General features: G+C 37.6%; 1 protein-coding gene and 1 long non-coding RNA gene across 3 annotated transcripts; one reads left to right on the forward strand and one right to left on the reverse strand.

Annotated features, from left to right (window-relative positions):
* Positions 1-5,544: 5,544 nt before the first annotated feature.
* SPRED1 (sprouty related EVH1 domain containing 1) lies at positions 5,545-68,905 on the reverse strand. Its single transcript, XM_032691440.1, has 6 exons — positions 67,736-68,905; positions 34,862-35,036; positions 24,297-24,465; positions 23,017-23,066; positions 14,911-15,069; positions 5,545-10,192 (listed from the first exon to the last, which is right to left on the reverse strand). Exons 1-6 carry the CDS (start codon positions 67,765-67,767, stop codon positions 9,533-9,535), a joined length of 1,245 nt encoding a protein of 414 aa, XP_032547331.1. The 5' UTR covers positions 67,768-68,905; the 3' UTR covers positions 5,545-9,532.
* Positions 30,879-40,406, forward strand: LOC116788532. 2 transcript variants are annotated; one of them, XR_004357668.1, is made up of 3 exons: positions 30,879-30,972; positions 38,078-38,198; positions 38,475-40,406. It is a non-coding gene; the product is annotated as an uncharacterized LOC116788532 (long non-coding RNA). The 2 variants fall into 2 exon arrangements; XR_004357667.1 differs by having other exon boundaries at positions 30,885-31,122.
* Positions 68,906-144,179: the final 75,274 nt, after the last annotated feature.

Consider the following 144,179-nt stretch of genomic DNA (forward strand, 5'->3'; position numbering starts at 1 on the left):
CTGAAAGAAGAAGAGCTCTCTTCGTCATAAGAAGCATTTTTAACACTTAGCTGTAACATCATGGAAAACAAGAACAGTGGATCCTGTCCTGCTGGTGCCTCAACCATTCGTAGTACTGTTGAAGGCCAATAGTGACAACTGTCTGTAATGGGTTTGTTACTCTCCCTGAGAAGAAAACAGAAATAGGATAGGTCATTTGATGTGTATTTTACCAATAAGGGTATTCCATACCATGTTACGTCAGCTCAGATATAAAATAGACAGGAAGGAAGCAAGTGGCCCCTTCTCTTCCAGGTAGCTGAGTGGAGCAGTCGGGCAGTTCCTTCAGGGGAGAAGAGTGTCGGTTGCGGGGAAGTATCTTTATTTTTAGTTCTTCTCTGTGTGAATAGTGTTTATAACATCTTCCCTCTTTGTGTAAATATTAGCAGCTTTGATTCCATGGGGGTTTTTTTCCCTTCTTTTGCCCCTTCCCCCCTCCCCTCCCCTCCAGAGGGATTGGGTGCAGGCCCAGAGGATACCTGGTGTTCAGCCAAAGTAAACAATAACACCGTCCCAAACTAATTTGTTCCACCATGTTGGTTTCAACATAGTTTCAACTGTAAAAATTATTTAACTGTATTACTGATGTGATTGTTAGGGTATGAGAGCAAACCAAGAATTGTTTAGAGCTTCAGGGTTTGGTTTTGCACCTCTGCTTGGAAAGAGTCACCCAATAATGTTCTGCAGAGTTCAGCCCATTAGTCATCTTGTAGACAGTTAAATGCAAATAGGCAAAAGACAAATGTAAACTTAGGTAAAACCACATCAGACTTGGAAACCAATTCTTTGGATTGGTCAGTCTGTGGCTGCAAGCCCACATAACAGAGAAAAAGTCTCAGCATTACCATATTCAAGAGTGATGCAATATTTTAAACCTTTTGGACCTTACAATACAACTTTTAAATACTGTTTATAATGGACACTTGATAATCAGCAGCTATCATCATCAGATGCACACACAGCCTGTAAAACCCCTATATGCTGGCAGAGTAAGCTGAAGAAGACTTCAGACAAGACAGAAGGAAAAAGGGAACGAATTATGGGAAAACCATAGGAAAGATCAAGTCAATGTAACACTTCTCTCAAAGGCAATATAAAGCAACAACAGGCAACTAAGCACATTGGCAGGGACAAAGAGGCAGCCAGCTCCAGCAAAGGGACAGTGATAACTACTAACAGCAGTAATATGTTTTCACAACTCTTTTTTACTTCAGAAAAAACAGTCTCATATCCTCACTTTGAAAGAAATAGTTCACTACACCACTTGCTGTTTTTATGGGATACAAAATGGCAAGGTACCTACATGGATGGCTAGGAGATCTCAAAATAACTGTAAATGGATCTGTATCCTACAAAAATGTAGTATTGGAAGGAGAGTTCATACAGGAATGGTTTGGCAAGTTGCAATACTGGAGTAGGGGAGATAGCCCATAAACTCAAGGCCAGTTTTGCATGCAACAGGAAATTTAATCATCATAAAAGGCTTTCTTACAGTTAATTGTAGCACTGATAAGAGAAACAGATTTGATTTATGAATACTGGATCTATGTTTAGAAGTATCTCCTTCTCTTTCAAAGAGAAGAACGGGCTGGAGGGCTGGGCTCAGAGGGTGGTGGTGAACGCTGCTGCATCCAGTTGGCAGCCGGTCACCAGTGGTGTCCCCCAGGGATCAGTGTTGGGCCCAGATCTGTTTAATATCTTTACTGATGATCTGGATGAGGGGATTGAGTGTACCATTAGCAAATTTGCAAGATGACACCAAGTTGAGGGGGAGTGTTGATCTGCTGGAAGGCAGGAGGGCTCTTCAGAGGGACCTGGACAAGCTGGAGAGATGGTCTGATTCCAGCGAGATGAGGTTCAACAAGGTGAAGTGCCAGGTCTTCCACTTTGGCCACAACAACCCCCTGCAGCGCTACAGGCTGGGCACAGAGTGGCTGGAGAGCAGCCAGGCAGAAAGGGACCTGGGAGTTTAGATTGACAGGAAGCTGAACAGGAGCCAGCAGTGTGCCCAGGTGGCCAAGAAGGCCAATGGCATCCTGGCCTGGATCAGAAACAGTGTGGCCAACAGATCCAGGGAAGTGATTCAGCGCTGTACTCAGTGCTGGTGAGGCCACACCTGCAGTACTGTGTCCAGTTCTGGGCCCCTCAGTTCAGGAAGGATATTGAGGTGCTGGAGCAGGTGCAGAGAAGAGCAACCAGGCTGGTGAAGAGACGGGAGCACAAGTCCTATGAGGAGAGGCTGAGGGAGCTGGGGTTGTTCAGCCTGGAGAAGAGGAGGCCCAGGGGAGACCTCACCACTCTGTACAACTCCCTGCCAGGAGGTTGTAGCCAGGTGGGGGTTGGTCTCTTCTCCCAGACAACCAGCAGTAGGACAAGAGGGCATGGTCTTAAGCTGTGCCCCAGGGGAGGTTTAGGTTGGATATTAGGAAGAAATTTTTTACAGAAGGAGTAATCAGATACTGGAATGGGCTGCCCAGGGAGGTGGTGGATTCACTATCCCTGGAGATATTTAAGAAGAAACTGGATGTGGCACTTAGTGCCATGGTCTAGTAACCACGGCGGTGCTGGATCAAGGGTTGGACTTGATGATCTCAGAGGTCCTCTCCAACCCATTTGATTCTATGAAAGTTATTACTGATTCCACTGAATATGGTTCTACAATCACACCTCCCCCCCTCCCCCCAGTATTTTGCATTGTTTGCAAGCTTGTTAACATCTGCATATTGTCCGTCATGGTGAAATCAGAACTATCTCATAGTGAGGTTGCACATTATCATGGAAAGTAGCTAAATCTGTCTTTCTATAAAATCTCCATTTTTACACAGCAGATCATACTGCAACAGTTTTTCATTTAGGCGTTGCTTCATTATCTACCTCTCTCTCTCTCTCTATATATGTCTACCTACCATGTAGGCCTGGATAGGAACTAAAAAGAGCTTTCCTGGCCATGTTTTTTTTTTTTTTTTCCTCTCCATCTATCCTCCCATACTGAGTTTTTTAGTCAGCTTACTTATTACTCAAAAATATGATACATATTACTCAAAACCAGAATGCAGAAGAGGTTTTTGTTGGAGGTTTAAAAAAAAACCCCCGAACAGTAAATGCCAAACATGAAATAGTTGTTTCTGTGCATTACCTCCAACTGACATAAATAATCACATATTGCTAAAAACCCTTTGGATGTATTTTGTGGGTACTGAGATGTGCCTGGAGTCTGCCAAACCAGCACTTAACTGAAATCACAATTCATCTGAGAAGCTTATTCTGTCAAAGTCATTATTTTCTCAAATATTCTCAAACTTCTCAAGTCAGGGCATGGATAGCTGGAGATACAAGCTTCTTGAAGAACAGACTTATCTCTTTTTTTCTTTCCCTTCTAGGTAAAACCAAACATTGTTATTGTTTCACATTATGTATTACTCAAAGCATAATTTAGTCAAATCCCACTGTGTGTGCACACACATGCTGTCCAGCCTCAATTCTAAGATATAAAATGTGGTATTATTTTTTTTCTCATCCATTTACTTGTTATGTCTGTTTCCAATCTATTAAATTATAACTCAGTGTTCTCAAATGATGGAAGTGATGATATAATCCTACAGACTGAAGTCTTTCTGTTCTGGTACAGGAGCACATATCAATCCATGACAGTAAGCTAAAAGGTTCAAGAAACAGTGATGCAAAATACTGAGTATTAACTGCTTAATGACAAAGACTAACTGGTATACTTTTATGAATTCTTTTTAGAAACTGGCCACCAGGTCTGTGGTCTACAGACTGTAGTCTGTGGATTAACTTCAGTTTTTCCATTTATTTTATAAATTCCAGCAACTGAGTTTGATATAGCTGTAAAGAAAAAAGAACAAGGGAAAAAAAGAAAAACCAAAAAATAAATAAATGAGAAAAAAGAAAAGGACAAGAAAAAAGAACAAGAAAAAAGAACAAGAAAAAAGAACAAGAAAAAAGAACAAGAAAAAAGAACAAGAAAAAAGAACAAGAAAAAAGAACAAGAAAAAAGAACAAGAAAAAAGAACAAGAAAAAAGAACAAGAAAAAAGAACAAGAAAAAAGAACAAGAAAAAAGAACAAGAAAAAAGAACAAGAAAAAAGAACAAGAAAAAAGAACAAGAAAAAAGAACATAACGAGAAGAGCTCCTTACCTATCTGTTCTTCTTGTTCAAAACCAGAAGACTGTGCATTATCCATAACATTAAGGTGGATTTGGCTGAGATGTAACATTAGGTTTTTAATTTGTACGAAACCATGTTTAATGCTGAGCCACTTTCTCATATGTGGTTTTTGTGTAATTCTATAATTTTCTCTATTAACCCCTCACCTTATCAGTCACTCAATTCATTTGTCTGTTTTATTTCTCTGGTAGAGCCGCATTTTCAAATCATCAATTAAAAGCTCAAGTATCAATAGTTAATAGTCCATGTAATGATTACACCTGGCAGTAATAAAATTCTTCAAGTTAGCAACTTATCAAATGAACAGTGAGAATTACTCTATTGGCTGTAACCAATAATAAAACATCTGCAAAACCCAGAGGCAAATACATTTCAATTTAGAATAATCCATCCTAAACCCTGACCACTGAGCTTTCAAATTATAGCCTCACAGATTTCTACTTGTTCATTTTTCTTCATGGAATAATTAGTTTTGCTCTGTTTTCTGATGTATATCTAATTCTTTAACTTACACAAAGCTTAGTATTATATTAAGATACACATTTTTGTGGTGGGGTCGAGTGGGACCTTATATATATATACGGTTTATAAAAGAAATCTTGACCTCCATAGCATGATGTCGAGGACAAGTACTGCTGTAGATAAAAAGCAAGCTGGTATAAGCACATTTTTCTTTAAAACATTATAGCAACTATTAAGAGTGGTTCTTACGATGGAAGATGCTGGAGCTTGAAAGTAATACTTCTATGTACTTCTTTTTGTTCTGTTCTTGAGCTGCAATGTTTTATTTCATATGCACTGTTCAGAGTAATCCCAGCACAGAATGGAAAAAACATGTTAGCTGCTTCATTTTTAAGATAGTTTTAATCAGGTAATTACAAGAAAAAACATTAAAACAGTTTTTATGGTGTTATCTGCTATGTCAACTTACAAGGATATGATGTAACAAACCAGTTACAAACTTAAAAGACATATTTACATTATATACTCAAAGTAACAAGCTATATTCATAAAGGAAACACCTATGGGATGAGTTACCTAAATTATACATAATTTACTAGAAACAAATAGCAGTTGAGGTTTAATGGAAACAATATACACATGAGGCACTTTGAGGTCATTAGGGTGGAAAGCAAATGGCACCAAGCAAAAGAAGGAAAACCACGTACAGCTTATACTGCAGCTCTGAACATGAAGGCTGCTTCTTCACCAAATGTTTGATTTCTTTAACGAACCCCAACTTTTGCAGTTAAGAGAGAGAAACCTTCAGAAAACCCCCAAAACCCAAACAAGCCCCCCAGTCCCTCTTTTTTTTCCATCAGTGCACCCAAGGAAACAGAAGTTTTATCCACTGCTGGACTAACAGTACCATAAGGCATCTTTTTAAAGTTCTTGTTTTCATTGCCAGCCCTGAGCCTGATCCTCATTTTACTAATAAGAATGTATAGCTGTACTGGCTGCACACTGTGCCATAAGCTCAGAGAAGATTTAAAGTCTCATTTAAACCTGGGCATTATTTACACAGGAGTTCAACATTATCCTCCAGGTACACATGGACAGATCATTCTGAAGAGAACTCATCCAAAATGGGAATGTTATATTCCAACAACCACAATTAAGGCATTCTTCAAAATACCTTTCCTTCTCTAGAGGAAACTGCATTGGTTAAGACTGTTTGGAACATCCCTTCCTTAAGCTCTGGAAGAGTTTTATGCCAGCATTTGCTGCTGTTTACTAAATAGTTACCATAATAATTGTAGAATATTATCAAATATTGCCTTAACTGTGCACACAACTGTAGATATACTTTTCGCAGCTACTGAATTGCACGTGAGTGCATGCACCCACCTATGCATACTCAAAACTTGATTTATATCACAAACCAAAAGGCCAGATTCCCTCCGTGTGAACATCAAAGCTCCATCACTTTGCTGTGGGAAGAACTTCAAGAGGGGAAATAGTTAAAATAAGAATAAAAAAAATATTTCTTATAAACTCAGTGACAGAATAAAAATAATTTTAATTTCATTTCTGATTTTTATGCTCCTGTGTAACAGGCCATTGTAACTACATTAAACCTAACAAAATATATGGTTAAAGGATTTTCACTTCAGTGTTAATAATGGCACTTAAGAAGCATGATGAGATAAGAAATCACAGTAAGACTCCAAATTACAATCCTGTAAATTCATAACTAAAGCGTAACATATTTGTGTAACTTAATCGTGCACCAATGGCCAGTTAAATGACGATTTAATCCAATACCGCGCCTGAACGTCACTTTTCCCCCAGTAGATGGTGCACGAGTGCTGCTGTCATTTAACTTCTTTCCGCACTTTCAAAGGGAAATACTTAATTTTCACGGTAACCGAGGCTTTCAACAAGCGAGGGACTTAATATTCAGTGACGGTTTCCAAAGGCTCGGGTCCCCTCCAAACAGCACAAAGCTCTGCTACTACATGGCTGACAAACTACAGCTCTGACATTAAAAGCAAGGGGAAGAGTATGGATTGGGGAAGAAATTCCTCTCTTTCCAAATGCTTAAGAAAGTATTTCAGAAGAGACAGGATAAATGTAACATGTCACCAAAACCAAAAGATAATACGCAGATGTAGCAGCCTGTTCTGGAATGGTTTTGCCATATGTCCACCTTCCACTACTTCTCTCCCAAATACAACAGTGGGTAAGATTCCTAACATCAGAAGAAAAAGTACACATGCAGGCTACTAAAACCAACCCTTTTGTAATCTTGTAGCTTTGCATTCAGTTAGTTGCTCTCAAACCAGGCATGCAGGCTGACACTTCCAGCACAAGAACAAGTGAGCATACGTCCATTCAGTAACTCTTTTTTAGATGAAGCAATTCTTCAAAGAGAAAAGCAAAAGGTGAAAACATTTTAGCAGCAAAGTGGTTAAATGTAAGGTAAAAATATTAATGCACACATTCAATAAAAATATTAAAGCATATATGTTTCATATAAAATACAGTACAGGACCAGGAGTTTCACTGTGTTGTATAGTGCTCAGAGGAAACTGTTAAACTAATTTCTTTCTGAAGTATATACATAATATGATTATATAGTATTTTTCTATACAGCCAGCAAGTTCTTTTCTTAGGTTGTTCATACCTCTCCACCTTGAATGAGGAACCCAGCATTCAGAAATTATAAATTCCTCTCATTCACTAGGAAAACATCACCTTTTTTTTAATGAAAGTTGTTTTTAAAGTTAACAGTCTATTCTAGGCAACCAAGTTTAGCTGAAAATGTGTGAAGCATGAAAACCAACCAGAGTAGCAGCTTTCAAATATATAAACAGTAAAAACCAAGACTGCTGCTACCGTATCATATTCTTGGACTTGAGTCATCCAATCAACTCTTAATACAAAACTAGAAGCTCTTCTGTAACTTCTATAGTTATCAAGATATTTGTCTTCTTTTTCAATGTGAAATAATACTTTCAGATGATCTATATATACAAGGTGGCCAATTCAAGCTGTAATATAAATATAAATGTTTTCTTTCAAAAAGTATTTTACAGACAGATAAAGTTATTTACATTCGCTCATTTTACTTCTGGGCTACAAAGGAAAATTAGGGGGACTGGTACAGACAGAAAAAAATTACACAAAATATACTGAAAAAAATGCATAGAAGTGAGAAAAGTAAGTCATGTGCACCTTTTAAAATGACTCAATTAGGTCGTTTGTTTAATAACAAGGGTATACCGAGGAGAGTCTGTCCCACTCCAGCCAAGATGTCAAATAGGCACCTTCACTGATAAATTATGACTGTTTTTAGTGTTGTACGTCTTTAACAAGAAGTAACATGTTTGTTACTTCATAACAGAGGAAAACACATAATGTTTTTAAAAAATTCTCTATGGGTTAATTAGTTAATTCTTACCTGAAAGTTAAAGACTTAGTAAGTACAAAACCATAAGAAATATCACACACAATATATCACCGTGCATACACACACATACACATGCTCTCTCACTCTCCACCGCCACTCCCCCACTGCCGCCTTGAAAGTTCCCAATTAAGAAGTTCACTCAGTTTTGCCTAGGCTGTAATTTATTTCTCAAGCTAAGTCTTTTGTTGTTGTTTTTGAACAAAACACACAGTACTTTTGTTCTTGCCCATTCAAATTAGAAAAAGTTGTGGTTCAAAATAATGAGAACAATTTCACTTTTGTTATTAATCTTTTGTTTTAATCATAGTACTTGATAAACAGCTGAACAGGATCCTAGTTTAACAGAAGGATAAACAAGAACACTGATGACAATTTGTTACAACTGCCTTAATGTACCTTTTGCTTAATGAACATCTGAATATGCAAGAAAATATTTTTGGAGGACACCCCAAAAGAAAACAACTTGCTGGTTGAACAACAGAAACAATATCCTTTTTGCTATTATGTTGAAATCAAAGTCATTTATATATAAAAATAAATGTTATGTTCTAACAAGAACATTTTAGACAATTACATCTGTGCTTAACAAAAAATATTGGTCACTTGAGACTAGAATAATTAATATTTTAAAGGTTTTTAGATTATCAGAATGTATGGATACAATTCAACACAAACTGTAGCTGAAGGGAACCAGGACTGAAAATATCAATTCGTCCATCTGGAATAAAAATGCAACTAAATTAACTAATTAAATATTTAAAATACTACCATGGAATGTGACAGTAGATATGGTCCATACCTACTATATCAGAGGGAAGGAAAGTTTAACATGTAATAATTCGTACCTTACACATTTAGTTAAATATAAACATTTGTTATTTATACATAAAGTCGCTTCCAAAAAACTATTAATAAGTGATTTAGTTGCACTTAAAATCAGTTTTATTTCTCATTTGCCAAGTATTAACTTTTCTTAATCTTAAATCAACTGTCACTAGTGCACTTTTAGTTAAAATTTCCCATCAGGTAAGTTTAATCCTTTTAAAAGAGCCCCCTCACCTAAACCATGAATGTACAAAGTGGCAAAAGTTAATCTCTTTTAGTATAATCATAGTTTATATACTCATTTTATAGCCAATAATAAGAACAGGCTTTCCTTTGCAAGATCTCCTTCACAACTCGCAACAAATGCCACGCACTCAAAGGAAATAGTTAGGCGTGGCTACCACTTGTAAAATGCCAAGGTCTGACAAGTCTTGTTGCTTCCTCCACATCAAGCATCTCTTATGTGAAAGAAGATTCCCTTCAGCTTGCCAAAAAGCTTCCACAAATCCAAGTTAGATGCTTCCTGGAAACAAAGATTTTTCAGCTCTGTTTGGCACCAGACTGATTCATCCCGCAGCTTTATGCTTTCCTCCACAGCACCCACACACCTCACCACAGTGATGGCATGCTCTCAAGGGGAGGTAGCAGCACATACATGGAGCAATGAAAGAGAGTGCCACCAGTGCTAACCAGCGTAAGCAGAACTTGTCATCACTAGTGTCACACGAGCAAGGATCAGAGAAATCTCCTTCAGAGTCTGACATGCAGTGATACAGCATGCTCTCTGCGCAAAGCATGCAACTAACTTGGTAGATACATCTTTTAATAGGATCTGGCGCATCTTGACATTTTCCTCTGCCATTATCTTCATGATTAAACCTTTCCTGGCAGTATATACAGCGGGAACGCTCACCATCCTCTTTTCTTCTTTTTGAGTTTTTAAATTTTGATGAGGAAGGCTGAGTTTTAAATACCACAGAACTCTTCGAGTCTTTCAGGGAATTCAACTTAGTTCCATCCCCACATGGGTATAAATAGTCAGATTTTTTACTGTCTGATTTAGAAAATGGTATATTTGAGTCTGCATCATCCCTCTCCAGGTCGTTCTTCCACATGTCAGGATGCCTGTAGTCTGCATAACGACGTATCAAAATGTCACGAGGGTTTATCCTAACAATTTCATCTTCGTCCTGAAAACTAACGTGTCTCATGGACTTCAGTGGGACCTGAAACGGCAAAGTAGGAGAAGTTTACTACAGTGAAGTCTCAAATTTACATCCACCTACAATGTAAAACTCAAATTAGAAAATTAAAAACCGACACTTTTTTTCCTTGCTGCCTGACAATAAAAAAATCCAGCTTATTTTCTCACTATTACAATTTACAAACTTCCCCACAGTAATGAGTCTTTTGCATGGTATTAGGTCTATGAGCTTTAGTATTCTTTCCTGACTTTTCAATACCTTGTAAGAGCTTTGAACGTTTTGGTATCCACACAAAACTTGACGTTCCTCTTTGAATTATGCTCAAAATTAGGGCATTAACATCTTTCAGTGGAAACTAACTCCACAGATTAATTATGCCTTACGTGAACGTGCTGATTTCACATCAGCAATGATCTGCTGCTTTAGGACAGCCTGATACATTCACTTTTGTATTATCTAGGAGAAGCTTTCCTTTATTCCTGTCAAATTTTTGAACTCTCTCCATTTTATAACAAGAGTACTCAATATTTGTTACTTATTCTCAAAGCTGCATTCTAGATGAGGATTTTATCATGTGAAGAATAATATTCAGTATGATGATCCATCAGCTTCTTTCCATTTCCCCTTAGCCAATATACAGTACTTAAATTCATTAGTTTAGGACACTAGCAAACACCTAAGTACTTCCTAAATTCTCAGCTTGTAATGAACTGACTATAATTCAAGACTTTAAAAGGCAGGTAAGAAGGAACATGCTAAACGTGCACAAAACAAACAGTAGAGAAATAAGAGAGAATTCTTGTTCTGCCTTACAATGAGAGGGGCATGGGGGCATAGGAAAGTTGTCAAAGGTGGCAAAATTCATAGAACCATCTGAACTGAAATACTGAAGACCTTAGATAAAAGTGTAAGATAGTGGACTGCCACTAAGTGTTACTGAAATCACATTACAAGTGACTTGCAAGAAAAGGTGCAAATAATGACAAGATAAAAATTTAGCATGTGTATGAAAGTAGCTCCTGAAAATAGCAGACAGTGCAAAGGTCTCAGTACGTCCCAGTATTCCTACCTTACAGACAGGCAGCTATTTTCCTACACTGTAGGGCTATTATAATCAGAGACAGATTAAAAGTGGGCTTCAAGTCAAAGTCCACCTTCTCCTCCTGTCAAGTGCACAGCCTGTAAACCACCTCACAGAAAGGACCAAAAAAATCTCCACTCCCTAACCTATTAGCCTTACAAAGTCTCCAGAATCATTAATTATTTGGGAATGCATCTTTTGCTTTGGGAGCGTTTACCTTATTAATACTCAAATTAATGAGAATTAATGTGTCACCATTCCAAAGTTGAGGACAACAGTTGAACTGCACGTTCCTAATCTGTTGCAGTGTGTGACAGAAAACTACTGAAAATGATGTTAAGTTAAAACACTTCTATTTTACTTCTCACGTGCCTATGCTCCTACTACGCTGAAGTCTGCATGTCCTGGTTTTGGGGTAGGAGACAGAGGAGGGAGAAGGGAAGGCAGCTGGGAAAGAGGAAGAAAGAACTTATTAAAATATGCCATCTTCTGATTATATAAGAATATCTGTAGCCTGCTCTAACCATCACTTCCCTGCTCAACAATCCTTGTATGATAAGTACAGAACTGTAATTAGAGCTGCTTTGCCCTGAGACTCTCAACTGGAATATGCTAACAATAATAATGTTTTTTTTCCCGTGGCTCTAAGCCACATAGTTGGACTTCCACAAGGTCTCAAGGATATAAGAAGAAGAAAGGTTATCTAACATTATATATATATCTATTTAGCTAACATTGCTCCTCTTCCATACTTCCCCTGGCTCCTATACAAGCAGTCAGGCTTCCCCTTTGCTTATAAAAGCAGAATGCTTTTCAACTCTACTCTGTTTTCAAACAAGAGGAAGAGTATTGTTTAGCACCAATAAAGAGCTATGGCAAACTGGCTTTCTTGAGCACTTCACAGCATAAATTTATTTAAGGGGAAAAGCGGCAAAAATGTCATTAGAATCCCGTATGTTACAGGCATAAAGGATCCTTACCCCACTGTCCACATAGAATATTACGCACACATTTAAGACATTAAATAAAACCCATTGTTTAAAGGAAAAAACCCTAAAACCTCAAACAAAAAAACCCACCCTCAACCTCCCATTCTCCAAACAGCTAATAGCCATTAGAGATCACTACAAATGCTAACAACTGTAAAATCTGACCTCTCCTCAGCCTTTGAAGGCTTTTTATTTGCTTGAGCAGAACTCATCATATACACAGAACTCATTTAATTTTTTCGAGTCCCCAGCCCAACACCTAAAAATACTTAAGAACTGACGTGTTACAAACAGCACACCACTACACATTCTTTATACAACTAATGTTGAGAAGTATTTTTTTAAGAAACAAAGTGGGAAATGCTGAAAAACAAGCAAACTGGAGAAATGTTGGAAAAGCTTTATTTAAATGAAGTGCTTACTCGTTGGGTGTTTAATGGGACCTACATGAACACATGAAAACTTAAGAACAATACACAATTCAAATTCAGTTAAGTACAAATACCAGCAAAATTCAATGAGAATAACAGACACAGTCCTCTAAACATTCAAAATTAAAACTCAGTATGCCATCTCTGTATGCCAGCTGAAGCAGGAAGGGAGTAGGAATATTACAGCAAACCAAAATTCTACAAAAAATCTGATTATGAACATGATTAGCCAGATGGAAATTAGAGAGAAAATTTTTGTTGACATGCCTGAACCCACAAGTATTGCACCTTACTTGAAGGGATGCACCTCTAAACAAGGCACGGTCACTTGCTTGGTACTGTAGCCTTTGCTGTCTCTGCCCAAACAGATACACCTGTCTTTGCTGAGCTTGCAGCTTCACAATATGAGGACACCAGCAGCTGAATCCATCATCGCAAAACACTAAATTTAAGTTAAACATGCATCCACGTGTCAGAAGCTGAAAAGTTGAGGGACTTAAGTATTTTCTACTAATAGCCAAAGTACTACAGGTAAAGATCTGAATTGTCATTAATCACTTTAGTTTGAGCGCACACTTCTCAAGCTGTTCAACTTACAAGCACAGTAAGTGTTCAAACTTATTTATGTAAAATTGAAACAAAACAGGTAATTAGCTCAAGATTTGCTGTGCCACCTGGTCACATGCTGGAGTTTAGCTGAGACAGTGCAGCATGTGCATATACAGAATGTGAGGTTTTGTTGACTTGCCTATATTCTAAATATGTGTACCACAAGACCATGCAAAAAGCATGGAATATCAGTTGCAGATGGTGACAAAATATGCTAAGAATATTTTAAAGAATATCTACTTAAATTTTCATGGAATCTCTCATAACTGCAGTTTTCAATTGAAGCATTGTAATTTCAAAAAAATTACTATTTAATTTCTATTAGACAGACACAAACTACCCAGTATACCATAGCTTAAATTATCATTTATTCAGTAGCCAATTTTATACACGCTCTTAAAACAGGTATTTTAAGCTACTGCACTTTTCTTTACAACTCAATGAAGACTAACAGCACATACATCATTGGTTACTGTAGCTATTACATGTTAGCTGCAATAACCTAATCACCTATCCATTCTATTCTAAAAAATATTTACAATTCTATTTGCAAGTAAATGGGAAGAGGGAAAAATATGTACCTCTTGATGAACAGAACAAACAAAAATATGAGGTGACTTATACAAAGAGATAACCGGAGTAGATCAATGATTAAAAATCAGAAGTTCACAATTTTGAGCTCTTTACTAAGTTCTCCAGATGATACTGCTCACTTCTTTTGCCCAATAAAGCAGCTTAAGAGCACCTGATACAAGACTTTAATACAATCCTATCTTTCTCTGCAAAAATGACTGAGAGTACTGAAAAGCTCTATTTCAAGGAACAGAAATATTTCTGACAAGTCTTCAAAACTACTTGAACTTGCATTCTACTTTGACTGCTGTTATTTACATATTCTAAGAGCTTCCCATGTGTTTGCTTCTTGACATAAAAGCTTCCCAGGCTTCTAGACACAAGACCCTCAAATTAATTATTATCCAACTTACTGTTAAGTCTACTTCTACTGTCAAATTCTCTGAGCTTTAGAAAAAAGCAAAATGTACAGTGTTAGAGGAAAAGCTGTACCAGTGGCTGAATACTTTTTATACATAACTGATACATTATTTTCCTTTGTGAACCAAAATAGAGTATTTTAGTTTTAATAGGCAGTTAGAGAGGATAAGCAATGTTTCACTAAAAATATTTAGCAGAAGTGCACTACTTTGCAATGCATCCAAGAAATCAGTTTTAAAGACACTTTTCAGTATTTCTAATCAAAACATTATTAGTATACGTATAAGCAAGATTGAGCTCATGGCCAAATAACATTTTCTGAAAAATTTTTAACAGCTTTTCAAGGCTGCAGATACTGAAGTCTGTAATACAAAAACTGAATTCAAAGAAAATAAAGATTTATTAATGTAGTCTGGTGCAATACAAACACAGGTAAATACCTTCACAAAGCTTTATCTCTTCCATAATAATGCTATAATATTTCAGCTGCAAAGCCTATATTCGTAATTTCAAGAAGTTGAGAGTATAATACTACACACAGGGACTTAGATCAAAGTGATTTCTTGTCAGAAACTACATACTGTGCCATTAATACAGCAAGCAAATAAGAACAGCTTCTTTTATTGGTATTCTTACCTGGTTAGGTTGGTTAGGAAAACAGGCTCTCCTGGTGTTGAAATCCTCAAATGCTGAAGGCCTTAAATTTGCACTGTTGTAGGTTTCACTGGTTACTACAGTTTCATGTTGAAAAAGGTGATCTTTCATTAATGAACCTGATGTATTTTCTTGAGCAGTCTAGAACACATAAGAACTCCCTTGAAATGATTTTGTATTTATACAAAAACCACACCAAACCCACCAAGTTCACACATAAATGTATTAATATTCTGTATAATGTGTTAGAGGCATCTAAAATTAGAAGTATTTTTAAAGCACTTAGAAGTAGGCAAGTATTTTCTTTAGTATGAGTCAGCCTTGGTAAATACAAAGTTTCATCTCTGCAGAGGGTACAACTTGGGCACTTCAGATACACACCTTCCGAACTCAGTTGCCAAATCAGACTTCTTTAAGGAAGCAGAGATTAGCCCAGTCTCTGAGATTATGCTTTCTCTAACCACCCACGAGGCTGCCAGTATTTACAAAAATACAACTGGAGAAAAAAAAACTTCTGAGACTAGTAAGACAAAAGCTAGTCAGACCTTTTAATAAATTAAAAGCAAGATCGGCTGGAAAGGATCAGAAACTCAGTTTTAACATACACTAATTAACAATATCTAATTACAGCAAGTGTGTATTAAACAACTAATGACTGACTTCTAAAGAAATTAAGGTTATAACAGGCAATTTGATACAAAATTGAGACCGTGTGGCAACATATAATGAGATATCTGCAGGACCTGTGCCATTCAGAATAAAGAAGAGGAAGTATGTTTGGGTGGAATACTGGCTTGTGAGGTGATCCAGTTTCTGAAATGAATAGAAAAACAAACAGTCCTCATTCTTTAAGCTTAACTGACTGGGGTATACTTCGGATACAGCAGAGCATTTTGATACTAATCCCATTGGGCTGCCAAAAATGTACTGTAGGATGTTTTGTTTGTATTGAGAGATGCTGTAAAGTTAACTGGCTGTCATCATCTGATAGCACTGAGAAAATTCTGGCATCATCCAACTTCCAGCAATGAGAATGTTTTAGCTTTATTACAAGGACTTGTATATATCAAGAAAACATTAAGAGGAGAAGAATAAAAACACTGCAGAAAACTACTGAGGCAGAGGCAAACCGAAAGTTTTGTCAGGTTCATTTATCAAAATACTTAAGGAACTTATTCTGAGATTACATTAGCACCTCACGTATGTAAAAGCCTAATGTATCAAGTTCTAAGACTATCTAGAGAAACTGGAAGTAGCGGGTCTGTAGCTGATTTTTAGGAGAAAGGAAATCATCACATTACTAAAAAATTTATGTATTGCTCAAAAGCACTGAGTGGAAAAACATTAAATTTAGTAATTAATTAACGATCAGCTTAATGAATACTAGAAAGCATACACCCCAAGAAAGATAATAGCTCACTCAATCAGGTTAAAGTTCCCATGAAAAATTTTGAAGACAGGCAAAACTTCAGAAAGAAGTACTTTTTGCAGATCCTTGAGCGTGACAACAACACTAAAGCAACGGACCCTGTTATTGTCAAAATCTAATATTCTGGTCAAACACTCTTGAGAAAGGAGTATTAAAGAAATGTTGAAATGACTGGCAGTTAGACTTCATAGATGTACATTTATTTTAGGAGCAAAAAGCATCAAATATTAGTGCAATATCAAACATCTTCCTAGCAGGAGGCATTCCTGCAGGTATGTTGCCCAATGACAAAAAGCTTCCAAAACAGTGGTTCAAACCACAGAAGAGCTGCATTTAAAACAAGGAAGAAATGCCTACAACTATTTTTGGTTTGAGCAACGTTAAAAATTATTACAAACATTTAAGCCAACAGCTAGAAGCCATTTTATAGAAACCACAGTGATAAGCACCCTGTTTCCCCCTTGCTCCCCTCCCCCTGCTATTATAAATTTGAATGGTCTAGGGAGAATGGAGCAAGCTGCAAAAACTACTACTTCTTTCTTCCCAGGGAAAAAAGACAAACTACCCACAAGCCAGTCTTTATCCCTGGGTGAGATTTGCAACAGCCTGCATTATTTCCTGTCCCTGCAGGTGACTGACACCTTTTTTCTTCAGCAGTAAACTACCTACACTACAGAGCAAAAAGGACACGTATGCGCTCCCCCTGGCAGTCAAGAAAGGCTTCATCTAATGAAGGACACAGGCAACAATCATCTATTACAGTGCTAACTAGCAGTGCCAGACGATGTATGAAAAACAAACCGTACTCTTAAAGCAAACCTTTGTGCCCTACACACAGCAATTATCAAAGAATGCTTTTAGAAAATTCCAAAATGAACATCACAATTCAAGCTAATTGACTTCAAGGACAAATATTGGGGTGGCAGGAGACAGAGAAAGGCACCTGATCTTTTGCAAGGCAAGAACTCATAAGACAGCCTTTCCAAAAGCACAATGCTCACCTTACCAACCTAGATACTACAGGTAAGCGGACACAGCTGAACTTCTGATATTTATGAAAACCAAAAAGCAATCAGGTCAATTATGATCTTCTTTAGCCACTAAGCAGAACAACAGAAATGCCAGATGAACATCATGAATTCTGTGTTTTTAATTAAACTGTAGTTTAGATACAGTCAAACCACGTTTATTTGTATCCAGAAAGCTTTTCATTGAACAACACTTCCTACTCCAATCTGATGTTTTATGATAAGGTCATAAACACCTGAAAACCCACATTTATAATGGAAACACTGACAATCTGAAGTAGGAGGCCCTAGAAAACAAAAAGGCTTTTGTGTTGAAAATCCATTTAAGTAAAAGCAAACATATAAAGTTTTCCACAAGAACTAAGCTTGTTATATTAAATATACAGAATATCACACACAAACACAGATGCACATATTCCCCTTTTCTACTGTCCAAAGCAATTACACCGCCCACATTTGATATCCTTTAACCACAGCCTGCAAAGTACAGTACTGGCATAGGTTATTCAGTATCATCTGTAAAGTAACCTACGCCAGTTTTTAATGCACAACGGAAATCTGGTTTGCTCCCAGCTGCTGGTATAATAATTACTGTCCTATGGTTGCTAAGAGATACTCTGAATTTTTTTCCAAGACTACTAAAACATTTCTGTGCGCACAGGCAAAAGGATGCTGGGTAAAGCAATAAAATGACTCCAGCTGTAGCTCTCCAGCAGAATTCAAAGCCAGATGACAGCTGTAGAGAAAATGAAAACCAGACTTCTTCAAATTTTCTCTCCTTACTTCTCCCAGTTTGCCAGAGTTAAGTCCGGGAGAGAATTCAACATTGTTCTGCAAACATTGTTAAAAATGTTCTGCTTTAAGTAAGTTTAATGATTACACAGAAGGATGGATGAGAGACCACATTTCCGTTGCATCCCAGTTCTTGCATTTACTTCCCATGAGGCCTGAAAATCTGCTGTTTGATGCTAACCAACACAAGAATGTTTAAATGTTTTTTCCTTAATTTTTCAATTGTGAATAGATGATACAGGTTTCAAAAACATCTGTATAACTTCCTTCTGCTTTAGCTATTTCTAAGACTGATGGAGCAATATATTTGGCAAAGAAACTATTATTTTCAGGTACGTGTTTCTGACATGGGGTGAAATATGAACTAGATTACTCTGAATATTTTGTACAGTTTGAAGTAAAAAATAAGACATTTGACATGCTTCTTTCTTCAAAGGCTGTTCTACCTGAATATATAAAGCACACTAGTTGCAAAGAGGCTGTTACGGTGAGGAAGAAAAAATATAATTCCTCCTGTTTCTAGAATACAATTCCAACAAAAAAAGCTTAATAAACCCAAATATTTTAGCACAGTATATGATTAGATTTATTTTAAATTAATAATGTGAATTAGTATTACTTTTAGTTCTAGGAACTGGACCTAGTCAATTTATTAACTGCACTAAATATTGCTAATCTTTACTGGTTTACCATGTAGTACTGTCTTCTCCATAAAAACAATGGTAAATTATTTCACATTTCCTCACAGGTCATAATTTACTTTAGAAAAATAATACATAATACAAAAATAACAACTTCAAACCTTTTGTTACAGACAAAATAAATTGAGTGGTCACTAAATAATGCAGTTATGAAAAGGTCTCTAAATAGTGTATTTACAAAGAGGCATACGAACTGTTAGTGTCCTTCCTGACTGCACCAAAACCACTTATGATGTAAGTTGCAGGCCTTTTCCAGCTTTGTATTAGCAAAAATCCCAACTTACTTACTTCTGAAAGAACAAGCCAAACTTTTTCTTCTGCTTATAATTTATCAGTCTACAGTTTTCTTCTGCCAGTACTAAGAAACTGAAAAGCATAAGTGATCCATTTCTTACTACTTCAAAACTGTTAAAATGTGCTGGTAGCCTATAAATAACACCGGTATGGCTGAATCAACAAAACATGAAAGAAATTAAGACTCAACTGCTCTATTTTTCAGTTCTCAAAAGCAAGACTTACGCACTTCAGGATCCAAAACCCACATAAAAATAATTTTAAATCCATGAGTTCTAGATTTCATTGATTAGATTTCCTTCTAAGAAAAAAAATTCTGATTTTTATGGTTTTTTTTTTCAGTTAAGCTAGATGAGTTTTAGAGCAAGAAGTTTGTATTTGGTAGAGGAAAAGAATACAAGCCAATCTTTTAACAAACAAGCAAACTGACTTAAACAAGCTGCTCATCTACTACATTCAAAATGCATCATTTTATACCAAAACCATCCAAACTTGCTACCCAAACAAATTCCCATCATATATTTCCATGTAAGTATATATACATTTGCAGGCTCAATTTACCAACATTTCACAAAGTCAGATAGCTCTTCATTATCTCATTTGTATATTTCTATTTGAGACTAATCTGGTAAGACTAAGGCTTATTTGATGATATAAGCAATTTACATCTAATAGGTTAACTAAACAACTAATAATAATTGTAATAATTTAAGCAACCATTAGAAGCAAGTATGAAAACCTTTGATTGTATTCCTTTAATACTGAGACTAACATTATTTGTCAACTCAGAACAGCTAAAGAAACTATAATGAAGCTATGTCTTCTTAAAATGATAAATTTGATCTGCAGTAAAAAGAATGCTTTCTCTGTTTGATTTTATTTACAAAATGTAAATAAAACCCCAAAAAATCTAGTAACCCAAGATACAACATAGTAAGCCAAATGCTACCCTAGAAAGCACAAGAGTTCGGTTTTTGGATCTGCATTTAAGAGATGCACATACAACCTTTGGACAATCACTGTTTCTGCTTGCTACTTCTATAAAATGTAATAATAATTATTACAAGGAGGCATTGAGGTTTCACAACACCATCACTGAGAAGATCAATTTTGATCTTACTTGGATCATTTTATTTGCTCTCTGTAGCACCAAATATAACCAGCCAGTAAAATAACTTAAGAAGCATGTTTAGCTTTCTTCATCACTGGTCATCTTCATGACAAAAAAATCAAAAACAATGGTAATGAAATTTATGTACAAACTACATACTATATTCATACTTCAAATATACACTAAATACAGGATTCCTGCTGACTAGAACAGCACAGGCAAAACTGCCCTTATATTCTACCCGCACTCTAAAATGCCCTTGCATAGATATACTCCAAAATTTACTCAAAAATACTCTCAGAGACTTGGGAAAAGAGCTTATAAAACAGCAAAACAAAAAATCATTAGGCCTTTTAAACTACACAGAGGCAAGAAGTGGGGGAGGAGAAGTCAACATGACTCTTCAAATACGCAGTGCATTATCTTTAAAGAAAAATGGTCTTATCCACCAGTTAAAAAACCCCAGGGTATCAAGTTTCATTTACAAAAGTATCAATCATGGAAGGGGAAGGAGTTAATAATATGAAGGAGAATGTACACTATTTGGTATTTCAAAGGTATTCTTGGTGACTAGACCTGGTGCCTGTAACTAAAACGCAGCTTTTCTACACTGACATTCATAACCCTGCAGTTACAGCTTCTCTACTGATACACAAACCTGCTAAAGCAGCGTGCATTCAGTCTTCCTTGCACTTTTTCCCCCCCCTCTTTTCTGGTATTGTTATTGACAGGCAATGCTAGTATCACTTATTTTACTTTGGTATGTAGAGATATGGTAAGAGATACTGGCTAGCTTTTTTGCCTTTTGAAAGTAAGCAATTCTTGCCAGCTATCCATGGCACAAATCCCCAAATGTAATGTGTGAAATTACATTTTATATCTAGAATGTAAAAGATGGTTCTACCATGTAAAAGATAGTTTGTACCACATAAGATTGTTTGTACCTGTAATATATAAATATTGTGTATATATATACATACACATCTGTTTTATAAAGAATATTTTTAAAATATATGTGTTTATTTTTAAAAATATATATAAAGTAAAACTTATATTTAGATATGTAAATAGGTGATGCATTTATATTCACATGTATATTGAATAGTTGTTGTAAATACACTTTTCTCCACTTTTCCAACAACAAATTTTGTAACTCTAAGGAACCACAGATATTTGCTTCAATTTTGGCATCCTTATATAGAAATATAATAACTAGGCAGCAAAATCAAGAGGTAATTCATTTGTTCTAATCTCATTAGGCCTGAAGAAATTGTTCAATAATTAATCCTTGCAACAAAGCATGTTTAAGCAAGTCTTTTAAGAGCTGATTAAGGACTGAATTAACTTTGGCACACATTTCCTCCATCCTGTAAAAATCTCATTCCTTTTTTAAATCTGAACTATCTAATATTTATAGCAATTTTACTTTCAAGTGCCTTAAAATAAAGCACTGCAAGTAAAGAACAACAGGTGGTTGCACAGCCAACACTCACACAAAGAAATAAATTTCTTCTATCATAAAACAGAAAGAAATCAGGAGATTTCTGCATTGCCACTGCATTGCAGTATCCTTTCTAAATACTTGACTCTCAGTCTCCTATTGTAATTTCATTCTTACCCATATCTTCTAAGTCTGCTGCTAATTTTTTTGATTTTGTGTTGCAGAGATTCTACACTCGATCTATCTTACACTGATAAAGAATTTATGCTGGCATATATGACAAAACTACTTCCCTCAAGAAACTTAGGAATACTATCAATTTTCTGAATAGCCACTAAGACCCCTGAGTCAACTTATTTCTTTATCAGCTTCATATTAATTTAAATATCTGCACTCTGAAAACTGAGTATGTGTGTGAATAAAGGCAAGGCTTTCCCTAAAAATGTAAATAAGAAGGAAGAGATAACAAGCATACATAGACAGGAGGAGGATTTACTCACTTATATTACAGCTTTTTACTCTGTATGTGTGTATACATATATCTACCTCTATACCTATATATAGATATTCGTAATATTTGTTTATACTGGCTTTTTAATTAGGTGGATTCTTGGATATTACCAGGCAGTGCTACCCAGCAATGTCACAGTACTTATGGTATATGATATGGTATTTGTGTCAAGCACTATAACTCTGAAGCATGGTTGGACATACATTTTTACATCTTAAAAGCCATTATGACCTATAGAAATTAGTCAATTGAATTAGTCAAACTGAACAGTACAAATAAGGATCCATAAAAACTTGAATCTCAACAAATGATTGTCTTCAGTGTGTTTTTAAAAATGGTCTGAACTTCAGCCCTTGTCTGGACTAGATTCTTTTATCTCAACATCTTTTTAACTCTAACCATACAATGAAGTGTCTTATCACTGCAGAGTGAAATCTAAGAAAACAAACAGAATATGCAAGTAAAAAGATTCTTGATTCCTCTCTTTTTTCCATAAGAATATTTCAAGTTCCAATAAATTTAAAGAGGACACATAACCTGAACAGACATTTTGAACTTAAAAATTAAACTCAAGATGACTAATCATTTTATTGATTAAATAATGCCTACTTTGTGTAGGACAGACAATACTGTAAATCTTCTAGATAACTGTTCAGGAATTTATTTAATTAAACTGAATTTTGCTATTGCTCTTATTTTACTTATTCTCACTAATGAGAACAAAATTTGTTCAGCATATTTCTAAAAAAAAAATGCACAGTTCATTTAAAAATTTACTCACTTGAAAGCAGTCTTCTGCCACTTCAACATCATTTTGGGAGGGTGGATAACCTACACATAAAGGAGAAAAAAACCAAAGTAGACAAGGTTATTTTCTTTTTATTTACAGCTTACTGCTTCCAGTAGTCCACACATCTTTCAATATCCAGCTATGATGATATAAACATTCTTGTTTACCTTTTAAAACCTATTAACCAGTGTATTTCAAGTTGATTTAAGTAAGCATCATTCATTTCTACATTCTGTACTTTATACACTGAGTATTCCTACCCACACTGCTCTCTCCTGTTCACACCTTTCCTGTGAAAGCATTTTCAAAGTGTCATCAGCAGTCAGAAGCAAGGGAGTACGTTCCTTTTAATGTAGCATTTTGAAAATTAAAGGCAGATACATTTGGTTGGCATGAATGCACACTGTGCTGTATTTTGCTATAAATCAGCAGAAATTGGAACTATAACACCCTAAGAGAGAAAATTACTCTTGTGTTCTCTAATTATCTTGAAGGGATATGCATGATATCAACACAATTCAAAAGAAGTCATTCTACTATGTCAAAAAGTATTTCCCTTCAGAAGTATGTTTCTCCCTTTGTTAACAAGACATCAAGTTAAATCCCTAACATTACTTTTTACAAGCCTGAAAGAGATGTGCTTTCAATTCAAGACACCTGTTCTCTTCCCTCCCTCTCACAATGCAGCAATACATTTATCGTATTTTCAGCTCAGAATCTAGGCTTGATGATGACATTAGTGAAGCTCTGGAAGCAGTTAGCCATATTACTATTTGAGCAAATTCTTCTACTGTTCCACAAATACCTGTCCTCAGAACTACACTGTCAGCTGCTAGTAAACAAACAACACTATTAACTGAAAGTATGTGCAGATAAAGAGAGAACTCAACAGGTTGCAAATCATTCAACTTCATAGCTTATCCTCTAAGAACAAAACAGCTGTAAAAAGCTTCTGAGAATAAGATCCAAGGGAGACAATATAACAGTGTAGCTTCCTTCACTTCTTCATGTCTAAAAGAATGAGGCAATGCTATATTATGTAAGGATATTTCAGGAAATTACCTTATTAGTGTCTGTAAAACAATTTAAGACACTTGGATGAATGGCACTTTAGAAATACCAGAAGTGCTATTAAAAACTGTTAATACTACAGATCAATCCATGTTCTTAAATACTGTCAGCACTGATGTTACATAAAGTGCTTTGACATCTCAATTAGTAAACACTCAGTATCTCTCTGCCCCACCAAGACCTTCACCTGAAATATGTACCTTGAGAAATATCCTCTACTGCTCTCCGAATACCTCTATCAAATGCTCTTGCATCAGCAGGACTCTGAAATGTGAGGCCAAACTTTTTGTCATCAATCTTCCAGTGGTAAAAAGTAGGAGTAACTTTGTTGTAAACGAGGTCTTTCTTTAGTGTGCATTCCAAGACCACCTTCCAAAAAGAAAACAGAAGGAAAAGATATCAGTAACCAATATATCTGAGAAGAAAAGGTAGTCATACATCATAAGAGCAGATAGAAATCTCTCTTTAAATTTCTTCCTGCTAGAAGGATGTAATTTAAACTTAATTTCCTTCATGGCCAAATTATTCACTATCAGTTGCTGATAAGGTGGTAGGGATTAAAAACACTATTCACATACTAAGTCAATCTTTCCATTTGAAAATCTCACCAATAAAAGTATATCAAACCTGCAACAAGCACTTCTGTCGGTACAAACTTGGTAGATATTCAGCAAATTAAATAGGCCACATCTCCTAAAAACCATTACTGTGCTGATACCAAATTTTACTGTATCACTGGGAATTTTATTTATATACTTATTCTATAAAATTTTTGAGCACTAGACTAACTTCATGCTGCTTTCAGGCCACATCAGATTTCTCCTACTAGAAAGGCTCCTAGACAAGTGAAAATAAAACAAGACAATTGTTTTAAAAACTGTAACTAATAAAATCTAAAATCTTCATGAATGTATTACTACCTGCACCTAGACAGTAATACATTTATGGCTCATGTTCAACTATAACAAAAATAGTAACCATGAATAATGAACAGATTTATTTGGCTACAAAATCTTTAAAGGTATACATGCACATTCAGTTATGAAGCAAAGTCAGTCTTCACACAGAATCATAGAATGGTTTGGGTTGGAAGGTACCTCAAATATCACTTAGTTCCAACTTCTCTGGACAACCTGTTCCAGTGCCTCACCACCGTCACAGTAAAGAATTTTTTCCTAATATCTAATCTAAATCTACCCTCTTTCAATTAGAAGCCATTCCCCCTTGACGATGCTCTTGCAAATAGTCTCTCTCCATCTTCCTTGTAGTCTCCCTTTGTGTATCAGAAGGCCTCATCATTTCCCCACTTTAAATAGTCTGGTTTTAAAAATATATTTGCATATTTACTTTACTGGAAAAAATTATTTTAAGCAACATTGTTACGCTCTGAGTGTTTCTTGATTTTAAAAAATCAAATGTGAACAATAAAGTATGGAGGGAAACACGCTGATCTGCTCTTGTAGCACTAGGTATAATAAAGCTTGCAAAAAGACAACCTATCTCTGTATTACTACTTGATGCTGAGAACCTACACTGACAGACGAATGAGAAATTTTAGTATTCTATCATTTCAACATTAATGTACTTTCAGAACTTTAATGTTTAGTTTTGTTACATATGCAGCTTTTTGAGAAAAAAACCAAAATTCCTCACAGGACGTGGTAAAATTAATTTAATTATAAATATAACTGAGAAAAAACCCCTCACATTTTAAAAAAATATGTCTGTACTTAGGTTATTCTTACATATTCCTTATGTTCCTCCTCTCCTTTCATATCTAATTATTACATAGACAAATAGGGTTTTTCTTTTGCTCTTTATTATTTATTCTCCCTAGACCACACCAGTAATCATTGACTGCTACTGACTTTTACCTGTCTCTAGAAGGATGACGGTCTTTCTGAACATATAAACTCTTTCAGCATTAAAATAATTTTTGTTACTCCACTTGGAATTCCCTAAATGGTCAACAATATGTAGGTAAAACTGCCTATAAGAAAACATAAAAAGGAATCTAACTATTTGCTGTAGGTGTGTAGGAAAAGGTGCTGCAGAAAGAAAAACGTCATGCTGCAGTTCTAAGGTGTGTTAAATGATCGTTCTTTGTTCCTTTGGATGATCTTAAACTTGCTTCTTCCTTAAAGGAGGAGTTAAAAATGAAGATTGCTCATATCAGTGCCTTTTCTAGGTCTGTGAGCTCTTTTGTGGGATGCCTAATACATTAACACCAACTGCTTTCATGCTAAATTTTGTGCGCATTTTCATCCAAAACATCAACAAAAAGTACTGCAAGCCTGATTTTACAACACCTCAATGAACATCTGGTCCCAAAGGAATTAATCTAGATTTTATCCTGAAAATTCATACCTGGTGACAATTTTACCACTAGAGATAAATAACTGGATTAAAATTTTACTGAGTAGAAGTTCTGATTTCCAAAGATACCCAAACCAAACCAGAAAACCCCCAAACTGACTCCCTCCAACCCAAAAAGCAACACTGGTACCACACACCCCCCATCTCCAGCCCCCACAACATTTTATATGACAAGATATCATTAACGAAACAAGCAAACATCCTATCCAACACTAATTGTTTTCAACTTAAGGAAATAACAAATTTGATGGGATGACATGGGGAATAGGGCCTGGAAAAAAACAGACCTTTGCAGAGAACAGAGCAACTCATTACAGGAGTGAGCTGTAACTCCAAAAACTGCCGTTTCAACTGCTGTGACAGCTAGCAGCTAATCAGATGCTGCGATCACAGTTTTTACCTTATAATGTATGTTTGTGTGTTGTTCTGTTGGTGTTGGGTTATAAAAGGGGCTACGACCCTAATAAACTTGTCTCAGCTTCACCCCCGAGTCCATGCCTCAATACACCACAAAATGGCACCCAACATGAGGCATGAAAGAAACTAGCTGTTTCTCTGGTGGTGTAGCTCAGCTGAACACAAGAAAAAAGCGCTGAAAGGAAGCAATGAAAAAGAGCTCTTAATTATCTTACGCTGGACGATAAGGTAAGCAGCTGAGAACGAAATGGGAACCCCTTTAATTAAACAGCAAGAAGTTGTATTGCAAGCCTTTGCTGAAATCCTTAAAAAATATGGGAAAACAGTAAAGGAAGAAAGTTTAGAACATCTCGTTGTGGACATCGAAAGCCGATCCCATGTTAACTAACAAACTTTGGGCAATCTCTTTATTAACAACATGGAGAGTAGTTTTTAAGACTCTGCAAGCTCATGCCAGCTCCGGAGAGGAGCTGTGGAAGCAGAAGGAGCAGTGGAAGCCTGGAAAGGAGTATTAGGCAAGCATGGCATTGGAAACTGCAACGATAATGGTCGCCTTCTGCTAGAATTCTGTGCAGAGCAGCAGCTCACCATCACCAACACGATCTTTCAGCAGAAAAATAGTCTGAAGACAACCTGGATGCATCCTAGATCCAAGCATTAGCACCTTATCGATTATGTCCTGGTGTGACAGAGATGTTTGCGATGTCCATCACACCTGTGTGATGCCTAGTGCAGAATGCCAAACAGACCATCGACTTGTGCGCTGTAAACTTAACTTCAACCTTGAGTTCAAACCTAAAAGGAGGTATTCCAAGGAGGAGACTCCAAGTTAACGGTCTTCAATCAGCTACAGGGAGATACAGCTTTCAGGCAAACCTTCAAACTAGGCTCAAAGATCCATAGATTCCTCTCCAGCAATGCTTTGGCAATATATTCAAATAGCATCCTGCAGTCCTCTGAAGAATCTTTAGGGTTCTCCTTCAAGAAGAACAAGGACTGGTTTGATGAAAACAATCAAGAGATCCAAGAACAGTTGAGGAACAAGAGAACTGCTCACCAAGCACACCTTGCACTGCCATCCTGCCATGTAAGAAAAGCAGCCTTTTGTCTTGCATGCAGCAAGCTCCAACAGAAACTTTGTGACATCCAGAACAAGTGGTAGATCAATCTAGCTGAAAAAACTCAATTATGTGCAGATACAGGCGATCACAGAGGATTCTATGTGGCCTTGAAAACAGCATACGGGCCTACATACCAGGTCCAAAGCCCCCTACTGACCCCCACCTGACCCCCTATGGTCAGGTGCTTTGCACACATAAAATCTCCATTCTGAATCATTGATCTGAACACTTTCAGACTCTTTTCAGTACTAGCCATGTAATGCAAGACTCAGCAATTCAGTGCATTACACAGCAACTGGTGAAGAATGAACTGGACATTGTCCCTACTATGGGAGAAACTCTGAAGGCCATACAGCAGGTGAAAACTGGCAAGGCAGCTGGAGTTGATCGAATTCCACTCTAAGTCTGGACACATGGGGGCCATGCACTCCATGCTAAATTTCATGAGTTTGTGGTGCGCTGCTGGGAACTAGGCGAACTACCATCAGACCTACGTGATGCAGTCATCATCACTTTGCATAAGAAGAAAGGAATTAAATCAGACTGTTCAAATTACCGTGGTATTACTCTGCTCTCCATTGCTGGCAAAATCCTGGCAAGAATACTTTTGAACAGACTAATACCTGCTATAGCAGAAGAACTTCTACCTGAAAGCCAATGTGGTTTCAGAGCCAACAGGAGTACCACAGACATGATATTTGTTCTCAGACAACTGCAAGAGAAATGTAGGGAACAGAACAAAGGTCTCTATGCAACCTTTGTTGATCTCACCAAGGCTTTCAAAACTGTGAGCAGAAAAGGTCTATGGCACATTTTGGAATGTTTAGGATGTCCCCCCAAGTTCCTTAAAATGATCATCTTACTTCGTGAGGATCAGTGTAGCCAAGTCAGTTATGGCAATGTACTTTCTGAGTCCTTTCTAATAACCAATGGTGTGAAACAAGGTTGTGTTCTTGCACCAACCCTATTCACAATCTTTTTCAGCATGATGCTCCAAAGGGCCACGGCAGACCTTGATGAAGAAGATGGTATTTACATTCGATATCGTACCAATGGAAACCTATTCAACCCAAGGCGACTGAAGGCCCACACTAAGAGCTTAAATCATCTTGTCCGGGAGCTGCTCTATGCTGATGACGCCGCCCTCGTCACCCACACAGAAGTAGCTCTGCAGCGTTTAACATCCTGCTTTGCTGAGGCTGCTGAGCTTTTTGGGCTGGAAGTCAGCTTCGAGAAGACAGAAGTTTTCTATCAACTGGCACCTCAGGAAGTCTTCCATCATCCCCATATCACCACTGGCCAATCAGAGCTCAAATCAGTCCAGCAGTTTAATTACCTGGGTAGCCTCATCTCCTCGGACGGTAAGATTGATGGAGAGATAGACAACGGGTTAGCAAAGGCACATAGACCTTTCGGAAAACTCCATAAAAGAGTATGGTGAAATAAACACCTGAAGAAAAGTACAAAGATCAGTGTTTACAGAGCCATAGTGCTGTCCACTCTTTTATATGGATCCGAATCATGGGTCATCTACCCCCACCACCTGCGTCTCCTAGAACGCTTCCATCAACGCTGCCTCCATACAAGCAGCAGTCACAAGTATTGAGGCCATGTTGCTGAGAACACAGCTGTGTTGGGCAGGGCACGTCTCAAGGATGAAGGACCACCGCCTCCCTAAGATCTTGCTTTATGGTGAACTTGCCACTGGCTGCCGCAAAAGAGGAGCCCCGAAGAGGAGATACAAGGACTCCCTGAAACAACATGTCAGCCTTGGTCATACTGATCTTCATAACTGGTCTACTCTGGCCTCCAATTGGGAGGCCTGGAGACACACTGTCTTTAATGCTGCTGCTTCTTTTGAGAAAGCACACAGGATCACTCTCGAGGAGAAAAGACAACACAGAAAGAATCGTGTCTTGCTGATACCACCTAAGGAGTCTTTCTGCTGTGCCTTTTGCAACTGGACATGTCTATCTCATATTGGCCTTTTTAGCCACCAACGCACTTGTAACAAACGTGGGTAGAGTCCTTCCCAAATCTTCGTTCACGAAGCCCAGCCATGATGATGACTACATGTATTGAAATGTTTACAATGTTTACAATTAAACAGTTTTTCTTAAAAAATAATAAAAAAGGGGGATTTGTGGGGAACAGGGAAAAAACCTGGAAAAACCCCCGATCATGGCAGAGAACGGAGTAACTCATTACAGGAGTGAGCTGTAACTCCAAAAACTGCCGTTTCAACTGCGGTGACAGCTAGCAGCCAATCAGATGCTGCAGTCACAGTTTTTACCTTATAATGTATGTTTGTCTGTTGGTGTTGGGTTATAAAAGGGACTATGACCCCAATAAACTTGTCTCAGCTTCACCCCCCTGAGTCTGTGCCTCAATACACCACAGGATGACAGTGATTTTTCACATCTAAAGCTGCATGAAGTTAACACAGTAGATATAAGTGAAAGGGCATGGAAAAGGGAAAAATTTGTTGCACCAAAATTGTAATTGACATAAAAATTGACATGTTATCAGATAGAAGAATCTATATAAGCAAGACTTCATACCTGCCTCAGCTGAGAGAAAACTCAAAAACTGTAGGTCAAACATCAAGATGATCTAAGGTTTGTACTACAGTCCATCAAAATCAATCTTTTCTCAAACTTTAAAATCAATTTAAAAAGTAATTTAAAAAGTAAACAATTAAGCTTTTAAACAGCAGATTTTTAGACAAGAATGGTATTTATATTTAGTTTTAGCTTTGTATCTCTCCCTTTATACAACTACCTGTTCTTCAAAGGAAAGATTTTAAACTTTGTCATTCCTGACTCATGATCCAAAAGATACTAGTACTTTTTTTTTCCCTCTCCTTTGGTAAAAACTTGCATGGCAAAGGACTGGAGTAGAAAATAGAAGTCTACTAGACTTTTCATTCAAGAATGTAAAATTCACCAAAGCCTAAAAACCTGTAAGTTTGAGCCCAACGTATGTTTAACACTAGTGCTATTAAGATAGAAGAGAGTCACTGTAAACACAGTAAGTGAGAGCAGGAGACCTGACAAGGTTGGGATGGAGTGCAATTGTTCCAAGCAGACTGGCTGGAACCAGATCTAGGAAGGTGAGTACAATAAAGTAGGAAATGTGTAATTATGTAAATAAAGTCTTCACGAAATACCCTTACATTCCAACACGGATCTAAACAACCTGATCAAATTAGCAGGGAACATTCTTTCTCATTAATTAATGCAATGGCGCCACCACTTTGATTTTCTTCCCAGATAACTAAGATGGTTTTTTTTAATGCCACGAGATGTTTTAAATAGCTCTGTACTGCACAAAAATTTTGGACGTTCTACATGTAGTCTGAAGCTTGTTCACAAAAGGGCTCATAGCAACCTAACTCTCAGGTATATAAAGAAATGATGAGAACCCTCTCCAAGAAGGAACTTCAATATTTTGAAGTTCAGTCCAAAAGTATTTCATTTATACAGCTGACTTACAGACAGAGATCTACACTCCTAATTAAATGCCTGCATAGCCTATAAAATATATGGAAATATCTGGCACATTGGAATGGAACTGCAGTTTAGTGTCAGAAGCAGCACCTGGAGAAGCAGGAACTAAAGCTAGTTCATTCCTTTTCAGCACAAGCATTCAAAAGGTATCTGGAAAATACGTCCATCAAATACCTCACCTGTGGATTTCAAGTTGCTTTGGAATGAATTCCACCTTTCTATTGACACATAGGTTAAACAGTTACACTGGCATTATGATTCCCATGTATCTTAGGTAAAAGCCTGAATTCCATTTGCTCTGTAACCTCAGGTATTTCAAAACCTATGCTTCCCTGTGTCCCAAAAAAGTGCTCCAAGTTCCACACTCTAGGTTTTCCAGTTCCCAAAAGAAAAGACTTACTGGTTAGAGGAAATCAAAATATAACCTAGCTTGGAAGATATTTTAACAACGTACAATGTGACTTGGGGGGAACTTCATTTGTAAAGATGACTTTCTTTTATAATCCACATAAGTATTTTCAGAAACAGCTGTATGTACCTTGCAAAGAAGTGAGTGAACTGAAAACCATGGCCCAGGTGACTAAGCTGTAATGACTTCTAGTTATTACAATAGATTAAACATTTCTGAATGTTTAAGTGTTCTAAGTCTGAATAACTGATGTGTTCAAAATGGTTTAAGAAGTTGTTTAAAAAAAAAAATATTGTTACTTTCTCTTCACAAATACAATGGCAGAGCAACCAACTAAACAGTGTATGAATAACTTCAAAGATTATTCAGGCATACAGGTTTACCAAGGGCATTCTAAAATGAGATTAGAGTGATAATGGAGCACAGAAACAGCAGATTCAGTATAACAGTTCCTCAAAATCTCAAGGTGATCACAGTATTTGGTCTCTAATCCATAGCAAATACAATAACAACTTCCATTTTTATTTTATTTTTAAATAAAAAATAAAATTTATCATTATTATGAAATAGCCAACTGTCAATTCTATTTGGACTAAAACCTCAATTGTTTGGCTTTATTAAGGAAAAGGTTAAAAAATGTGCTTTTACAGTGACTCCACAGGAAAACCCTAAGAACAAATGTAAAACCATTAACTATACTGAAAGCATAAGGATCAGAACAATTCTAGAATCAGTGACCGGATCCCTGTCCAACAGAATTTGTCTTTCAGTCCCTGCTACCTACCGCCCTTCTGAATAAGCCTCACGACCTAAAGATGACCTTGCATATCTTGGTGTAGGATCTTGTTTCTTTTATGTTGAGAGAGGTCTTGTTGCATAACATACAACTTTGTTGTTAATTCATTACACATTAGCTGTTGCTTATAAGCACATTATCTGATGTCTGTGGAAATACGTGTACACATAGTGCCCTTTTACTCAGTTATCAAAGAATCTCTTGCTCTCCAGTATTCTTCCCCACACACTAAATCTGTATTTGTTAGTTCTCTGAGCTTTTTATTCACTATACACTGGAGAGATGTTCTTCCTAGCTTCATTTCTTCTATCTTCTATCCTGTGTTTTTGAGGGGCTGATTTCCAACAGCAACTTCCTGAAACTGCAGCAAGATCACAATGTGCCCTGACAGACTAGCAAAGGTCACATTTGGGGGCAAGCAGGGGGAGGACAGATGGACACAGGATGGAACACACAAAAAAACCCCAAACCAAAACAAACTGTTCAAGACAATAAAGTTTTGGAAAATGTATTCACGCTAACATGAACTTGATTTTGGACAGGAAGAGGAGCAGAAACATTTAAAACCTTCTACCAGAAGTGGAAACAAAACAAGGCTTGCTCAGGGGAAACAGCAGAGTGCAAACAGATCAGGACACTGATGGCTTGACATTTTCATATGCATGCAGGCGAAACACTAAACCAGCCTTCAGTTCCGAGCATTTTATTACCCTCAAATTCTTAAGGCAAGCTGTGAATGTTCCAAGTATTAAGAATTAAAAGAAAATTATCAAGTATCTCTAAATGCAATTAAGCTTCTCAAAAAACAGCCTCAATAAGGCTAAAAAAAAGTTCTAAGGGGAACTACTGCAAAGTGAGGAAGGAACTGCAGGTGCACATAGCTGTGCGGGAACACAGGGTACTCTGCTAATAGCACTACGCCTCGCTGAAACAACTGAGTCAGCAGAATTTCTATTTATATGCTCTCTTCCTACAATAGTCACAGTCAAGGCAGGAAACTCAGCAGTCCTGCTTCAAGGGAGAAACTGGTGTGCTTGAGAAAGGATCAGCAGTATGGTGTAAGGAAATTCTACCTTTTAAGCTAATACAGGAGTCAAAATCCATTGGCAGAAAACAATTGGTTCTTGATAAAAGTCATTAAGATGGAGCTTTTGTGCCTTCTCTATGTCTCTTTGTTTCCACAATAAGACACAGCCTTATTGTGTACCTTATTTGGTACACAAGTATTGAAGCAATTCTTAGTAAGCCCATTTTGTCTTCCATAGGTCTGCATGTGGAAATGGCTCAGATCCTACACCAGTTTTCCTTTTGTGAGGCTGATATTCATGATGCCACTTAAGACACATTTATTAGTGGGATTTGATTTTAGGCAGCTGAGGAATGAATACTGTCTGTGTGTTCATCAAACCAGAGCAATTCTTGGACCTGTTTGCTTAAGCTCTCTTACAATACAAAGTTGTTCTCGTGTCAAATGGCTACTTTCTGTCATAGTCAAATTCCACAACTAGCCATTACTGAGGAATTCCTTCTGATTTCATGTTCTTAAGAAATTATCTCATTTCCAACACTCATATTAAATGTAGTATCACTGGTATATAAACAAGATAACAAGACTTAACACTCCACTGGGAAAAAAAAATACCAAAATGTTTCCCCAAATAAGTGGAAATCTGCAATGAAAAAAATACGTAAAGTTTCTAAAAGATCAATGTGTTTAATTCTAAAAAAGCATGGCGTTACACCTAAAACAAACAATTGGCTCTTTAGGTATATAATCACTGACACAAAAAAGCTCAGCAACAGCATTAGTCTGAGACTATAAATTTACTTTCTAGTCTACAGGTAACAATAAGCAAGCATCTATACTTATGTCCCATGTAGTTTTAATATCACAGAATATGCTGAGTTGTAAGGGACCATGTCCAGCCCTGCACAGGACCATCCCCAGGAGTCACACCATGTGCCTGAGAGTATCATCCAAAAGCTTTTTGAACTCTGTCAGGCTTGGTGCTGTGACCACTTCCCTGGGGAGCCTGTTCCAGTGCCCAACCACCCTCTTGGGTGAAGAACCTTTTTCTAATATCCACTCTAAACCTCCCCTGACAACTATGATCATTAAATGGATGCAAATTGTTACCGTTTTATCCCTGAGTCGTTCTCCATGGATAAGAAAATCAGCACAGCTATTCTCTTCCTGGGGAATGACTTTGAAGACTGTGACACAGCTTAGTCCACCCCCTCCAAGTGGTAACCATCCACCACTTGAGTCATCCCGGGTCATCACCACAGCTCGCACTCGTGCATAACTATTACTGAAAGAGATGCAAAAGAAGAAATTAGTTTTTCAAAAACAGAAACCAGTGAAGTCTAGTTAAAACCAAAACAAAACAACAAACCCATAACCAAGGTCACAATAATTAACACTGTCTTTCCACAACTGTCATCCTAGATGAAACCCATAGACCACACTCTAAAAAATGTTCCTCTGTACTTTTATGACTTCATTAAGACTTTTTGGAGCTTACATATAATTTCTTGTAAAGAAACTTAACCAGAGAATATAGTTCCCAAGTCAAAACTGATATTCTTCTAAAAACTTCACGGTCAGTAATCTAGCTAGAGGGTTGGGAAGAGAGTAAGAATCAACTCCCGATTTATTTTAGACTAATCATGAAGCCAGTCAGTCACCATGAAATTGCATAGAAAAGAGAAGAAGAAAGCAGAAAGAAGTCAGGCCTTCTGTCACTGAAATCTAAACACGAACAGGCTTCTAGCCAGAAAACCCTGCTTGCCTTCATCCATCCCTCCTCCCCACACACATAACCTGTCCTTTGCAAGGGTAGGTTGGGACACACACATTGTGGGGTTCAACAACAGAACCAGTTAGAGATACTGCAAATAGTGATTTTAAGTATCTACTAGCTGGTTCTCTCCTGTAGTGAAAGCATTTCACAACTGAATGGCTTTTTCCCATCATTTAACATTTTTATAAAATATACAAATGATTATCATGTCATTACTTAGGAGCCAAATCGCTTTTTCGGAAAGGAAAAAGAGGTTTTGGTGATCTCTCTCTCCTTTTATTTCTTCCTTTTAAATTAAATGACAAGTTTTAATTTTGATTATGAATTTACCAGTATATCAGTTGGAAAACCCCATGGTTAACCAAGGATGTTATAAGATCCTATATTCAAAGTATGGTTTACTGCATGAATGTAACAGTTGATGAATGAATATTCAAACACCTTAAATATCATTCATGTTATCTTTTGCAACATATTCTGGATTGAGGGTTTAAGTACTTATGCCAGCTGGCATTAGTGATGTCAAATTTAAGGGCTGAAAAGGAAATATTAGAAGAGGACAAAGTTATTCGTTCTGTACAAAATTACTTGTGATAAAACCATTCATCAAGCTACTGTACTTTTAAAAGATCACTGCTTTATTTTTTCCCCCAACTATACTAAAATAACCAAGGTAGGCTTTTTGTGTAATTAATATATTACATTCTGACACACACATATGATTCACACATATGATTCATTTGTGTGTGTGTGTATATATATATATGTATATAAAAAGGAATTCTGCTGCAAGCATCTAAGCTTAAATACATAATGGTTTGCAAAATGGAAAATAAAACAAGACTATGAACCTTTAGCTTACAGGCAGTTGAATTTGTTAATAGATTTTGTTTGCCCCCTCCAAGCAAATCCCAGCCCCCTCCTCTCTCTAAAAATCACAGTTAAAATGACAGTTCAGTCAATGTTTCTCACCATTTCTGTACCAACTTACTTCAGTAACTACTCAAACACAGCAGACAAATATCGTGAAGAAAAATCCAATCCTTCTTTGTATGCATCTATCGCAATTCTAATATCTGCAAACAAAAATGGCTACATCTTGATGCTTAATACTGTTACTGAAAGTTGAATCATTCATTCACTGATCTCTATCACCCTATTCACTGCAATACAGGTTCAAATTGTAGTTGTACATTTCAGACACAGGTAGTCTTTTGTCTCATTTCTCTCAGAAGAGTCTCTTCTGACAGAAACTGAGGACACCGGGACTTTTCTCTGAAAAAGTAAGAAACAGGATGCACCAGCTGGTTAAGCCTACACACTGTTTTTGCTATTGTCCATTTAAGTGAAACACAAATTTAGCTCTGAAGTTATTAATTCTATAAATTTGGTTGTAAATCTGAATATTAGAGCTTTCTTTTGTATATCAACAGACTGCAGCAAGAGTTCAGTTAAACATTATTTAGGGATATCACAGAACTTCCCTTAGGCTACATAAGAAAACTTAAACTATAACATATTAATTTTTCCTAAAATGAAAATTTACACTCCACATTAATTTTCTTTCCAAGAATTGCTAAGAAGATGTAAAGATGGAGGTTTCTTTATCATACCCTGTCAGTGTTGGGGTATTCCCCTCCTCCCTATACTGAGATGTCTAGTCTAATTAACAATCTTGTGTTTTGCTTCCCATATATTCCAAGTGGTTTTAAACATTTATGCTTTCAAATATTTTGGAAATGGCTACCAAATCCACTGCATTAGTGCAAGAGCCAAAATAAAATTCCCCAACAGGTAATATTTAATTAATAACCTCTTAAATTGAAATAGTTTTTCCATACAACCTCCCTGTAAATTAAATAGATAAATTAATTACTTTACTTGCAACAATGCCAAAGACTACAAAGAGATTTTTTAGTTTTTTTGTTTCTGTTGGTGGCTGTTTTTTAACATTATTTTTTATATTTGAATGGAACTCACAATTGGTAACAAATGCTATTTTTAGTGACAATACAACTGGTTTGCAATTAGCCAAAATGCAGTGGCAGGACTTACAAATGATTTCCATCTCCAAAATCCTCTGTGAATGAAACAGCATCTGCCCGTCTCACTACTGGTATCACCAAAAGCACTCAGATGCCTTTTATCTGTAAGTACTATAACCTCACCTACTCCTGGGAACTTCAGAACAAATTGCTAAACTGCTGGTCTAGCTTAGCTGTGGGAAAAAGGGCAGACAAGGCTCCAGTGTTTTGCTAACACAGTCTAACGTTTTTACTTCCTCCTGCATGTTTAGTAGCTCTATCAGGAATACCTGAACAAAAGAAAAACCAAAAAAACAGGGCAATCAGTTGAGCATTGCTCTTATGAAGCCTTTTACCAGAGCTACCACAAACATGGGAAATGGAGTATGAAGAGCAGCACTGCAACTGCAGGCCCAAACCTAGTGTACTGCAGTCAGCTTTTCCTGAGACTCCCTGATTTTGCTTGTGGCCACTTGCTCTTGAGGTAGAGCAAGGTTTACAGGAAATGGTATTCTGGCCATAGAGGAGCATGCTGCTTCCCAAAAGTCAGTGCTGAGCACCAGTGAAAAGTAGGGACAAGAACATCGTTCAAGATCAATTCCTAACAACAAAGGAAACAGATCTCTCTCATGTCCGAATGCCTCAGGTAAGGACATAAGAGTACAGTATTCTTCTGTGGTTACAGGAAGTTATAAATCGAGATGAAGGAGAAAAAGAAAAAAAAAGGTTATCTACAGTGTTTTTCCCCCTTGTAGTTAAGACTTACTGAACAGTACAGCATATGTTTGAGTGCTAAACCTATTAAAACTTAAATAAGGCAATTCGAAGATAGCATACACATAGATAATATGTATATATATTGTATATATCTTATAAATGAAAATCTGGTCCTTGCCTGCAAGTTGCAAATTTTTTTTTTTAGTACTATAAAGCTCCTACCATTACCATCAAGAAACCTGGATGTACAAGTGGAATTCTAAACTGAACCATAGGAGAAAATGACCCTCTTAGATTTGGTAAAAATATGGTTTCTTTCAAAGCTGGAAAGCAGATTTGCAGAAAAGGACCTCAAGTTTCATATGGATACCAAGCTGAACATAAGCCAAAAACATGCCCTGGGGACAAAGGAGGCCAACAATATCCCAGCTTGCATTAGAAGTGTTGCCAGCAGGTCTTAGGAGGTGATCCCGCCCCTCTTCTCAGCACTAGTGAGGCCAGATCTGGAGAGCTGTGTCCAGTATTGGGCTCCCAAATAATGAAAAACATGGAGCTCCTGCAGTGGGTCCAGTAGAGTGCAACAAAAATGATTAAGGGACTGAAGCATCTGTCATATGGGGCTGCTCAGCCTCAAGAAGAAAAGACTCGTGGGTATCTTATCAGGTTATACAAATACCTGAAGGGAGAGTGCAAAGAGGATGGAGACAGGCTCAGAGGTGCCCAGTCAGAGGACCAGAGGCAACGGGCACACACTGAAACACAGGAGGTTCCATTTGAACATTAGCAACCACTTTTTCACTGTGAGGATGCCTGAGCACTGGCACAGGTTGTCCAGAGAAGTTGTGGTGTCTCCATACTTGGAGAGTTTCAAAAGATATCTGGACACAGTCCTGGGTAATCTGCTTTAGGAGGCCCTTCCTTGAGCAGCAGGTGTGGACAAGATGAACTCCAGAGGTGCCTTCCAAGCTCAATTTTTCTTTTTTTTTTTAAATTTAATATCATATTTCAAAGTACAGCAATTTCAATAAAATACAATTTCATAAATATAACCAATATGGGTTAATTTATGAGAATTCATGATACTTTGAAGCAAGAGTTGTCACTGTGCACAACTGCTATTTAAACACTTCTGACAAGGGGAAAAAAAAAAGGTGTTCTGAAAAATCGTGACACACTCTGCTATGAGATTACACTATCTTTGCTGGCATGCAAGTAACAGCTCCAGGCTGATCTGCAAATGTGAAACGGTCATGGATCAAGGTTCTTTACCTTTGACTGGCACTTTACACACGTACTTTAACCCTTCCAACTTCTGGTGCAATATCCTTCTGTGTTTGTAGCCTTACCCAAAGAGCATACATGAATCACACTTGACTTTTTATGGTTCTTATTATCCAAAAAGCTTAGCAGAAGATTTTATGATTCTCAGCTAGAGAAGTGCTCAGGAGTACATAATACCAGGCCATTTAGCTAAAGTCTGTTTTACTTGCAGATAGTCTTTTTTGAGTATTGACTCAATTTAGAAAAACAAAATAATGTCACCAGTATCACATGAGTGTATCGGTGCACCGCTGATGTCATAAACCGCTTGTTACTAAAGGTTTAGAGAATGAGTACCACCAGCACAAAACATTAATGACTTGGCTAAAGCAAAAGAGATGTAAATATAACACAAGTACTAAAGAAGACATATTTTACATCAAGAAAACATATGACAGCACATATTTTTTAACAAAGAGGAAATTGCTGTAATAGCAGCTACATGAGGCTCTGCCTAACATGACTATTACCTTTCTCCTCTCAAAATTATACCAGCAAATCAGAGTATACACCAAACTCTTACACTGGTAGAACTCGAAACTTGGCAGATTTTCTCCTTTAAAAAAACCCAAAAGGTACTCTTCAGAGTAAACAGCAACCATACATGGCTACTATGCCTAGGAAGTTTATTTCTGTGAGGAATTTAGCAAGCAAAGACATGTATTTCCAGGGAGAATTACATACAAGTGCTGTTACATTTAGGATATTGGTACATACACTGATTTACTGAAGAGCTTTGGATTTTGCCAAAAAACCTGAAGGACTACTGCTCAAACAAAAAAAAAAAACCCCAAAAACGAAAATAACAACAACAAAAGAATCTTACAGAAACCTGAACTACCAAGCAAAATGGCTTGAAACCAAAATCATAAAAGGGAAAAGCTACATGGGAAACTGTATTACATAAGCAGGGGATAACTGGTATCCTGAAAGAGCCCAAAATATATGATTACAATTATTATTTAGCAGAAGAGGCTTATAAAATAAGGGATTTGACAGTGCACCTACAATTCAAAAGGGAAAATGAGATACAAATGAACAAGTGTCCAGAACAGGAAACTGTCAAAACAGTATATTGTTCTCATGAAGTATTCTCTTGGACATAACATCAGAATAAAAAAAAAATATTAAAAAATAGGAATGGAGTTCTAATGCTCCTATTTTAATACAGACAATTTAAGATTTGTGACCATGTAAAGTAATCAATGCTGCAAGGAAGAATGGCTACTGCTGTAAGCACTTTTGCAAAGCACAAGAACACATGAAGAATGGAGAAGCTGTTAAGAAGATCTGAAAACCATCAAAATTACATACAAAGTAGGTATTTGACATTTCTGTGAACAACATTTTAGCTCTGCTCCCCAGCATCTTTTCTTGCTTAATAATTGTAGCTAGTTTCTATTAGTTCTGTATGTTATTGATGAGCACGTGTTAAATGAAGTAATATTTTAGCAGATTAAAGATGACAACGCATATTTGGATTCCATCTCTTCTAAAGAAACTCCAGTTTTCCTAATAGAATGGATTCTGTAACACCATCTGGTGTTACAGAAAATGGCATCTGATATAAAATACAAAATCAAATAAAAAACCCAAACAAACTTATTTTTCTTTCTACCCTTCCCCACAGAAGTTAAAAAGAATCAAAGTAACATTTAAAGATTAGTCTACAAGTTTTGGACATGTATAGCAGAAATACATAAATAGCATACTTCCCACAGCTGCTTGCTTTACAACAGAGGACTGCTGATATGAAGGACTCCTGGATTAAATTCCATCCAATTTTAGACAGATAACTTATACATAATTTGAGTGGTCAGACCCTGGTACTCCTGTGCCACCCCAGTTTAATGGGCTTCCTCCAGAAAACCCTGATTTTGTCTCATTTTTAAAAGCTGACAGCCATAACTTTCTTACCAAGTTCTTGGGTACTGATGCTCTGTATTAATTTTGATTTGCTTACCATGGAAACACATAGATAAAGATGAAAGAGCCCACAAATAGAACAAGAGAAAGAGGTTAAAAGGCTTAGGATTTTTTTTTTTAGATAAGTTAACATTTCTTTCCAACCTTGCAAAAACAAAGCAATGTCTAAAGAATCCAATGAAGACGAGCTTTTCATTTTCTCCAGTTCTTCAGCAAACTTAAGACAAGCACAAGTCTGCAGCCTAAGGCAGATTCCACTGCAACTAAGACAACTTGACACTTCCAGTAAATGTCGTCAGACAACATCCATCCAGCTTAGAAAGAATTTTTTTTTAAATGAAGCTTACAGATTCAGTTGTGCTTTTTATTTTCCTGGGAACAGCAGTGATTACTACAGTTTAGAATAACATAAATCATGGAAAGTTTTTCAGGTAACAGTTGTATCTGAACAGGTCAGAATTCTCTCTTCTCTCAGAGACATTTTCCTCCAGCCTTACATGCTCACAAAGTCCAAGTATCAAGTATGCAAGTACAATTAGATTCCCCTCATAGTCAAAGCCATTGGTCATCTAGTCATTGAGATTACAGATGGCAGCACTGGAGACCCCATTAACAGGAGATGTGAACACATTAATCAACAAGTCATTTTGTAATAAAGTTCTTGACCACTAAGACAAGATGAAGGTAACTAACACATTCCTTAGCTACCCTAAAGTATGACAGGCTGTACTGAATATTTTATTTTCAAACAAGCATCTGTGTACATTCTATTTCACTGCTTGTTGTATTTAGGAATAGTACCTCACAAATTTCCAGAAAGCTATTATTTTCCTCCTAACACACCTAAGAATTTATTTAGCAAAAATAAAGGACAAACCTGTTACACTTTATCTAACACACCAGAAAACATTGTCACGGATTTTTCTATTTACTATGTCTGAATTTGTCAGCTTATCCTGGATGATACACTCTTTGGGACAGGGACCATTGTAATGAGCGTAATTCAATAAAGACCTGAGTGCATGTTGGTATACAGAGCTTAGATGGCAGCTGCTACATACTCTTGATATTTTGGCAATACATTATGGAAGAAAAAAATCACCAGGCCCATTGAACTTACTCACCTAAAACAACACTTGATATCAGGCAGGAAAGCACAAAATTTAAATTTATTCTTAGCACATTAAAAGAAATTTATGAAAGGTCCAGATCATTCCTGGCAGGCATTTCTCACTCAGCCTGCAAGAACAGGAACAGAATCTGGAACCAAATAAAGCATATCCACACTTATAAAAATAATCTTCCTTTAACAGCCTTGCTGAGCTGTGAGATTGCTAATGAATGTTGTATACAAACAACATTCATGTATTTTAAAACTATGTGAATTGAAATTGTACTATCATTCATTGATATTGTTAAATCTAAAGCTTGTCTCAACAGTTACACTGACCTGGTTTTTTAAGGACTTTAACCAGCCAATATGAAAGCATTTTAAAGTAAATTATATTCTAAGAAAATCCTAGTGCCAAATTCCCCCTTTTAATACAGTAAGAAAACAGTCAACATCCAAAAAGATGTTTTGAATGCACAAATCATGTGTCTGCACTAACAAAACAAAAAGACTACAAACGAAACTGCAAAATGCTTAACAAATAACACCAAAATCAGAGTAACAAAGGAAGTCTGAACGAGCCTTAAGAAAAATAAGCTTGTAAACCTACAAATGTATTCTAAAGGTGTATCCTCACTGACCAAAAGGAAGCTACTATTCCCTAGCTATGCAGTGCCACACTTTGTGGTTTGAGTCAGTCTTTTCTGTAGTTTTAACAAACTACAGAATATTTGGGAGAGAGGAAATAAACTGAAACAAACAAGTGAAAAACAAATGCAAAGATTTCTATTACAATAATCCATCAAACGAGAAGAAACAAAAGATTAATAAGATTATACAAAATGTTTTGATGGTAGGGTTTTAATATTTGCCATATGGCAGCATGAATAATGTGACTTATATAGCCAATATATAATTGTATGATCTATGTTTGATAATCTCAGTAATAATTAGCAGCCTAACAAGCAGTCTTAAGCATAGAAACAGGTGATTCACAAGGCCTAGAGTCAGAACATATGGATACTAATCGTGTATTAAAAAACGGTAGAGCTAAGCCTTTGTTTACTACATTCCCCACAGCAACCACTACTATAGTAATACTTTTCACAAGTTTCTGCAAAAAACTGCATGTAATTAATACATGGGTCATGCATGAACATAACACAGAGCGAAGTAGCACACTAAAAGGCCTCTCAGTTCAAAATGAGGATTATTTAAGTTCCATTATTTGCTGCTATTCCAGAAGAGAAGTTTAGAAAATTGTAACCAGCTGCAAAGAAAAAGAATAAAAAGTACACATGCATTCCCCCTCCCCACCAAATATGTAATAGACCAAAATAAGAACACATTTACACTTTATAAATGATAATTAGTCATGAGAACACATACAATAATCACTGAACCTCTCACTCTACTCAGCAACTGAAAAGGGATCCACCAGATACAGCTTCCTTGTTTTCGCAACAACACAATCTTAAACAAAGGGTTACAGCAGGGAGATAATGAGATAATTTAGTGTTATAATTATGTCTCATTGCTTCCTGTTTGGACTTTTAAAACCATTAATACCATCAGAAGAGTAACAGCCTTAAACTGATGGAGGGCAGGTTTAGGTTAGACATTAGGGAGGAGTTCTTTACTAGGAGGGTGGTGAGGCACTGGAACAGGTTGCCCAGAAAAGTGGTGAATGGTCCATCCCTGGAAGTGTTCAAGGCCAGCTTGGATGGGGCTTTGAGCCCTGGTCTAGTGGAAGATGTCCCTGCCCCTGGCAGGGGGCTGGAACTAGATGATCTCTGAGGTCCCTTCTAATGCAAATAATTCCATGATTCTGTGATAAATTATGGATTTAGGGTGGAACTTCACCATAAGGAAGTTCTGAAAAGGGTGATTGGAGACAGCTAAGTCGAACTGCTCAAAATATATTAAAGTACCAAGAATCCAAGTCAAACACGATGCAAGCTAAAAATGCTTTTTAGACAGTAGAATCCAAGTCAGAGTGAAAGAAAGGTCTTTTAGCTTCAGTCAACCTATAAGACAAAAATGTCATGAAGGAACAACTCTACAGGTTTTCTTTTTTTGGTGCAGCTCTGACATCTATGTTGCACAGCTTTACTGAACAAAAATTAATGCTATTAATTAGCATAAAAATGTTTTAAATGGCTATTTGCCATTTCTATTACACAAAATAGTACATAATAAAATACCTAAAGTACGAAATTGAGAAATCTTACTAAGTTGATGTGATATACATTAAGCCATTCCAGAAATGTTTGTGTTCTTGTATTTAACAGCACTGGAAATGAATCCTGACTACATAACTGCAGAAACAGAACCAGAAAAATAAATCTCTGCTTACAGAGACAGAGGAGGCCATTACATATTCAATAAATATAAGGAGAAATTAAACTGGTAGAATGAACAAATGGGTGTAGATGGAGAAGGTAAAACTTAAGAAACTTAATTAGGCTGTTTCATTTGTACTTTGTGTTTTATTATACACTTTTGCTCTTATTCCAGCAACAGAAGGATCTTCTCTACTCATATTCCAAGCACAGGGTCTACTATTAAAAGAGTGAGAACTACAAATAATTTTCCCTTTTTATAAATAGCAATGAATTTTGAGTACTCTTATCTGCAAGGATACTGTTCAAGTAATCCAAATAAGCGAGGAGAAGTCGTTAACTGTTTTATTAGCTGAAGAAAAGCAATCAGCATTTTATTATACATCCTGAAAAGCAAGGTCAAAAGACCAAGAGCATATTACAAGTAACTGTTTTAGTGGTGCTAACAGACAATCTCTAATTTTTCAGCCAAATTTTTTGACTATTTAAGAATTTAAGCCTCAAGTACCAGCTGTATCATAGAAGTCCATCTGACAGAATTCTGTAGACTTTGTTCAAAAGCCAACATTGGGAATGCATTCATCACATATGAGGTTTACATACAGGAGGTACAGTAGTGTTTTTCAGTGCTCTACTTCTTTAATTTGGTCATTCAAATATCAAAAAGTTGTGTTGGGAGAGAAGAAAAATCATTCTCTAATCATGCAGTAATTCCGAGACAGAATTCATTTGCCTGTGATTTTAATAATACTGTGAGGAATGGATAGAAGACTTTTTTAGTTCTTAATAATCGTAATAATAGAAGTGACTATTTGAGTTAAAGAATTCTAGCACTGTCACTCTGCAATTTTAGCTCACCCTTGTTTTCTTAAGCCTTGTGTTGACTGGGAAGCGTTGTGTGACCAGTACTCAACATTAGCTGACCATTTAGCTGAGGCAGTTTCATAAAAGACTAAGTTAAAAAGTGATATTGACTATTCCACATAAAAAGCTGATTAAAAGAACCAAACCAAAACCAACAACAAAAAAAACCCCACAAACCCAAGCCAAAAAGCAGCTGACAGTTGTGTCTTTAGGAAGCACAAAAAAGAAGAGATTGCCTAAGAATTATGTAAGGGGAAGAAGAGGGAGCTAAAAATGCCAGAACTCAAGTAACAAAAGTGAAGTAATAATTGTTTCAAAAGTCAGTGACATGAAAAGACTGGGGGGTAAATATGGCTTGCATAAATTCTTCCCTACCAAGTAAATAACATCATGGGGAAAAAAAAAAGAAAAAGGAACAAAAAGATAAGGAAAAAACCCCAATAAAATAAAACAAGGGATGCAGAAGGAATAGGAAGGCGAGAAGAAGCAGCATCTCCTTTTCCCAAACAAGCAGCAGACACATGAGAAAAAACTGGGTGCCCTTCATCAATGAGATTCATAATCACAATGCATAACACTGTTTAACATGCAATTCTTATGCTATGGTTTTCTATAATACACTGATTTTTTTCTCAGAATTAAAAGGGCAGCATAAAATCCTATAGTTAAATTTAAACTAGAAAAAAATGTTACCCTGGTTCTAAATAAAAATAAATAAAATAAAAAATAGAAATTTCTCATTTTTAACTGATTAAGTAATTTCCAGCAAATGCAAGTTATTGTATTACAATCAATATCATATTAACAGTTTTAAATAACACAGGTGGAAAACTGCTAAGCATCAAGGAGTGGAAAGAAAGGTTCTAAGAAGCATTTCCACAGTGAGTACGCAGAGACAGCTGAAAACACACAGCAATCAGATTTCTTTTAATCTTTCCTATAACTACTCTCTGCAGTCTGATCTCAGGAGGTCCTTTAACACAAACTGGAGAGAGAATACAAAACTACTGACAGCTCTACACTATCTTCTACTAACAAATCCAAGGCAACTTGCATACCTGCACTACAATTACTGTTATAAGCACTTCAGTTGCCAGAATCACCCTCCATCCTTTTCTTGCCCTGATAATTTATTCCTACCGTGCACTTTCTCCACTGCTTCTGCAGCTTTGCAGCGATCAACACTGGGAAAGCTCATGTGAATCCAGAAGAAAGGGTAACTTCGATCCAGAACAATTATACAACCCTAATCAGTAAATTACTGATTTTGTCACAAGGCCATCCTGTAACTGCTCAAAGTGGTTCTGCAGATATGATACTTCAACACAAGTTGCAGAGCAGTGACTGAACACGTGTATGAGTGTTTGCTTCACTATCAGCAGCTGCTGCAGCCAAACTCATTCACGTAAGTCTGTACGGATTAGAAAAAGAAGGGGTCAGTCACGTTACAGGCCCGTTAGAGCCTGCCTGCTTATCTACATTATATATGTATTTTGAGATTAAGACACAACTAACAATACAAACCCTCAGAATTTAAGTCACAAAGTTTGGCACAACTGACCTTTTTCTGCAGTATTGACACAACTTAGGTCTTAAATTTTCCTCTTTTTTTGGCTTCATGGAATTACGAAGACAAACCATGTGAAAAGGTTACGAAAGAGTTTTCCTCCTAAGAAATGTACATTTTCTTTCTCAGAATTCTTACTGTGAGAGGTTTTGGAGCTCTTTGTATTTAGTAAAGCCCAATTTATAGGCTAACAAAACAAACTGAATTTCCTTATGTAATTACTGAATACACAAAGGAAAAGCACTCTTGATTCCAGAAGATGCAAGGGGGTTAACTCTGGTAGCACAAAAAAATAGGTATCTTGAACACTGCAAAAAGTTTATCTCACAATGTGGTGAGAGAAACTACAATTTTCAAGAAATACAACCAAAAACACACCACAAGATGCGAATCAATTATAAGCACATATAACACACATGTAGCTTTCAATTTTCCTATCATTAATCCATGTAAAAGCTAGTATTTTCAGTACAGAGACAAAAGAAACGTGCACTATCTTGCTGCTTAAAACATTGATACAGTATATCTGGCCAAACTTTCATACACATAAACCGATAATTTTACAAAAAATTAACACTAAAGATTGTAGTCCCACTATATGAATTTAGAAGCCTGAATACAAACTGCAGTAAGACTCAGGAAGGGTTAAGCATACTCAGTCTAGATCTCTTCACTGAAAAAGAATTATAGCAGCTCCTTTTTGGAAGTTTAATATATACCAAACAAATGTGATTTGCCTGAAGTGATTCATCACTTCATCTTCATTGATGCACAGTCACCAATATTCAAGGAAATATCACCTAGAAAAAAGCTTTAAAATAAAAAAGTAGCCTTTAAAAACAACCTAGAAAAATTCACTTGGCAACTGAACCTTTTCTGCCACAAACCATTTATTCATATTAAAGAATAACAAAAACTGCAGAAGTGACTGTACTGTTAATTGACTATTTGTAAGGGAAACTCTTTAAATTTAAATTGAGACTCGTCAATTTACTGGCACAACACATTTTCCAAATTGCAGTACTACTGGCATCATGAACCACTGTTGCTTGTTACCACTTTTTTTCCCCAGTTTGTGTGCTTTCATTATTATGCCAAGCACATAAGGGAGAGGAAATACAAATCTCCCCTCTACAAAAGAGGAAGAAGAAAAAACCCACAAAATGTGAAAACTCTACAAGTTTTGCAGCTATTCATCTTTAATAAGGATCACTATTTACAGAAAGTTATTCAGTATTTGTTGAGAATGCAAGGAAATACAAAATCCATGAATTTCAAGCTTTAAACACTGGATTCCAGTATACTGGCATTCAGAAGAAAACCAGCTTCCAGATTACACTCATGTAAGCATTTTGACACAGACAGACGATGCATCTCCAGGAGACAAATTAAAGGGCAATGCTCCATTGAACAGTTATAAGATAGGAGTATAATATACTATACATAGCACATAAATGGTACATAGATCTCTCATTTTGTGAGTACCTTATTAATTGCAAGGTATTATTCACAGGAGATGTCTAAACAGCCACACATGTAGAGTTCTATCAGTAATTCAGCATCTGTAGGTCTGCGGTAAAAATTACTCACTTTTGTGTGAAAATGGGAAGGCAACTAAACCTATGCACCTAAATCCAGCCTGAATTCTCACCCCTTTCTTCTCCAGTCTTGAGGCACAGCTCTCCTACTTCCTTTGTTCAGTATGCAACTGTGAAGTGAACTGGTTGTGCAACCAAAACAGAAAATCCATCATCCCAAAAAGATTGTTCTGACAGATCAGTGCCCCAAATCACCCACAGTCATGTGCCCCTTATATCTAAGGCTAGGGCTGTGTAGGTGAATGCAAACTACTGCTTTCAGTGGCAGCCAGTAACTGTGCTCCATCATTAGAAATGCAGGTTTACGCAGTTTTTTTAAAAGACTCATCTAAACTATTCATTTTGAGGGAGGCATTTATGTATAAAATCATCTTTAATCCACATGAAAGCCACAGAAGTTGCTCTCAAGTCTATACAAATTTTTAAATTCTAAATAGGTTGCTCTTTTGTTTGTCTTATTTACTGTTTTTACTCAGTAAAGCAGTAAAGGTTTAAATCAGGCTGAAACTGATGACCAATATCATAGCCATTTATGTAACATAAAAATCCATTCGTTTCTCCTGTACACTCTGGGAACAAACAGACAACACTACCCCTTTGCTTTAAGAGACCCAGAAACCAGGAAAAAATTTCTGTTGCATTTGGCATATTTTTCAATCACTGTAGAACTATTTATACACCGGGTGTAAACCTTAGGAAAGTCTCAATCAGTCAGGATACTGCTACAGTAGTGTTTTCCAGATACAGCCTGTAGTGCACACATTCAATTGCACATAAATTTTGAAAAAAATAGAAGTTAAAAATAAAAAAAACAAAACAAGCCATAATTAACTTTACACAACTAGAGGCTGAGAGCACCACGACCTTGTTTCAGATATGAAATAAATACTTTTATAATTTTAAATTGAAAATAGCCCTCTAAGTCTATTTATGCATTTACTCTTCATACTCATGTTCCAGCTTCCTCAGCAGTATATACATGGTTAAAACCCATTGCCTATTAGAATAAACTTCTGGTGGGAAGTGCTAAGAATTCACCCCACTGCCTACAAATCTATCCAGAAATCTGTTCTCACTCCTACTTCCTCCTGTCTGTTCCTTTCTGAAACAGCAGTAGGGGGGTTGGGAGTTTGCCTTTCCTCTACTGGATCACGGTTGTGTACATGAACTATACCAGACCATATGGCAATCTCTCTCAATTCCTAAGAGGCAAAACAAGCTCCCTACCAAGCCAACCCGAAGAGAAGCAGGTAAGGGCTAAAGCCCAACAGATACCAGCATCCACGTGCCTATGTTCATAGAGACCAGTTACTACATCTTGCCTATATATTAATGTAACGAGTAGGAAATATAGATAATGTTGCTTCAAGGATAAGAGCAGCCCTGTCCATACTCCCACAAGCATTTACAGCATGCTCCAGCTTCTCTCACAAAACTACCCAGTTGTCTACACACAACTTCAAGTAGTCCAGAGAAAAATCAAGGACTCGAATGCATTGTTCAGCACACAACATGGGTTTGACATAAAGCAAATTACTGTACTGCAGAAAAAACAGTGCCTGTTTGATGAGCAATGCATGCAGAGGATAAGCCCACCAGTGGGAGAGTGAGACTAAAGAGAAAGGTTGAAAGCTGAAAAGAAACCTCCATAGCTGCCTGGAAGCTGCCAGGCAAAGCCAGGCCAAGAAGAAATATAGTGGAGATGGATTTTCCTTTCTTGCAGGGAAAGCATTAAAGTTTTACTGAAAACCAAACTGCAAAAATCCAATAGGAAAACCACCCCAAGACACAGCACCTCAGAAGATAGTATACTACTCACTCTCAGTGAAGAGCAGATAAGTTTCTCAAAAAGGCCCAACCTTTAGATGCACGATATTGTGTTTAACTCAGGTAAAACTAGGATTGTCTGATCAAATACAATGAAATAGGATCTTGCTTAACTTCCTTTGCTGGGAAGTTAAAACTGATTTTTACAGATACTTTATTTTCAATCTACCAAAATAATAATTGCCTTTTACAGCAGCTTTTAGCCCAGAAAAAAAGTTGTTATATAAAATAGTACAAAATTCTGTCAACATTTTTATACCAAGTTTTAGGGAACATGAAAAATAGCTCCCTCAGCTGGAGCTGCGTGATTTTTACTTTTAGTTTAATTCAACTAGTAATTATATTTGTATAACAGTAATCTAATTTTCTTATTTTACCTCTTCTACTCACTGCTATGTTAAGTTCTTTACTACCACATAGATAGCTTACTGAGAATAACAACAAGCAGCTCTACTAGAGGGAGTAGGGAGACAAACCAAAGCAGCAGAAGGCATTGTCTATTACCAGCCCTAAAGAAATAAAAAACCCAGAGACAAACAACTGTCAACTAGCTGGAGATGCATCTAGGCTCTGCCTATATTGAAACATAACTACAATAAAAAGCAAAACTAGACCACAGTTTGCAATTGCCTCATTTCTTCATCAATATCCTACACAATGTGGAGACAGACATGGGTTATACAAGATAACATAGCATAATATTCTGCCTTTAATTTATAGGTATTAATGCACCTGCAACCAAAGATCCATGACATTTGATACCATTCGATCCTATGTAAAGGTTAAATATTCATCCCTCTCAATTTAAGAAATTGAACGTTTCACTCTGTCCACACTACATAAAAAAAATACATAAACAATTAAAGAAACAATGAATGAGGTGGCCAAGGGTTTTTAACAAAATCTCTAAGCACTCAACTAAGGCATGACCACATCTGTATCTCCCTTAGAGAGCAAAAATCATCCTCTACTGAAACATGACTCTACACATGACAAAAGACTGCCACTTCCAGAATAGCAAAGAAAAACAATTTTCTTTTCATTGGTAAACAGCTATGAAAGATGGCATCTTTCTATTTTCTTGGTTCTGCTTTATGCCGTAATTATGATGATTAAGCATCTAAAAATTTAAGGGTTCAAATGTTGGAGTGAAAAACTTGAAGGATTATAACCCTCGCTCACTTAAACCTTACAATGAATACTGGTAAGAAGATGTCAAAGATGCCAGTATAGCCTATAACCAACCAACAAACAAAAAACCACCAACAAAACCCCAATAAACCCACCTTTGGCAGAAACTTCAAAATCTGTGTTTAACAGCAGTGAGTTAAAATACTACATAATCTAATAGTTAAAATATTAAATCATACAAGTTCTATAGGACAACAGATTTCAGAAAGCTCACGGAACATCTTTAGGAACAAGATTCTCCAATTCACACAACAATAATTTGAGGTTCAGTTAGTATCAAGAATCATTATTTCTTAAAGGGCTTTTCCCAGACAGATTATATGTCAAATAGATTTAACCCCAGAGATGTAACATGATCTTATAATAGTTATGAGTAAATTACAAGTTTTAAAGTAGACAGACATCAAAGTAAGGAGAACGAGCAATCATGGACTCAGGAAATGTACATTGCCCTATAGTCAGCTAATGGCAACTTTAATAGGATGTGATGGATTTTTCTCCACCAGGAGAAAATACTGCCTGCATTTCTGCTTCAACAACCCACGCCAGCTGACTAATGGAGTTATATTTTTGTCTCGTATGAGGATGGTTACTTGCCCATCCTCTAGCAGTTGCAGAATGAAACATTAACAGCAGCTGTGGGGTGAACAGAAAAGCTGCTCTATTTGGTAGCCAAGACCCAAAGTACAGGCCTTTCCTCTTGAACAGTGGAGCTCATTTTCTGTCCCAGTGACAAAAAGACACAGTACAAAACAAAGCCACTTTTAGGGCTTGAAAGAGCTAGCCGAAGATACTTTTAAGGAGTAATAAATCTTCATGGGGAATAAAAGTAAAGGATTCACAGAAATTAAAAATAGGGTTCTTGGACAGATAAGAGCCCTTGGGAACTGTTGCTGAAAAGGAATTCTGGTGGATCCAAACAGGTTTCTTAAAACAACTCTTATCAAGTACCATTAAATATAAAACTCTTTAGCTCGGCATAGTAACAATCCGAATCGTAACAGACCAATCCCAAAGAAGCACTTCTGCCACACTACTGAATAATCAGCATATGCCTGCAACTAGAAACATCTTTTTATGCAAGCACTTGGGCTTCAGTCCTGCAAAAATTTAAATATATCACTCTAAGTAGACCTACAGATCTCTGTGGAAGTCTGTAGAGTTTATCACACACATAAAAGCTAACATATATTTATAAGTCTTGCAGGATAATTGCTTTTGGCAGAATATAAATAACACTGCTCTAATGTGTTTCAGCATCATGGTCTCCTGCTTTAGGAGCCAGACATTCTGGTGAAGCCTGTCATTCTTCATATAAAGAATGGCAGCTGCATAGCCCAGAGAGACATTTAAACTTCTCTTTGCATTTTCTTTAAAGTTTCAGAGAATAGTGTTTGGGCATTCTTTAAAAGTAGCAAGAAAGCTAAAAAGTGAAGCTGATAAAAATTGCCTAAAAATGTTTTCTTACTACTGCCATGGATACCAGCGGTAGGACTAGAAGCAATTCTTAGACAAACTCTCTATAGCTTCCAACACTTCCAAACAGTACATCAATTAGGCTGTGGTATTACCAGGTATTTTTCCAGAACCCAATGCACTGGGTGACAGGGCAATAACTCAATAAGAGAAGCCGTCTTAGTAACGGACTCTAATGTTCAGTGTACTATATACTTCAGTGAAAAAACTTGAAAATCTGCTACAAGAAGATCTTTCAAACAGCAAGACAGGCATCTGAAATAATTTTAGAAACTTAATGCCAGCAGTTTGCCTAATTGATTTTTAAATGCATACCTAAAACTAGACATTAGATTTCTCTCCTTGTCAGTCTTCTTTATCTTTTCGGCATTGTCTTACTGTCTCTATTGCCTTTCATTTTAACTTGCAGCAAGGATAGACTTGAGCAAAGAAAAGAAACTTTGGTAACTGTCAATGCCATTGAGAATTAAAAGAATGGTATATATCACTTCCTGCAGTCACTACGGCTTCTGCAAGCCCCAGCTGGAACAGCAGAACTGTCTCGGCAGAAGGTCCAGCTCAAATAAGGGGAAAGGAATTAATATGGAATTAATATATTTTGTAGACATAGGTAGCTCTTACAGAAGCTTTACTTTTGCCCTTCCACATGCCTCCCCCATATTTTTATTTGATACCTTCATCCCTCTAACACCACCTTGAAAAACCAAGAGTTTCACTGAAGATACATCACCAAGATTTTACAGCTGAGAAAGTGTTTCATGCAACAAAACCAGCGCTGGTGTAATTTAATTTTAGTCCAACACCACTAACAGCAATGAGGGGAAAAAAACCTTATTTTAAAATACTCAGCAGCTCTCTCAAAGCCCTATGATTTCACATTTACAGTCTGTATTGCCTTGGCCCAAATAAATAGCTAGAATTTCCTTCAATTCAATTTATTTCCATTAAACACATTTTGTTTTTGTACAAAAGTGACAGACCTGCAGTTAAGTGGAACACACAGACAAATTTTGAAGTATTTACCTAACTTTTAATCAGTAAATCCTTTGTTTGAATCTCAATTGTATCTAGTGTAAAATAGCATCTTAAAAAAAACACACACAAAAAAACAAACAACGAAATAAACAACAAACACACCCACTTTCCAAGTGTTAATGAATGAGCCTTGACTGAATGAAGACTGAAGAAAGGTGACACAGGCAATCCCCTCCCTACTTCATGAGGTCCTTGCTCAAGGCCAAAGCCCAAGAGCACCAGCACCTTTCAATCCCTTTCACCATCTGCTAAAACACTACTTTGGCATCAGAAAGCATGCAGCTGACACTAACATGACCATAAATTCAATGCATTTCCTAAAAAAATTGAATTGGTAAGTTCTTCCCTAGAACATCATGCTTACCATTTTCCTTCATCCCCTTATTCATGCAGTTCTTGTGAGACAAGCCATTTAAAGAAATACCCATGCAGTACACAGATACTGAAGTACTTCATTTAGATACTAAGACTAATTTCAAGTTCTAACATAGAAACATGAGCAGCAAATTATACCAAAAAATTAAAACTGAATAAGTTGGAATAGCAAATTCAATTCACTTTAACTTCTGAATGCCTGAAAACACAACACTTGAATTAAGAACAGATAAATCATCCAAAACTAAATTATTGCTAAAGTCAAATGAGGCCCTACAAAACAACTACATGGCAAAGTTTCCTGTCAAAGAATCCAAAATCAAATAATGTATTTCAGCTCAAACCTTCTAATGAGGAAAACAGATGCACGTGGAATTTAACCAACTTCCACAGTAAGTAGAAAAGTCAGAGAAAGGATGACAACAAGAATTTTTGCCAGATCCTTTATGGCAACTCTTATGTTTTTCTGTAAAGCATTAATAATACCAAGGTAACAGCAGCATTAACATCTTAAGATAATACAGTACTAATATTATTCATTTGTGATGCTCTTGGAACACTCTGTGCAGATATTAATTGCATCTTTGAAGATCTTCAATACGTATTAAGTTTCTCAAACATTTTCAAAGGAAGATTTCCAGTCTCCCAGAAAGGAGAAACTGTAGCTGACCCCTCTGAACCATCACTTGCCTTGTCACAAAAACTTCCCCAAACCATTTCAAACCACAGATCTGCTTTACCATTAAAAAGCAAACAAGCAAGCCTTTAAGTTCAGTGGATTTTAAATAAATCTACTCCCACTCTCCCTCATTAACTGATTTCAACTGTAAATTTGCTTTAGTTGCTTTAAGAGGTAACTATTAACTACATAGAGACAAAGTTATTTTTTGTCAAAATGACAACACTAGTGCCATTATACTTAGTGAAACTGCTCATGTTCTTACACAGCTGTAGCTTATTTTGAAATACTTCACAGGTTAACAGAAATGGTCTGGAAAAAAAAACCAAACAACAAACCCAAACAAAACCCTCAAACCCATTCTGAAAAGAATTTCAGATTATGTAGTCTATCAAAACCCATTAAAACAAACCCACCCATAGCACACATTAGTTACATCATTACAAATCTTCATACTGCCTGGGGGAGGGGGCATTTAAAAAGAAATTCATATTTACCTCTTAAAAACACCCATAGAATTATGAAGATTTGCTTGTGAGTACCCTTTTCTGCATAGTTTTACAAAGCAGCAGCAACTTTCAGACCCTTCAGAGCCACAGATAAATAATTTTGCACAATCCTAAATGATATGATTAATACTGATTTCAACTGAACTCCTCTGGATCTTGGAACCTAACTGGTAGCAGCCTCAACCACGAGACTGGGCAACTACTGCTACAAGGCTAGTACTGAAATGAATAAAGCACACACTTCAGCATTTTCCTTTGTGCAGAAAATGGTATATAATGGAGCTTGAGAAACTGAAGATTAATGAAGAGAAGTTTTATCATTAGGAAAAAACAAACCTTACAAAATCATAGACGGAACTAATACATAATCCTTCTCGCCTCTGCTGTCAGATACTAGAGCAATTTCTGATCATGCTCTCATGGGAGTCAAAGGCATACAAACACTACCTGGTTATTTAAAGTGTGAGAAGTACTGATCCGGGCTTCTTGTGATCTACTGGAATATTGCGGGAAGAAAGGGTTAGACCAAAAGATTTTCCTACTTTTTGACCAGCACTGTTATTGACAAAGGACATATTCCAGAGACAAACAGAAGTAAATTCTGACAAAATTATTTGCAGAGCTATAGTAAGAATTCATTGCAGAGGAAAGCAAAAACAGTCCTTTGGAGAACACCATTTTCCAGTGTAAATAAAGATAACAGAAGTTATATCCTACTGTAAACACGATACAACCAAAATTTTTTTTTTTGTTAATGATAAAAGCTTGAACAGCATCTTTCAATTCAACTGTTAAGGCTGAATTTGTCAGGAATCAAATATACATTTTATTATGTAGACAAAATAAGGAGTAACAACATTGAAAAAAATCCCCTCTCACCAAATACACCTTAGATCACAGATATTAATGCTCTGGGAAAGGGAAGTTATGTTTTCTCCACTGTAAAATACATAGCTATAAGTTAGCAAAGAAACAAAAAATGCAGAAAGCAGATAATCTCTACCATAGGATATTACAATTTCTGCACTATTTGATTGTAATTGCCTTTAAAACTGTGAAGCAATCTCAGAAAACCTGACCAAAATCACTCTTGCCCTTGAGAAGTGACACTTGTTCCTTCCTCCTTGGCCATGTGAAATTTAATTAGGATATCTCTTGCAACTTCTCCACTGAAATGATCTTCTTCTAAAGCACAAGGCAAAAGTTTGGATCACTGTGCCCTATTTGGGATGATAAATCCATCAAAGCTCATTGTTTGCATGCTCTTGATGAAAGGAGTATGAGGATCTTCAAACTAACCTGAAGCTTTTACTTCATCCATTGAGCTTCAGTTGTGGGGATCAAGCTCAAACAGCACAGATTGGCCAAAACACAGAAAAGCCAATCCTGTATCTGCCAGTAGCTGCTCAGGCCTAAAAAGCAGCTGAAATAACAGACTCAGTAAATTTATTTCCAGCTATTCTTCAAGTTTAATCCGTACATTTTGATTTCGTTTGGAAAAGGAGATATACCTATAACTGCAGTTCCACTGCAGGAAGATTTATTTGCAAATATCAAAAAAGTTGAATTTTCTGTAGCAAAGAAGTGACTCAACATTGATTTTTGACATTTCTGTAATGTCTTCTTCTTTCACTGCTGAAAGGACGATGAACTTGTAGCCTGTGGGAAGCATTCTGTCTTTCTACAGCAAAGGAAACACATGTTTTTATTTGGGTTATGTTTTTATTGTTCCAGAGCAGTAAAAAACAGGCTTCTTGCTACCACTGCTCAAGGGTAAAACCCTGGTATTAAGACCTGTAAGGGTGCTCAGTGCACCAGTGAAAACATCTCAAAGAGACACTAACCAATGTATTATTTTCCAGAGAAGCTTTTCAGGATAAGCTGTACGAGAACACTAATACAGAGAAATACTCAGAAAAAAATGCTTCCTAAAAATGCTTAAACTAAACCAAAACCTACAGGAATGAGTCTCTAAAAGTCAACACACCTCAAAACATGGAAAAGATATGCCATTTCAGAAGTAACAATCAAACAAATGAAAAACAAAAAAAAAAACCAGAAAGAAACAAACCCAACAAATAACTAAGTAATCAATGCAAAACCCCTACAGTTTTAAAAAGGTACAGCAGAGAAGGAAAGAGAGGAGAGAATCTGAAAAAGCTCCTCTAATTAGCTAACTAAGCTTATCAGTTTTCCCCTAGTTAACCACAACTTACTCCAGGATAAGGAGAATAAAAGGTCCCCACAAGAATTACTCTATACGGAACTACAGCACTCTAAATTCATGTCTTGTTCTGGAATAGCTTCCTTGAATAGACTTGTTCTTCATACACAATTCAACTAATAGATGAAGAAGAGCTTATGTTTTCTACCTTGCTTCAGGGGAATGAATGTGGACATATTCTCCTTTTGCAGGATTTGCAGGTGGCCATAACTGAGAAATGAAAGCTAGTGAATTCATGCACCATCAGCCTAGAGAGTTCAAAGAAAAACAAAATCGGGTTTGTATCAGTGACAAACATAAAACTTGCTTGCCCAAGGATCTCCTTTACATTATGCAGAACACCCTAAGTATATGATGGAAGATACTTAAAAAGCATGTGATAAGGCAACGCTACTTCAACTTTTGAAACTATTACCAAAAAGTCGTCTTCACCCCTCAGACAACCTGAGGGGGAAGATGGAAGCATGTAATCCCATAACAAGATTCCCTCAGCTTGCCTGCAGCCAAGAGGCTGGGGTGGAGGTTTGGTCACCAACTCAGTTTTCAGTGCCCCAGGCAGATGCTTAACTGATTTCTGCAAATCCTCCATTACCTAATGCAGGGTTGTTAACATGCACGATTATTCTCCATCACCATAGTAACAGAGCACGTACATTTTAAGGTGCATATGGGGGCTCTTCTAGAGGATGTGTCAAGTTGAATACAGCTAGGACAATATAAGATATTTTAAGCGAGCCCCGTTCAGCACAAATACAGAAAGCATGAAAGCACTGTGCTAGAGATCATCACAAGACTGCTCAAGCAGTGGTTACACATCCATTAAAAAGTTTTCTGGAGGCTGAAAGAAGTAGGAGATGAAGCAAGATTCTGTCAACACTTATGGGCCTTAATGCATTAAAACAGCTGTGTAATAATGGCCTGATTTTACACACATTAACTTCTTTGGGAACCACAGAGCATAACATAGTAAAAAACTTTGTGAACACCACAGTTTACCTATAAGTTGCCCTGCCTGCCCTTCCCCCCATCAAAAAGAAAAAAAAGGTAGGAAAAAAGATCCAGAAAGAAAACATACTGACTGATTAAGAAATGATAAGCAACTGGCATTTTCATTTCAATGAGAGCTGCAAGTACTTTGCACTTACATGCTTGAAGTATGAATGACACTACTCCTAGAGGACATGAGTGACACCACAGAAACCCTTATGTTAGGTGCCTCCACAGCAAATAAGCCCATACATGTCAACAGCCAACCCCTAACAAACCTGTCAGAACACTGCTTTACCTTTCAGTATTAGTATTTACAGAATTTTAACGCTTATTAAGATGCAATCTTTAATTACACAGCATGACCAGAAGGTGCACAGGCACCACATCTGTGCATGATCGGAAGGTGCAGTCCTCCTCTCTCACACAGGAGGAGAAGCAAATGAGGCAAGCAAGGATCTGAAAGAAAGAAAATAGGTATTTCCTAGTATTGAAGGTTTGAGAGCAGAACCCAGGTTATCTGATTATATTCCTGGATCTGCCTTAGTATCAAAATCATCAAAATTCATACACCGTGGCCACACGGATTGTATCTGCACAAACAATCTTAGCTCTCAAGCCTGAAAATTCTCAAGCATTTAATTTTACAGCTTTGCATTCCCTTGGCATGCTCATTGTATACCATTGGTACCAGCAATCAATTTCTTCTCCATTTTTTTCTTTAAAATCTTGCAAAATTAGAAACAGCAACCCCAATTTTTTTTTGTATCCAGTAGCACAGACATCAGTAGCATCTGAACCACAAGTGGAACTTGTAACAAGATAGGTAATTGCCCTCAGAAGAGAACACGAACATACCTATCCTAAGTCTATCCTACTAGGAAACTTCCAAATTATTCTAAAGTGAGCAAAGACCCGTGATTATCAACAACTAGTGCTTAAAAACATACAACTTTGGTACCTCAGGTCAGCTACTTCTATAGATTAAAAACCCCCTCAAATTTCCCCATTTTAAATGTATGGGCCTCAACTCGAGCTTCTTTACACCTTTTAAAAATTGTGCTCCTGTTCAAGGTTCAACATACACTGGCCTCAGTCACAGGCTTCATATTAAGGTGTGCTGGACTGGGATCCAGAGTAGAGTAAGCACATCATACAGAGAAAGAAATACCCAGGGCTCAGAATACTTTATCCTATCTGAGAGGCTGAAAAGTTTCTAAATCAGAGCAGGTTCTGTACTCCCACCTTTCACTACCCTTACTTAATTCCTTCAAGAGGTTAAAGAGAGAGGAATAATTTCTGCCCTTGAGGTTTGTACCACTTCACCAAAACAGTTCTGCACAATTTCTGAAAGAAAAAGAAATGCCAGGCAGGAATCCTCACTGACAGCTGTATCTTACCAGTGTGGGGTTATGCAGTCTGACTCAGAAACAATTTTTAATAAACCTGATACTAGTATTCAGTAATGACTTGCTTCATTAATGAAATTCTTGATGCTACTTGTTGGTATGCTTGTTTGGCCACAGCATTTGACTTAAAACTAAAATAAATCAGTTTCGTTTTTGCTTTGACAAACTTCAGTTTAGTATCGCAACTAGTCAGCAGGACCCAGAGAAAAAAGGGTAGTTGTCAACAGTTGTCAGATCATCTTGGGGAAGACCTATTTATTTGGTACTGCTTTCCTGGAGTTTCTTTTAAAAAAAAGAAAAAAAAAAAAGACAACTCTTCCATAGACTTTAATGACACCTGCTCTCACAAACCATTCAAACCAACATCATCTCACAAAACCATTCAAGCCAAACACTGGGTCACAGAATTTCTTCTTCTATCTGAATAGAAGAGTGTTAAACTCACTGTAACAGAATTAGATTTCCTCACCTAATTAAAATATCACAAATAGCAGTAGTGAAGACACAACAATTAATACATCTGGAGGGGGCGGGGAGAAGAAGAAACAGACCCTTTACCATCTCATTTTTAAGATGGTTCAGATGTTTCAATTATACACGTTCGGGGAATTCTTGCATAGCGCACACATGAAAAATATTTTGTTCTAAATGGAAGCTTGGTATGAGGCAGCAATGCAGAATGGAACACAGTAACTGATGAAGCTTCTGTGGCCTATTTTCCCTACTTGAATTGAATTATTTACTGTCATATGACAGTGAGTTCTTAGAGAAAAAAAAATGCTTGTGAGTGATCTCCTTGTATAGATGCATTTATCGTCACTATATTGGGACATTATTATTATCACCATCTATTTTCCCCACCTTATTTGGGGCACTGGGAGTTAGTGCCTGCAATGGCATACAAGTCAGTTGTTATTTAATCAGAATCACATTTATAAACAAATCTTAATACTCAGAGCATTTAAATGCACATTTTTTTTTGTCCCTCAGCATACCTAAAGATTTGTAGGTCGCTTATTTTTTTAAATTCTTGTCATATGTAAGGGAAAATTAAAGTAAAGCAATGAATATAAATAAGTTAACATATATTTTTTAACAAACTGATATCACAGATATCAGTATGATATTACATAAAAGATAAGTCTGAAAAGATTTGAAAACACATGCACTTAAAATGTCTACTTATTTCGTACAAGTAAGTGTTGTTCAATGCCACCATAGTCTTATAGATTGATTCCTATTACAATTTTCAAGTAGGAGAAGTATCAGGCTTACCCTAGTAAAATATACCATAAAATATGTTACCATATACAACATATTATCACCTCATGAATGAGAAAAACCACAGGGAGTAGTGACAATCAACAGATTTTACTAGAGCATAGTCTAAGCATCAGCAAAAAAAAAAAAAATCTCTTACAGAATACAAAAAAATTAAGTGCAACAGAAGTATATATTGGTATTGTCTTAAGACTAGAAAAATATGTCAGTACAGAAGAGCATCCAGTCCTCTTCCTTCCCTCAAAAACCAACCATTGCTGAAGATTATATCTGCTGACTACCAAGACTGGTTAAGGGACACACCTAACAAAGTATTAGAAAGTATAAAAAATGTTGCAAATGTCTTTCCATCTTATTGAATTTTAATTTGGAATATTTGTACCACATTAATTGCCAGTAATTAAATAACTACTTAACAACAGAAAGTGCTTTCAGAAGGAGGCATGAATATTTTTCAAGGGAGAGAAGAAGGAACAAATTTTATATTTTTGGTGACCATTTAATTTTTGTTCACAATCAATTCCAGCCATTCAATAACTGTGCAAACTGTGTTAGCTAAAATTTACTTGCTTACATGTTGTTGCACACTAAAACAGAAAGGGAAAAGACAAAGATTTTTCCTTTCTAAGGCAGCCATAAAGCAACTGGGATCCCGAACAAAATGGCAACTTCCAGATATCTTTCAAATTCCTTTAAGGAAACTGCAAAATGTTCCAACTGAGAAAGAAGAGGAAGAAGGCAGACATTTAAACATTTGAACAACAGCATTTAAGACAACATACACAGTATGTCCTATCATAGTTACTTGTTTTGAATCAGGGGAATGAAAACCAGAAAAAGACAAAATTATTTCTTCTGCCTCCTTTTTAAGCTTGTATCAATATTCTGAAAAGTATTTTTTATTTCTGGTGTTTGTTGTAATCCCATCAAGTCATCACCAATACATACAATTTCTCCAGATATACACAAGAATGGGTAAATAACAAACAAAACTGCCAGTGTTTAGCCTAAAAACTACCATATTGCCCTCAGCTTTAATCCTGTGACTTCAATCTTGTCAGGATATATTCCTTTCAAGAAAGGTCTCTACTTTTAAAAGGCACACTGACATCCTCACTGTCACTTTAACACTTCAAGAGCATTGAATTTTAAATGAACAAACAAGGGAAACACTCATCATTCTTTAATTCAAATATTATTGCTGGCTCCAGTTACGCTGCAACATCCCAAAAGCATTTTTCTGCAGTATCACAGTAATCAAAGATTGTTGCTAGAGTGAACCTTTTAAAAAAAAAAAAAACAACAAAAACACACCAAACTGACTCTCAGATTATGTAACATGCAAATTCAGTTTCACCTTCAAAATGTGTCACGTAACATAAAGCCAAACAGACAGCAAGAAGCAATTCATAAGACTGGAAATGCTTCCCAAGGACTCTATAAGGAAACATTCTCTCAAAAGGAAATACATCAGAATTGCAATACATCAGATTTAATACAATCAATTGGGTTAAAAGATGCTTTCCTTAAAAAAAGCTACTTCTTTTTACAAATTCCTTTCATTAAGGGATGAAAAATTTATAAGTCTATATATGCCCCAAACAGCAGAAAGAATACTAGCCTGCTGAAAAGTGTTAAAATCCTCCCAGAACCAATAAACCTAAAGTAATTAGCATTACTTTATGCGATACAATTTCATGTTCTTCTTTCAGTATCTTAGCTTGTAATACAAATTCAACCCAATTCTGAATCACAAATGAAGTACAAACAGTATTTTCGTATATACTGAAGGAAAACATAAACAAGTACCTTATTTAAAAATATAGTTTAGCTTTACTTTTCAAATCAACACTTGAAGATGTTTATAGCTTCATAATCTAGAGGCTGTTAAGTACACAGCATTACTATATACTCTATCTAATTTATAATCTCTTTATTAAATTATCTAGGAAAATGAGTGTAAGATTACCCATATTTATGTGGTAAAACAATTAGCATATGACAGTCTGAATCTGTAAAAATACAGTATGTAAAAGCACCTCTGAATACAATTCAAGAGCACAAGAAAGTGGCCACCTGCAATACAAGGTAAACAAGCCAGTAAAGCAGTGTTCCCACTTTTCAATAGCAACAACTCAGACTCCATCTTAAGCCTGTCATCATTCATCCCTACTGAATGGGGACTACACAACATAATTATTCTGTTGTACCTAACACTGAATTCAGTAGCATTTCTATTCAGCAATAAAATCTGCCACCAAAACAGGAATTTGGTACAGTGCTCACTGACCTCCCTGCTTTGACATTATGTTAAGTTGCATGAATAGCAAATCAACCCATGAGTCCACAAACCTACAAATTCCTTAATTGAAAAACTGATAGCATTTGTGAACACACTGCGTTGATGCTGTCCACACTGACTGCAAAACACCACTGAGGGGGAAAAAGACTAAAATTATCTGGAAATATAGAAACACTTCCACGTAACTAATGTGTCACATAACACCATCTGAAAAATACAATAACATCATTGTAAGAACAATGTAAAAATCACCAATGAAGACTCATCTGTAGCAATGAGAATTTTATAAGGCTGCCTTCCATATGTTCATGATCGAGAAGAAACCTGTAGTCCTTAATGCAGCTTTTTAATTAATCTTTCCCACCACCATTGAGAATTTAACATCATTAACTGAGGTCAAACTCTAGACACCACAAATATTTATATCTTACTCCATAAAATGAAGTTTTATGAACAAATAACACTCAATTACCAGAATATTTGCTATAGCCACAATGACACAAAATGCATTGCAAAGTACCCGTATTCACTCTTATATGACAAAAGATCTGTTAATGAGCTCAAGGCCATTGATATCATCAACGATACTGATAAAAATTAAACACAGTGAATTTTGAATATATGATCAATTTCCATTTGTGGATCTGTCCTGTTTTCACAAATGGTTTATCTGGTGTTTCAGTCGAATTTCCAAACCATTTAAAGTGACATGCTTGTACTGTGTGCAAAAGGAACAAGAGAGAAATAACAACTCTGGCCTCACCAAAAATGCTGTCAAAAAAAGCAGAGCAACTGAGAAACACTTTTTATTTTTCTTCTGAAATTCTAATAACTGAAGTAAAAAAGAATAAAAATCTATTCTTTGAGAAAAATCACTGCTTACAGTGCTTTGTAAGACTATACACATTTAGTTGTATAACTGAATAAACTCAAACCAAATACTGTATGTGAGCTTTCCTTTCTCATATTAAGTAAAGGTTAGTAATATTTCAGGTAGTCTCTTAGGCTGCAGGCCTCCTCCACTCCATGAATGTATAATTAAGGATCACCTCAGTGTAATTTGTTAGGCTAATGAAATAGGTACTCGTGAGCAACGAACATCACCATTTTAATACTGGCAACCACAAAACAGTTACATCAAACAAATATATTGTCTGCTTTAGGGATTCTTCATCAGTAAATTTCATTCAGTTTTATTATCTTTTTAATTTCAATATATTTAAAATCAAAGTCAAGACACTGACCTCTAAACAATTTATGCCATAATAAAAACATTTCCTGTATTCTGATATTTCAGAGGTCTCTTTAACCATGGCATAGATTAAGGAGAAATAATGATTGCTAATCTGCTGTAAAATTCTCAAAGTAGACAAAAATGAACCGCAGTGCTGATTTCTATCAATTTAGTTGTCTTCACTGTCACTTGTATTTTACGATGGGCAACATTTTCAGATGCCTCACTAGGTATGACCGACTCCCTTCTGCACCAGGTTGATATTTTGCATATCTAAGATGGTATTGTTCAATAAAATGTAAATTACTCCACATGGATTAATATACTGTTTTAAAGCACGTTAATAATAATGAATTTGAATTTCAACATTCTATTTTTGGGTCAATATTTCTGGAGGGGAAAATATTTCAACATTTTCTGAATATAACTCTTCCTAGCTTAGATGATACAGCGAGAAGGCACTTGTGAATTAAGGGTCCTTTATAGGAAAAGGACAAACTTAAACTATAAAAATAAGCCTTCTCGTCCCCCCCACAGCCCCTTCTACAACGACTTCCCACGCTCGCAGCCATAGGCCCTCTTTCTGTTGCCTTCTCCGATAAACCTGCCGGCCTGGCTGCCTCTCCCTTCCCATGCAGGTCTGATCTGCGAGGCTGCTGAATGCAGACACTGTACTGCACTGTGAATGGACAGCCAGGTATTTTATGAATGGAGCGGATCACGTGCTCCCAGCACCTCCCCGAGCTGATATTTCCCACATAACTGTGTCAACAAGCAGCGAACAGCACATATTAATACAGCAGGTCCTGGAGACCTTCCGCCGCCGGCCGCGGGCCGCAGGCCGGCCCTCGGCGCGGGAGCATCCGCTCCGGGCGCTCCGCAGGGCAGGTTCCGCCGCAGGTCAGCGGTGGTGACAGCAATTCTTTTTCTGTAATTTTTTTTTTTTTTTATGAATGGAGATTGTGGTATGCAAATGAGAGCGATTCACAAAAAAGGAAACATGGCGGCGGCGGCCCCGGCTCCGGCCCCGCGGGCGGCGCGGCGGCTGCCCCGGCCCGGCTCCCCTCGGCCCGCTCAGCGCCGCGGGCCGCAGCGCCCCGAGCCCCGTCCCGCTGGGCCCCGCTCCCCGCGGGGCTCGGCCCGCGCTACTCCCCGGGGACCCGAACGCCTCTTCGGGGGAGCGCACGGGAAGGTGTGCAGGCTTTGCCTGGAGGGAGGCAGTGAAATGGGAAATCCTTTTTTCCTGCCGGCGGAGCCCCGTCCGCACCCTGTCTGGCAGCCAGGCTGCTCCCCTGCCCCTCATCGCTACCCCCAGACACAACAGGCGCAGCGCTCCCTCTCCACCGCCATGGCCGCGGCAGTCACCGCATCATTCATAAAATCAGCCCGAGCAAACCCCGACATCGCAAATCGTAACGCTACGGCTCGGAGACCGCAGCAATCAACTCTAAACTTCCCGATCACAGGAAAAGTTTCAAAATACTTCATATTCCTTTTTCAATGCCATAAAGAACTCGGATGTTTTCTGACAAATATTTATCGCCTCCGACCCAAAATGTATTTCAAAGACAGATTACATTCAAGGGGATACAGCCGCACACACACAATCTCCTCTGGATTGCCTTCAAACCCTTCACAGTAAAAATATTAAGAGATCCTGGAACTGTCCCTTTCCTCTCTGAGGAGAAATTAAAAAAAAAAAAAAAAAGTCACAAGTGCTCATTAAAAGAAAAAAAAAAGAGCTTTAGGGTAGGTTTAAGCTGTATTTACACTGGCTGACTCATCCAATTAAAATTCAGGAGCAGTTTCCTGCAGGATGAAGCTCCCACACACTAGTTTCCATGTGAAATATCTACAAGTAATAGGATATTATCAGAGGTGGTACGTGCTGATACCTCTCTGGGCATACTAAACCCATCCTCCCCCTCCAAGACACCATCGTTATCTGCACCGTTTTCTATCGGGCTTTAACTAAACCAAGCTTTTCTGGCCGCCGGCTCGCAGCCCTTCCAAACTAAGCTCCTTCACAAAGAGGGAGCTTCTGGGCTTCCATGAACGCGAGCAGCAATGCGCAGTCCGCGTAGGGGTAGGACAGGACACGTACGTGCGCGGGCAAAGGCCCCGCGGGGCGCAGAGCCGAAGGGACGCGCCGAGCCCCATCCCCATCCCGATCCCGGGGCGGAGGGGAGATGAGGGCACGGCCACTTACTCGTTGTTAGAAGTCGCCGTCTCTTCGCTCATTTTCTCCTCACCACGATCCGACAGGCACACGGAGCAGCACCGACGCAGCCAGGGCGCAGCCAGAACTCACCAGAAACTTCACCATTGTTACCCCCCCGGTCCGCCGCCCCCGGCCAGGGCACGGGCCGTGCGGTGAAGTGAGGGAGAGGAAGGGAAAAGGGGGAGGAGAGAGGTCTTTATCCTGGAAACACGAAATCCTGTTGTCCGGCGGTGCAGCGTATTTCCCTTATCTTAAAAGGTGATGATGGTGGTGGTGAAGGTAGTGGTGCAAACAGCAGCAACAACCACGGATCTTCTGTTCTCGAGCTGCTCCCGGTTAAAGGGGGACAGAGTTGTAGAGACAAGGAATGGTTCCCTGCCGCAAAAAGCTGCACCGCACCGTCCTCCCGCTGCAGCTCATCTCCCGCTGCAGCCGCCTTCGCTGCTGCCCTCCTCCTCCTTCTCCTCCTCCTGCTGCTCGGCCGCCTCCCTCCCTGCCCGCCCGCCTCCCGCGCACAGCCGGGGCAGGCGGCGGCACAAATTCCTCCAGACACCGGAGCTGCCACAGGCCGGGACAGGCGGGGAAGGAAGGGGGGGGGGAGGAACGGGAAAAGGGGGGTAGAGACGCTCGACGGGGCTCTCCCACCCCCTCCAAAGCGACGCCGACCACTGCGGAGGGAAGACGCGCCGGCCCCAAGGAGAAGGCTGGTGACGGGGGGAGGGAGGCGTTTTAAACCAGCCTGGGGGTGGGAAGGGGGGGGACGGCGGAGAACGAGGATGCGTCACGGCTGTTTGTGTGAGGAGAGGCGCGGGGAGGGAGGGGGAGCGGAGCTGCCAGGGCGAGAGAGGAGCCCCCGGCCGCAGGACGAGGGGGAGAAGAGGGAGAAAGCCCGCAGGGAAGTTCAGCGGCGGCGCTTCCTCCCCAGCAGTAACTCCATTAGCGGCCGCTGCCGCCGCCTCGGCTCCTCGCGGCCGCCCCCGCCTCCTCCTCACAGGAAAACTGGGCGGAAGCGTTGACTTCAGGCTCCTTCCGCCGCCACAGCTTGATCCAAAGTAACCACGGGCGAAAGGGAGGCGGGAGAACGCAGAGAAGAGCAAGGGGAGCAAAGTAATCCCCTTGACCTGCGCCCGCCGGCGGACGGGCCCCCGCCGCCGCCCTCCCCCCGGCGCTGCCCGGCGCCCGAGTTTCCTGAAAGTAGTTCCCTCCCCCCGGCTCTGCCTCACGCGCGGCCCGCGGAGCCGCCGCCGCTACACACGCACGCACGGCGCCGCGGAGGGATACGCGGCTGCCCCGCCGCCACTCCTTCCTGGTCGGGGGGCGCGGGGCCGCCGCTCCCGGGTCTCGCCGGCCCCGGTCTGGGGCGAGGGCGTAGCGACAGCGCGGCGGGTGGGCTGGGCACGGTGCGGGGCCGCGCGGAGCCCCCGGGCCGCCGCTGTGGGCCGGGGAGGGCATCCCGGGAAGTGGTGTGAGGGAGTGGGCCGCCGGCGGCGAGGGGCCCGGTCCGTCCGCCTGCAGCGGCGGGGGGCTCGGGGCGGGCGCGGCTGAGCGCTGCGTTCTCCGCCCGTGGGCTGAGCTCCCACTCTTTTACTACTTTTTTAAGTCGAAGTGAACGCAGCGGCTGAGTGCAGGTGTCTCTCGGGAGCGCGGGAGTCTGGTGAAGCAGGATCCCCTGCCTGGGAGCTGCCAGCGGCCTCTCCCCCCGGAGCGCCCGCCCTCGGCTCCCGCGTCCCGCCGGAAGGCTGCGCGGCGGGACTGGCGAACGGGAGCAGTGGTCACGGTGACCTGGGTCTGCGCTACTTTAAGTGATGCCATGTGAGGCTGTTGCCAATGTACCCCGCCGAAGATGTGGAAAAGCGGGGCCCTTTTTGTAATTATTTCCTTAACTCTGTAAATCTGCGGTTCTAAGTGGGTGACGGCGCGGGAGGGTGCGTGTAAACTGAGTTGTCCTTTTTCTAAACGCACACCGAAAGGGAAGCATTTGTAGTTGATCCAGGTAATGCAGTGAAATCAAGAAGCAGCAGCAACCAAATCCAAATCCCTTTTCAGGAACTTACATGGTAAATGTGCTGCTTGATGTGATGAAATAGTGGAGCAGTGCTGCAAACCCCCAGGACTCAAAAATCATGAGTCAGACCATCAAGTAAATTAGGCTATAATGAAAGATTATACTGTGGTTTTGTTTGTCAGTTGGATTTTGATTTCTTCCTGCTTAGTCTTTGTATGTATGCTTTCCAGCTGATATATTTCATTGTCCAAAATTCATGGAGAACCAAAACCAGTAGTGCTACTGTAAGAGACATCACTTTCCCAATGCACATTTGTTATTCCCAGCTTCTTGTCTTCTTCCTCGCTTTTTCACAGCTGCTCTCAGAGCTTTCTCTGTCAACTGTAATCTCATTTCGTTTCTTCATGTAACTGGGATTTTTTTCCCAGTTGTGGTGGTGTGGTAGGAATGGCAATGAGTGTTCTCTCTTCCTGTTTGAAAAAGATGGGGCAAGATCCCCTGGTAATAATACTGTCTGATTCCCACACTACTGTTAGCTGATTGTTTTTCCCAAGGAAGGGAGAGCCAGGAACATGGGAAATCAAGGGAACCTGGAGTGCCTCACATCACTGAAGGCCAGACTATAAACTTGCAGCATCTGTTTGAATGCACAGAAGCAGGGCAGTATTGCATTTCTGAAGGGTATTTGTTAAGGAAATTGTTCGTTTTCACTAAGCATATACAGCTTCAGTCGGGTTTTTGTTTTGCAGGGTGTTAGAGCATTTTAAACATCAGTCTATTTTTATCTTACAAAGCAGGCAAGAAAAGGCACGTTGCATTTCTAGATGGTTTATGTTCATTGCAATATTCCTATGGATTGAAATTCCATGTTTCTGTAGAAGAGTTCTACCATAAACATAATGGAACAATTACAGTAAACTGCTATCGTGCTTTCTCTGATAAAGATCCTGTAAATTTACTTCTGATTTTCTTGTGTCTTCAAAGTTGAAATATTTAACATTCTGTAAGTTGATGTTTTGTAAGTTGGTAAGTTGATTAATGTGATCCCGTACAAGAATGCTCAAGAATCAGTTCGGTCTGTCAGATGGTGGTATAGCTCTATTCACTGCACCTGAAGAATGAGACACGATGATGACAAAAAGATCATTAATCTAGGTGTACCTTTTTTTATTTTAATTCTTTAAATATATTCAATGTGAAAATTATTTTCATAGTGGCAGTTCAATAAAATGAGCTGTTTTGTAATATACCACAAATAATTTCAAATCATTTCGATCTCCTTAAGGTTTTCATGAGTGTCTTTATTAAGAACAAAATGTGTATTCGGTGGTCAACTAAAAATGTGGACTCATCTTGTGACTTTTATTGGTCTGTGTGAAGGAGGTAAGGGGAGAAGGACCCACAGCTTCTTTGCCTATGGTAACTCTGACTTCTGCAAGCAGTCTCATGGTGCAGTATATGAATCAGAGGTCTTGCAAGCAGTTTCTCTCACTTCATCTCAATATCATGAAGACGACAGAAAATCTGCACTGGTCTGTGTCTCGATTTTGAAATTCTGTTTGTTTGTTTGTTTACCTCTGCCCAGGTTAGAAAGGCTGAAGAACACAGTCCTGGAGCACTGGTGTTCTTTTGCTGACCAGCAGTTGGTTTTGGGGCTTTCCAGGTTTGATTTTTTTGAGCAGAATTAAATGATCAGTGTTTTCAATGCAAGTGTTCATTTCAGAAGTACATGTGAGCCCTACCTGTGCAAACAAGGCAGAAGTGGGTTAGGCATATGTGTCAGAAACCTCATATTCAGAAACCTCAGACAAATGACTACTTTATGTCCCAAGCAGCACATGTTTTGGGGCCTTGTCTTTCTTTGTACATTCTGTGCCTCTTTTCTTTCTCTTGTTACAAACTGTACAATTTAAATGTCCTGAGTTGAAATCTGGCCTTCCTCTCTATGACCTGGAAAAGTTACCTCTAAAAAGAAAAACTTCTGGTAGTTTTCACTGGAGCTGCTGAAACGTACTCACTTTTTGGTGTAGGTACAGGGGTGACTCCTTAACTAGAGACAAGATATGCCCAGTATGGAATAAGTCAAAAATGGTTAAAAATAATGATTTTTTACATTGCATTTGCTGTTTTCCCGTGTCCAATGCCTCTTTAGCTGCACTTTACCAAAACTAATTTATATGTCAATGCCATTGCTCTGCTGTAACTTTTTGACAACTGTGGACTTTGAAATGAGAAATGGGGATGCAGCAGTTACTGCTGAAGCAAAATGAAGGCAATGTATGTTATTAGGAAGCCATATAACATACAAGAAGTGTATCTAAGTGAAACAGTATGTATTCTGAATTTCTGTATTTTAGTAATTTTCACATATATGCATTCCAAAACTCATTGGCTTTTGTCCTTTTGTGACTAGCATTGGAGTTGAAAATGCTCAGTTAACCAGGAGTAATTATGATGAGGCAGCAGTCAGCTCTGTGTTACAAAATATATTTACTTGACGAAGTAGGACTAAAACATTTCTCATATGCTATAACTGAATGTTGAACCAGTGTACATTTGTCCCAATCTGCTTATTCACCATTCCTTGAAATGGTTTCATGTGTGTCTATGAATGTCTCTGATGAAAGAAGTGGTCGGGGATGGACATGGAGTGTAGCAGGACTGAGTCTGTGGCAGAAGAATTATATATAGTTGTATTATGGAGGTTGGGTTGCATAATTCTGATCAGCATGGCATTCACATCTTAAAATCCATAATAGGATCAGTGGAAGTTAAGTAATGGCAATCCAGATTAGTCAGTCATTGCAGAATTTAAGTGACCAATTCATAGCTCTAACTCCCAAATATGAAAGTTTTGAACTCTGCGTCCACAAAACGCAGTGATACTTATATTTGTATGCAGATGCTGATGATAAGTTTACAAAAAATGGAGGTCGGATGGATGTTTTGCCATTTTGAGGAAAATTATTAGAGATCATTTGGAAATTTCTTCTGTAGTAGCTTTCATTCACAATCCTGGTGTGAGTTAAACACTGGGTGGTCATTACACACATCTTAATAAGATTTTAGCTAGACCGAGCTGATTAAATCTATATTAGTATATCAGCAAAGTCAGATTTTGTTAAGTTACAAGCAGGAATCCTATTATTGCATACAGGATAAAAAAGTTGCTTGTTCTACTTGATGCTACTACCTCAAAAAATGTATTCCAACAAGATACAAAACAATGTTAGCATCTAATCTGTATCAACTCCAATGTATTCGAGATGGATCTAACTCATTGGAATGGCAAAGTTTCATAAATTATTCCAGTTACTGATTTGTAGTAACCTGGAACTGTCTATACTGGATGGGAAAATGCTAGCAATTGCTGCTATGTGTTGGAAAAATGGAGACCCGTGTGGGAGGATGGGGAACACATCTTGTGTGTTTTCAGATGTACAAGCTGTTGTGTCTTTGATGTGGCAGATGTGGCTGATGTGCACAGCAATTGCAGTGGTGATCTGCAGTATCAGTTGTTCAGGGAGTTTGTTCTGTCCTTTTTGAGCATGCTTACAGGATGTTTTGGGATAAGCATATGTTGGATTTTGGTGATACCTTATATGCCAGCTAGGGCAGCATTGCCACTGAAAGAAGCAGCCTCAGCTTCCTCCTACTCTGTTCCCTTCCCTGTCTTGCACCTTAGGTGGCCTAAATATTTGTGTGTTGGGCAATGAACTGCACTGGGAAATTAACCCAGATTAAAACTAGTGGGGGAAAAAAACCCTGATTAAGTATTTCCAGTTAACCATACCACCCATGCTTGCCCAAGAATGGATAACATGGAAGAGGGAGTAAGAAGATGGTGACAGTGCAAAACTGCTTTTTTTGGAGGCAGTGGTGATTTTTACCAACTGTGTGTCTTGGTAGAATACCACGAAATTTGTGTAAATACAAGGAAGAAAACAGGCAATCTAACTACACTGAAAATGAACAATCTCATTTGTTCACAAATGGTCAAGAAGTAAATATTCTGTGGAGAACATGCAAAAATCTTATTTAGAATCTCGTTTTTAATATAAGCTTTCATATGTTTCTTTTTTTTTTATAGTTTTTGACTTGTTATTATCGGTAGTCACCTAGAAAATCAGTCCTCAGGATCCTCCAAAGGGAAAGTCCCAATTATATTCAGAAATACCTGCTGGCCAACAGCTGGGTACAGATCCATTGCTGTCTTTTCAGCCTATATAAAATAGGAACCAGAGACACATTTCTGTACCACATGCAGAAATGTGCTGTCTAGGGGAAGCTGTGGTCTAATGCACTGAACACATCAGCAGTTCTGGTTCTCCTCCCAGCCCTGCCGCCCCTGTGTTGTGTAGTCTTTGGCAATTAACTTTAAAAACGGGCAAGGTATGGCACAATGGAACAAGAGCTTGCAATGCAGTTGAAGAGATTTCAGCTGAGACACTGTGGTCAGTTTTATGCAGACTTTTAATTCATTTTAGGGCACAGCTGGGAGAGTAGTTTCAATTTACCACTGCAGGGAGTTAAAGCAAACCTGTTTCTTTTGCAGTAAAATGAGCAAGGAGCATTTACAAAACTGTTTAATATGTTCAGCCATGAGGAAGTAGGTTCCTACATCACTTGACTTTCATGGGAGGACAATTCTTATTCCATCCTGATTTCTCTCACTTCTAGAAATGAGAGTGGAAATATTCACTATATTTTTAAAGGTCCCTCAGATATTCAGAGAGATACGTAACTTTGTCAAGCTTTTCCATTCCAGTAGAAGCACAAAGGAGTCAGGAATGGATATGCAAGGTCTGAATGGAGTGTTAGCTAAAGCATAAGTGAATGTTGTACATAGTCCTTGCTTTAGAGAACAGACTGCACAGTAACAGGATTGCGAAGAGGGACCTTGCCTTACACCACTTTAGGTGCCCAGTTACTCCAATATCCTTTCCCACCATGCTTATTTTTGCCATTTCATAAAATTCATTTAGTATGAAAGAATGCTAAACCCAGAGACTTTCTCCACTGCGCTTGCTAATTTTCCTACAAACGGGCTTATGCTGTAAACCGGTGTGATGACTACCCTGTGTGTGCCATTATTTCCAGGAGCCATACAGAGTTGTGCTGAATTAACTCATGGCATGATTGTCATCATCATGGCTAGGCTTCGCAAACGAAGATTTGGGGAGGGCTCTACCCACGTTTGTTACAAGTGCGTTGGTGGCTAAAAAGGCCAATATGAGATAGACATGTCCAGTTGCAAAAGGCACAGCAGAAAGACTCCTTAGGTGGTATATTCTGCAGGGCACGGTTCTTTCTGCGTTGTCTTTTCTTCTCAAGAGTGATCCTGTGTGCGTTCTCAAAAGCATCAGCAGCGTTATAGATGGTGTGTCTCCAGGCCTCCCAATTGGAGGCCAGAGTAGACCAATGATGAAGATCAATATGGCCAAGGCTGAGATGTTGTTTCAGGGAGTCCTTGTATCTTCTCTTCGGGGCTCCTCTCTTGCAGCAGCCAGTGGCAAGTTCACCATAAAGCAGAATCTTAGGGAGGCGGTGGTCCTTCATCCTTGAGACGTGCCCTGCCCATCGCAGCTGTGTTCTCAGCAATATGGCCTCAATACTTGTGACTGCTGCTTGTTCTAGAACAGAGGTATTAGACACGTAATCTGACCAGTGGATGCTTAGGATTGTATGGAGGCAGCACTGATGGAAGCGTTCTAGGAGATGCAGGTGGTGGCGATAGATGACCCATGATTCGGATCCATATAAAAGAGTAGACAGCACAATGGCTCTGTAAACACTGATCTTTGTACTTTTCTTCATGTGTTTATTTCGCCAAACTCTTTTATGAAGCTTTCCAAAAGCTCTATATGCCTTTGCTAACCCGTTGTCTATCTCTCCATCAATCTTACCATCCAAGGAGATGAGGCTACCAAGGTAATTAAACTGCTGGACTGATTTGAGCTCTGATTCGCCAATGGTGATATGGGGATGATGGAAGATTTCGTGAGGTGCCGGTTGATAGAAAACTTCTGTCTTCTTCAAGCTGACTTCCAGCCCAAAGAGCTCAGCAGCCTCAGCAAAGCAGGATGTTAAACGCTGCAGAGCTACTTCTGTGTGGGCAACAAGGGCGGCGTCATCAGCATAGAGCAGCTCCCGGACAAGATGATTTAAGCTCTTAGTGTGGGCCTTCAGTCGCCTTAGGTTGAAAAGGCTTCCATCAGTACGGTATCGAATGTAGATACCGCTCTGATTATTGAGGTCTGCTGTGGCCCTTTGGAGCATCATGCTGAAAAAGACTGTGAATAGGGTTGGTGCAAGAATGCAGCCTTGTTTCACACCATTAGTTATTAGAAAGGGCTCAGAAAATGTGTTGCTATATCTGACTTGGCCATGCTGATCCTCATGGAGTGAGATGATCATTTTAAGGAACTTGGGGGGACAACCTAAACGTTCCAAAATCTGCCATTGACCTTTTCTGCTCACAGTTTTGAAAGCCTTGGTGAGGTCAAGCAGAAAAGTTTTAACTTGTGGAAGGAGAGCAAAAATTTAAAACACCAATACAAACTAATTTAAACGTCAAGCATCCAGTATAGATGGGGTTTTTGGTACTTATACTGCATGTTTGCATTCCTACTTCTTTACTATGGCGCACATTCATCTTTTTATTTCAAACCTTTTCTTTGTTTAAAGTAATGGAGATTATGAATCTTATTTTAGAATTGTAGTCTACTTTGGATCTGGACTATTTTTAATTCCAATCGCCTAAGAGATTTTTTTTCCCAAGGTCTTGAAGCAAAAAGTACTCTTGCTTACTTCCCCAATTCTAGCTCGTCATGTGTGGCCCTAAAAATTTACTGCTTCCAGTTATGAGCACTCGGTCTGGGATGTATCTCTGGTTTAGTGCCTAGCTTAGACCAGACACTCAACTTTTAGATGGCTAAATGAACCCTACTTATGAGCGCTTTCTATACTGTAAAAAATGATCAGTCTGGCAAATTGGCATAATACTCTAGGGTCTCTCAGATCCTGAATTGCTCTGATGTCTCTCAGCTGAGAAATAAAACAAGGTCCTGATTAGCAGTGTTTATTAAAAGCCCTGTGGCACTTTTTGCCCGAGCTGACTATAGATGGGTAATCACATCCACAGTTACATAATGAAGATAAACATTTCACGGCATTATAAACTCTCCTGCTGTGAAGCACAAGCCACCCACCAACTGCCTGATTTTAGGAAGAACCCTCTCTATTACATAAGTGTTCAGTATGGGGGTTTCTTGCACCTGCCTCTGAAGCATCTGGTACTTGTCACCTTCAAAAACAGGATTCAAGACTCGATGGACAACTAATCTGAGCCAATCTGGCAATTTTTATGCAACCAAAGGCTCTTCGTGATGAGGGGACATGTCATAGTTCTCGCTAATGTATCTGCTGAGTTCCCAGGGCTATTTAAAGTGTGTATTGTATATTCTTCCTTAAAAATTCATTTTTAGGCTGCTTGATACAAGGTAATATTGTAGGAATCACTGTACAAATGTGCGAGTGGGACTATATTCATATGTGTGATTGTGGGTGACTTTTAAGTACATTTCTGTTCATGAAGCAGCAATGAATTGCTAGCAGAGAAAGTAGGAGTACTATTACATAAGTTGGAGCTATCCAGGATATCTTTAACTCATTCTCATATGTTTTGTGCATTTTTCTTCTCCTTGCAGAAAATGTGGAACAGGTGTGACTATTTAACATCGCCTGTATCTCACCTTATATTCAACTCATCCCCATAGTGTTTAGTTAGCGTGGATTCCTGATTCCTCTCACAAGCAGATCACACAAATGTTACCAAAATGCTTGTGAAAGAATTTACACAAGAGATTTGTATCAAGGGACTTTATCAGTTATAGGAAGAAAAATTTTAGATACCTTCTACTGAAGTAACATCTTTGGTTTCAAAGCAATCTTCAAATCTCAGATAGGAAACCTGTTATTTTTCATGAGGATGTTTTAAGCTCTGGGATGGTAAATGGTCATGTTAAATTCAAAGAATTTTCTTTGTAGCCCATATTTAAATCTCACTGATGTTTCTAGGAATTAAGGTCATGCATAACACTAATGGCATTCTTGACCACTTTGTGGCTTTAGGGTAGTGTAACTTGCTGCCTGTATTAAAACACATCTAAGCATTTCCTAAACAAAAGTTTTGTAGTGCACAGCAACAGAGTGAAACATTTTGTTGTTAACAATATCATATCTAATTGAAACGTAATGCTCTTTAAATAAAAAAAAAATTGGCAACATTAGATTCTGTATACATATTCCTCAGAAATGATATTTAATATTTTAAACATCAGATTAATCTGAAACTCTTCAACCAATAGAGTGCTTGAAAAGCTCTCCAAATATTTTCATCCATTGCTGTGGGTTCCAAATGTATCGGCTCTTTGTCTTTTTCCTAGTTGCACTGATTGCAACTGTCACTGAGTCACACAGCTTGCTTTGGGCCTGCAGCCAAGTTGATTACAACAACAACTTGTGAACCATAAAAAGGTAGTCTCAGATCTCAGAGAGAGCTGATTTATAAAGAAAAAGAAGGCACTAAATCCTTCTGCAAAAGACTGGACTCAATAAATATTTTTGCATCATTCTCAATATTTTCTTAAGAAAGAAATTAGTTATCAAGGTGAAATTGATTCTTTTGAGACATCACAGTCAGTTACAAATGAAACTGATGTTGAAGCTGTCTGTAGTCTGTCAGATGTTAAGGTAGTACATGTTAGTGCGCAGTTCACAGACACACAAATTTAGGGACAAATGTGCCAAAATAATTTATTATTCCTTTCAGCATATTTCGGTGTCATCTATTTCTGACTGCTCACCAGCTCTCTAGGAATATTTGAAGTCTCCAGGATTGTAACAATAAAACTAACAACTTTCTTTATATAGTAACATTTACACAGATTGTCTTTATACAATGGATGTTAAACATAACAAGTAGGAAGGAATGAAACTATTGGCTTTTGGGGAGCCCTGTAAAGCACTATTATTAAAATAATATCACAGCCTTTTTGGACCACTAACTAAAAAGTTTTCTGCCTACCTTCCACAGCACAATCTGACAAACATAAATAATTTGGGGAAAAATACTTAAATTCCCAGTGTTTTAACCCATGTATTTTATTTGCATTAATTCAATGGGTTTGGGTATATTGATTACTTTTAAAAGATTCAGTCCATCTGATGAAACACCACGTCATTTTAAAAATGAAGTTTTGCATAGATAAGTTAAAATAATTCTATAAAGTGATAAGGAGCAAAACGTTAATTTAGCTTATGTGGCTCTGCTGACATGAGCGCCTATGCTAGATAAGTTTTCTGTTGTACTGACCTGTTAGTGTTAGAACAACCTGTTGTGTTAGAACAACCCATGCTCACAGTGGGAAGCTTATCTCTGTTTTCATTCCCTAATTAAGAAAAACCATCCTAATATCCAGCCTAAATTTATTCATAATCGGATTATACCCATGCATTCTTATGACAACACTGTCTGCCAGCTTAAATGGTTGTTTTCCCCCTTCATATATTTATAGTCCATTATGATGTCAGTCCCCATACTCTAGATGAGCCAGACCACAATCTTCCATTTTCTTCTCATATGCCAGGCTCTCCATTTCCAAGACCAGTTGAATAGCCCATCTCTGCAACTACTTTAGCTTGAATTCATCCTTCCTGAACATGAAACACAGTAATTGTGCAGAATAGTTCATATGAGGTAGTTACTAGGGTCTGCACTAATGATATTAAGCCTTTCCTGTCCCTGATATAGCTTATGATTGTATTTCTCTTTTTATTTGGTTATAGCAGATTGGTAGCTTGAATAGTTTTGTATCCGGTTAATGTATATATGTCATTCTCCTCCTGAGTTGCTCTAGCTGAGAAGCTCAGATTTTGCAGTAACTTTTGTTCTTAGTTTCTAAATGCTTGATTTTAGCCTTTGAATTTCACTTTGTTCCTGTTACTCCAGTCCTCAAAGTTGCCCAGTTTTTCTGGTGTGATATCCTCCTCTGTTGCAATCACTTTGCTTTGTCAGTCCATCTCATAACCACAGATGTTTTCTGTGATGTCTACATCCATCCAGATGCAAACAGGACTAATCTCAAGAGCAGTGCTGTAGGAGCTCCGCTTGCTGCCTCTTTCCAGCTTGATGCTTTCCTTTCAACAATTGATGAGAAACATCTGCACTTTGTAAGGTAACGGGGACACCACTGCTCCTGCATATATTTTTAAATGAGATTCGAAGATGCATTTTTTAAACAGAAGAATCAGAGACAGGATAATTAATTTTTTTTTGTTCAAAGATGTTAGAATCACCAGTCAAGGCCTTAGAGCTATTTTTGTCCATCAAAGTTCCCCCTGCTACCTCAAACTGCTAAAATTTGCAGGCAATTCACTAGTTTATATGAAAGCATTTTAAAACTTCAGAAAAATTAAGGGAAAATAAACAGTGTTAATATTCAGATTAAGTATAAAGAAGTGTGATCTAATTTTGATACTTCATTTGATTTAGAATTCTGATTAGAAGGCATCAGAAAACCTACAACGTCTCCCCTTTCCTCTGAGTCTGATTAAAAAACTGTGAAACTAAAACTAAAAGCCTTTGTGAGAAAGAAGGTTGTCAGGTTCACTCAGATCCAGAAATTCAAATGTGTCTTGGAACAGTAAGGGAAAACCCAAACTTAGTTTCAGTTTAATCTGCAAATCACAAAGCTGCATTGGAATTAGCAACAATTTATATAATTCTTTACAGTTTCAGTATACCAGGCTGAATAAAGAGTAACACCTCTTATCTGCTTTCTCTTGTTTCCTAGACTGTAAACTATTTTGAGGTAGGGCTAGTTTTAAGATTATTCTGTTTCCATAGTACTTAGAAAAATGGGCTCTTAGTTGGCACTATTGTAGGAAACACCATTTCTGAAGAAGTATGGACAAAACTGTCCTTTTGTCAATGACCCATGGATAATAGTAATGCTTTACATATTTTGTCCTAGCCTCCACATTCTATAAAGATAAAAAAAATCTCCCACTGTAAATAACAAAGTACACGTATTTGCTGTACAAAGAGCAGTGTTCAGTTAAGGTAATGACTAAATCCAATTCACAAATGTAAAAAAGATTTGGTAAGGTTTTGGAAACTATTTTTAATTCTTTCCATCATACACACCAGCTGCAACATATATGATATGACATTCCTACATCTCTGTTCTGTATAAAAGAAGGGAATTTTAAACCCTATTCTTGATTTTCTGAGATTGATTAAAATGCTTCAGCACAGCTGAATTGTGCAGGTGTAAATTGTCTGTGTGTGGGAGGAAGAGGCAGAATTGCTTCTCCTCAGCCTTATCTGACTTACACTACAGCAAAGAGCCTTTTCTCCTTTACAAAATATGTGGTAGTTAAGAAGCATCCTGCTCCTCTTGTGATCTGGGGTACTGACAGAGTGTTTCCAGTTATTCATTCTAGATGGAAATGCAGACAAGTACAATGCAGAACACATGGTTGGAAATGTACTCTGGGTTCTTGGTGGAATTCTTCCATTGCTCAATCAATCTTCTAAATGCCTGTGAAATACCCTTGTTTTTAAACTATGTTTCATACACACATTGATGTACACACATGCAGGTACAGCCATGCACACAAGTGTGTGCACATATATATATGCACAAATACATATCTCATGAATGAATCTCTGAATCACAGAATGGGTAAAGTTAAAAGGGATGTGGTGGGAATTAAACTCCAAAGAAGTTACTCCCCTTCCCCCCAACCCCCGTCTGGTGAGAGAGGGACAAAGGCAGAGACTATGGGTTGAGAGAACAATTTACTGGAAGCAAACAGCAGTGGAATAAGAAATGCACTGTAACAGCAATAATATTAATAACAAAGGTGTACAAAACAGAAGTCACTTTACACATGAAAGGTGTTCACCACCTTAACTCAGTTTTGTGTGGCTGCCGAGACAAAGGCAAGATGCTGAGCACTCTCGCTCCCTCTCCCTGCCTGAGACAATGAAAACCGATGATGGATGACCCTCCCAAAAAGGTGTTCCACCACCCACTTTTCTACTGCTGGGCTCAGTCTTTGGCTGAGCCTGGCACAGCTGGGCTTGGGTTCCCCACCACTCTGTTCCTGAGCTGTGCTACTCAGCTGGGCTGGAGTCACCACCGCTCCGTTCCCAGACTGCACCACTTGGCTCGCCAGCGCTTTTTGGACCCACATCCTGGCTGCATTCACTGCTTTTCTCAGAGCCACATCCTGCCTGCATTTGCCGTCAGGAGCTGTGTTCCCCAAGAAATGGGAAGGGACAGCTGGTGGTAGTGGAGGGACAGAGTCCACAGTGCTACAGCAGCTGGCAACTTCACCGAGGAAGAGAGGGAACGAAATGGTGCACTTCTGGTGTGTACTCACCTTTTTCTTCCCTCCAAACCCATGCCCCCCCAGCGATGACGTGTGTGGTATAAAAGACCAACTTAGCCATGCCCACACAGCTCTTAGCTCCACCCCGTCGCTGCAACTAGGACAAGGGACCACAGTAGGTCGTCTGGTCCAACCTCCCTGCTCAAGCAGGGTCATCCTAGAGCACATTGCACAGGATTGCATCCAGACGGTTCTTGAATATCTCTAGTGAGGGAGACTCCTCAACCTCTCTGGGCAATCTGTTCCAGTGCTCAGTCACCTGCACAGTAAAGAAGTTCTTCCTCATATTCAGGTGAAACTTCCTGTGCATCAGTTTCTGCCCAATACCTCTTATTCTATTGCTTGGCACCCCTGAGGAGAGCCTGGCTCCATCCTCTTGACACCCTCCTTTCAGACAAGGTCCCTGTGCAGTTGTGTCTTCTTGAGGCTGAACAGGCCCAGATCCCTCAGCCTATCCTCGTAAGAGAGATGCTTCAGTTGTTCCTGAAAAATTAAATATTTAGAAATTAATAAACCTTTTCAGCTATTTTCCTTCCATGATATTATACCTCCTTGGCAGGCTCTAATGCTGCTGGTGTCAGAATGTCTACATCTCTCAAAGATCTGGGCTTCACTGCACTGACCATTGAATGTGCACATAGAGAATAATCCAATAAGGAGTGGAAGTTCAATAATGTTTACAGACAGAAATGGGAGACACCTACAACAATTATCTGTTCATTGTCTGGAGATGGATAGGGAGACTAGGCTGTGAGTGAGGCATCTAGATCATCAGAGGACTGAGGATATGTGTTGTGTATCTTTTTCTCCTGTGATTAGCCCAAGGTGGTACTGAGTCTCTGAGGTAAGGGCATAAATTGATTCCATATCTCTTGATTTCACTCTAACATGTTAACTGCACATTATTCTCCTACTGTTACTAGAAAATATGTACCTGAAAATGCTGTGTATCTGGAATTGCTAGGAACCATTTTTGGCTTGGCTGGCTATGAATCAATTTAGAACAGTAAGAGTGGGCATAAAAAGTGGGCACTAAAAGTGGATTGGTAATGCATTTTGGGAAATTAGGAAACTAAACCCCAAGAGAACATCCAAGAGCAAAACTTTCTTGGAAGTCAATGGAGAGAACAGCTGACTGATGTATATTTTAAAGAGAACTCAAATCCACCTATGTGCAAGATCAATTGTTAATGTAAAAGCAAATAACCTTTTTTTTCCAGTCATTTGACTAGAACGAAACTTGCTATGCACAGGACACATACTCCTGGATTGCTGCAAAGGGCCATCTGGTGGAAAATACATTTTGAGGATGTTCTTTGGACTCTTGTCTTTTTCAATTCCCATCAGTGAAGCCTTGAGATACCATCTCTTTGGTGATATGCCCTTCCGAATGAACATAGTAATTACCTCTGTTGAAATAGCAAATACGATCTGAGCAACACTCTTATAACCACAGATCAGGTTTCAAAACAGAGAAAGAAAGTCAATTTATCTTCAGGAATGAGGCGAAGTCAGGCAAAACAGTAATTCATCACATTTGTCTATTTTATGTCCCCTGATCTCCTGAAACTCTCGGAAAAATTTTCCTGTGGTGTGTTTCACAGTGTAAATGATCTGATAGGACAAATGATATCTGTTAAAGTTTTTAGAAGTCCAGGAATGGGCAAACTGGGACAAAGACAGAAAGAACCAGTGAGGGCATTTTTCTTGATCTGGTGCTAAATTCCTTAGTAGTTACAAGCTTTCAAAGGTCAGCTGCTGTATTTTGAGATGGAGAACTTGGATATGATATGTAGCAATACATTTTTTATTTTTATTAGTTTAGCATTTATGTAGATAACATTGACTGTAACAGTTAACTTGCACTTTCAGGCAATAATTATTTATGTTTTACTATTCCTGTATGTATTTTCAAGTGCTATGTCATATGAATCCTAGTGTCAGGAATTTTCTATCCTCCACTGTATTAGTGATTAATGAATGCTGCAAATATTCAAACTGCCAAATATGCATATGTTTACATATACACTTTCAGTTTTGCTTTTAGAAATGCTACTGTGTTTTGCATGGTTTATAGAAGGTTTGGGATCAAATTTCTGCCTAGTGTGAAAATGTAAAATTATATTACCGGAGAAACATTAGCTTATGGCAGCCATAAATATATTAAAAAATATAAAGAAAACATGTTCTTCTAGATTACAGGATATATGCTCTTTGATATCTTTTGCCAACCAGGATGTTTCCAGAGGAAAGACACTGTTAGTTTTGCAATAATTTGCTAACAAAACACTATCTTGATCTCATGATTTAGGTACAAGTTAGGGTAGCCCTGAAGCTGTCTGACCTTGGGACCAGCAACTTCAAGATTTTGGAAATGCAAAAGGAGCAGCCTCTTGCCGCTACTAATCCTCCAAACATTTCAGCTGCATCCAGCTAGGTTCAGATAGATCAGGGTGTCTGTCCTTTAATCTTTCCACATCTCGTTTTCCTTTCTCCAATAATGTCAATGTTTTATTTTATTTTCCATTAGTAGTAGAGTTGTAATCAATGGCTTTCAGTATTGGTAAATGGCTGACATTTGCTTTGCAAGTACCTCAAACTGTCAAACCATTACTATCTCCTGTGTTGGCCATGACTATATTTCACTGCTCATATATATGCTAGCTACTATATGGTGACTGCTTCTATTAAATGAAACACATGGAAGAAGCTTTGCCAGCATCTTCATGAATCTTCTGAGACTGTTTCTCTTGTGCCTTGCTGAAGCTCCCAGATATTTCATTTTCAATCTACCACTTACATTTCCATGGACTTTAGTCATTAGCTCACAGATAAGGTGACGAAATATGCAGCCCCAGATTTTTGTGCATGCTCTTGCTTTCCAAATCTCACAAAGATTCTTCAAACAATGTAGAACACAGCAAATTTCTTATCCAAGTCAAGCTATTGGAAATGAAAAAAGTTAGATTAAAAAAAAAAAGCTGTTTTAAAATTATATACATTTATGCTTCAAATATTCTCATGGGATTCAGAAACATAGAATAGATGCTGCTCTCAAATTACTCACAGGACTGCTATAGAAGTCATCCTGCTATTCTTAGAAACAGTTCTGAGAACATTTCTTTTGCTGCACCATTGTGGATAAATCCTACTTCATCTCAAAACCCACAGAGACTGAGAAGCCCTTTCTGTGCCGCCTTCAGATTGATCAGGATACCCCATTCCATCATTTTGGATGAATCACTGAATCTTTCCAAGCAAGTTTGTTACTAACACATATGTGCCACTCAGGTAACAGAACTGGTGCTCTCTCTTCTTATTGCTGAGAGAATAACCACCAGCTGGACAAAGCAGTAGCGAATATCAGGCAATACACAAAAGGCTGGAGAGTCAATATTAATCAGCCAATATGATGAAGAACTGAGCTGGAGTATTTTTCTCTAGTTTCAAATAATTCTCTTTAATATTACATTGGAGTCTCTTTACATAAATCATGGTTCTCAGGCTGTAGCTCACAACATGTGATCAGCATTTAACATAAAATCCCTTTTCTGATAAGTTTGACTGCAAAAAATTTTTTAGGGAGAGATTCCTATACAGGATAAGACTTCTTCTACTCCTGTTTGTATCAATTTGACAGGTTTCTTTTTAGATTTCAAAACTGTCCCTGACTTGGCTTCACACTTTTCTGCTTTTGTATTTGGTCTTCCCATCCATTTCCCAGTTTTAGATATTTCTCTGGCTTCTTTTTCTGCCCTTTTCTTCTGTGAATCATTCTCTTGTGTATACTACATATCCTTTCTCCCAAACACGTGTCTAGTAGCTCTTACATGGATACTATAATTCATGAAAATTGCAGTAATGCTCCTGAAAAGGCTACAGAGTATTAACATTTTCATAACGGTATCACTGAAGATCTGATTTTTCCATTTTAGATACACTTTCTCTACAATATATTAGTTATTTATTATATTTAGTATGATATATGAATCTTTCATGTTTTGTAATTAAAAATAGATTAATAAACAAATTCTTAACAATCAGAAAGAGGAGTTATGTCTTTACAGAGAACAGAAATGTCTGCAAAGACTGGCAGGTCCATCAAACTATCTGCATGAGAAAGCCTTTCCTAGTAAAACCATGCGATCATACCAGGCAGAATATTCCTACGAGACATCTGCTTAGGCTTTATTTTGCCACTTCCACATTATGCTATTTTGGCATGACCCTTATTAGGCTTTTGAGGTCTGAGACAAACTTACAATAAAATGCTGGGGTTTTTATGTAGTTATAAAACACTCACAGCATGAAGTCCATCACTACCTCATACACCACAAGTTGGGAAATGGTGTGGGATCACATTTGCCTGTTGCTATTTTATTAATGTAATTTCAATTTTTTTTCAGCTTTTTTTTTTCATTTACAATCCTTGTATTTTTAATAGAGGAGGGTGAGCTACCAGAAACTAACATAAAAAAACTATTCAAGATATATGAAGACAAGGCCAAAAAGAGAGAAGTCTGAGGAGAACAGTTTGAAAAGACAGTAGGGAAACCAACTGATAAAATATAACTTGTGCCCATCCTTATTCCTCTCATTTGAAATGCAGTACTAGATGCTATCTGAGATTAGAAAACACACAAAACCAAATCTACATCTGCAACTAATTTGATCAAAGGCATGGGAGGGCTGACTAGAACAGATGAAATGCCAAAAACATACTTTGCCACAAGAAGAAGTGGAGCTGGGAGTGGAGTAGGTAAAAAATTTAGTCTGTATGGTTTCATTACTGATGTGCAATGTCTTTGTCATCTGCTAAGCACAGGGAGATGCAACTTGAAGTATGTTGTCCTGGTTGAGCTTTCTAGTGGTTGTTTCCCATATTCTCTTTAAAGAAAGATAAGTCACCAAGAACTACTGCATAACAACATTTTCTCATTATTCAAGTAAAGGCTGTGCCACCAGCCCCCTCCAAATATAGCTTAAGATAGAGTCTATGGAGAGAAAGACAAGAGAGCATGGGCTGTTTCTTACTGTGCAGTAAGATGATCTGCTTGCCTGAGGCACTTAGAGGGAGTCTTTAAGCAATATAATTTTTCTTTTGATCCTGGCAAAGATTCAGTAGTAAAACCACACTGTCCATGCAAGATCCCTTGGATCAGGATAAGCTTCCTGCTGACAGGACACATGTATGAGGCCATATGGACCTTGCCTAGGGGAAGTGATAGGAACTACCATGTTCAGAGAACTGGGCCAGGCAAGCTCTAGGAAATGGACCTTGCAGTTATGGAGAGACTGATGAGATATTTTCCCACTGACCATAACTGTCTTCTGTATCCCAGATTCTCTTGGATTATCAAATAAGTATATTGGAAGACAGGGTCAGATCCATTGATGCAGTTCTGGGATCAGGAAGGAAAAGCAAGCAGGAGGTACAGAACAGCCTAGAATTCACATTTTTTATCTTTCAAATAGTGCTTAAATAGTTGATACCATTGCCATTATTTCTTATGAGCTACAACTTCATGTTGGGAATTGTGCAGCACAGCAACATTGCTGGCAGTCTTTTTGTTGGGATTCGATTTGGCACAGAAGTGTGGGATGGAGTATGAAGGGGCCATGGGATCTGGCTGGCACAAGTGTACAGTGAACAGTGTAGAATTCGTCCTCTGGGTTGTCTCATTCTTCTAGTGTTTTATCACATCTGTGTGGGACGTGTTTTTCCCCACTATGAGAAATAAATTTAACTCACAGTGCTCTTATTACTCAAATGGTCTGAGGCATACATGTTTAATATCAGTGCTGTCATTTTTGGAAAGCTTTGCAGATTATGTTTCCTGTTGTGTTCAGAATTCTGATCTGTTCAATAAAACACTTTCTACCCCTGTCCACTCCCCCGGACAATCACAATTGCCAATTTACAAATCAGAATACTCCATATCTTTTGAGCTTCTTCCTCTTAGAAAGGGCAAAATCTAGTGTCAGACAGTTTTAGTGCCAAGCTTCTGCTTGATCCACACATTTTGATCGAACTTTCAGAACTGAGTAAAGCATTAAACACGTTTCTTCCACTATTCATTTTTAGTGAATTATTCAGTAAGTCTAAAGCAATAATTGGCTACCATATGTTATTAAAAATAGCCTTCCCCTCTGCTGAGCCACTTGTATGAATATTAAAAGAGCCATCTAATTCAGACTTAGACAGATAAGATTGTTGTAGGGTTGTTTTTTTCAGGTGGGTCAATAGCTAACCTCTCCACTTATGGGTAAGAACATTTTAATCCACAAAAGGATTTAACATCTAACTGATGTTTACATGAATTTTACCAGCAGGTTTAACAAGATTAAGATTAGTTCTCAAACCATGGAAAATCTAAGCAAATGCACTTTTTACCTCTCAGATTTTTATCACTTCTCTGTTATCGATTACAGATAATTTCATGTCCCTGAAAGGGCAAGTATCTGTCATTTAGCCCTCTCAGAAAGGTGCTTGTATATAAGCTGCAATTTGCACCTCCTTAGTTCAGTAAAAACTGTATGAATACCTCTCATTAGTGTAGGGAACTATGCTGTGCTCTAGAGCAGTCTAATCATTTGCCAATTTTTAATTTCTGAATCAAAGTTGATTATTAGACATTCAAGAACAAATCTATATACATGCAAAAGTCTAATTTTTAAAGAAACTCAAATAAGTTAGAAATAATTCTGCTTATTAGGAGGGAAAATAAGCAAACCCCAAAAACCTGAAGTAAAAAATGTTCTTCCAAGCTAAAATTATTCTAAGTTTGCAGGGAAATTTAAATTTTGCCTATAATTTCATGCAAAGTGGTTAAAGTATTACCATTATAGTTCCAAATGTTTACCTTTGCTCTGCATGAGTGTAATGACAGTCAGGCCTCAACTGATCAGAATAATTAAATCATATGGTGATGATACAGCAAATAAACATTACAAAGAAAGTAATATAATTTCTTTCATTAACTCTACCTGGCATATTCTCTGGCTGAGTATAAGAATGTCCAAAAAATGCATAACGTAACACCTTTTCATGCAAATATTACACGTTTAATGAACTGAAACCTGATCATTTATTTAACAATTATCTTTCTGTATAAAAGACTTTAACTATATTTGAGTACATTAAAATATACAGTAAATATTCCCTAAGTTATAAATCCACATTTCATGCAGCAAGCGCGGAATAACTCTGTGTGCCATTTTATTATCCTGGAACTTCTGCTTCCTGGCAAAGGTCAGTCAGATTGGTTGTACCAATAAGACTGAAATGTAGGGAATATAGAGAGCCATTTGTGGATTTGATATTTGTGTGTATTTACTAGTTTTCATCTTAATGTAGGTGTGTGTTTCTGTACACACACATGCATATACACAATAGGAGATGGAGAAGAATGTTATAAAGTAACTTGCAAATAAGTAACTTTATAGAACACCTTAAGAGAAGAATGTTACCTAAAGTACCACACAAAACCTGTATCTATGGCTTTGCTGTAATGGATGAGGCTGTGGTGACTGTATGTTTTTTACAATGAGGATAGGAATGTTCAAATAAGCACCCCTAAGGTAGATTTGGAAAAGCTCATTAAAGGAGTTTGTGTGCTGTAGAGAGTTTATCCTCACCGTTAACCTGAATTAGCCTATTTTTAGTGCTAAGAAAAAGAGACTAAATGTAATTGTATCAAGTTTGGAATAGCAGCTCTTCCCATTTAGGCAAAGGCAATAAAGCCCTGAAGGTAGCACAATTACTAAGAGGTTCAGGAAGAGCTTTGTTTGGGTTGAAGGATGGAAAATAAGTTAACTGATTTTATTAATGAATAAAAACAATTTGGGGCGAGTAATATATAAAAAAAACCCCAAATCCATTTCATAGAGTTTCACAGTACAAACTATCATATTTTGTAACCGAACACAAATACATCGTAAGCTATTGCTTGACCAGTTATGTTTTTCTGAAATAGAGCCTTACAATTACACTGCCCCAGAAGAAAAAAGATACAGAAAGAAAAGTTTTTCTTGCTCTGATGCCTCTCAGAGTCTCCACCTTAGTCATTCTTCTTTCCTAAAGAACAGCATCTGACTGCTAATGTATTAGCACTTCTCTTAATGTTATTTTAAAGTGTTCAAGAAATACATCCTACAGAGCCTGCTGCTAGTAAGAGGCTTATTTCTAAACAGTATTTTTCTCCAGCAAAAGTCAAAAAACTGAGCTAGGTTTGGTAGCTCTGTAACCACAGTAACCCATGCATGTCTATGCAGCAAGTCCCTGCACGTTAGCTTTTGTCCAGTAACCCAACTTTTGTGAGGTCTGAGATCACAGACATTTGGGTACTCTTGGTGCTCAGAAACTGGTATTTTTCACATGAAGGAAATGATACCTACATACATACACACATACATACATATATACACACATACATACATACATACATATATACATACTACTACTACTCCTACCACTGAAATAGGCAAATGTAAAACATGCATCTATTTCCAACACTGAAAATGGTTCCTGAGATGCATGGAGTTACAACTCTGAAAAGACTTGAAGCTTGAATCCAGCCAGTCTGGTCTCAGTATCTCCCTTGGTATTTTCCTTCTTGTCTTCCAGATACAAGGTATATTTTCTTCTATGCTATGTATATTTTCTTCTCGGTCCTGGGTGTTTTGATGATGACAAGAGCAGTGAACGTAGTATCTCATAGTGCTCTTTCTGTACCCCTTAACCCACATTATTATCAGCAAAAGGCATAGTGGAGACAGAAGTTACTTTCAGAAATGAAACTTTTATGATGATCCTTTGATACTGCAAAACATGATTTAATTCTTATTTTGTAAGTCAATTAAAAAGAGGAAACTAAGCTCTGACTTGCATACTGACTACCAGAAGGACTTACAACTCAGAAATTATGCTACTAACATAGAATTAATGAAGTGGACACATGTAATTTTTTTCAAAACAAGCTTTTTCTAAAGCAAAATTAGCCCTAGTAACTGATTTGAAATATGTTCTCTTTTTTTTTTCTTTTCATAAACATAAGATTGTTTCTAAACCCTAATTAACGGAATTTTTGGTCCAAAGCAACAGGATAAACAATGAAATAATGAAGTAAATAAATAAATAACAGTATTAACCCCCTTGTTTGTGTTTGAATTTCTATGCTTTATCCCACAGAGCATGTAATATAACCAAAATAATATTTGCCCTGGCTTTTCTTCTTCAAGTTGTGTTTGCCATTGTTCTTTGTGGTAAGTAATGATTTGCACTGGAACTAACTGAGTGCAGTGAGTGGAAAGTAATGTCTCCATATTAAGGAGTGTTTTATACCCAGTTTAGGCTACATTTGTGCAAATTGCTATGCAAGAAGAATGAGTGAAGCCCTTCAGCTGTAAAAATGGATGATTCAGCAAACTATATGAGTCACCCTTACTTTGCTGAGCATATTTTTGATCTTAATGATTGTCTACACCATCCTGAGGAAGCATCCTAAAGGACAGCTGTAAGTAAAATAATTCTGACCCACTGCAACCCTACTTTGTTGGAAAAAGCTACATATTACCTGCAGTCAGCCTGTCTGGATCTAGCTGACAGGTTTAAACTGTTTAAATCAAGATTTGTCTGACTACAACAGAAACCATATTTTCAGGTTTGCTGTCCACATACTTAAACCTACCATCGGCAAATAGATTTTCAGGACAGAATGATTTTATTTAGCAAATCACTAATTTATCACTGGGACAATGGTAATTCCTACCAACCAATTTCAGCAGTTAGGCTGGTGACTTAGTCTTTGCATGGAAATCCCAGGTGAAAGACTTGTTCTGCATCTTATACATGAAAGCATGAAAGGACAGGAAGGCCAAAAGAAAACATTCAGAAAGTGTTTTAAATGCTTTTTAATGGTCAAATTTAACTCTCCAGTTACAGAAAAGCATTCTACAGTTGTCATATTTGTAAAATATTTTCTGGAATGACTTCTATGTAAATTGAATTATGAAATCAGTTGTTGTCTCCCTATGAGCAAAACTCATGAGTTGAAATTGCAGGGTTTTTTTTCTCAAAAGAAGTTTTCTATGCAGGTCATAAAAAGTTCAGTCCTAAATGAGAAACTTTTCAAAGATTGTGTCCAATTACAAACCAGTAATTTAGGTCAGCATGACTGCGTGGCCAATTTGTACAGCAAGATGATGCAAAGACTGGGTAACTGAGTTCACTGCAAAAAATGGTGTTCTTTTTTGAAGTAAACTAATTTTACAAGATTGGTTACTTCTATATTTGTTAAATTATTTATCCTAGTAAAGATCACTGCCCAGTCTAAGATTCTTTAATTTCATATCTGCCCTATTTACATAATTGTCAATGACCTGCGTCTGCAAAGCAGTAAAAGATTCATTGCTGTCCTGTGTTGCAAAGTATCTGCAAGAACTGCATGCTGTCCTTTAAATTTGAGGTACTTTTTGGTTAAAAAATGCTTTACTTGGCAAATTCCAGTCTTAATCCTATCAATGTGCATACCAAATGTGGAAACCTTCTAAATCCTCCAACATTCCATTTATATGCCAGATCACAGACTAAAGGTGAACAACGGTATCCATTTTGCTGGAACTCATCAGGTAGACTACTCCTCTGTGCTATCCACTAGTATGTCTGTCACTCATGAATGGGTAATTACTGGGAGAGCAACAACTGCAGTCCAGCCAGTTTTGATAGCCACAAAAATGTTTTGGTTTTTTACTTGTGATGAACAGCACAGAAGTCTTTTGCTTATATATCTTTAGCGTACCTTAGTATCATAGTGATCACTATAATAAAACTCAGGGACTACAGAAACATTTCTCCAGTTTATCTCCTAATACTTTGCAAAGAAGTACAGTTTAACACTATTTTATAGCTGGAGAAATTGAGAGTGAGAAAGAGTGAGAAAGTTAAAGTGCCAAGACAGAGGCCATGAAAACAGCTAAGCAGAGACAGAAAACAATTGAAGCTGTCTATGTTGCAGTACTTTAGCCACATTCATGAAGGATTTATATAATTTTGGATAGAAGAGATTCAAACATTGGGCTCTGCTCTGAGTTTTGGAATTTTGAGTTGTGATCTCAGCTGGGATCAGTCTCTGATTTATGGTTATTTAATACTAGGCTATTCTTGGAAGAATGAAAGTATACATATTGTGCCTTATATATTGGCTAATACTGAAGCATGCTTGAAGGTACAAAGAAAAGAGGGTAGCTGAAGAGGGATGTGAACACAGCTAAAAAAAAGTCTTTGTGTTTACTAAATCTGGGGGCTAGAATACAACCCAGTCCCACTAGAAGGTGACAGGTCACATTCTCCTTTAAATGAACTGATTCTGGAAAAGAACAAAGAGTGGACCAAGAAAAAACTTTTCATTCAGTGGAGTTAAAGGACCACTTGGTTAAACTCCACATTTCAGACAGAGAGCTGTTCGTGCCAAGCCTTTGGAAAAGGGAAAGCCAAACATTGGTAGCCACTGAAACTACCCTCTGAAAGAGAAAGGAATTATCATTCTATAAAACCTATCAGCAGTTAAAACTGTTTTTTCTCACTGTGGTAGTGCAGAGCTGCTAAGCTGGCCTGTGGGTCAGTATCTTCATATTACAGATGAGAAATGCAGAGACTACTCAAACTATAGCATCAAGTAAAGAAACTTGATTTGTGGCCTTCATAAATATAGTCTTCTATTTAAACAAGAAGGCAGCTTTTGGATTGATTAACCATGCCAAGAAGGGATTTGAAAATACCAGAGTAGAAACCTCTAGCATTGCTCTAGTTCAAAAAGATAATTGTTAAGTAAACAGAACTTTAAAGCAAAAGCTTTGCTCTGCATAGCAAATAAGCACTTAATCAGGCATGTAAATGGAAGAGAGGCATCTCAAGTATTTTCTGAAGGTAATTTAGGGGCACTTAGGACTGCTGTTATACGCTGGAGTTGGTACCCCAACTAGATTTATAAAAGTGGTCAAAAGACATTTTGAGAAACTAGATAAAGGTTCTCCAAAACCACACAGAAGACTGAAGATTGTCCTGGAAAAACAAAAATTGCTAGGAAGCAGTTCAGATCTATTTTTTGTTCTTATTATTTTCTAGTCCCACACTTGAGGAACATGGAAAAAGTCACAGAAAAAGCTGTGTAATACACAACTGAATTATGCATGCATATATTTGAAGTTCTATATTGAGAAAGAAGAGATGGCAATGAGGAACATGAGAAAGTACTGGGAAGAGGATGCAAATGTTCCGAGGGAAATAACTGTTGCTCATTTCTCTTCCTTAGCTGGTCGGTCTGCTTTCGGGTGAATTACTGACAAGATACATCACAAGTTATGTCTCTGTCACTACAAGGGTTCTGATTAAAGTAGACTTCAGGCATGTAATTGGCTCAGGCCTGTTGCTAGTGCTGGGTTGTTTAGGAAAGGTGGGGTCCTAACTGAGTAGGAAGTGTAGCAGCACAGGGACCAGCAGTGCCTCTGGCAGGGTAGCTCTGAACACTGTATACTCTCGTACCTCCCCACTTCCACCCATGTGCTGTCCATGGCTCTGCTCTTTTAGCCAGCTGATACAGGATCACTTCCACAACTGGGACTCCATAGGTTTCTGGGTACTATTACTGGAGAAGGAAGCAATGTGGATATTCTCCATGGAAAGGACTAAATGCAGTCATTGTCTGGTAATTCTCTAGTCAAAGCACAGCATAAATTCACTTGTGAAGCTGAGATGTGACTTCTGGAAGTGCTTCATCATGTTCTGTCCCTTCCCATGCATTTCCTGTTTCACAGACGTCACACTAGTTTTCGGGAATACTTAACAGGATACAGTTAAGATATTTTTTCCTATGTATACATTGAACATATTTAGAATAAACACATAAATAATTATGTGTATGAGCTTTTTTTTTTTTTTAGTATTGTGGAAGAATGTGATCTGGACAAAATTTGTCAAACACATTTTTTTGCAAATTTTGACTTATGCATCCATAAAAAGAAATTATTCTCAAAACTAACAGAATTTTCTTGTTAACTGTTCCCATTTCCAAATGGAAGTAAATTGCTTTTAGAGACTGTCACCCAAATAAATAAAGCTAAATTCATTGGATAAATTCAATAACATATTACGCATCTCTTCAAACAAAATGTATTTTGTGAAGAAATAGAGTATTTAACATTAAAAAGACAATAGACACAAATATTTAAAGCCATGCTGAGACTTCAGCACATACAATAAAGGCATGTACCACCACTGTAGTATAATTCTGTAGTTCTTAAAATTACAGTCTATTATATTGTGCCAATCATTTTCTAAATCTACCATCAAAACCACATACCTCAGTAAGAGAGCTTTTTTTTTAAAGGCAGAAAACCTGCTATTTTTCTGACTTAAAGCCATATGGTCTCTCTCAGACTTTCCTCTACAGCACAAATTCGCTTGTAATATTGAGATTAATTCTCTGTTCAGTAAATGCTTATGAATCACACCTTTACCCATCTGTCATCTTGTGTCAAAGAAGTGGCACTCCTGTATCTACAAACATTTCATTCACCTTGGGTTTTTGAGTGATGGTCTCAGACTACATTTTCCACAGATGTTATTTTTTTGATTCTTCAGTTTCACGTCTGTCTCGTGTTCAGCTTTTTACAGTGAATGCACTGAAATGTGATTGTGATTGGTGACCTGATTCAAGGTAGATTTTCTGAGAACAGACCCAATTATCTTATTTTTAATAGATAATAGAACAGAAACTGTCCTCCCCAGAAGTTCTTTGCATTGCCATTAGGTGCTTATACTTGTACGTAAATATTACTTTTGATTTTGTAATTAACTTTATTCTGACAAAAACTGATTTTCTGTCTATATGATAATAACGTCCCCAGGTTGCTTGTAAAATGGTTTATAAAAGACAGTTCTCTGTTGAATTTTTAAATTATTTTTATTATTTTTAAAGTGTATTTTGACAATGGTGAATATGTTGCAATTTCCGATCTCACACTGAGAGAAATAAGTAAGGTTGCTATTTAGGGAGGAGGAGACATTCCTTTTCTCTCTGAGTGTATGTATGTATACAGGGCTTTCCATAGTCCTTGGTGATGTCAGTCCTTTACTGGAGCTCATAAAGCCAGCTGTATAACGAGTAATATGACATTGGGAGGAGATTAAAGAACATAAATCAACAGTGTTTTATGTTCCTTCTGAGTTGTACTTTTAATAGATACAGGTTGAAGCTAATTTGGCACCACACTTAAAATATCCCAAGACCTGCTCTTGTTCCTGTTTTAGGAGGTCTTACCACTGCTATAATAGAAGTACAAATTACTGGCTTTACTTCCCATTCTTTTTTTTTTTTTCTATGTAAAAGACTGCTGACATTTCAAATGACAAATCTAGTTTCTTCTAGTTCTCAAAAGAGGAAGTCTGACTTCAGTGAACATGTGAATCAGAAACTACTGCCAAATGGAAATGATGTCTTCTGGGGCAAAAGCTTCAAAGAATGGATCCTATATTGGCAGCACTGAGCTTACTACATAGCTTAAACGAAAAGCCAGATAATGACCTTCAAATCTGAATATGCAGAAGGTGCTTTCACTAGCAGGTCTCCCAACTCCCACAAGAAAAAAGGGTTTGGCAGCAAAACTAAGGAAGTTCTGCTGTCACTCCCATGTCCATTAGACAAGGAAAAACTCAGAGACATAAAAAAGGGCAATGTAGGTGGGTGGCAAGGTGGGGTGAATATCATTTTTATCTGTCCTTTCAAGTTCTGAGAGTAATCACTGGAAAAATTCAGTAACAAGCCACAAGGATCATTTGGTAACTCACTCTGCTTTGTTAAAGTCAGGGAATCAGGAGTTCAGTGTGTTTGTGAATTTTTAGAGATAAGGTCACCCACTAGGTTCACAGACAAAGCCTCTCAGTATCTGAAGAGGGAAAAATTCTTTTGTTCTGCTGAAACAGACTATATTTTTTCTTATTTGCCTCTACAGTGTTCTCTTTCACAAACTTTACTATGACTGGGATGCAAATGAAAAGAGAGGGTGCAGAAACATAAATTATAACCCATGACAGAGCACTTTAAAATAGAGCGAAATCTAAATGTAAGTGTAAATAATAATAATAATAATAAAAAACCCACAGTAGAAGTCACATCTACTCAGCACAGTCATATTGTTTTTATTGTGGGAGTGGCAAAAGACTCCAGCAGAAGCACGTATGACAACTGTTTACTGCTGCTCCAAGACAGAATGTAACAGGTATCTCTGCCACCAAGAACTTCTAAGTACAGCCTAATTTTATTCAGCACTTTTACAGAAGAATATGTTCTGAAAGAAAGTCACGTCTCTTTGAAAGGGGGAAGACACCATGGAATATTACATACTGTCACAAAAGGAATTGTGTCAGAAATGCTTTCACTGATTCCACTGCAAAGAGAACAAATTTGTATTTATATCTTTTTCACATAGATCTCTTTAGATATCATGTTATTTGCAGTCCTCAGAAAAATACAGCCTTTTTTAACCCCTTATTGAGAATACTGTCAATAATTATAGAACATTACAGAGTGGCCTTACAGCAGAAGTGTCCAGTGTGTTCTGAAAAACACTATATACTGTTTAGGACACTATATCACTATATGAATAATCTTTATTGTCACAAAAGAAAGCATCCAATTAGAAACAGACATCTGAAATTTCAAGTGATGGCATGGTAGACCACAGAGATTGGTAAAGTGAGAAAAGGCATAATGACACAATTGTGCTGGGCTGGTGTATTATTTAGTACCAGGGCAACTGTGAATCAGAAAAATATTACTTGCCAAATAAGTCTTTTGCCCTAGCGGTCTGGATGCAGTTACAAAGTAACTGTGAATGACAGTCTTGGCATATAAATGGTAAGTAAATATTCATTCCAGAATTTAGGCAGCTGTCTGGTGCAACCTGATATAATTTTTAAGTAGTTTTCCATATAAAATGTCTCACAGAAGGCTTTACAGCTAATCATCCTTTCTATATGCACACACAAGAGGATACCAGTTGCAATATAATCCGTATTTGGCATAGAGAGACATGGTATAGGTAGAAGCAAATGAATTAGGATCTACTGTAAAAGCAGACACTCATAAACAACTGCTAATTAAGAGTTTATCAGCATGTCACTATGCATAACAAACCCTAATATTTCAGTAAGGCATAGTGGCGTGTGCAAGCTCAGCTGTCATATCTTATCAGATTGGAGGCTTATGCGAGGTAAGGCCATGACACTGCACACAGCACTGTGCTGTATGTGGGAGTAGCAGGGTACAGTATGACAGGATGGTTCTGCTGTAAATCCTCACCACTGCTTATATTTTTCAGAATTAAAGCCTTACAAAAATGCCTACTCTATACAACCTTTTACCTTTAGTAAGGTCTTTGTTCAAAAAACAGAAAGCAAGAACAAAGTGTAAGGTATTAAAATGAAAAAACATACATTATCAGAAGAGATATGTTTGGTATGTTTCACAACACCAAAGATGCAGCTGAACAAAGGAACAGTGTCTTTAACTTCTACTAGATGTTCAGCATTGTGCATATGCTGTGATTATATGAAGCATGTAAGCGCATCACTCTTTCAATGGGAGAAGCATGACAGAACCAAAGTACTTATTGTGCCAATATCTGTTAGTCCTACAGAACTCACATTTTTCCCAGCACAAAGATGCAAAGATTGAACAGCAATGATATGATACAGATACTTTCTATTTAACACTTCAACTTGTGATCCCTTCATAGTTATCACTAATTGTGCAGCTTAGGGCTCATTCCGAGTCTCACAGCTTTGCAATATTGCTGAGAGGTTGGGTGGGACAGAGTCAAAGTATCCTGAATGATCAGGCTTCAGTTTGGTAGCTCTCTAACTGTCTGATACCTGTATCATTACAGAAAGTCTTGTTCCCAAGTTTCCTTATCTGTTTTCTCAGGATCAGAAGAAGATTCATTACTCATGCTTGAAATCTTTCAGGTGGCTTCTGCCTGGCTTCTTGATTGCCAGGGGCATTAAGCAGAAAGTGCTGCTGAAATCCAGAAACTCTGAGGGAATAGGAAAAGCCTTTGATCTGTAAAACCTTCTTAAAGGAAGGAAAGAGACTTTCCCTTTTGTCAATGCAGAAAGTAGACATGATGAAGCAATTTGCTTTTTAAAAAGGGTAAATGTGATTCTGAGGTAAATCAGAGTCCTACTGACTCTAATTTTAATCCTTCCAACATTTATTAACATGGACTAATTGTTTGCAGTCTCTATCAATTGCAAGAGCTAGTGGCCATGAAATTAGGCTATTAGAGGTTAAATTCAAAGCAGAATGGGTTAGTAGGTCTATAGAACTTGTTACCAAAGGACACTATGGATTCAGGAAGTTTACAGGATTTCAGGGAAATGTTGGCTAACCAGGAGAGAGACCTGTTGGTGGATTACTGAACAAATGGTATCAGGATTAGGAAGCCTTCAAATCTGAAAAAATCAAGAGGCAGGGAAAGTCCTGGAGTTTATGTGTTTGATCCACTTTTACTGGGCTTTATGCATGTAGTTATGGACATTGTTGGAGATAGAATATGGGGCTAGACAAGCTGTAGGCTCTTATGTAAAGAATTCCAAACTGCTGGTTGTCTAGCTCTTTCAAATACCAGAGAATGTTTATAATATGCTCCTCCCGTTCTTCCACTCTTCTGTGAGTCCCTGCAGTTGACCAGTGCTGGAGAGACAGGATGTGGGGCTATATGGTCCTTCAGATCTATTATAGCTGTTCTTAGGCTCAAGAACAACAAATTTAGTCTACTACTCTTCCAGTCACCTTTTTTATCGAGACTTTTCAGAGGCATTTTCTGCCATATCCTACTACTTTTCATCTGTCAAATAGTCTCTGTGGGTCATTCCAGGAAAAGGAAATAAAAACAGAGTACTTAGGAGAATGACTGTGATTGTGGCTTGGTTCCACAACTGCAAAGCTTTGAACCCTGCCACTATTCACAGTGCCGCAGAATATAAGACCATTAGAATGGGTCTCAAAATTTTTGAGAACAGTTGTTTATATAAACAACTCTTTTATCTTCAAACGATGTCTTTTGGTCTAAATACTGCACCTATGATCAAAAATTTCTCCTTCTTATGTGGCTTAAAATAAACAAACAAATTACAATAGCAAAATTGCAGTAGGCTCTTTTTCTTAATTTCCTGAAAATACAGAAGTGGCTTCTTGGTGGGACTTTCCGATGTATGTACTCAAATCAGTTTTCTCTGAAACCACAAAAATGTCTCAAAGTTTATGCCTGTTTTTAATTGTACATTTTAGAACATTTCTGATTCTCTGTTAGTCAGAACTTGATGAAGTATAGGAATGTGTGCTTCATTTTTTTTTTTAATGCTAAAGCAAAGGATGATTTTCAAAAATGTACATCAGGCATCTGTTACAGTCCAGTTAGTGGCTGCAACGAGGTTCTTTAAATGGATACTACAAAGATGAGATTAAGGCACTAAATCCAAATGTTAATGTCACAAACAGAAAATGAACTTTATTTTTGTCAATAAGTAAATGGTTAAAACGAGGGAAGGGGGGAGGAGAAGGGGGAAAAATAAGGAAAGGGAAAAGCGACAAAATTGAATTACAAAAGGATTGCCACCACCAGTGAGGGAAGAAACTGGGTGCATACGACCTCAAGCAGTCAGCAGAAGAACCGTCGAACGGAGGCAGGTGGTGAGCAGGGTGGATGGGTAGGTGGGACGGCAGCAGGCAGGTGAGATGGACGAAAGCAGGCACGGGGCTCAGCAGCCAACACTGGACCCTGAGTTGAACCCGACCAAGCTGGAGGCAAGCAGGAGAGGTGGAACAGAGGCAGGTGAGATGGAGCCAGGCACAATGGAGCGAGGAGTGGGGCCAAGGCCAGAGCAGACTGGAAACACTGGAACTTGGCGGACTGGATCTTGAACACTGCGTGACCTGGGCCCAAACAAAACTGAACTCCGGCTGTCTTGGACCTCCAAAACAAATGACCACCAACAAAAAACTCTCTCTGATGACGCTGGGCATGGTCTTAAATACCCCACAGTCAACGTTCATTAGCTGGCTTGCCTCTGGGCAGACTCCTCCACACTGCCGATTGGTTAGACCGTCGGTATCTGGGCAGGCTGGCTCTGCCAAGGTGGGAAAATGTAGCTTTTCTCTGCTGTGCACTCTCCAGGGGGGCTGGCAAGTGGTCTAAAAATGTCCTCTTAGGACAATGAAGATGGCCCTGCCAGGAGTTAGAGTCCACCATTTTGTTCACCAAACCAGTCAATGTAAAAACAACAAAAAGAGTAAGAGATGAAACCGTCTCTTACAGGCATCCAAGCACTTTTTCAAAAGTGACTTTCCCATTCAGAAGCCTAAGTTACAATGAAAATCAAATTCATGTATTCATGAGAGGCTTAATTGAAGAAATAAATGTAATTAACTAGGACTGTTTCCACGTTTTAGGAAATGTAAAGTGTCATCTAAGGTCACGAACTAAACTTGTAGGAAAGGTTTTTTTCCTGCCCATGTTAGTAACACATGCAAAATATATGGGAAAAGGTCTACAGAAATTACCAGAATGGGAATTCAAAATACAATTATGATAATGTCAGAACAGAGCGACTTGGTTTTTTACCATCTTCTACATTACGAAATTTATTAACATCCAGGCTTAAAAACTGATCCAATGAGGTCTATATATTTTGTATGTTGTCCACAAACATGCTGCAAGTAAGTTGTGGTCATGTTTTTCTAGTTTCATGTCAGACACTGGAAATCTAAAATCTGAGTGTAAAACTTTGCCTTCAACATGTAAAGGCCTGTTCTATATGCTTAAACCAGCAACTATTCTGCAATGTAGCTGCTTCTATTAGTTATATGCATTTATTATTTCACTGAAGATATGTAAAGATTTTGCAAGAGAGCACAATCATAGAACAGTTTGGGTTGGAAGGGACCTTAAAGGTCATCCAGTTCCATTCCCCCTGCCATGGTCAGGGACACTTTCCACTAGACCACGTTGCTCAAAGCACCATCCAACCTGGCTGTGAACACTTCCAGGGATAGGGCATGTAGTTCTGCTGAAGAGGCTGCTAAATTAAGTGGCAGGGATTTATTATACTAAATGTATAAGCTCACTAGCTTGCTCCTGTAGTTTGAGTACATGCTTTCTAGAATTTCTTTTAATACTGACCAGCTGAAAGGAGTTTCTGGATTCCTTTAATGAAAACATATTAGACTATGAAAAAAAACTTGAGTTGAATGGGAAAAAGGGAGGGTGTAGGTAAAACTTGAGAACCATATGACTATACTGTGGAAGCACATAACAAGTGGCACTTCTAGAGAAAATTAGTGTGTCTTAATCTAAGTGCATCTGCATTTGATTTGATACATAAATGATGCAATGATTGTGTTTCTAGTTTTCAAGAGGATCACACAGGAGACAATTTCTCAGCAAAGGCATAAAGAAAGGAAGGAACTATGAGCCAGGAAGGAGAGCCATTAATGGCTGTTTTCTTCTCAAAATAGCACAAGGGAAATGGCAGCTGAGAGAAGGAATTAAGTCTAAGAAGCTTTCGGGAATTTGCATGGAAATTGATCAGTTGTGAATGAATGTATTGTTCAGTTTTTGGTACAATTTAGTGGAGGAAGGGGTAAAAGCACAGTAGTTTATGATTCTAATAATATAGGAGAGCTTACATTAATTTTTCTGTGTGCATTTTTGGGCACTACAGTATAAGAAGGATATAAACCTATTAGAGAGTGTCCAAAGGAGGGCAACAAAGTTGCTGAAGGGTCTAGGGGGGAAGCCATGTGAGGAGCAGCTGAGGTCACTTGACTTGTTCAGCCTGGAGAAGAGGAGACTGAGGGGAGACCTCATTGCAGTTACAGCTTCCTTGGGAGGGGAAGAGGAGGGGCAGGCACTGATGCCTTCACTTTCGTGACCAGTGACAGGACCTGAGGGAATGGCCTGAAATTGTGTCAGGGGAGGTTTAGGTTGGATATTAGAAAGAGATTCTTCACCCAGAGGGTGGCTGGACACTGGAACAGGCTCCCCAGGGAAATGGTCACAGCACCAAGCCTGAAAGAGTTCAAGACACGTTTGGATGATCCTCTCAGGCACATGGTGTTACTCCTGGGGAGGGTCCTGTGCAGGGCTGAGGTTTGAACTCAGTAATCTGTGTGGGTCCCTTCCAACTTAGGATATTTTATGATTTTATGATCTTAGCTCTTGCTAGTTACTTCTAATTGCTGATAAAATTCCAAGCAAAACCTGAACAGAAGGTCAGGTCTCAGGCCAGAAATGATTTTTGTAGGTTATGGTTTCAGTCATGTTTTTAAGCATTTCAGAACATATGACTCCAGTTTTTGGCTATTTTACAAGTATCTTGAAAGTATTTGGTGCAGAAATGGTCTGGTTTATCTGTTACATGAAAGACAAAAGGAACTTTATTTTGGAATTCAGTACATCTTACAGCCTCATTCACAGAAAAAGCATATGAAGTAATTAAGAAACAGATAATATGCATTCAGAAAAATACAGTGCAAGCTGGTGTTTCTAAAATGAAAAAGGAAAGATTTTCCTAAATTTGCAAAAGAATCATTATTCAAGTTATAAATTTTTCATAGGTGTCTTGATAGAAAATTGTTCACAGGGTGTTGATATTAGATTTTACATTATATTAGGCCTCTACATGCTCACTTAGACAGGGAAACAAGTAGACTGCAAATGGATACATATTTGAATAGCAAAGGTGGAGGTGATTCTTAAATACAAGAATAAAATTCAATACATTAATATACTTTGAAAATATTGAAAGTGGAACCATATTGGAAAGTCTTTATTCAGTGAGGGATAGAAGAGAAACTTCTGGAGCCAAACTAAGGCATCTTCTATTAGATTATTTGCTCAGATGACTCTGTGAATTTGTAGCCATCCAGACCTGTAGATTTGTGCAAATCAAAGAAAAGGGGCCCTCAATCTGTGAAGACAGAACTTTCTGTGTGCTTGCATCCATCTTTATCACCATGCTGGTGAGTCTTCTTGGTAGCAGCTGCAGAGGTGGTTTCCAGGCATATTATACTTCTGCTCTGCGTTATCTTCCTATTAGTTTTTTTTATAGAGAAATCCAGAGAGGATTGTGATTCAGAGAACAGCTGTTTCCTGGATTTGCCTCTTCCTGTTCTCACTCAAAGGCTGCTGTACGTAAGCAGAAGGGCATTGTCAGGGTCGCAGGCAGGGAATGGTGGAAACCATGCCCAGAAATCAGAACTGTTTTCTTTAAAAATAAGTTTATAGACACTTAAAGATACCTGCATCTTTTTTGCATTCATTTCAAAGAGGAATTTGGCTTGAGTGCAGCATAAAGGTTTTTGGACGTTGAGCAATACACCCATTGCAAAGAAAGGAAGCAAGAGGAAATAGTGTCATTCATCTAATGGCTTCTGCATTTTAAAATGTCTATGAAAATTCTCAACACAGTTAGTAAGGAAATATACACTAATTGTTCAGAACTAGAAGTCATCTGAAGATCTTAATGAAAGTCAGGGTTATAGTTTATATCTCGCTAAAATATGAATTCCTTGTGCTTCACCAACACCTGGAATCCAGTATGTATTTGACTACCCATGGTAGGCAGAATCGTTTAGTTCAGCTTTCTATATACAGCCTGTAGGTTAGGAGCAGCAGACAGTACTCTGCAATTTTGGTGATTGTTGTCTGTTTACCATAATTACAGAGATATTTTAAACTTCCACATTTTGTTGTAGGCATAATATTAGGTAGGGAATAACAGCAGAACATTTTGAGTAATCTGTTATTGTGGACACATCCTGAAGACTAGCTGATGCTATATTTAGTCCCTATGTGGTTAACTGTGACCAGAATGAGGATGTTATTTTATGTTTTGTGTTTGAAGTTGCAAATGTTGATTTTTGCTATCTGAAATTGCTCAGTTAAAGAAATAATAATAGTTTTAATTCCAAACTGTTCATGTGCACATGCACATACACATACTTTTTGCTTTCTAGCGACAAGTTTATGTTGCTGTAGCTCAATTTAATTCATTAAAATTTCTCCTGAAGCAAACTTGCTAAACAATATCAAAATATAAATTCACATCTGACTTCAATATAAACTTTATAAGTGATATATCCTTAATATATTTTTTCCATGTTTGTATACAGATCCAGATCTTGTCTCCTGATCTTGTTCCCACTGAATAGCATCAAAGAGAAAACACTGTAAAGTGTCAGAAGTTTCAGTAAAACATACACAAAAATTATTCAGCAGGTACATTTAAAATGACAAATCTTTAAAAAAGAGCTGTACAATTTAAAAAAAAAATCCTTTTTGAATTGGTAGTATTCCTAGCTGCAAGGAACTGATTTAGCATTTTGGGTTAAGCCGTGGCTACCATAATCTCTTTTCAGTTTTGTGACTACAGTAAGTACCAGCAGTAGCAAACTCAGCCTCTGTTCAGAGAAGTTCAGGAATTCCTTTTCAGCAGGGTCAGGAGCCCAGAGATACAGAGGAATAGGAGAGGAAGCCGAGTCATGCTGTTTCCTCTGCACAGGACAATACAGTTAGTGAATTACAGGCATTGCTTGCAAAAAGCAATAGGTGATCTGTGAAACAATTTAAGTTGATTTTGGCTAAGGGTAAAGTTCTGTTTTTAACAAGATACCATTTATTGTACTGAAGCCACAATGGTACCCTGAAATTTTGTGGTTAAGGTTTACTGAAATATGTGATTAATAAGTGTTTATATAATTTTATGATATGTGTGGAGCCAAAAACTTTATAATGTCTTATGTATCAACAGTAATATTTTTGATAATCAGCACTGTTACTCTGAGGAATGTACATTAACGTACATGTACCTTTCTTAGGACACAAAGGATCACCCACAAAAACTCTGAATTTCAGAAACAGAATTCAACATCACAAAACTTTGAGAAATATTAATTTTGCAGCCATCAGCTAGTGTTTCCAGATATTGATTTTCCCATTTGTCCTGACTTTTCTACAAGAAATTCCCCTTTCTGCTTCTCTACTAATAGAATGGTTCCTAATCTATATCAGGCAAAACCAGCAGGTAAATTCAAGTGTCAGCTAAAGGAGTCTGCCTGCTTTTAACACAGTGAGTTGGGGAGTGCTCCAAGGAACCTCTCTGCTGACAAGAGGGGAGGACCAGTGTCTCAGTTTAATGAGACTGAAAGTGTTTTGCTAAGAAGGTCGAGTTATGAGGTAGACTAAACTCCTCTCTCTCAGCAATTGTAAATCCGAAATTAAGAGGCTCCAATTGAGGAAGTATGGAAAAAAAGAAAAAAATAACAGCCCTTTTCATTTTTCATGGCTAGGCTTCGCGAACGAAGATTTGGGAAGGCACTATCCACATTTGCTACAGGCACGTTGGTGGCTTATGAGGCCAATACGTGACAGACATATCCGATTGCAAAAGGCACAGCAGAAAGACTCCTTAGATGGTGTAATCTGCAAGACACGGTTCTTTCTGCGTTGCCTTTTTTCCTCGAGAGTGATCCTGCGTGTGTTCTCCAAGGAGACAGCTGCGTTATAGATGGTGTGTCTCCAGGCCTCCCGATTTGAGGCCAGAGTAGACCAGTTATGGTGATCAATATGGCCAAGGCTGAGAACAACCCTTTATGAAAGGATATATGTGTATTGGCAAAACCAGCAAAAGAACACAAAACCAACTAAACAATAATCCTGTACCCAAAAAGTCCCCTTCAAGAAAAGGAAGCAGTTTGACACTTCTCTGTCCTAGCGCGATTCTAATCCCAGTTGGCAGGGGGCACTGTTGGATCTCTGGAGGAGCAGAGCCTGCAGTGCTCGGTGTTGGTCGGCAGGGGGTGATGTTGGGCTCTGGCAGTCGCCATGTGGGACCCCAGATCACAGAAGAAGCCAAACAATGGAGATTCCCCCCCCAGCCGAGGAGCGGAAGGGGAAAAGGAGAAAGAAGGGCCATTTCCTTCCTGCTAAACTCACGCTGTCTGTGGCTGGCTGTGGTCAGGACTCCCCCTTTTTCGTTGATGAGCACAAACTCTCCGATGAATTCTGAGCAGATTCGGGCTGGAGACAGGGCTGCGCGCAGACAAGCCAAGGCCAGAGAGCAGCCAGATGACAACGTCGAAAGCAAAACGGCCTCAGAGCTTTTCCAACACACACACACACCCCCCTTGCCTCCATTAAGGCAAAAGAAATAGTGCTGCTTTCCAAGGAGAGGAGGGGAGAAAAAACTCCTCACCCCCTCCCCCAGCCTTAGAGAGGGCTATCAGCCTGGAATGTAGTTCTGCCAGCCAGCTCCTTTGTGTAGGTAATCACCCAAGGCGGAAAACTGTCCTCCCCATTCAACATCCCTCCCCCACATGCAGCAGGAGAAAGAAAATTCCCATTTGGTTTTTTAGAACAAGTAAACCCATGACAACCATCCACCTTAAAAACAAAAGACCTGATGTATCTGGAGATTTAAAATCTAAATAACAGCACAAAATTTGTAAATTGCTCCTGCCCTTTTCAAAAGAGTATGTCTGCTCTTTGAGTCACACAGGTATGCCTGAAAATTTTATCCTTTGTTAGTAGTAAATGATCCATGTTTCCAGGACATCCAAGCATGTAAATTATGAGGAGATCCTAAGCATTTCAAACACCCTGTGTTTTCCAGCCTAGAGCACGGAATTCAAACAACCATTCTAGAGATAGTCTGAAATAGTACCCCTTGCACACAGTATTGCAAATCATCAATACCAATTGTTTTAGTCTCCATATCCCTGCTCCTTTTTAGCCACTCCCTTACTGGAAGTAACTTTAGCTCTGAACAAATCAGAATTGTTTTGTCAGCTTTCTTTCATAAATAGTCTTGAAAAACACAATTTAGATGGCTGGTCCACTGCATATGCTTCAGATCGAAACCATTTTTTCCTCAGCCATATCCCTCTAGCTTCTTTCAGCTACTCATGAACATTGTGATCTTTGGAGATCTGTGTCTGTTCCTAATCAAAACAGGGAGCTGTTTAACAAGGACTATGGGCCATGCTGGCAAGGAGTTGACTTAGGGGATACCTGGAACTACTCTTCCTCAATCATGTGCTAAAAGATGGAGAGAGAAGGCCTGAGGAGTGAGGACCGAGGATGATGAAACAACTAGAATTGTCAGCTTTTGAGTGTCAAAATGTCAAATGTCAGCACATTACATACAGATGAGAAATCCTAACTTCTGAGATTTTCATAAACCTTCCACATGCCGGACAAAAGACTGCTCTGTATTTTCAGACAAACATGCAGTAATCATCCTAAACTGCTTTGTAACAGGTAGCTACAATTATCCTCATAGTGTGCCTGGATAAGCACAGAAAGATTTAGTGGTTATTTGAAGATATGAAGCATGTCAGCATCAGAAAATGTGGTTGTTTGGCTTCTGTCTATCACTTGACCCCTTACAATTCATACCTTCTGAAGGCAAGAACTGTATTACAGTAGGTAAGACAAGAACACAGTTTTGGCCAAAAAACATTATCTAGCAAAGAGTCAGTATTAATCATGATTAATACTGCAGTCACCCAGATCCAGGTGTACCATACTTCAAACTACGATAATCAACTCTTCTTCCTATATTATGTGTTGACCTTGTAATGATTCCCTGTGCTGTTTAGTGGCTTATATACACCTTAGCAGAATCTCCTGGAATCACAAAAGGTTGAGGTGGGAAGTGACCTCTGGAGATCATCCAGTCAAATTCTCTTCTCAAGCAGGGTCAATTACAGCAAGAACTACAGTTGCTTAGGGTTTTGTCAAGGTGAGTTTTGAGGATCTTCAATTCCTGTCTTTTGCCCTTTCACTGAGCACCACTTGAGAAGATACTGTCTCTTCTTCACTGCCCTTCACCACCAAGCACTTACACACACTGATAAAATGTCCCCTCGGCCTTCTCTTCTCCAGGCTGAAAAATCCCAGTTCTTTCAGCCCTTCCTTGTATGGCAGGTGCTTCAGTCTCTTAATTGTTCTCATGGCCCTTTGCTGGACTGTCTCTACTAAACTTGTGTTTCTTTTACTGGAGAGCCCAGAACTGAATCTCACATTCCAAGTAAGGCCTCAGGGATGTTTAGTAGAGGGAGAAGATCACCTCCCTTGGCCTTTTGGCAATGTTCTTCCTAATACAGCCCAGGGTGTTGGTTGTTGGCCTGGTCTGCTGCAAGGACACATTGCTGACTTATCTTCTTCTCCACCAGTATATCCAGGTGTTTTTCTACTAAACTGCTTTCCAGCCAGTTGTATTGGTGTATAGGATTACTTGTCCCCAGGTGCAGAATTCTGCACTTCCTTTGTTGAGCTTGGTGAGACTCGATTGGCCTGTTGAGATGTCTCCTAATGTCAGCACAATCATCTGATGAATCATCTGCAAAGTTTCAAAGGGTTCATTAATGAAGATGTTAAACTGTATGGGGCATTAACACTTATTTGTATGATCACAGTAGGAAAAAGCTTAGTCTGGAATGGATTATAACAATCTACTTCTTTTCTTGGTGAAAACCATGATTTTATAATTGCTTCCTAAGAAAGATGAGATGATATAACTTTTTCTAAACTATCCCCCTGTCCCTTTTTTCCCATTTCTTCCAAGTAGGAAAACTCAATACAGTCCCATTCCTATCTGAATGACCTTCCTCATTTTTCCTCATAGTTGTTCATTTTCATGGTCCATCTCATTTACTGCACTTGGCCAGCAAGCCAATGTCTACCAGCTGCCAGCTGTTCAAAAAAAATAAAGAGAAGAAGCTTCCATGGTAAAGAGTTTCTCTGTCTTTCATAAAAACAGTTTGCATTCTACACAAAAAATTCTTTCATGGTGTAAGGGAATTGACGTCAGTACTGTTACACCCAGGATGATTTTGGCCCAGCGTATCTATTATGCAATACTTTCAGATGCACAGTTCTGTGATGAGCAAATGACTGCCAGATGTGAGAATAGTATTTCCCGCTTTTTCTTGAGGTCCATGAACAAATTCTCATGTGTGGACTGTAAATTTCTTCAGTGTATGTATGTGTAATACTTAACAATAATTCTACAGAAAATATTTGAAATGGCAACATAAAAAAGAATAACAAAAGAAACCCTACATTTATTGCTATTAAAAAATAAAACTCTTATAACTACCTTTCATACATGTAATACAGGCTCCTCCTTCCTTCCTGCCAGGCAGAAGGAGACAAGTTCTGTTGAAATACTGACCACCTCAAGCTTTGGAAGAGAAGCCCCTGGAAGGGAAAAAAGATAAAATTGGTAACTTGGCCTTCTCCTAAAGTTGTGATATAAAGACACCTGTAGTTAAAGATGCTGTATAAGGACACCTGTAGTTAAAGATGATCAATGTTACAGGATGTATGGAAGAATCCAGTGGCATGGAGCCGTTGGTTGGCTTTCCAAGTATATTTGCAATATTTTTTAATTAACCACAATAAAAAACTATGAAGTTTTCAAAGCTATATTTCTGCATTTAAGCATGTAAGTAAGGGCCTAAAAGCTCTGTATATTTATTGTTCCCATGGATTTAATCTTGATTTCATGAGAGTAGGTAGCTTTGCAAGTATGCTGTACCAGATACTGTTTTCCTTCCATTGTATCGATTTCCACTCTTTATGACAAACATCTTGGATTGCTGGTTCTTCTTGAAAAAGTATTGCTGCCTAAAGAACTCACTTTACAATTACTTCTTTTGCCTACTATCTAGGATCCTAATGTTACTGATAACATTTTACTGACGAAAATAAATAGTTCAGGTACGGAAAAAAGTTCCTTCTGCATTATGTTTCCCTGCATTTTGTTGAAATCTCACCTTCTATAACTTGGAAAAGTTATGGAAAACATGTCTTGCTTTATCCTTTATTTTAGTTTGTCCCTTGTGCTTGTATTGGGTTTGTGTGGCTTGGTTTGGTTTGTCTGTGAGAAGCTACCAGAAGCTTCCCCCATGTCTGACAGAGCCAATGCCAGCCAGCTCCAGGATGGACCTGCCACTGGCCAAGGCAGAGCCCATCAGCGGTGGTGGCAGCAGTTCTGGGATAACATAGTTATGAAAGTGAAAACGTTGCTGCACAACACCAGCAGCAGTCATGAGAGAGGAGTGAGAATACGTGAGAAGAACAACTCTGCAGACACCAAGGTCAGTGGAGAAGGAGGGGGAGGCGGTGCTCCAGGTGCTGGAGCAGAGATTCCCTTGCAGCCTGTGGTGAAGACCATGGTGAGGCAGCTGTGCCCCTGTAGCCCATGAAGGTGATAGTGGAGAACATATCCACCTTCAGCCTCTGGAAAAACCCCAAATTATAGCAGGTGGATGCCTGAAAGAGGCTGTGGGAAGATCCTGTGAGAAGCCCATGCTGGAGAAGTTCTGCAGCATGGTTTGTGAAGAACTGCAGCTTGTGGGAAGGAATCACATAGGAGAAGATTATGGAGAATTGTCTCTCATGAGAGGGACCCTACACTGGAACAGGGGGAAGAGTGTGGGTCCCCCCTGTAGAGGAAGGAGTGGCAGAGACAATGTGTGATGAACCTACTGCAACTTTCATTTCCCATCCCCCTGTGCTGCTGGTGGGGAGAAGGGAGAGAATTTGGGAGTGAAGTTAAGCCCATGAAGAATGTGGAGGGAATGTGTTTTAAGATTTGGTTCTATTTCTCATTACTCTACTCTGATTTGCTTGGTAATAAATTAAACTAATTTCCTTGAGTTGAGTCTGTTTTGCTTATGACAGTAACTATTGAGTGATCTCTCTCTGTTCGTATCTCAACCCATGATCCTTTTGTTGTATTTTCTCCCTGCTGTCCAGCTGAGGAGGGGAGCGATAGAGCAGCTTTCGCAGGCACCTGACATCCAGCCAGAGTCACCCCACCACAGTGCTAACCCCTGCTCTGAGTGCCAGATACATTGGACTCTCAGTATTTATGGCCAGGACTGAAATATCACTTACAGAGTTGAATCCCATGCATGGAAAAGTCAACACATTATTACATGACTTAGGGTCTATTTGCAGTGCATTTGGCACTTGAAACTGAGACAGTCTCCCGCACAGACTAGTAGTACTCAAAATGATAACAACTTAAGCTGACTATCAGTACTGCCTGGTGTTAGCAGTGAAGCCTCCCTCCGTGCACTAGCCCATTCCTACTGCCCCTGCTGTTTGCTACATGTGTTATAAAGCTGGACTAACAAAAAAAGAGGATTTTTACAAGAAGAACTATTCATGAATATTGTATTCAGCAGATGGTAAATACAACAGCAGTGTGAATCAGTAAGAAATGTCTGATTTTAAGCCTTTTTCAAACTTAGCAATAGTGAATTTTGATTAAAATACCTGGACCACCAGGCATCCTCAGTATGTACTTCCCATGTGTTCTTTGCAGATATTGAATGCTTCTTGAAATTCAAGGGAATTAGCAAAAGCAATGTTTTGCTACTGAATAGCGATGGGACAAGCCATAGTATGACTTTCATTTTCTCATCCTAATGTGTTTTTTCCCATATACCTATTATCAACAATCAGTGTCTCCGACCATATTTCCCTCTCAATACTGTTTTCCAACTCAACATTTTACTGCTATAGCCTATTCTTAATTCAAATGACAATGTAGCCTTACCATCCCAGGCAAATTGGGATATACTTCAGGTACTATGTCTGTTGTTCCAGCGATTAGCTCCTTGTTCATGATTCATTAAAAAGAAAAGAAAAGAAAAAAAAGGTTTATGTTCATGGTTTTGATAAAACGCCACCGTAAATTTGCCTGGAGCTTTAATTGACATTGAAGTAGCCTTATATTTCTAAACACGGAAACTGCTGGGGATATCTGGTCTGAGGTAAACTGGTGGTTACAGTATTATTTAGGAGACTGTTGCTTTCAAATAAACAATATAGCATTTCCTAACCTTTAAGATACAGGCTGAAAATGTGCCAAGCTTTATTTCTATGTGGTCCTATCCTAAAGTATTTTTTTTTTGTTTGTAATTAGGCTTAGAGAGGTGGACCTGGCTTGAGTTGTATACAAAAAGCAGATACAATGTATCTAAGAACTTCAGGATTGTGATGAAGTTGCATCAAGAGATTCTTTGTAACAAGAAAGGGCGTGCCAGGGGGTGTGGGCAGAGATTCCACTTTTTTGATTTAACAGTAAGGTAAAGGAATGCCTGAAAATAAGCCTATGTAGTTCTTGATCTTTCAGAGTAGTAGGCCTCCTTCTTTGGGATTATCTCAGATTTCCATCTCCAGTCTCCAGTAAAGCTATGAAAAATTGTAGAAGCTCATAGAAAATAATTAAAATAATTGAAACTTTGAAGGACCACTTCAGATGGATGGCTCAGACACAAAAACATTTAAACCTGAAGTAGGAATTCACAATTGCTGCTGTGTGTATATTTTCAGACACGATGTATCTTAAATAAAACACTGGTTGTGAATAAGGATTCACTATTAATTTCTCTGCCCTTTGGCTGAAGAGAGAAACGCATTCTTTTTCTGACAGACAGGAGGCAAGATTCTGGATGAAGCAATACTCATATCCCAGTCATGCCCAAACATATAATTATATGGGTATGGTGGGGAGAAAAACTTAGAGAGGGCAACCAAATCTCTCCGACAATAAGAGAACTAGCTTGAGAGATTCAAAGCAGCAAAGTCAACAGGAAGGAATGGTGCATAGAACAAAATTGCAGCAGCAGAAACATTCCCCGGGTGAGAATCACTTTTAAGTGGCTCAGCCCCATTTTGTTTTTCACCCTACAAGCACAGAGCACTGGAAAGCATGGAAAACCAGAAAGGCTCAGACAAAAGAAGGGCAAGATACCTAAAGTGGAAACAATCTTGAGATCTGTTTCTAGTCAGTGCTGCACATCTGTATGCATAACAAAAGCACTACCCAGTTCATTACAGTATTAACAGCCTAGAGTGATCCAAACTGAGAGCAGCAGAGGAGTGGTGGACGAAGGCAGACCACTAGAGCTGGGGGAGCTGGGGAGTTGTGTAACACCTGCTTGCAATACTGTTGGCGCTAGCTACCACTCTGAGACTGCCACTTTCCAAGTTTTCTAAAATAGTATAATATAAAAATCTCAAGACAAAAGGATTGGTTTTTCTGCAGAATTTCCTCTCTCTTATTCACAGCCATTATATACCAACCAATTTCTGAGATGATGTATTCAGTATCCTATGGAACTGTAATGAATTCAATGAAGTTATTTAGGGTGTAAATCAGAGTCAGTTTTTCTGTTTCCTTTAGATTTCATATGCTTATTACCCTGAAAACTAGCTAGTCCCTCCTCCTTTTATTTCTGCAACTCATTTCCCACAGCTGTAGTATTTATTCAAAATCCTTGGCTCTTGTTTTGCCTCTCTGTTGCCTGAATGATTTGATCCTCTGGAGTATACTACTTTAAAACTGTTGTACGCACCAGATGAGAGATATTTCTGCACCTCTTTTCCAAGACCAGATTAAAAATGAAATTATTTCTGTTTAGATAGCTAAAGACTGATCTCCAACATTTTTTTTTTCTTGAGCATGTATCTCTCTTTTTCAATATATACTACACTGAAACACATAATTTGCCATAATTTTTAGGACTGCAAGTAAGGAGTTGAATGGGAGCCAGGATATTATTTATTAAGAAATTCTGGGCAGTCAATGAGGTAAAAGCAAGTAATTTTTTTGTATATAAAGCCACTTGGTGTTATTTCTGTTTGCCATGCTAATATTGTTCTAGATCCGTATCAACTGCAGACAGGAAACTAGTCAAGAGTGGTGTGTCCTTGACAAAAAGTACATTTAGAAACAATAAAAAATGATTACTTTGAAGATTCAGTAAGGGCAGTAGTTGTTAATTTCTGAGGTCCTTGTGGAGATAACTGTTTTTAGAATGGCTAACACAGAAACAAAATGAATTGACAACAGTTTCTTGTTGTCTCTGTTTAAATTCTGGAAGGAAAATGTCCAAGATTCATGGAGTAGACATGCCTTCATTTCAAATAGAATCACAGAATGAGAGAATGGTTTGGATTGGAGGGGACCTTAAAGATCATCTAGTTCCAAACCCCCTGCCATGGGCAGGGATACCACTCCCTAGATGTGGTTACTTAGAGCCCCATCCAACCTGCCTCAAAATACTTCCAGGGGTGGGGAATCCACAGCCTCTCTGGTCAACCTGTTACAATGCTTCACCATCCTCTGAGTAAAAAATTTCTTCCTAACGTCATCTAAACCTGCTCTCTTTCAGTTTGAAACCATTGCTCCTTGTCCTGTCACCATCTGCCTGTATCAAAAGTCCCTCTCCCTTTTTATAAACCCCCTTACTGTACTGGAAGGCTGCAATGCAGTCTCCCTTGAGCGTCTTGTTCTCCAGGTTGAACAATCCCAGCTCTCTCAGCATGTCTTTATAGGAAAGGTGCCGCAACCTCTGGTCATCTTTGTGGCCCTCATCTGGACTCTCTCTGACAGGTCCACATCTTTTTTTGTGCTGAGGGCCCCAGGGCTGGATGCAGTACTCCAGGTAGGGTCTCACAAGGGCAGAGTAGAGGGGCAGAATCCCCTCCCTTGACCTGCTGGCCACTTGTCTTTTGGTGCAGCCCAGGACACGATTGGCCTTCTGGGCTGTGAGCACACACTGTTGGCTTATGACCAGCTTTTCATCAAATAGTGATCTAATAAAATACAAATTCTTAGCTTTAAATGTAAGGATTGAAATGTCAGTCCTGTCATCTCTTTAAGCACCCTTCATCAAAACATTTCTCTAGGATAACTTCTGATCTGTTTCCTCCGAACTTATTGTTTTTATGTATTACAGAATCACAGAATCATTTAGGTTGGAAAAGACCTCCAAGATCATTGAGTCCAGTCTTTGACCAATCACCATCTTATTAACTAGACTAAGTGCCATGTCCAGTTGTTTCTTGAACACCTCTAGGGATGGTGACTCCACCACCTTCCTGGGCAGTCCATTCCAATGCTTGACAACCCGTTCCACGAAGAAATTCTTTCTGATGTCCAACCTGAACCTTCACTGGCACAGCTTAAGACTGTATCGTCTTGTCCTGTTGCTAGTTTCCTGGGAGAAGAGGCTGACCCCCACTGGGCTACAACCTCCTTTCAGGGAGTTGTAGAGAGTGATAAGGTCACTCCTGAGCCTTTTCTTCTCCAGGCTAAACAAATTCATCTCCCTCGGCCTCTCCTCATAGGATTTACTCTCTAGGCCCTTCACCATCTACGCTGCCCTTCTCTGGACATCCTCCAGCACCTCCATGTCTTTCTTGAACTGAGGGCCCCAGAACTGGACACAGTAGTGCTTCAAGTCTGTCAAGGTTCTGGATGAAAGTACAAACTGTTGTTTTCTGTTAAACAGTTTGGTTTGATATCTGTTTGCCTGGTATCTTAAAATATGTTTTAGCTAGATAGTGACCTATAGTGCTAGGTTTAGAACTAGGACCGGAATGTAGTTTGCCAAGGTAAGAGCTGGAGATCACATGTATCAACTTAATTAGGTAATTAAAAATGTTTTAACCAATATTTATAAGAACCTGAGATATTTTACGGAGTTTTTGTCCATGAATTTTTTAATTTGTCCGTATATGTATATATTGATATTGAAATATTTTACACACACACACACACACACACACATATCTGTGTACATATGTATGTATACAAACATGCATATACATATAACAGACATGATCATTGTTACTACTATAACCATCACACAGCATTGCAGAGATCTGGCTTAGTCCAGAACAGAAAAGTCTGTAGCAGTTGTTTTCTCTGCTACACTTTCTCTTCTAAGATGCTAAAATTTTCTATCAGTGTGACCCCTTCTGCGGTGCCTGGTAAAATCTGACAGACCTTCTTATGCTTTACAAGTTGAACAATTTTACAAGCTAGCAAACCTCCTGTCTAGTCATATTTTTCCTCACTAGTAGTTGTGAGGCAATTCTATGTATTTCCCTGTCCAGTTTGAATTTTTTATTAGTTAATGTATTTAGGGTCAAATGATCTCTTCAGTCCTCTGTGGGACAAATGCAAAGTGGTGACAATCAGCAACAATTCCTCAAAGCTGTTAAAAAACCCACCCCTAGTTTACAGCAATAGGGTGATCCAGTCATGTCTCTGGACACTCCACAATCAATTGTTTCTAGTTATTAGCCAACACACAGTTTTTAAACTGTAGCAGGAGTTTAAGATGCCTTAGGGCATACTTTGACCTCATGTGCTTTCGCACATGGAACATGAGGCAGTACAAACAATAAAGATATCCCCTTTAACATGCTAGAGGGCTTTTTAAAATTTAGAGCAACGTTTCAAACTAAATGTTTCTCCTTAGCACTGTCAATACAAAGACCATGTTTAAGACAATGGTTAGCACACTAATCATGTAGAGAGTGGAGGAAATGTCATAGCTAAACTGACTAAGCGGAGGCATTCTGGAGAATGTTTGCTCTAGGAGTTAGTCACCCTTTCACAGTCACAGAGCTGGCTTCCACTAACAGAGAGGTAGTTGGCTGTGGGGTTGACTATTTTTAGTATGAATACATAAAGATGACTAAGACTGCATCATGCCTTGGAGTGAACACATAGCATTTGTCAGAAATACATGTTCAACAGAATTTAAGAAATATCATGAGTAACTGTATCTGTGTTTAACAAATTTATTGCAGAGAGGAAGTGATTGAGCACACAAGGCAACTTCTCCATACGAAGAAATAATGACTTTTGTGAACACAGAGGAAGAAATGAGTCTCTTAAAATGATCATCAGGAAAAGAAAGCAATGGAATAAGTCAGAAAGATCATCATATTACAAATTTTCCCACTATCTCTCATGATGCTCATGAAAAAAAGTCCAGTGGAAGTGGGTGTATATATGATCTCAACAGATCTGTGAATTGTGCACTTTGTGTTAAGTACTTGAAAGATGTAAAACATTTAAAGGTGCAACATGAAGTGCTGAAGGAGATATGAAATAAATCTTTTTGTGCCATTATAGTTTTTATCACATAAAAGAAATACTATTGTGACAACAATCAGTGGATGCATAAAACTGAAAAAAGGAACAGAAAACAAGTATAAATGGTGAGGAAGCCCCTAAATTACTCTTTCTCCATATATACACACAATACACCTTTTCAACAGTCAAAAGGGGATTTGAAGTTCAGCTTCTAGTGCACAAAGAAGTATAGCAAGTACTCAGTCCACTTACATTAATATTAGAATATAGCTTGGTAAAACACTCAGCCAACTTGTATGAAAACTTGAAGATAAAAAAGGAGGAATAAAAAGAGTGAGCTAGTTCAGAACAAAAGGACACAGTCTGTCTTGCAAGTGGAAGTATTCTTTCCTGTTTCACATGCAAATCATCTGCAGATTTCTGTGTTCATTTATTTCTAACTTTTATTATTTGACGAGGTATGATATTTTATCACCATCAAGTAATATCTACATAAAAGAGCTTGTCCTCCACACCCTCGCATACCACACTGTGAACAGTACATGAGAACCTCTAGTGTACTTTTGACCTGAGGATCTTTGCATCTTCTGGTTTGGCAGAATTGCTTGAAACTGACTTGCTTGAGCTACTGTTGAAATAACAAAATATAGGCATCAAACAATAAAGATGCACAGATACACAAGCTCCATATGTAGCTTGCATACAATGAGGGTTCTGGTTAGGACCTGAAGCTGGCTGAAAAATCTTGGTGAAAGGACTGGACAGAAATTCTGTTTCAGGTTTCGTTCCATGAAAGTCAGTGACTTTTTTTAGCCTAATAAAAGTAAATACTAGAGAGAAACAGTCCGTAAAATCTGTAGTGCAATCATGACAATTTTGATGCTTTCTATTTTCTGTGGTCCTGAAAGGGTCCTAAATATTAATCCTTTTTTTCTTTCTTTTTTTTTGGACAAGACCTCTAAGATCATCAAGTCCAACTTAACCTGGCACTGCCATATTCACCATTAAACCATATCTCCAAGTACCGCATCCCCATGCCTTTTGAATACTTTCAGGAATCATAATTCCACCACTTCCCTGAGCAGTCTGTTCCAATGCCTGACCACCCTTTTAGTGAAGAAATTTTCCCTAATATCTAATCTAAACCTCCCCTGGAACAACCTGAAGCCATTTCCTCTTGTCCTGTCACTTATGACCTGGGAGAATAGACTGACCCCCACCATGTTACAACCTCTAGAATCATAAATTAAGGTTGGAAAAGACCTCTAAGATCATCAAGTCCACCTGCTAACCCAGCACCACCATGTTTAACTACTAAAACATATCCCCAGGTGCCACACTGGGGGCTTGAGTGCGACATAGGAAACACTGTATAGCATATTGTAGGGTTGCACCCACCAAGTGTGTTACAGACTATGTGTAGAAGAGCACACAGTCATAGAAATTTCACTGTAGGTTTTCCAGCTGTCTGACATAGGTCCAGTGAAAAGATAAGGGGAAGAGATACATTTTACAATTGTTTCACCTTTGCAGCTGGCTATGTTTCAGCTACTTTACTTAAAGTGGGACTTAGAACAGACATGCTATCTTCCCACACAGGAGAAAGATGACCAAACAAAACACAAACTTAAAATATAGCTCAGGCAGTGAATCACTCAATTTTGACATTGTCTGCCATGGTATGGGAAGAAACTTCAGCATATTCTTTTCCTGTAATGTTCAGCTGTGGAGCTAATTTCAAATGAAGCCACACACGTATCCGACACACCCAAACCCATGCTTCATTATGAGGGACATCCCATGTTTTAGACCCAAATTTACATCAGTCATGTAAGGACACAGTGTCCTCATTTCAGTTATAGTAAATTACTACATGAGAAACACTGAATCATAAAGCTCAGGTTAAAAGCCTTCCTATTTAATTTTAACCTCCTTGCACTCTTTGCTTGTATGTTTGTTTTAGGATTTTGACTACGTCATCATGCTTTATTACAAAACCTCCCTAAGCGTTACAGAATATTTGGAATAACTCTTTGCTTTATAGAAATGAATCAGTAAATAAATGATCTCGTAAGCAACCTTCTGTAAAAACCTTTTCTCAGAAAACACATTTTTTTATCCGTAGTAGTCAATATGAAGTAATAGCATTTGAACTTATCCAGTTATCAAAGTTCTACGAAAATGAGGAAAGCACTTTTAAAAGATTCATTCTAGGTCACAGTACTCTACTTTTGAAGAAAAATAAATCCATTGACTATTTGCTGTCTAGTTTTTTGTATTTGTTTTTTGTCTGTTTGCATTTTTTTTTTATTTTTTTGTTTCTCTTTTCCGAAGAAATATTTTTGAAAGCCACTTTTCTAAATGGCATTTGTTCTGGAACATTTTCTTTACTTGCTGTAGTAATGTTTATATGCTCTTTTTGGAAGGGCTCAGATACTTCATAACCAAAACTTACATATCTGTCAGTGCAGTGCAACCATCTCTGAGGTGAAATACAGAAGCTATTCTGATAGCGAAAGTATTCACTAATGGATTAAATAATAACTCCTCTTTTATTGCATCTGACTTAATAACAAAGTAGTTATGTAGATTATTGTATACTGAGAAACATCTGCTAGCACTATTTTTTGGTAAATCCAGATCTGTAAAAGTAGCTGGCCTAATCTTGCTATAAATGTTATTTTTCAAATTTGTCAGCTTTTCACAAATTCTGAATGTCCAACTTATAAAGAGATCACTGTAAACTCGAACAGCTGTGATTTCCTAAGAAATAGATGAACCAGAGAATGCAGAGGAAAAGAGGCTATTTTCCTAAGCTGTGTGCATTCTTAATACACATATATAATTTTTGGTTCTGCTGCTTGCTTTCTTTTGTTTTAAACAAGTCTATGTTCCTGTTTCTGACATCGAACCTATGTCAACTACAGGGTGGAGGACCAAGCTGACAAATTCAGATACCATCATCTCTCAGGATGCTTAGTGACTCAGAGAAATACAGTAAAATTGGTACTACACTGCCTGCTAACTTGTCTTTAACCTCATTAGAAAAAAATGGAGCGTTTAAAACAGGGCCAAAGCGATGAACTGGAATAGCAGAAAGGAGCTTGATTATTGTGTTCTTATTGTCTTTAACAGTAAAGATATTGAATGAATTGTATTGAAATGTAATTTACTGATGTATTGAATTCCTTTTCTGTCATCCTTTGTCTCAGTGAATAATACAGAGCTGTGCAGAATTCAAGTATATTGTGAAATCAAAGAAAAAGCATCAGCTGAAATACAATCACATTTCTGCCTTAAACACATATGGTTGACAATATTAAATGTAATGCATCACTGAGTCATAGGGAATGGCAAAATACATATATTTGTCTCTATATTTTATATTTGTTTACATTAGCTTTTGACAGCATTTTTGCTGCTACTCCTATAAAGTCTGTCCCCCCTGTTGCTTTGTGGATCTTTCAGACAGCACAAAGGATCTTAAGGGAAGGACAGAGTTCTGAGTCATACTCCAGTACTTGAAATATCTTAATTTTCTTTTTGAGCTGAGATTTCAAAAACTGTGATATTTTATGTAACAAATACTAACTGTATATGCACATACATTACTAGAATTATACATTGTGCCTGGCTTTTGCTCATTCTCATGCTACTAAATTTTCATATTCAAAGCCTAATATAAGCATTTATTTATTCATTTTGAATGCTCACCTGTGAGATCAGTCAGTATTGACATTTTTTTCTCCCACCATAGAAAAACAAGGGTCAAGAAGCATCTTATTCAAACTTACAACTGATTTAATTAAATTCCCAGACTTAGGAAAATTCTCTGGATTTTAGGCCTACAAGTGGATGACAATATTGAACTTCTTACAGATCCTTTGCTCCATTACTTTTTTTCCTCATTTAAATGACCCAGAGATTTTAGGCCTCCTTCCATTTCCCTCTCCCAAGAATGACCTGAACAGGATGCAGCCTACTACAGAGATCAGACTTACTTTAAATACCAGTTTCCATCAGGAATCCTTTTAACTACAGAGAAACAATCAAGTTAAACTGACCTAGCCATCACCTGGAAAAAAGTAGAATTTGAAGTTCAGTTCTCAAAGTGATTACCTGGTTCCAACAGGCTGAATTTTGCCTGGGGCAGGCTTTTCCAGCAAACAATTAGCCCCAAGCAAAAGAAAATCACCAACATAAAACCCCTCAAACCTAACATATATGTATGATCAGATGACAGAAGCTGCAACTAGAGTGGAAGGAAAAGAGTTCTCAGGACTTTTCTGTCTCAACTAGACTAATTTACTGATTTTATGTCACCCTGCATACAGTAGCAGTGCTGAGTGCCACAGATTGGTAGTGATGCCTCTCATAAGCCTTTCAATTTGATCCTTTTTCCTGTGTAGAACTTCACTGACTTCATGGATGTAAGGATCTGTTTATATGAATATAACCAGGAAAGAAAAAAATTCCCTTCAAATTATTAACATGAGATGGAAAAACAGGAAGAAACTTCGGAGTGTCTTAAGTTTATGCAAAACTGAGGAGAAAGGAGCAAGGATCTCTAACCGATGCCTGAAGGTATTGCAACGATTCAAATAATATTGATAAAAAAATGTCATCGACTTTTTTTTTCCAATTTTTATTTTTTTAATTTTTTTTGACTGTGGAAGAATGAAGGTCTCAAAGCTCTTTGGTATGGCTGCCTCCAAGCATATGACTAATTGTGAGATTTTGATTTTTTATTATTGTACTTCTCGGCTTGTAAGTTTTGAAAACATGCAAGGCAAATAACATCAGGATCTTGCACAGACCAAGGCAGAATTTCTTACAAGGATATACACAGAAGCTGTCAAAAACTCAATGAAACCATAATGCCTGTGACTAACATAGGATTTACTTGTGAACCTGATTGGTATTCTCTTAATGCATGGATTTGTTACAGGTTTTCCTTTTTAATTTTACTTTATTATAAAATTCATAGTACTCCATAAACAGTCACATTGATTTCTTACTCGGATCAAAGTAGACGAATGCAGGTAGTCCCCTAAAATTAACGATGGTACAACTGCTTTAAAAGATCAAAATCCTTTGGGCACTCCTTTTGCTGGACTCCATGAGGGTACAGGAAGAATTAGGATAATGTTACATCATATCTCACAGGCCACTACAGTAGGAAATATCAGGTGACTGACTAGATATACTCCAATTTATGGGAAATATTGCAATGCAGTCTTAAACATTAAACGTTGGAATATTGTCATCTTTTCATACTCCTGCATATACGGCAGAGGCAGAACTAGAGAGTATTACTGAGAAAGAGTAAGATGCTTAGGCAGAAGTGTATTCTAGAATGTTAAATATGAATAAAAATTTTGGGTGACATTTTGAACGCAAGAACTCAGATAACACAGACAAAACTAACTGCAGGACCATTCCATGATGCTAAGGAAGACACACTGATCCTGCAGCCAGAAGAGTATGACTTCTAACATTGTCACCATAGCTGCATAAAGTTGGAAAAGTAATTTGTAAGTTTTTCCATTTACAATATTCTCTAATTTCACAAGTACAAGGAGACAAAAAATTTTTAAGTTTTTATGAAATACTTTGATGGTCCAATTACCATGTCTGATGGGAAATAGAGGCTATACAGCTCTTAATGCAACAAAATACTTAAACAATTACCCATGTTTAAATATGTGATGTTATGCTGACAAAAGCCTAATATACAAGGCTGCTACATGCTTCAGTTGCCTAAATAATATCAAATTTTTCCAGGAATTATATAAACAGGTAATTATTTTAAACTGGTTTTATTACATTGCCACAACAGTCACAAAATCACTTATTTATGACTCTGTTTACTTATAAATTCGGCTAATCCAGCTAATTCAGTGCTGTAAAATATCTTGGTTGAGTTTTACACTATGAGAGTAGAGTAACTTTTTTTTCTGTCTGGTAGTTCTGTGGTAATTCAATATCACCACATCTAACCCAGCATGGTTTGTCAGGGGATGATTACAGAATTGCCACAAAGAGGAAGGAGAGGTAGATTAAAAAACCCTCAGGCTGAGAAAGACATTAGTTCTCCCTCTCCCATGTCCTAAATAATGTCCCTGACCGTTATCCAAAACAAGCAGCAATCAACTTCTGTTTTATGTGTAAGAACAAGTATGGGATCATCTGTTTTAGAGAAGGGTCATGTTTCTGGATTGTTAACGGGCAGAGACTGAATTTTAACATCCAGTCTTACTGCATATGCTAAAGAGGGACAAGGTTTCTGGAAGTTTAAGAAGAACCAGAGCTGATATCATGGGCAAACATTGAGAACATGGCAGTCTGAACACAGAGATTTGTAGTTCATCTTAACTCTTCTGCACGTGGCAAGAAATAAAACCTATATTTACAAATCCCTGCATAGGAAAACCATCAAGTTACACCTGGTCTAAAGCTGCTTAAGGAGACCTGCAGATCATTAGCCAGGTGAATCTAAATCCATGGTTAGCATGTTATTACATGACAGTGTAATGTAGTTAGTCTAAAAAAGCCAGAGAAGAAAAGAAAACAAGTATAGTATGAGATATATATATATATCTCCCCTAATTATCCAAATTACATAAATGATGCCATAGTGGACTGTAGCTAGTCAGTCTGGGCTCAAAGTTTTGAATATCTGGCTCCTCAGAAAGGAAAATTCAAAGGATTTTGTGTGTCTGTGTGTGGGGATTAAGTTGACTTCAGTAAGAAATATTTTGGTCTGACATAATTATGTCAGAAATGAATACAGGACATTATTACATTGATCTTATTTTTAATGTGGGTGAGTATCCTTTTATATAGTTACTGCTTTATCACAGAATGGATGAAGAAAACTTACGGTTTTACATTTATTTACAAGGTTCCATGAAAAAAAAAGATATGGCTGTTCTAGGTCATGTAAACTACTCAAAAGCATCCCACCAAACATGAAAAAATTGAGGCTGCTCTTCTTGATGTTACTTGTCAGTCACAATATTAGCCTTGGGAATTCAGCTTGTCAGAAATCCAGTTCTTTGGTGCCACAACAGAAAGAAAGGATGGCATTTTATTGCTGTTGAATGGTAATAATATACACAATGGAATCTCAAGTCCCACTTCTTGGATAAGTTCTGCCTCAGGAGAACCTGAAAATTACTTGACAAGAACAAATAATGGTAAACATGAAGTGCTTTTCAGTAAAGCTGGCAATGCTTTGAAATAAATCCTTCTTGATACACAAAAGTAGGGGAACACGGGAAAGAATTTAAATCCTATACCCAGCAGTTCAGTCAGAGCAGTTTTCAATACTAGTACCTTAGTGCTAGTACTCTTTATGTAAATAATCTTCAGAAAGTTCATGACAGTTATTGTTTTCTGAGAATGACTGCAGAACTAAGGAAAGGGAAGGTTGGGGAAGGGAAGGCTTGGGAAGGGAAGGTTTGGGAAAGTTTGGGAAGGTTTGGAAAGGTTTGGGAAGGGAAGGGAAAGGAAAAGGGAAAGGGAAGGGAAGGAAAAGCTATATGTATTATGTATATGTATATGTATATGTATTATGTCCCAAATATTTAAAGCTAGGTATGTTACATAAGATGCAAACAGAGAAGAATTAAGGTTTCTGGCATCTCACATACATTTGTATACACAGGTCCATGATTTCCATGTGGAAAAGTCTGAGCTTTACACTTCAGGTTGTAACATTGCTAGAACAATCTTAAACTTTTGGAAGGCATTGAACTAAATTTTATATATATATATATATATATATATAAACATAAATCAAACAGTAAGAGATTTTTCTGTGACTATCACAATTAAGGAAGCTTGATTTTCTGTGTATTTATACACTGATAGATACTCTTAGCCCTCAGCCTCCTGTGTACATCTTAAATCATGTCATTGCTCACAACGCTTTCTGTAGCCTGCAGAGCTGTGCCATTAGTATATTTCCTCTGCTTTTGTCCTTGTTATCTTCAGTTATTTATCCTTAAAAGATGACCCTTGGTTCAAATAAGAATTTGGTCAGTCAGAGAAGGTCTCTACCCCTCATTGTTAACAAAGTAAGACTAGATGTTCATAATAGTTCATCTGAATCTTATAAATTTCTGAATTGATAAATTTGGTCAATAATAGATGTAATCTTCCAATGAGATCAGTTGTAACTGTCGAAACTAAAAGTGGTTAGTAAGAAACTGGAAAGATTTGTGAGAAGGAAATTAAATTTCAGTAAAAAAAAATTATCTTACACACACTATAGAATAATATGGAAATGTTGCTGTTGGAACTGTAAGGAACTACTGAATCCTAAAATTGTCTGAAGAAACATTTGCAAATGTAAAATCTCCAGAAAAAAAAATTCTGAAGGAAGGAAGTTAGGAAAAACAAGCCCAGAGGAGAAATATGAATAAACACTAATACAGAAAGCATTATTTTCAAATACTCATAAAAAACTCCTAAACTAAGAAATAAAACACATTTCATTTTAAAAAATGATAGCTTAAAAAATGGTAGTCAACAAAAACACTATTGAAAAAAATAAATTAAACATAGTTATAGAAAAGAATCAAAGCCAGTAAATAAACACTTTTCCAGAAAAGGCCTCAAAAGAAATCAGTCACTTTTTTTATGCCATAAGTGTTCAATAGCTACTTAAAATAAAATAAATTATATATATAGAAATTTTAATGGCTTAATTGGTAACCAAGCCACTGCCTTCTAATTTGGTGGTGTGACAGAAAACTATAAAGCAATCAGTGAATATTAGGCAGATTACAAATGACTTCTCTGCTGAGAGATAGCAATTAAAAGATACCTTTATACTGATGCAAATATTCAGAGGATAAAATCATGGATGCACTGAAGTTGGTGGCAAGTTGCTGCCAATTTCAATGGAGCAAGGATTGGTCATTTGTTTTAAGGTCTTGGTGGTGCCAGAGGCATCATTATTAACTTAAATTTAATCTTTTGCGTAACACAGCCATGGAATATAAACAGAGAGAAAACATCAAAAACACAAATAAAGACATCAAAACACACGTTTCCTTCTGACAGTTTACAACGTTATTTTTAATGAACTAATAAATGAAGAGAAAAATAATAAATCCAGGCATTTCTAATTATGGAAGTGTGCATAATTTCAAGTTTGTATTCTTTATAAGAATTTTAAAAATGTTTAAAATAAATAAAAATTCCACAAATCCAAACTATATATTTGTGAAAAAATACTTCCATAGGAAGTATTAGAGAAAGAAGAAATATTGTGTGTTAAAAATGTACAAAGTCCTTGTAGATTATACTGATAATGAGGGTGACATGGAAATGAGGAAGTGAAAAAGTGGTTAAAGCAAAGAACAGTCTGTAAAACTGCCCGGCTTCCACTGTCAGTTTTATCACTTGCTTTTTTTTCTTGTAGTCTTTTGCACATGCTCTCCATTGTTAGAACCATGAAAGAGTCCATTATGACCTGATGTTTTGCTTTTGGTATGTGGAAATAAACATTACATTCTCTACCTGATGCTACAAGCTACAAGAAAAGCTACAAGAAAATCTTACATCTTAAAGGGTTTTTTTCCCCCTGAATATCCCTGCCCCATGGTCTGGGCAAATCCATGGTCAAAACCAAAGAATGACCTTTGTAAAACTGAGTCACACAGAGAAATGAAGGGCTGCTAGTGAAGTTTTGTATTTGTGACCATCAATAACTGCCTTTGATGAATCCCCAAATCATTCATGTACTCTGTATGACAGTTGAGAGTAGGATTTGTGTTAAATATTCTATTCATTAATATGTAATACTACTCTAAATGAAAAATGATCCCCCTCCCACTAGAAATATATAGATTTATAGAAAATTTATTTCAGGTGTGTAATGAAAGAAGTGAGAAGGAAAGTGGATACAAAAAAGAGTCTTTTGATCAAACCATGATATTTTACAATACCCGATAGAATAATATATGACATTTGATGCACTGGGATGTTCTTTGTAGTAATGAATCACTGAAAAAAAGTTCCCATTATTTCTCTCTAGTAGATACTGGAAAGCATTAAAAAAAAAACCCAAGTAAAATCTTTTATTATAGTTTGTCGAAATCTCTCTGCATTATTTCTCCAACATAACATCTTCTTTTTGTTTAGTTAATGATTTTTGAATGAAACTAATGAAGATTATCTTCGTAACTTGGAATGAACCACAGTGCTTCTTGGTAAAGCCAGCAGTATTTTGTTTGTGAGTATCACAGTTTATTGACAAAAGACATTTGAAGCTAAATTCAGAACTTCTGAACTGTTATGTACAATTCATTCATCGTACATACAAGGATTTTCCTAGACATCAAGTAAATTAAGGAGGGGTTTTCACTAGGGAAATGAACATAATATAAAAAACTAACATCCAAAAAGCTCATTCTAGCCACTCATTTCTTTTTTTCTATTGCAACAAGTAGTTGCTGTGTCAGATAGTATCATTAAAGAACAAGAGATATTCCTTTATATAAGCAAAGAACACCAGTAAATTTCTGAGTTATAAAAATGGTTTTGAAGAGAAACCATATCACTTTGTTCAACTAAAGCAAGGACCTGTACATTTCATATTCAGTCAGAAACTAACTAAAACAAACTATCACCATAAAATTAGAGCATCATTCTGTCCAGATCAAATGTCTGAACATTTCCTAAATGCACAAATAATCCCACTTACTTTTCTGAACATCTTTTTTACCATCCAGTTTAATTTCTTTTTTGGGAAGCTCAAGGACCTTGATCCCCCTATGATGAATTTCTGGTCTTCTTTGTTCTAAAATACTTGGTGGCTGCCAATCAATGATGAAGTAGAGATACAAACACACAAACAACTAAAAAAAAAAATCAAAGGGATCTCACACAGTTTGTTTAAGGCAAATGTTATTGGCTCAGTCAAAAAAATTATTGTGAATGTTCTTACAAAAACAAATGATAAGATGCTTAAACAGACCCCTATAGCTGTGTTTCTGTTCTGAATAAAAACCAAAATTAACTCAACAACAGTTCGTGTAGATACTTCTTGTGATTGATGAACATTCTGTGTTTTGTTTTTCATTTGAACACATCATCCAAGATGGTTAAAGAATAGCCTTGTGGATTCTATTTCTCTGATCAGAAGACAGACTAGACCCTAAAAGAAGCCAGGTTTTTACTAATTTACTCCTTCTCTATATCAAAGTCATGTTAGCAAGCAACTCTAATCACAAGTAAGTAAAAGTATTTTCACTTTAAAAGGTTCTTCTGTTATGAATGTAGATAATTCTATTACAAAGTAGCCATTTATAATGTATATGAGCAAAAAAATTATAGCAGGATGTGGGTTATTGAGAGATAACCACATGCCCAATGGTTTTCCTTTTTATATCCATAAATATTTATTTGAGATGATCCTCTCTCATTGAAGCTGGTGACAAAACTCACCCCATTCAGTGGGAGCAGACTCAGGCCTTAGTGCAAGAAACACATAAAATTCTATCTTCTTCTTGTTCTGGAAACCTCATGGAAACCTATGGGATTTTTAAACAATGTCAAGACCAAAGTAGACAGATTGAAGTGATTTAGTTTGTACTAATAGCATGGGAAGTTCTTTCTAATCATGCTTGATCTGCATAAAAATCAGACCATCATCTGTTTGAGACTAATAATATTGGGATGCATCCTTTCATCTCAGAGTGAAACAAAAGCTGAAATTCCTATTTATTATGTTGAACAGAGTATTTTGAAAAATTCCAGTGCAGAAATAAGGAACTACTTTATTTCAGTATTTTCACAATTGAAAGATTTTCATATGGCAAAACTAAAGTCTTTGGCTTAATACATACATCATGTGTCTTTAATGAAGCACCATCCATCTCATTGGAAAAGAGAGTTTGACCAAGAAACACTAGCCTGCAAGAAGGAACATGGGCATGAGACATATATAGCAAAGCAGCTGCAGAGGGATGTGAATTTCAGTATGTGCTGACTTAAAATGAAACATTTCAGATTAGTTCAGCAAAGCAGAATATTTGGTTTCATATTCAGCCAACTGGAAAGAATCTATTTATTTTCTTGGTATTCCCAATGGGAAAGGGGAGGGAATCTATACAAAAAACACTGTGGGTAAAAAAAAAAAGATACTGCAACGCTGTGTTTTCTATAAGGAAAAAAGGAAAGCCTGAAACATTTTGGTATAAAATCTTCAGCTAGCTCTAAGGTATATGAAACCCTCTGGCAGTTCTGCAGGCTAGACTTATTGGTAATAAGACACAAAGGAAGTTGCTGCTCGACTGCTGCTTAAAAGTTTTCACCAGGCTAACAAAGATGTAAGTTTGGTTTTATTTCACAGCTTCTTATTTCTGTGTGAGCAGATGACATATGCTAGGAACTTCCTTTTAATATTGATGAAATAAAAAAGAAAAGCTGAAATTAATTAACACTTTTTTTTAGAGATGTTAAATGGTCAGTGACTGATTTGGAGACCTTTCTATGGTAAGAGATCCTAGCATAATTTTTTTCAGGTAATTAGACAATGTAGCAAAAGCTTACATTTCTATGGCTACTGCTCTCCTTCATTTATTTAAACAATGGCTAACAAAAGAATTTGTCTCCCAAAGAGATTAAATGTACTGGCAACAACTAGTATTAAATATATTTATAGACAATCTGAAAAGTCAGAAGAGACTAAAACAGAATAGATGGACTTTTCTTTAGGTTATGCTCTATATCTTGGTGAAACAGGGAAGACTAATCACTTGCCATTTGCAGCTGTTTAGGCCATTTAAGGATTCCTACAGTAGCATCATATTGGCTACATGATTTGGTTTCTTAAATTCTATCTAGATCTTGGCTCTTTTTTTCCTTAATTGAGCTCTCTCTCCTTCCTAGACCTCTTCGTTACAAACTCCTAAAACAAACTGAGTTCATCATTAAAAAGTATGAAGGAAGAAGAAAAAAATCAGAACAATCAGTCAGCTTTTCAGCCAACAAAATTCATGGGCACTTGTATAGCTGGAAAACATTGCCTCTATTAAATTCCATTAGAATTCACTGACATCCTGCAAGCATAAGGTTGCCATATCATAAGGGTTTTTTTTAGCAGAAAGTGTTCTATATAAATTTTACTTGGACACTTGTATGAGAGATCGCTGCTTAAGAGCTGTGTAGGTGTGTGACTTTCAAGTGCAGCCTGCAAAAACTGGATTTTGGGAATGGAAGTCCAAGTACATATGTGTGTACGTGTTTATGTCAAAATACTGAAAACAAGAGTATCACATTGAAATAATGAAAAATAAATCACACATCCGTGGGTTGTTTTCTTCAACCCCTTTCTTTAAAATTTATCTTCATTATTCTGGAAGCTGTTTTTTAAGGGTTTAAAAGCTGATTACTCAAATAAGTTTAAGCAAATGACCAACCCATTTTAATTGCAGATGAGGACCATTTATTCACTTATAATGAATACAAGAAATATAATAAAAATAAATCAAAAGGCAGAAGTTTTAGGCAATATCACTGTTAAAGATTATTCTGAATCTTGGACTGGAATCCTGATGCAATTGTTTCAAAAATCCTTATTCGTACAACTATAAGACTTCCTAATATATGAGAATGTTGTTGTAGGTAAGGTACAACAGCATTCTGCCCCTTGTTTGCTGTATTATAAATGATTCTGTTAGTAACAGTATTCTTAATAAGTCTATCCGTGCCCCTTAGTCTAAGGATAAGTATACTACAACTTACAGCTAGGTTAAAAACTACCAAAAAATACTTTGTCAACAGTTCAGTAATCTTTCTATGTAATTATGTGCCTGCTAGTTTTTACACTCGATTCAAATTCCTTTGTTCTTTGGAAAATTCTGCTGGACAAATTATATTTGGTCAGTAAGGAAACTAGGGACGTTATTGTGCGGAAATAGCTAGAGCAGCCTACCTAGAATAAAATTAACACGAAATTCAAACCAACAGGGAGCAAATCTAATCTCTTAAAAATGTTTTGTAAGCTATTGCAAAGTTATTTCTCATGTCTCAGCACTTCTCTGTTTCAGCCAGAACTGAAATCGGAAATGCCAAAATACTGTGAGAAAGGCTGTTCTTGCACTACAGCTGACCTGAATGAAACAAGGAAGCACTGCAAAATCACAAGACAGGCTGTTTTTAGAAGACTGACATCTAAGTTCCCAACTGGAGAAGTTTGGATGAGATCAGGTATCTGGAAACTGCTGAACTTCTGGATGTGTATTTAAACTGAACCACCAAATCTTTGTGACTCGTTGTTGCTGAAGTCTACATTTTGAGGAGATGACTATAAATAAAATAGTTTTACTTTGGGAAAGAAAGGAGGAAACACAACATATACTACACAAATCAGACGTTTGCCTGCATTATCCCTCAAATTAGAACCATAATGTATATCCAATTGTACTGATCATAGTGATTTAAATAAAGAGGATGTTCCTGAAGTCAATGGAGCTAAACTGGTTTAAATGGGAGATTTCCGCCATATCTGTTCATGACACGTAGATAAACCGCAGACATACTGGGTCTTCATCCATGATATAAAATTCCATTGCTTCAATGATATTTGTTAGGAATAAAGTTGATCCACTAATCCTAGCTTGACTCATCATTCTCTTTAATTGCTGGCTTCTGATGTTATACTGGCACAGTTCATAACAGCAACTCTGTGTTGAAATGGTGTTTATAGTCATGGTGGCTTAGCCTCTCTCAGCCATATCTGTTGTTTATCTACAAATAAAGCCTGCCTTGCAAATCTAGTATGGGTACTATGTAATTTAGGACTTGAAAATGAAAGTCATGACCTGGTTTTGCTCATTAAAGAAACAGATGTGTTGAAGGTTGGCATGAATTCTTACTAAGAAGTGTTAAGCTTTTTATGAAACTTTAACAACTTTTGTATATTTTTCATCATCTAGAAGTCTGAAAATGAACCAACTTGATGACTAAGGTGTTCCTTTCTCTTTAGACACTTAGTTTATAAATTCGTGGTTTAATTGCTTAAATCAGCAACTGTCTCTATTAATTTTCTTAAGTGAAATTGTAAACTAATTTCTTTTATACGTATAACTTATGAATATGGGAAAATATATCACTTATTTAGTTAGTTTACAAAGTTACAGGGGGTGGAAACTTTCAAGGGACTGGACTGAAATGAGATAAAAGTCAGGAAATGACTGTTGCAATGGGATTTCAGAGGTGGCGGGTTAGAAATGATGTCCTCCTATAGCTTCTGTAACTTTGGAATATACCATCCCAGCATACAGTTGGGGTAGTGGAAACAGCCACCTGAGCTCTAACGAGCAAGGGTTTCATTGCATATGATCCCAAAGAACACATATCTGTATGTAAAGAGCTGGGAAACAAAAGCAGGTCACAGCTGTCTTTCAGTGCTCATGCCAGTGCTGAAAAGGAAGTCTTCATCCCACTGGACTAATTCAGGATGCCAAACGGGTGTCCTTGGGGAGTTTTGTTCAGGCAGTGAATCCTGTGTTGGTCAGATAGCGTGCTCCAGCCAACCTCGCTGGGGCCAGAGAGCAGTGCGGAAGGGAAGCTGCTCTCCATGCTGAATGGTGTCTTTGTTCACTCTGCTGCAGCAGTTACATTCTGCAGGCCCTGCAGATACAACAGTGGCTGTATGAGAGCAGAATGGAAATGAGATGTTGGCTCCCCCGAAAAGTTCTGCTTCTTTCCATTAAAACTGCAAAGGAGTTCTGGCAACTGAAAAATAACCCTTCCTATCAAGCAATATTTTCCTGCCTCTAAAAGCCAAAGGAGCCTAAAGCATAAAGTGAAGCTAAAATACTGCATAGATGGACATACATGAACAATTTATAGGTTAGTTATCTTCCAAAACAGTACCAAGGCTTGCTGGTACTTAAAGACAAAAATCATACAGTGGCTGTAAACCACCTGGAAATCTGTAAATTCAGCCTAAGCCCTAAATAACAGTAGAATTGCAATGCACTCAGGACTGATCTGTTTGTTAAACTAGTTCTTCAGTATGTACCAGTTGCAAAGATAAATAGTCTAGCCTTTGATCTGTGCACCTTTTTCAATCTTTTTCTGGGCCAAAATCTCTGTCTGCTAATAAAGAAGGTGATTTTAAAATGACCATAGATTGAGCTCTTCCATGTAGGGGTAAATGGCCAGCAAGCTATGGGTCATATTGTCTTCTAACTAGAGAAAGAGAGCCTCCTTCTCTGGCTTCTGTCTAGTGGGAAAAAACCTATTAATAGATAATCCTCTCCCCTGTTTTCATAATTAATTTTATAAAAGCAACATTGAGAGATCTTTTCCTTAATTGTCTGCTTCCATAGAGGCCTTGTTTATATTCAAAGTGACATAAAATACCACCATTTCTTTAAAAGTGAGACTTTGGGATAGTTTTCAGAGAGAAATCAGAGCTGTATAGCAAATGTGAAGCAGGAACTGTATCATATATTACAACTGAACTATGTTACTACTTGTGGCCTAATTTGCTTTTCAATCCTATTTTATGTAATGAAGGGGCAACTTGTTTGCAGTAGCAGAGCTATTTGCTGTTGTGATCATTGTTTTTTGCTCACCATATAGCTGTGATTTGCATGATTCTAATGTGTGCACTCTAGTTCTAAGGTTCCCAGTAGTTTTTTTGACTGATAGTGGTTCCTACAGCCTATATGATTTCTTTTCTAATTCTTTCAGTTAAGGGAACTCATGAAAAAAAGTCTTAAATTCATGTGGAAAATCTTACTATTTAATTTTGGAAATGCTTCTGTTACCAACCCTTTTTCAAATAAGAAGTCCCATCGGTGTAAATAAATACGGATGTAGGTTAGATAGAACCCTTGCTTTGTAACAGTTCACTTGTAGGCCCCAGCTGTGTGTTTTCTCAGGGAAATTAAGGCAAAGTAAGGAATTCTTATATTCCCCTGCATGGCCTAAGAATTTCACGGGAGGAAGCACAACTACAGCAGCAGTTCTACTTTGCAACCTTTAAGTAGCATGTAGACCAGAGCAATGGCATTCATCACCTTCAAGGAGGTGCTCAGCTGCCCAAAATATCAGGTCATAAATATTTAACTGTTTATGAGCACAAAATAACCAAAAACATACTATTGTGTACCTACAGGAAACACCTTTAAAATGAATGCTCTTAGTTAGGGGTGGAGGAAATGCTTGAGAGGAAATTTTTCTGCTTACTAGACATCAGCATTGTCAGCAAATGTGAATGAAGAACTTGAACCTGGGATGGCAGAATTTCCAGTGAGGTTTTAGTGAAGTTTTAAAGCTATAATCAAAAAGAGATCTTTTCAAACATAACTGGTATGTTAGATGCTGATCCTTGAAAATCTGGAACACAGCAATCACAAATGGATGTTGAACCAAATTCACTGAGGTAGCAATCAACAGACTACAACTTAATCACATTTGTTCATATCCATCCCTAGTAAGGATTAACGTCCTAAGGCACATCAATATGGTGGCTGTATGTGGATAGGAGTTGAACTGAAATGAAAAAATAAACAAATGGTAAATATCTATTTTTAAAAATACAGCTAGTCATTCTTTCAACTTAAAAATAAGTTCAAACACTTGTAACTCTTAAGACACATAAAGATAAAATACAACCTGAAAGAATAAAGCAAGGCATTCTTCATAAGCTGGTGCAATCAGTAACACATTCAAGATAACATCTGCTACAGTACCTAATGCAGATAAGTTTTGAAAAGTTAAAGGCTTTATTTGATTATTAGCTTTTCTATACTTGTTATTTACATAGAAGCTGGAAAAGTAGAGGAAAGCTGAGCCTTTATTTGCTTAGCAACCTATCAGGCAATTGCACAGAATTATTTTTAAGTAGGTCCAATGGCAGCTCTTTTGACTTGTGAGTTTTTGTTTACCTTGCTGTTACAGCAATAATAGCAAGGTGGGGTCTTAGTCGCTCAGCAAGTAGGACCCTAAAATTCCGAATGCTTCATTGTTTACCAAGTCATCAGACACGAGTGCTGGGTTGACCCATGTTTACCCAAATCCTCATCCACTGACAACTAGGTGTGGCTTTACTGGACTGTTACTCATACAGTTCTGAGAGAGAAGCTCAGCTTCTTAGCTGCAGTGCTTTAAGGAAATAATGGATGCATGCAGGGATGAGTTAATAGATTTATGGCAATACATATTCATTGGGAATGTTTCCTTATGGGAACTATATCTGGATGCAATGACCAAGGGCCAGAAATTAATAGGCTATGACAAAGAAAACGAATCTATTTGTGTTAACTTTGCAGGCAGCAGTTAAATAAAGGGAACATCTGTTTATCAAAGGCTATGTGCTGCTTCTAATTAAACCATCATCTTGCTTGATTCTAAATTAGTAACTAGGGATTCAGATCACACCCTTAAACAGACAAACTTCAGGACTTCTCTCTCTAGTCTGCTATATTGTCAGAGATAAACCCCCAAAATTTCCTGTTTCATATTTTGAATAGGTCTTGTCCCATAATTATAGTTGCAATTATAATTGAGAGAGACATTATATAATGCAGTTCTTGCTGCAATGTATGCTTAAAGTTGCAGTTTAATAACTTAAGGGAAAATTTAACTGAGTAGGAGTTTAGCTGCTGTGACCTTTAACCAAGGAAAGTTCTCGTATTGTTTACAATGACAAGAATTTTCAAATACTTTGAGGAAAGATGAACAGTTTAAAGTACCGTAAGTATTAGTTATTATAGTAAGGCCTGAGTCTTGGAAGTAAGTTATAATAGCTCTGAATGTCCTTCAGCTAAAATAGTTTAATTGCACAGCTGATCTATTCCAAAGGAATTATGACACTTTCAAGAAAAAAAGGAAAATTTATTTTTAATAGTCTTCATCTAAAGCAGTAAATCACACCATAATTTTTTTAAAAAAATTCCTAATATGCTTATTCATAGAGAAGGGAAAAAAAAAGGAATCTGCTTTATTCTCTAGCATTTTTTGTCAGGTAGGTGTGTTGTTTGAAGAGATTTTAGAAGGACTGTTTTCACAAAGCTGGTATAAAGTGGCTGCAGTAATTCTCTTTTTCCCTGCCCCCACCATGAGAAATATCCTGCATAGCCAAATATAAAATAACACAGAAGGCCACAATACAGAATATAGCTTAAGGGCATTACGGATCCAAGAATAATTTTCAAGATATTGGTAAAGTCATTAATTTTAACAGTGTGATGTCCTGATCTACAGCTATTTCAGCCTGGAGACTTCCCGCTTAAAATCTGACTCAAACAACTGCAAGCTTCTTCCCTCTAGTGCCTCCTACTTTTAGGAGAATCTGTCTCAAAATGTGTCACGTTGAAGCAACAGCCACATAAAACCCTCTGACTGCCTTTTATGATGCCATTGCTGTTTGTAATTACAGCATCCAACTAATACACACAACACATCCTCCTGTAGGGTCAACCCTTGGGATCCCAAGCAACTGCTACATCTTTTTTTTGTTTTATATGTGTTCATAGCCATGGTGAACAAGATAGAATTTTCCATCCATGCTGGAATTCCTGGATTTATTTTCTGTTAAACACACATCTGAATTCATGTAGTTTCTACATCTAGGGGTTTTGTTGTTTGATTGTTTCAAGAAACTGTAATCTTTAAATAACAGCTCACACAGTGTTCAGATCCTTTTTAAACTGTCTGGAGGGGATAGAAATATACTGCACAACTACCAGGTATGAATAATCTTAACTACTGACTCCAGAAACCTTTTCTCAAAAGCAGGTCTGGTGGTCAGAGTCCATGCTTCATCAAACCTTATAGGCTTATTTCAGTTCAGATTTTTTACTAGACTCTGTTGTTCTCTTCACATTTGTCAAATACTCCAGAATGGCCCCAGAATAATAAAATCTCTCCCATCCTTGTATTAAATTAACAAATCACACCTTTTTTTTTTTTTTTATTTTAAAAGAAGAATCTTTTTTGAACATATTTTACAATTCAGTAATGGGCAAGAATTCTTCTCCTATAAATATACCCTCCTCCTATAAATGAAAGAAGAATAGTAATAATAAATAAAGAGAAACTTTATTTAATACTTCCATGGTGAAGTATTAAGGCCAAAGTCATCATCTTCTCTGTGAGTATGTTGACAATTGATTATTATTAATGCCTGCATGCATAGAGTGCTGGCCTCCACTTCTGATGAAAGAAAGATACTATAGCCTGAATTTCAAATTAATCATGGACAATTTAGTTTTGTACAATCCAGTACATTAGCATTACCTTATTGCCTCTTTAAGTGCTTCAAGACAACATTTTTGTTATAACTAACTCACCATGGCTATTGAACATCTTTGCGTACTAATACTCCCTGGTTGCTCATTTGGTGACTGGTTAGGCACAACTTACTGCTTCACATTTCATCATTCCAATAAATCTGATTCCTTGTTATGTTAGGTTTTTTAACTGGTCTACTTTTGCATTCAGAACACCTTTTTTATGGCCTGCTGTTCAGAAATTACTAAGAACCAAGGAACTGAAGGACGTTTGCTTCATTAACCGACTCAGTTTTTACTAATGTATAGTGCATAATTTGAGTCTCTGCACAATATAACAATCCATTCTCAATGGCTTATGTCAGAGTTTTATAAAGGTGCTGTTCCTCATGGGATAAGAATAAATATATTTATTGAATTTCAGGTAAAGGAGAATTCACAAGGATTCAAACATTAAATTAAAATACAAATTTATGTTATTTACTTATTTCTAGAAATACATAATGGTGGCTCAGAATTGATAAATACTTATCTATTTATTTTTGTCATAAAAGAAAATGTTACCTCTGTTCCATTGATGAGCAAACATCTTTTGGAAAGTAAGATGTGGATGGATTAAAAATGAGAAAATACACTAAAACACTGAATTTATAAATCTCATATGGTCCAGGAACCAAGCAGGTGATTAGTAGTACTGAAAGTGATAAAGTTCAAGGTGTACAGAATTAATAGCATAGTTTAGGGGAGGCTTCTTACATGTGAAGCCTATCTACAGATTTTCCAACATGTAAAATGGTAACTCAATTCCATGATATAAATTTGCTAGTATTCGTTCTCCTAATGGTGGTCTCATTACAGAAGACATGTAAATTCCCTGGCTCAATTCCTAAAAGTGAGTTCAACATCCTCTTTCCATTTTCTCCATTCTTTAGCTTCCTTAAAAAAGAAATACAGGTGTATATGCTAGAAACCACAGCACATTCCAGACCTTGATCAGAATAGCTGCAGGACCAGGATTGTTGAGTAAGCTTTGGAGCATACTTCAGGCTAGACACAGACAAAGTAATGCTTCAACTGGTTCAACAGTGAGATTAAATGTTTCTTCTGTGAGAAAGGGAAGAAGGACTCATGGAGAGACAGTTAAGCAGAGTACAATGTGGAAATACACAAGTACAGAAAGCTGCACCAAAGTAACTTGTGTCTGGATCCTTATTATGGTTTTATATACTAAGATGAAGAGAACAAAAATAACTTGAGAGAAGAGTGTTCTGTCTCAATAGACAGTACTGTATATGATGAACTGTTTGCATGATTAATACCCCTCTCCCCTCCCCCTCCTCCTTGTTTTTGTTAATCTGTAAGTGATAGTATTGATTTAACCCATAGAAAGACAAACTGCATGTAAAGTACCTCATAAAACTCAATAGAAAAAAATTTCTAAACAAAAACCCTTTGCTGCAAGCCAAAATCTGAATTTGGAAGAGCATTTAGTGTTGATGGTGCAAGGGAAACACACACTGAAACACATACTGAAACGTATACTAAAAAACGTGTTGATGAATAAGCTTTCCATAAATATGTTCTCACAGCATTAAAGACAGAGTTGAAAAAAGCTAAATCAAAAGCAACAGATGGCCAAACAATCTCACATGAGGAAAGGAAACAGCATATTCAAAGCAGACCACAATTCACTTGAAAACACGATAATTGCCGTTCAAAGCTCAGACTTAGACATTAGAGAATTAAGGATATCCATTACCAATCTTCTACCTGAATCTAGAAATACATGGATTACTAAAATAGTAACCAAGGCAAGCATAAGTAGAGAAAGAGTAGAACAGCTCCATTGAAATTCTCCCCATACTATTTGTATTCTTGATGGAATTGGTCTGGATCAGAGAGAGAAGAGTGTTCATGACACATTTGGAGAATATGAAACATTTGTTTAGCATTTAGTATTGTGTAAAGGTACATAAAGCCATGGAACTTGGTCTGTGTTTGATATTTACTGGAAAAAGAGATGCAAGACCTCACATCAGATTTGTTTCAGGTATGTAGCATTGAATCAAAAAACCTAGCAGTGGTGAGAAGCCTCAACAAATAATTATTTAAAGAATGAAAAAGTTTATAAACAGAGGGTACATGACAGTTCTGTATACAGGAAGCAAGTCTCTATGTAACATGCTTCAAACTAACTAAAACTAATTCTAACTCATGCCTGAGCTTTTCCTATCTACTGCTGCCCATATTCCCACGTTTGAAATTAAATGTTAATTACACTTACTGCTAAAGACGGAGACATCCTTGTGTGCTGCATTGGGTTTGACAATTAAAGGTCTTACTCAGTCTATGAGAAAGAGTTGGACAAGACTCACACACAGAAACCAGTATGATGTCTTGGGAGTCAGAGAGTGCTGACTGCACTGCATGACTGTTTTGGTGTGGTGTTTTTTGACAGGGTTTGTTTTTTTCTGTTGCTTTGTTTTGTTTTGTTTTATTCAGGTTTCGAACTATAATTTTTTTAGATCTTTTGTAGACCAAAAAAATGTTTATGCAAAGGGACCAGAGTCTATATTTAAGAGTCTGGACAACAGGCACTATTACCAAATCTCTTTTACAAATGGCAGGCTTTGCCATGATTTCAGTATGTCTGACAAGTCTGACAACTGATTAAATGTATACTATTATCAGCAGATGTGAAACTGATTCCACATAATTATCACTAAGCAAAGACAGTCTATTTTATGATGGACTTAATGCAAAAACTCAAGCAGGAATTTGGTGACAACCTCTGCAGTGATATACACAAGTTACAGCTGGATAACTCAAGCAAAAATGAATTTCAGTATTGTAGTAGGTGACATTTTCAGTACTCAACAGAAACCTGAAGCTTAGAAATGCTACTGTGTCCATTCCTTTCAAAGCAATAATTTCTATGCATTAGTAATAGACTGAGATATACAGAAAAGTATGACCTTAAAACTGTATCAGTGATGAAAATGCAGATGCTCATACACTCAGCAAAACAATTGCTGTAATCTGTCCTCTAGTGTATTGAATATTTTCTTATAATGGCATAATACTGTACTATGTATTTACAGCTTTTGCTACAGTTAAACAATGAAATATTTAGTTCTTTATTTCTTATGATGCAAAAACATTTTTGGCATAATACTTGTTGTTGTTAATGTCAATATTACAATTGAGCAACCACTCAGCCAAAGTTATTACAACTAAGAAATCCGCAGCAGACATCTTGAAAATGCAGCACCAAATTTTTTACCTCAGGTTGATGCACCAACTACTTTTTATAACTTTAATTTATTGACTAACACAATGATATATATCAGGTGCAGATTTTCAGTAATGCTAGTAGTTTCAACTTTTACAATCTTTTTAGGATGTGTTTTAAATGAATTTGAAAAGAAATAAAAGTTTAAAATATACTTGGCTGTATTGATGTCTGTTTCTCAAAAGCAAAAGTGAAGATAAGGTGGGTCTCAGCTTAGTTATCCATCATGCTTAACGTTGTCCCTCAAATAATTCTATTTCATTTCCACAAAGCAGTATACATTTCTCATGTCAAACTTGATACACTTAAATGTTAACCATGTGTTATCTTAAACTTGAAGCTGGTGAATCTCTTCTTCGTGTTTATATCTACTACAAATGAATCTGAGAAAGATTAATCATGATATTTTTAAAAAGTATACTCAAAAATGCAGTAATTTCAACTACTTTCATCTGTAAAGAGGTAGGTATGTAGTCAACCAGCTCTCTCTGCTTAGAGTAGGGGCAGGGAAAGGGAGAGATGGTGGTTCATTCCATCTGTGCTAGACACTAATCTTTGGATGGGATGAATCACCCTTTGGGAATCTCTACCTCTCCTAATTTACAACAGAAGTGCAGATGACTTGCTTAGACTCAATGCCTAAATTTAGATTGCTAAAATTAGATGGGTTGCATTTTACTTTCATTCATTTATTTAATGAATCCAATTAAAATAATGATCTATTAGTTACACTGAAAAAAAGTGTTGCAATTTTGTTGAAAGCTGTGATAATACTGTCCTGCCTAGAACAGTCTGGAGTTTAAGTAATGTGTGGGTGAAATGAAGTATCATCACCATTTTACACAGAGAGAATTCAGGATGCAGAAAGACTGCGTGAATCACTCTAACATGCACTTAAACTTTGTGTCAGAGTAAAAAGACAGTGATTGCCTGTTAAGGCAACAAATTAAATTGCGATTTTGATATCAAATGAACTAAGGCCTTTTGGGTCCAATGGGTGATTTATGACGAATTCTAAAAGTACTGCATTGCCACACTCCCACTCCAGACTGATTATAATACCTGTCCCATTCCTCCATTTATTCATATGTGTGTACATACGAGTTTGCATGTGTTTTTATGTAAGTGTACGTACACTTACATAAAGTGTATATAAATGCATGAGCTTTATGCCAAGTATACATGCCAATTTCAAGCTCAGTTAGTAACTACTGTAAGCATAGCAGAGTTTGATTCCTTTCAAGAGAGGAGAGAAGACTACCAGACTGTTTCCTGCTATACTATACAGGACATATTTCAGAACATTTGTGGAATATTCAAGTTGTTATACATAATAAAGGTAATTAACAGGTGTGTAAAGACATTTTGTTCTTACTCATCTGCATCTTTAGTTTGGTATGTTGCACACGATATTAACAAGGCTGCTGCATGACATATTGATGAAAAATTATGAAACCAAAGTGGTGATGATCAGAGATTTTTATAGGGGCTGCATTATCGAGTGAATATAATAGTTCTCTCTTGGTTAGTGTAATGGTAGAAATATGTTATGAACTGTATTTATCTGCAAAAATCCATATTACTTTTCCACTTCTGATATCCAGAGCCTTTTCTACCAGTATGTCAACAATTTGCTTAAATCAAGAATAGTAAGAAAATGACAGTGGCATGATGTACGTTTCCAGTCTGAATCTTTTGCTTTGTATTGTCTATGAATATCCAAATATTCAGGACTGTATAAGGTAGAAGAGTTGCAATTTGTCAGGAGCTTGTGTAACCACTGGATCATTTGCAGAGCGGCATTAAAGCACATTTACAATGGAGCCACAGGCAATGTTTTGGAAAATCTATACATCCTGCTAAAAGCACTATCCTGAAGACCTCTGATAGCAATCAACTTGGTCGAATAAGGCTTACTTTCTCAAAACTAGTTTAGAACACATTTATTACAGTGATAGATAGCTATAATCATAACAGACTTGTATTTGTGCTATACTAGTGGTCCTTATCATTAGTTGGTGTTTACTCTTTACTCTGCTACATAGCCCTATATAGCTAATGAGACTCTTTCCCATTTCTTTGATCTTTCTTTGGCTTATTTTTTTTTTTCAGTAGACTGTGGTTTTCTAAAAGAGGTACCACAAATTTCTTTGTATTTTTCTAGCCCCAATGACCTTTGTGCTCAAATAAAATAATATAAACATCTATACTCTCAAAGACCAGTGACAAGTCAAACATGTAGGATCTTCTTTCTATCACTTTTAGGCTTGAGTTAGGTAAGTATGTAGCTTAATTTTAGAAAAAACATTTCTGATATCTTATTGTATAAAATTGTTTAGTTGATTAAAATATTATTTTTCATGTGTTTGTTC

The sequence above is a fragment of the Chiroxiphia lanceolata genome, chromosome 6, assembly GCF_009829145.1.
Source record: "Chiroxiphia lanceolata isolate bChiLan1 chromosome 6, bChiLan1.pri, whole genome shotgun sequence".
NCBI lineage: Eukaryota > Metazoa > Chordata > Aves > Passeriformes > Pipridae > Chiroxiphia > Chiroxiphia lanceolata.

Coding starts and splice junctions, on each gene's coding strand:
- SPRED1 (XM_032691440.1), bottom strand. CDS start 67,767: ATGAGCGAAGAGACGGCGACTTCTAACAACGA. Junction 35,037..67,735: donor ACGGCGACTTCTAACAACGA/GTAAGTGGCCGT, acceptor CATCTCTTTCAG/TAATAGTTATGCACGAGTGC. Junction 15,070..23,016: donor TGGCAGAAGACTGCTTTCAA/GTGAGTAAATTT, acceptor TATGTGTTCTAG/ACTGCTCAAGAAAATACATC.